This window comes from Dermacentor albipictus, chromosome 4 (genome assembly GCF_038994185.2).
Source record: "Dermacentor albipictus isolate Rhodes 1998 colony chromosome 4, USDA_Dalb.pri_finalv2, whole genome shotgun sequence".
In the NCBI taxonomy this organism is placed as follows: Eukaryota; Metazoa; Arthropoda; class Arachnida; order Ixodida; family Ixodidae; genus Dermacentor; species Dermacentor albipictus.
Genome location: NC_091824.1, coordinates 85,517,795 through 85,637,505, shown reverse-complemented (window position 1 = coordinate 85,637,505; position 119,711 = coordinate 85,517,795). Strand labels below are relative to the sequence as shown.

The following is a 119,711-nucleotide window of genomic DNA, read 5'->3' as shown; positions in this document are numbered from 1 at the left end:
TCCGGGGTAAGCCCCGGTTCTACTCTCGGTGGGAGGTCTCCTCATTCCAGGAACCCTCTGGACTTCGCTGCTCCCTTGGCCCTGGCGACGAGACGTCGTTGTTGTTCCAGGTCCTCGGAGCCGAGCTTGGCCTCCAACGTTTCTATGAGGTCTTCACTTTGTCTGGCGTTGCAACTATTTTTTTAAGTACAAAAAAAAACATCCATCAGCGCGACTAATGTCAAGAAGATGGCGTGCTTGCCGACCTAACTGATTGAAATATGCGAAAAAATAGAATGAAATAAAACCCTATAATACATAATCCTCCACTTGACTGGCACGTTTCTTCGAATGACGAAGACTTATTTTGAGGTTTTCAGCGGAACGATTGACAGTGAGGTACTTACTTCATCGGAAGATCCTGATTGTCTGTGCAATATCTGCATGACTCGTGCTTGTTTCTATCTTTCCTTTAAAATTTTGACCAATTTCGGATTCCGGATTATTGCACGGACTCTTGAAGCAATTCAGTTTATTTATTTATTTATTTCATGTACCCTCAGGGCCATTGGCATTGGAGAGGGGAGTGGTTACAGGCATACAAAACAAGAAAAAATAGGAAATGTGATACAAGGAATGGGAGTATTTCAATAAAAGTTAACAAGTGTGTCTACTCATACAATATTAGCTAAGGCTTTCTTGAAAAGCTGGTAATCTTTGATGGTGGCTGTCAGTGCGGGAAGGTGATTCCACTCTGCTGCTGTACGAGGTATAAATGACTGGAAGAAAGCGTTAGTTCTACAAAATGGGACACCGACCTTGTAGGCTCCGTAGAGCAGTGCGGCTCTTGCGCTGTCCGGTGCGCCCCTGTCGGCCCTTGAAAATCTGAGTGAGGGAGTGTGATTTTCGTGCCGGACCGTACCCACATCCGCAGCAGGTCTCCAAGGTGAACAGCCTCTAGTCGATAGACCAATGTAGGTAAGGGAAGTCGGCAAAACGGATCCGTAACCTTGGGAAAAGGATTGGCTCTGAGGGCTGAGCCGGTCGGGCTGGGGTCCAGAAGCAGGAACGGCACTGCACCGGGACTGGGCTCAGCCCAGTCCCGGTGCAGAATAATAGAACAGTTGCGAATTCCAGGATGAGTCAGTAATAACAGATAGACAAAATAGAATATAACTATAGGCTTAATACTATTAAAGAAACCCCAAGAGTATGCATTTATATAATATCATTCTAGAAGATTGCTAAGGAGTTTTTTTTACTAAGGTAGATACAAAAGGTACAATGAGCCACAAAAAAGTTTTCTCGTGGCTTTGGTACCTAATAAAACCGCATATTTAATTAATTTTCCAATATACTTTGTAGAAAGTAAGGAATTTGCTGTTATTTGCATTTCTTCTTTTTACATTTCCCAACTTATTTTGATATCTTTATCTTTTCCTTCTGTTCTTAAACCAAATCAAATTTATTTCTCGTCGCAAACATGCTAGAGGCGCACACAAAAACCCTCCACAAGAGCTTTACTAATTGTCTGGGCGCCTCACAGGAACTTTGCAATTCTTGCTGCACGCATAAAAACAGCAACTAAAACCAACAACATGGCAGCAATAAAACACTGAAAAAAATTAACTAAGAGCAACGTAACGACTCCAAGAAAACAATGTCATTACAATCCCCGAAAAAAAAAGAACGGGCAATGATCCGTAAATCATTTATACAGTTTTTAGTAATAATTGAACTATTGTTACGGTTGGCGTGTAACACCCCGAGCAAAAGGGATGCTGCAAAGACCCTGCTTAACCGAAACGGACGATGGATTCCTAATTTGCTATGGTTGTCTCGAGTGGTTGCCGGTCTAGCGGGCGGCCCGCAGTGTTTACAGGCCCCTTTGTGTGTGCGACCGAGGGGAGAACCCTTTTCACAAACTGTGCGACTCAAGGAGAGACCCTATCCGCGAACCAACATCGCCTAGCAGAAAGTATCAGCCGCCTACGATCCCCGACCCGCGGGTTGCCGCCAGCGGAGGCAAGCAAGTGCTACGTCGCCTAGGAAAGTGGGAGCAGCCGCCAAGCAGCGAAGGGACTCAGTGCATGTCACGTGACGTTGATATGAGCAAGATCCCGCCTCCTATTTTAGTGGGCCTATTTAAGGGGCCCCGCAATGTACTTTTTGAATTCATTCATTCTCTTCTTCTTATCCTTCACCAATCATTGAATAAACGGTGCAAGTTTCGCACTAGAACTCGTCTCGTTCCTGCCTGGTCGCCATGGTCTACCGGACGCCTGCAGCCTGCAGACAACGCCACGCTACCCAATAGTAACGCCAGTCGAGGTTCGAGTAACCGGCGTTGCAACACTATGTACTATTAATGCACAAAGTATACATGACACGCGATAATGCGAGTATATTTACATGCCCGTGCGCTAGATAACTATTTATTGTTAAATGGACTATTTAATAAACATGACAACATGTATGATAAAAGTTGACGGCCGTAAGCGGTTGCAGCCGTTGGAGTACACCAAATATTATGGCTACGTGTGTTATGATTAAACATACTAGTCTAAAATTGGCAAGATTTGTGAGGAATGAGTCAGAATATGGTATATTCTGACTGAACAGCAGCGAAGACGTTCTGACCGTATCTTTGCGATAAGATTCCAAAATCGTCCTAAATAGCAGCTGTGGGGATGCGCGACTCTCGCGCGTCCCCCGATGTCTTTCCCGCATAGCACGTCTCCTGTACTCCCGCTTCGCCGCGTGGCCTGCGTGACGCCCGCGCGGTCGATGTGGTTGAAGCGCAGTGCGAGAGATGGCGCGAGTGTTGCGCTGCTAACGCCGCCGACAGGCGAGGTTACCTGGGCGCCGAAAAGAAGGTGCTTGCTCTCTTGGGTTCGAGACAGCAAGCGGGACGGACGTGCCGTGCCGCGCGTGCAGCGACCCACGCTTCTGCGAGACCGCCTCGCGTGGCCGCCTTCGAACGCGCCACGATTCGCGTGACTATACACGCGAACGACCAGGCGTTGGGATCCAGCATGGGGCGAACATATTCGCTCGCTTCCGGTCGCGGTGAGTCGGACTTTTAAATTTGTCGCCCGCCCATCGGCATGTTTTGTGGATAGCAACTCGGCTAGCAGGCATTGATCTAAGAAAGGTGCAATAAATGCCCTTGTGATTGTTTGCACTACTGTGTTGTCGTTCCTTTGTCCCAAGAGTACGGGAGGAGAACCCCACATCTCCTACACAGTGAAATCCGGAATATTAGAACAGTTCATTGATTTATTCGCCGCTGTTAGGACACCTCCTCCCCTTTCATCGGCGCGACACGGAAAGCCCGTTGCGTGCTGCGGCACAGCCCGCATTTGAACTTTCGTGCGATACCACGCTTTGGTTTTCATGACATCGAAAGTATACTCTAAACTTCCAAAAATTACTTGAGCTTTTCTTTTCTGTAGCCTATTAACTGGGAATTCAAACGAAAGAAAGACATCATGTTCTCGTTTTTATTATATATGAGACCGAAGCGTCTACTTGAAGTGAAAAGCGGGGACTCTATGAAGCAAGCACAAGTGGCGGTACTGTAATGTGCTCAAATAATTTCTTTTAAGTCATCCACGCAAACACTTTGGACAGGCTGCGCAGATTCTTCTTTCTTGACAAAAATACGCCCATTGCATGTCCACACAAATGCTCATTGCTTTTTTCTTTCTTACATACGTGATACCGCCATCCCCATAAAGCTTCAGGGTGCAGGCATAACCACTGAGCTACCGCGGCGGGTAAATTTTAAAAACAGTGACCACGCTGCAAGTGGCGCGAAAATTTTTTTTTTTTCAGGTAGGAACGAGCATAGCAGTATTGTTATCTGTGTAAAACTCCTAGCCCACGGCTTAGATGATGTAAAGAGTGTATTTCGATTTTTTTTATACATTTCGCGTTTCGTCAGTGGTCCGACCCTACATATCATTTACGCCTACATTAACACCTGGATTGTCCGTTCGTGATCGGTGGATAACGAGAAAGGTTAAATTAATATTAAGTTCGGGGCTTTACATGCTAGAAACCAAGATACGATAGTGAATCACGCTGTAGTGGGTGGGGTTTTGGATTACTTCTTACAACCGGGGGGTGGTGGTAAAAATGCCCAATTACCCAAAGAGCCCAATGCACGGCCGGGACACGGCCTCTCGACTCCTCTCCGGCAGCGTTGTTTAAAGAAAGCCAAGACTAAACGGCGAAGGCTTTGCTGTGTAGACTAACGTCATGCGGTCCCTCCATCCTGTGGATCTCTCTGTGCGGCTGCCTCACTTCGCACTGTCTCCCTTACGTCTTGATGTCCTTATTTCATTTACATCGCTATCTTTTCTTTATTAGCCCTGATAATAATAGTTATTCTGACACGACACGATGCCTGCAACTGCGGATTTGAAAAGATACACATACAGCATGTACAGACGAGGAGCAATGACAGCGGCAGTACATATACTGGGTGTCCCAGCTAACTTTAGCCAAACATTAAAAGTACAAATGCCACGTAGCTGGACTGAGCCAAGTTAATGTTCTTTGCCGTCGCTTCAAAATACTCGTTATCTTTCGCATTCCGCCTAATTAGATAATTAGTGTTATTTAATTATTCAGCTTCTCAAGTATTATAATTAGATGGAAAGTGACAATGAGAACATTTTAGAGCGATATGAAGAACTCCCAATAAAGCTTTCTATTGCTCAATACCTTCATGACGCACGCATAGAGCAACCGAAAACTGTACCGGGAGCTTTTCTCTACAATATTATCATGACACTTTTCGTGCACCTAATTATTATATTTGAGAAATTGATTAATGAAGACTAATTATCTAATTAGGTAGAAATAAAACATAATCTGAATATCTACAAGTGACGGCAAACAACATTACCTTGGTTGTGTCCAGCTACGTGGCATTCGCATATTTTTTTAACTCTGGCTAAAGTTAGTTAGCTAAAGTTAGTTAGTTAAAAGGGTTCTACTTAAATTGAGGACGACGCAACGAGCTATGGAAAGAAGAATGATTGGTGTAACGTTTAGGGATAAGACAAGAGCAGATTGGGTGAGGGAACAAACGCGAGTTAATGACATCTTAGTTGAAATCAAGAAAAAGAAATGGGAATGGGCACGACATGTAATGAGGAGGGAAGATAACCGATGGTCATTAAGGGTTACGGACTGGATCGCAAGGGAAGGGAAGCGTAGCAGGGGACGGCAGAAAGTTCTGTGGGCAGATGAGATTAAGAAATTTGCAGGGACGACATGGCCACAGTTAGTACATGACCGGGGTGGTTGGAGAAGTATGGGAGAGGCCTTTGCCCTGCCGTGGGCGTAACCAGGCTGATGATGATGATGATGAAAGTTAGCTGGGAAGCACTGCATATATAGACAACTTCGCTGCCGATGCCGCTTCGAATTGCACACTATAGCTCGGGAACGAGGCAGATTCAGGATAGCGCAGAGGCGACAAATAGCATCAGCGACAATAAAATAATGCTCTAAGCTAAGTAGCTCTTTTGCCACAAGCTCCGCTGCGAACACTATACGCTCTCGGTGCAAACGCGAAGGCAAAAAATCGCGCTGCACCCGCCACCGTGCGGGTGCCGATTTCGCCACCTAGAGACAAAAGGAACACCGTCTTCGTTCGTAGCTTGAAGTGTACTGTCCGCTCCGTTGAGATCAGTGTAGGTTGTAGGCAGATCGGTGTCGTAAGGGCACATCTTCGGCGCCACCGACCGAACTCGCATCGAGTAGTAAAACTGTCACAATAAAGTGTCAACTTCGACATCACGCAGACTCCTTTCGGTGTCCGTTAGTAACAAATGCTTTGGCAGCGCAGCTTCCGGCATATTTGCCTCACTTCGGAGATTTTATATTAAAGGACATAAAGTAAGCTTCAAAAGTACAATTTTTAAATCAGCATGTTCCAGTTACCCCTTGTGCAAATTAGATATGCAGGCGAAATCAGCAGAATATCCAGAGCAAGCCCGGAGGCTTTTAAAGATAGAGTACGTTAGCCGCCCCTACGTATCTTCGCCTCCATGAACCGTATTCTCAATGTCCCAATAAATCGAACAAGATATTCTGCTGACGTCCCTTCGTGTTCCACGTCGGGGTCGTCCACCTCTCACGCCATGGCGCCTACAGCGCCGTGGGCTCCCTCGAAGGCCCAAGTCTTCGATGTTGTTCCCGAGACCATCGCCGACGCGACGGCCTCAATAGTTGGCCTCTCTGAGGTCTACTGCGTTCAGCACATGGGAGGCCTCAACTTCCAAGTCACCGTCAAGAGCATCGCTTCCATGACTATAATCGTCAATGCTTGCTGCCTTGTCATCGGGGGCGAGCGCTGTCCCGTTGTTCCCGTCGGCCCGCAGGTCACCAAAGTAACCTGCCTCTTCTTGCCGTCCTTCGTTCCGAACGAAGTCCTCGTCCAGGCACTTTCACCATACAAGGTTCTGTCGGTCAACGCTGGTCCTTTGAGCGGACGACGTGGCGTGCTCATGGGCACCCGCTTCGTTCGGATGGAAATGAACAACACAACCCCTTGTCGCCAATTACCTGCGAGCATCTGGACATCGTGTGACGTTTGACTACCACAGCGTGCAACGCGTGTGTCGTCGATGTGGCACCAGCGACCACTACCATACACAGTGCACCGCAGTGTTCTGTGGTCGTTATGGTATCCATGGCCACGAAAGCGACGGATGTAACCGTCCTTGTCGGCGTTGCGGGGATGTTCACCCTACGGTCGCGTACCCTGTGCGGCGTTCATGCTCGGACGCTCCTGCTGGTGCCTTTTCACCCTTACCGCCGGCGTCAGGTGCGGTCGCGACTGCGCTTGACGCGGTAACTAAATAAATTACCTTGACACCGCATCAACCAGCGTCGGCAAATGAAAAAGAAGAGGCATGCAGCTGGGGCAATCACAACGCGCCATGTTCGCCGGCCTCCTCTATATGCTATTGACGACGTGGCGGATCGCAACATGCCATGTTCGCTGGCCTTCCAAGCAGCGAAGGACGCGCATGCTGTGGCCGATAGCACCTCCACATCGGCTGCTACCATCAGTCCTCCTGACTGCACCGAGGTTTTAAACATACCTAAAGCACTTGACATGCAGACATAAAGACATGCAGCGGTGGCGTAGAGGTAGAACACCCGCCTCGCGTGCAAGAGGTCCGTGGTTCGAATCCCGGTGCCGGCAATTTTCCACCGGCTAAAAAAAAATTCCGCGTGTTGATAAAATTGCATAAACAGGCCTGGAGTGTGGCCTGATCCCGGTGACCAGAACCGGTAACGCACTCCCTCACCAGAGCAGGATTGGCCCCCCTGGTGCAGTATTTGGCCACAACCTCCTATATGAACAACACAACCAAACCCCGGCCCTCAGTCCCCAGCAGCTGCGAAGTAACTGACCACGGCGGTGGTCAGACCTGCGACGCTGCAGAGGGTGCTAAGAATCACTGGCTCCGGACAGGCCGCCATTGGAATATGAACCTGGCAACGTTTAACGCTAGAACGTTATCTAGTGAGGCGAGTCTAGCGGTGCTATTAGAGGAATTAGAGGGCAGTAAATGGGATATAATAGGGCTCAGTGAAGTTAGGAGGCCAAAAGAAGCATATACAGTGCTAAAAAGCGGGCACGTCCTGTGCTACCGGGGCTTAGCAGAGAGAAAGGAACTAGGCGTCGGATTCCTGATTAATAAGAATGTAGCTGGTAACATACAGGAATTCTATAGCATTATCGAGAGGGTGGCAGGCCTTGTTGTGAAACTTAATAAGAGGTACAAAACGAAGATTGTACAGGTCTACGCCCCTACATCCAGTCATGATGACCAGGAAGTCGAAAGCTTCTATGAAGACGTGGAATCGGCGATGGGTAGAGTTAAAACTAAATACACTATACTAATGGGTGACTTTAATGCCAAGGTAGGCAAAAAGCAGGCTGGAGACAAGGCAGTGGGGGAATATGGCATAGGCACTAGGAATATCAGGGGGGAGTTATTAGTAGAGTTTGCGGAACAGAATAATATGAGGATAATGAATACCTTCTTCCGCAAGCGGGATAGCCAAAAGTGGACGTGGAGGGCCCCGAACGGCGAGACTAGAAATGAAATAGACTTCATACTCTGCGCTAACCCTGGCATCATACAAGATGTGGACGTGCTCGGGAAGGTGCGCTGCAGTGACCACAGGATGGTAAGAAATCGAATTAGCCTAGACCTGAGAAGGGAACGGAAGAAACTGGTACATAAGAAGCCGATTAATGAGTTAGCGGTAAGAGGGAAAATAGAGGAATTCCAGATCAAGCTTCAGAACAGATATTCGGCTTTAACTCAGGAAGAGGACCTTAGTGTTGAAGCAATGAACGACAATCTTGTGGACATCATTAAGGAGTGTGCAATGGAAATCGGTGGTAACTCAGTTAGGCAGGATACTAGTAAACTATCGCAGGAGACGAAAGATCTCATCAAGAAACGCCAATGTATGAAAGCCTCTAACCCTACAGCTAGAATAGAACTGGCAGAACTTTCGAAGTTAATCAACAAGCGTAAGACAGCTGACATAAGGAAGTATAATATGGATAGAATTGAACATGCTCTCAGGAACGGAGGAAGCCTAAAAACAATGAAGAAGAAACTAGGAATTGGCAAGAATCAGATGTATGCGTTAAGAGACAAAGCCGGCAATATCATTACTAATATGGATGAGATAGTACAAGTGGCTGAGGAGTTCTATAGAGATTTATACAGTACCAGTGCCACCCACGACAATAATGAAAGAGAAAATAGTCTAGAGGAATTCGAAATCCCACAGGTAACGCCGGAAGAAGTAAAGAAAGCCTTGGGAGAAATGCAAAGGGGGAAGGCAGCTGGGGAGGATCAGGTAACAGCAGATTTACTGAAGGATGGTGGGCAGATTGTTCTAGAGAAACTGACCACCCTGTATACGCAATGCCTCATAACGTCGAGCGTACCGGAATCTTGGAAAAATGCTAACATAATCCTAATCCATAAGAAAGGGGATGCCAAAGACTTGAAAAATTATAGACCGATCAGCTTACTGTCCGTTGCCTACAAACTATTTACTAAGGTAATCGCAAATAGAATCAGGAACACCTTATACTTCTGTCAAGCAAAGGACCAGGCAGGATTCCGTAAAGGCTACTCAACAATAGATCATAGTCACACTATCTATCAGGTGATAGAGAAATGTGCTGAATACAACCAACCCTTATATATAGCTTTCATTGATTACGAGAAAGCATTTGATTTTGTCGAAACCTCAGCAGTCATGGAGGCATTACGGAATCAGGGTGTAGACGAGCCATATGTAAAAATACTGAAAAATATCTATAGCGGCTCCACAGCCACCGTAGTCCTCCATAAAGAAAGCAACAAAATCCCAATAAAGAAAGGCGTCAGGCAGGGAGATACGATCTCTCCAATGCTATTCACAGCGTGTTTACAGGAGGTATTCAGAGACCTGGATTGGGAAGAAATGGGGATAAAAGTTAATGGAGAATACCTTAGTAACTTGCGATTCGCTGATGATATTGCCTTGCTTAGTAACTCAGGGGACCAACTGCAATGCATGCTCACTGACCTGGAGAGGCAAAGCAGAAGAGTGGGTCTAAAAATTAATCTGCAGAAAACTAAAGTAATGTTTAACAGTCTCGGAAGAGAACAGCAGTTTACAATAGGCAGCGAGGCACTGGAAGTCGTAAGGGAATACATCTACTTAGGGCAGGTAGTGACTGCGGATCCGGATCATGAGACAGAAATAATCAGAAGAATAAGAATGGGCTGGGGTGCGTTTGGCAGGCATTCTCAGATCATGAACAGCAGGTTGCCATTATCCCTCAAAAGAAAAGTGTATAATAGCTGTGTCTTACCAGTACTCACCTACGGGGCACAAACCTGGAGGCTTACGAAAAGGGTTCTACTCAAATTGAGGACGACGCAACGAGCTATGGAAAGAAGAATGATAGGTGTAACGCTAAGGGATAAGAAAAGAGCAGATTGGGTGAGGGAACAAACGCGAGTTAATGACATCTTAGTTGAAATCAAGAAAAAGAAATGGGCATGGGCAGGACATGTAATGAGGAGGGAAGATAACCGATGGTCATTAAGGGTTACGGACTGGATTCCAAGGGAAGGGAAGCGTAGCAGGGGACGGCAGAAAGTTAGGTGGGCGGATGAGATTAAGAAATTTGCAGGGACGGCATGGCCACAATTAGTACATGACTGGGGTTGTTGGAGAAATATGGGAGAGGCCTTTGCCCTGCAGTGGGCGTAACCAGGATGATGATGATGATGATGATGATGATGATGATGGTGATGGTGATGATGATGATGAAAGCACTTGAACCTGAGATTACTACACCCGATACAACCACGAAATCTGCTGTGGCTTCGTCCGCCTCAATTGAGTCGCCTATACAACGCCGCATCCGTTGCATTTCAATGAGCCCTCGGCTGCCGAAGTTGTCGGCCGCGATGAAATCAATCCCGCAGCCCTACCGCTACCGACATCATCCTAATTAGAAAACAGCTTCAGCCTCGGAGATGATAGCATCGTTGGACTCTCGCCAAGCCTGGATGGACTCGACGTAGAAATGGCAGCCCCATGAGACGTAACGCGTGCCTTTGCGTAAGCCTCTGTCTCAGACGGCGCCCCGGATGGCCGCGCCTAGTTACAGAGGCCAAAAAAACATCGGCCTTCTGCGAGCGGGTCGAAGAAGTGACGTGTGTACTGCATGTCCCCTGGACTTGTTCACAGGGTACCGACCTGAACAACACGACCAGGTCAGTTTGGTGATATACAGGCCGCTACGCGTCATGCGTTTTATATATGTGGTTGTCGAATAAAGGTGTGTGGCATTCGTTCGGTCAACTCGGCTCCGAGTCACTTCGGTAGACGCGGCTAGCCTATGTCAGCACCCCACATCGTACAGGTGATACACTTAAACATGACTGACACCCTGTTATTGTTTCACTAAACGCACAGCGGTTCCGAAGTCTTATAAAACAAGCTGGAATTATCAGCGTGACCCGCGCTAAAGCTTGTGACATACTGTGTTTGCAAGAAACACATTTTTTTCACCATTGGAAGTGTTCTTGCTTTCAAACGCACATTTAACCTAGACTTTTTTATCTTTCGCGACATCACGCTCTAGTGGAGCCGGTATTGTTATTTTCAACAGAGCTCTCTTGCGAGATCATCATGTTTTTTTATGATGGGACAGCGCGGATATTGACATTTGTTTGTGTACTATCGTCATTTAGGTTACGGATTTTGAGCATATATGAACCCACGTAGGCCACGAAGTCCAGTTTTTTTCGTGACCTGGAGGTGTATTTCCTGCATTGTCGTCACGTGGTGCTTGTTGGGGATTTTAATTGCGTGTTACCCGGGTTTATACGGGTTACCCGTATAAACAGATTTAGATGTGTTACCCGTAGAGTTTTATTTGGCATTCTGGGAAGATATTGGTGCCACTTTCATGCCCGTTATCAGCCGCTGCTTTGAGAACCTTGAAATCCCGTCTAGTTTTCTCGACGGTCGTATTGTGCTGATACCTAAGCACGATCCATTATCAGTTCGCCATGAGGAATGGAGGCCAATCACGCTTCTCAACGTTGACTACAAAACCTTCACAGCTGTTCTCACCCGACGCTTGGGAAGCCTGATGCCTTCCTTAATAGGGACACCATCAGGCGTGCTCAGTCCCTGGCAGAGAGATACACAGTCTCCCTTTCGTCGCGCGTGACATAATGACACGCTGACCAGGTCCGCACGTGGTCTCTTAGTTTCACTAGATCAAGAAAAGGCATTCGATCGCCTTGAACATAACTACATATTTAATGTACTGACCTCGTTCGGCTTTTCGTCAAATTTTTCTGAACTTATTAGGTAATCCGAGGTAATCCGAATCCAATATCCGAAGTACATTGTTCCTTGATGGTCGAAAAAGTGCACCATTTCCCGTTACTCGTGGTGTTCGTCGATGCCTTCGCCGATGACATCACATTGTATCTCAGGAATAAATACACCCAGGGCTGGATTAAGAAAAATGGAGGCATGATCTTGGCATCTAGCGCGAAGTGAACACGGACACAGAAAGGAGCAGACAGGACGAGCGCTTTCTGTGTCCGTGTTCACTTCGCGCTAGAAGCCAAGATAATGTTACCGTACCAACTCGCCCAACTGTCTATCCTTTTGCATTACAACAAAAATGCGGGCCCTGGGCTAATGCGCATGCAGGCCCCCCTTTCCCTATACTGACCCCCCCCCCCCCCATTTCGCCTGCTACGCTACTGGAAATACGCCATGTCTCATTTTAATTACACCTAATTAAAATGAACGAAGTGCGATCAATGGGATTATTATTATTGTTATTATTATAAGGAAAATAACAAAACTTGCTTGAAACGCGTGCTTTTTTAAACACCAACACATATGTTCACTTCATGATTATTCTGAATTATGTTTTCAGCAAACGCTAGGCTTTAAGGAAAAGTTTAGTGCACTCAAGACGAACAAGGACGTAGAAAAGACAACACAGCTCAGATGTCGATCCTTCTGAAGCTAGGCTTTGCTTGCATCACTAAGTTTAATCCCGCGAGGAGACGGATCGTTGCATCCAAAACATTCTTTATTAAAATTCAAGCATCCGACTGCAGTAATCGTTATACACGTTACTCTATAAATATGCAATAGATATATACAATACGTAAGGCAATACAAACACTATAAAAATGCACTAGAATACAGATGAAAATTACCAACTGTAATTACAAAACATTATTTGAAAATATTTTTGTTAAAGATAAAACAAGCAAGGGCGACGCTAAATAAACATGGCACGATCAAAAACAAGAAAAATACAGTTCTTTATAAGCACGCTAAATATGACAAGAAGAACAAACAATAGACGAACAACGAATATTTGCATATCTTGAATTACACTACTCAGCGTTTCATTGGCAGCGTGGAGGCTGGGAGGCGACACAACGAACTTCCTGTAACTATTTATGTATAGCGCAAACAGTCCTTTCTTAAAATAGCATCTTTCGCGCCTTCGCTTTGGCGAAATCAGATGTAGTCTGTTCGAAGGATTGATCGCGAAGGTCACTTTCAATGGACATGATAGCAAGCGAGTTCGCCTTGTCGTCAACAAGGCTCGAACGAAAGCGATTTTTCATCAACGACAACTTGGAACACGATCGTTCGGTCTCACACTTTGCCACGGGCATGCTTAAGTACATTCGCAAAGTAATAGAAAGGTTTGGAAACACATCAATAAGCTTTCTTTCGTGCAGCAACTTCATTATTCCCAAAGTACTCGTGTTCTGGCACACAGAGTTGTGCAACAACTTCGCAAACTGAACGATTTCAACGGGAAATGCTGGCTCCAAATTATTTTTGTAGGTTTTCACCAACAACTCAGTCTGCTGTGCCAGAGAGGCCTCGCTCCCAACTTCTGTCAGCAATTTTAAGAATCCGAACCTTTCGCGGAGTTCAGTGTAGGCAGCCTTTCGCACTCGCAAACCAGAGCCTAGACTGTCAAGTACCACATTGTAGGTCTCTACAATAAAGTTTTTCTACCTTGTAGCGCACTATTGCTTTCTCCGTCCGGGTGCTTACTCAAAACGATGCGTTTGCCCTCATCCTGATAACATTGATCGGTACTTAGCGTGCGTGCTCTCCGAAGGTATCAAAGAGAGGTCGCAAAGAATTAACAAAGCCTTCTAGAGAGCTCAGCAGGTCTACAGCAGTTGAAATGTATAGGCTTGGTTTCTGAAGTGCTACGCTCGTTTTGTCAAAGCTCTCCAAAATTTCACTCCAGGAAATCGCCATGAATGCAGTCTCTAGTTTTGTAATTTTCTTGAAGAGAGAGAGTGCGCTTCGTTCATAGTGTCACCGTTTTCTTCCTCGTTCTTTGATATAGCTTCAAGGCAACACAAGACTGCATTGGAATTTTTCAGAATAGCCTTACATGATTCAGCGTGTCTTGACCACCTGGTCTCAGAGAGACTATTCAAAACAATATGCTGGCCAGTTCCGCCTATGCTGTCCAAAAGATACCTCCATCGCTTAGGTGAAGCAGCAAAGAACACATACAGACTCTGAATTAAAATTAAAAATTTGACTGCCTTAAGGCAACTGTCAACGCTACACGCACCAACTAAGTTCAGTGAATGACCAGCACACGGGACGTAGTGCTGCCAATTCGTTCAGTGTTTGATTCAAGCTTGCAGTCCTTTGTATTTTCCTGACATATTAGTCGTATTATCATAAGCTTGGCCCCTACTATCATCAATTGAGATGCCATTAGTCGTCAAGAGGGACATCACGGTATTGAAAAGATACAAGCCGGTAGGCGATTCAATCGGAACAAATCCAAGAAAGCGTTCGTACACTTTCCCATTTATATAGTATCGTAAAACAACTGTCGGCTGATCAACGTGAGTAAGGTCTGTAGTCGAACCAACAATTAAAGAGAAGTATTTTGCGTGGTTCACTTCGTCAACAAGACGTTCCTTGACAGCCTTTGCCATATGCTCGATAAATTCATCACAAATGGTTTTTGACAGGTACGATGAGTGACCTTTTCCTTTGTTCCCGTAGGGTTTGATGTGCTCCTCTAGAAAGGGATCCCACTTGGCAATGGCCCCAAGCACTCCCATATAATTGCCCTTTCTCGGTGAACCAAAAATCTCCTCACTGCCCCTAAACGCTAGGTTGCGCTCAGCTAGAAGCTTAACTGCAGCGACTACGCCCTTCAACACCTATGTCCAGTAAGCGGTCTCAGTGACAAGATGCTTAACCAGTTCCTTGTCAGTTGTGCTGCTCGAGTTAGAGCGGGCGAGCCATGCTGCCACGTAGTTCCGGTGCTCGACGCTATTTTCATGTGCGTAAACCTTTTGTTCTGCTCTTTTCCAATCCGAAAAGCCGTGCGTGGTGAAAGCACTGGGATCGCTTGAAATCTAAAATAGTTTGCACATGAAGCAGTAAACGGAACCTTTGGACACCGAGTACATTAACCAGTGTCGCTCGTACGCCCCCCCATTTACAGCCTTTCGCACGAAAAGATGAGGTGACATATAGCGTTTCTGAGTTTTGTATTGCCTTTCGGAAGACAGAAAATTTTCTGCCCGATTTTGAAAATACAATGGCCCTTTCTCAAGGCATACACTCCGAAAGCTGTCAGTAATGACGTCCAGCCACTTAGCAGGGTCACTTCGGAGAATCTCGCAACGTACCTCTTGCTGCGGGGGTGTCTGTACTTCTCTGTTGCCGCAACGAGGAACCGTCTCATTCGTCCTCTGGAGGCACACTTTGTGGGTGGGAACATGATCATTTGAAGCCAAACTAACAGGAAACAAGTGAGTCGGTTCTTGTAGTGTTGTTTCCTCGCGCTCGTCAGTAGAAGGAGGCTCATCGGGGAGGTCTGTCTGTTAACACATGACAGACCGGGGTAGGGGCCTGGCTTTGACCTTGTACGCAGCGTTCCTTTACTCTCAATTCGACACGCTAACACATTTTCCCTCGTTTCCGCGTCCTCCCGCCTCACACCCTCACCCCTTTAGAAGAACCCCACCTATATATACTGTGGCGAGGAAAGCATATGTCGCCTTGAAGAAGACAAGTCCACTTGTCGAAACGTCGGCTCCTGCATTCACCTTGTTCACGTTTTGCTCATCGTCTTGAATTTCCATCTCCCGCATTCCCAGTCGGTACTATTGGGAGTTTGACACGGACTCTGGGTAGAGCGATCATAGTGCTCCGCGGATGCTGCATTCAGTAGGTACTCTGTCATCTTTGGTAGCTTCTTCTCACCCTCTTCTCTTGCATGGTGGCTGCACCATGCAAGCCGCAGCTGTATACACCTCCTCCCCGACGCCCCGTCCGCTTGCGTTTACCCGAATACCGGACAAGCTAAAACTCTATTGTACCGCGTTCGGGTTCGACCCAGGTTGTGCTGTTTCTTTCTGGACAAAAAAAATTCGTCAACGATTATAATACACCCTAACGCAAAATCTGTACGGGTTATTTAGCGATATATTGGCTGGCGAGTACAATCTGAGAGCCCGCGTCGCGGAAACTGATAACGGCGACCTCCGGGGTTGAGGCCACTGTCATGCGAAACATCAGTTATCTTCCTCCGACGCCACCCCCTCGCGACGTACCGCTGATGCCTTCATTCGAAACTGCCAAAAGAACTCCCGCTGCTATTACTGTTTCCATCGACGGTTATCCGGTAACTGCACTTGTCGATACGGGAGCTGAGTACTCGGTTACGAGTGCCTCACTGGCCACTCGGCTACGCAAAGTGCTGACAGCGTGGGACGGCCCCCATCTGATTACGGCTGGAGGACACCTCGTGTCACCCATTGGACGATGCACCGCCACACGTTCTGTCTACGCTCTTCTTTTTGTTCTCTTTTTTTTTGAGGGAGGGGCACGCGCTAGTTACGCTAGAAGCCGAGGATGAAGAAGTGTGCGTGGTAGCTGCTGCAGAAACGAACAGTAAACGGGCGTTCACTTGGAACTGACTGTTTTAACGCGATAGCGTTAAGGAGCTCGTGTCGCTGAAACGCCGGTGTCGTCGGCGTCGGCGGCGTTGACCGTGAGCGATAAATCACGGCAGGCACTTCATAAATAAAAAGCAACTTCCAAGATGGGCTGGGTGGGAATCGAACCAGGGTCTCCGGAGTGTGAGACGGAGACGCTACCACTCAGCCACGAGTTTTTTTTTTCTTTATTACACTCAGCCACGAGTTTGATGCTTCCAAGCAGTACAAACGCGCCTCTAGTGAATGCGGTGTTGCCTTCGAAACGAGCCGTGGAAGGTTATACTGTGGTCTATATCGGTAATTATGAACATGTAACTTACAGAAGTCGCAATTACACGAGTAGCGAAGTGCGTTTCCGCTGCATTTCTTCTGCGCTTTCCGCACACGCAGAGCCATCTTGCGGCAAACACAGAAGACCCCCTCCTCTCCATGTACGGCGCTGCCCCGACAGATGGCGCGCCACGCGCGCATTGGAGCTGTGCGAGGCGGGTCGCTCCCGGACTCTCTCTCCTCTGACAACGCTTCGCCTTGCTCCCTCTCCTTCCTTTCTTTAGATCACTATCTGTCTATCTCTCTGCCCGTGCCGATCACAACGTTTGGCTGGCGTGCATCATTTCCCCCTCCGAGATACCGAGTTCTTTGGTTCGTACCGCTTGCTCAGGCGCACGTTTCGTTGCTGCGCCGCACGCCGCGTTGCTCGACCATATGGCTCGACGCTCACCGCGTCCGATGCAGGGCGCCTAGTAAGTGATGGCTGCCCTGTGGCCCATTGTCTTACACCCCTTGGCGGGTCGACAGGAACGCTGTCGCGTTCCACTCTTGAAGGCGAAGCTTAAGCGTCCTCCAATTTTTCCTTTTCCTCTCGCGACAATATATACAGCTCCGCTGGTCGCCCACCTTCACAGAGTGTAATGGCTCTGAATTTTTTTTCATAACGTCACGTTCCGATGAAAGCGCAGCGTTCTCAGCTCTTTAATTTCGGCTGTTACGTGTCAACTTCATCAGATTTATATTTTGTAGCAAATGGTAGTAAGTTACGTAGTTTACGTACCAAAACCCCGATCTGCTTACTTCGGAATAATTTGGACCACCTGGGGTTCCCCAACGTGCACCTAAATGTAAGTATACGGGTGTTCTCGCAATTCGCCCGCATCGAAATGCGGCCGCCGTGGCAGGGCCGCGGCGGCCGCATCCCGCGACATCGTGCTTAGCAGCCCAACTTCCACTGAGCAACCACGGCGGGTGAATTTCATAATTCCCAGAGTACCAATAAAGTGTCTGTAATTATTTGATGAGATTTTTCCGTTTCTTCTTCTAAGATATATTACAATGCTTTAATAGCAACAGCTTCTGCCTCAAAATTATTGCTGAATTTTTGAAATTATCGCTGAATTATACGTTTGTTACAATTGTTAAAGACCATTAACTAGTGCTGCTCCTGGATTCGTATCGCCACAGGATCCGTCTGGTAAGATAGTATAATCTGCGCTGTTTGAAACCACTTTCTCGAAATTAAACATTAGTTTGCTTCCTGGGTGTTGGGTGGCTTTACTACTATGCTCCAATTTCGCTTCTCGGCTATTTATTTCTTCGGCGGTTGTCCCCTATAGACTATCACATGCATTTTCTTTTTTTTTTGCCATCTATGTAATTCAGGCATTTCTGTCAAGTTGTTCATTTTTTCACGTGACGTAAACAAATAAAACACGGTACAACAAAAAATACATGTATAACACAAGAAAGGGCACCGACGGTGGTTGTTTTCACGCAAACTTGTGATCCCCAATTTATAAACGTAGTGTGTAGGTGAAAAAAAAAAACATCCAAAAAATAAATAAATGCGAAGCCGGCCACAACAAAGGAGGCAAACATTTCCGCTCCTCTGCTGAAGCGTTGTTTACAGTAGGCGAAAACTGTGAAGGCTTTGCTGTGAACACTGACGTCACGCAGTCCGTATACAACCTGCGGATCCCTCTGTGGGGCTGTCTCACTTCGCGCTGTCTCCCTCACTTGCCTATCTTGATCTCTTTATTTTTATTACGTCACTTTACTCTCTTTATTTTTTAACACTGACAATTACAGGTATTATGACACGACACAGTTTCTGTAAACTGCCAATCTCAAACCATAGACATGCAACATGCACAGACGAGGAGAAATGACCGCGGCAATACAAATTGCGGCGCCAGCGGGGCAAAGGCACGCATTATCACAAGAGGTATATACAGCGACGCAAAAAAAGAAGAAAAAGTAGCTAGGCCCGATATCGCTCGTCCAGATCGAGCGCAAGCTTCATCGACGCTGCGGAGTACAGTGACGGGAAGACCTTTGCCGTCGTTGTATAGTCGACTCGAGCGGAAACATTTCCAATAGCGCCTCGATTTGCACTTCAGACCCCGGAGTCGCCGAGCAAATCGGCATCGCCCTCGCCCTGCAAGACGGTCGTGGGTCCGAAATCTATAGTGATTCCAAAACGGCAGTTAGGGCTTTTCAAAAGGGTTACATCTCCAAGGAAGCTGTTCGTCTTCTTAGAGGCTCGAGTCCACATGCTCTCACAAACCATTCAATTAGCTGGTTACCCGCTCACGTAGGATCGGTCGAGGGTGCTCCCCCGAACCTCAATGAGTCTGCCCACGAGGCAGCGCGTGACCTCACCGACCGCGCTTCCTCTATAAGGAGCACTGACTCCCCTCCTCTCTACGGTCACAGGGACGCTCCTGCTACTCACAACGAGATTATTCAATATTTCTACATGTCCAGAAGGGTCTTTCCACCCCCTCACCCCAAGTTGAATAGGGCGCAAGCCGTTTCGCTTAGGCTCCTACAGACCAGCACATATCCATGTCTGTCCGCTCTCCACGAGGCTTACCCCGACGTGTATCGCGACGACGCCTGCCCGTCCTGCGGCCAGACCTCCACTCTACCTCACATGCTCTGGGAGTGCGGGTCGACATACCCCAAGTTCATCAAGGTGGAGTGGGACTCGCTTTTGCGTAGCCCCGCTCTAGAAAAGCAAATCCTGGCCGTCCGGCGTGCCCGCGACCGGGCCGGTGGGCTAGACCTGCCGGTCCCGACGTGGGACTAGCCGGGTGCGCGACGAGTTCGCGTCCTCGCCGGACCCACAATAAAGTTTATTCACTCACTCACTCACTCACTCGAAACACGAGTGGCCAGGACAATATATATATATATATATATATATATATATATATATATATATATATATATATATATATATATATATATATATATATATATATATATATATATAAGTTGTATATCTGTATATACAACTTCACTGCCGATGCCGCTTGGAATGGCACTGTATAGCTTGGGAACGAGGCGAATTCCAGGGAGCGCAGAGGCGACAAAGAGCGTCAGCGACAACAAATAATGCTCGGAGCTAATAGCTCTATTGGCATAAGCTGTCGCTCCACGGTTTTCTTACTGACATTTTTCGTCTAATTATAACATTTGAGAAGTTGATTAATTAAGACGAATTACGTATTTAGGTAAAATGAAAAACATAATCTATCTCCAAGCGACGGCAAGCATATTGCCTTGGTTCTGATCTAGCTACATGGCATTCGCATATTTTTAAACTCTGGGTAAAGTTAGCTCGGACACCCTGCATGAAGTAGAAAACTAGTGCAAACTGCTATGCAAATGCACCCCGCCAACAAAGCTCACAGCGGTTAGCTAAGACGTGGAGCTCCAGCATTTATATTCCAGATGTTATTTGCTGTGCACATACGTTAGCATTATCGCGTACTTAATCATGTAAATAGGGGAAGAGCACAAAAAGATTTCACCGACGATGTATGAAACCATTGGGTATGTGTCATGGGGACACTGGGTGTGTGCCAGCGGGTATGTACCCCAAAAGCCAAAGGTCGGCTGCCGCTCATCAATGAACCCTTTTTGACGTCAATTTGGGTCACTGCAAGTATCACAGCAACGTCACACCTACACGGTGACGTTCGCGTAATGCGATTTTATTACTATAGCATTTATATGGACACTCCAGGCGTATTTCTGCCATCGGCGTCGCTGTGAGGTTCTGATAAAGTCCGAGGGCGATAAAACCGCCGCCGCGCGCCGTATGCTGTATGTGCGAGTGAAAGCGTGCGAGGGTGAGTCGACGAACACAGTTCAATCTCGCGTGCGCGAGTGAGGAACGCGGGCCGAAAGCGTGCCCTGTCCCGTCGCGCGCGAGGCAGGGGGGTCAGGCGAGGGATGTGGGGGGGGGGCTCTCCGGTGGCTGTTGTTGTTTACACGTCTTTATTCACATTTTTGCCCTTAAAGGGCTGCGGTGAATTGGCTTGGGGAGTGGCGGGAGTGAGAAGGTAAGGGAAATAATTGGAGACTTAATTATCTACATCATGGGGTCTGATGCTAGGGTGCCTCGACGTCCTACTTACTGCGCTGCCTTTCACCCCACCTTTTCACATTTTCCCCCCAAGAATCTCTCGATGTCCTCCTCGCCCTCCACTCCGTACAAAGTGGAGACAACCACGGCGTCTACTACGGCGCATGGCCAAAGCCATTTCCTACGTGGCTTTTGTTGGGCACGCGAATGGCGGACGCTGTGGGACGCATTACCGGCGCTCGTGTCTTGAAAGCGATCTGCGATGTCTGCAGAGTGCGCGTAGTGCCGGTTGCTTCTTAAGCGCTGGGCTTTCGACGTTTCGTTAGTGTTGAAGCGGGAGATGCACAGTCAATTCGCTTACTGCTGCCACGATTCCTCACTCCAGCATTTTGACAGCGAGTTTCCACGCTCATCGAGCGAGATGTGTTCATGTTTACCTATGCGCGTACGTGACACCGTGCTTGTTAATTTAGTTAAAACACGTTGGCGGGCTAGTTGGTTTGAGTCCATGATAGAATGTGTAAACGCGACTGAACATGGACGTATAAAAAAGCAGACACACAAAGACAATTCTGTCTCTTTCTACGTCCTCGTTCAGTCAGGCTTACACATTCTTTCATTGTTAATTTAGTTAGTAAGCGAATGTACAAGTTTATACGGCCAGTAAAACTACTATCCTTACTTCGCACAGCTATCTACTAATTTGCTTTCGCAATCGGTGCTTCGCCTTTCTGGCGAACTGCGACTTTTTTTTTTCTTTTCTTGCAAATAAGGGTCGGCGTCGACGTGGTTTTTGTCGACTCTCAGAAGGCGCGTTCCTGCAAAATATGACCTTCAACATCGCGCTTGTGCACTTTAAGGGCTTTGCATGGGAGATATCAGGCTAAAAGGCTTTTGCTGCTACCGAAGCGGTGCGCAAAGACTGTTCTGATTTTCTCGTTAACTATGCAGTGACAGTATTTGCCTGAAGACTACAAAGATTACCTGAGTGACTGCAGTGGTTATGAGCAATAACATGTAGGCTTCTGCGTGCGTTATTTTGGCTGCAATGGCGATGAGGGCGCGCTAGAGAATCGGTTAAAAGACGGTAGGATCAAATCCCTGAAGCAACAGAGCAGCGCGATCTTCGAATCGTACGCATGCTACATTCGAGCAGCTTTCTTATAGAACCGAATGACAATTAACGAAAGAATAGTTCTGTCCCTGCTGCGTGACCTGTGCGTTGCGCGACCATTACAAAGAAGTGGCGTCCACTTCGTCGTAAAGGCGTTGGACTGTACTGCACTTCTTTCACACGACTGTCACGTATACTTCGCGTCCCACACAGCACGAGCTAGAGCACTTGTGTGCGCTCTATAGCTTCCATTCGGCCACTAGAATGAATGACTTTCTTCCTTGCATCACGATCGGGAGCGCGTCAGGTTTGGCCATTCTCGCCTCTTGGCAGCTAACGCTATGGGACCCTGTGTTAAACTGCACCCCCGCCTTCGGCATCGGCTCTCATCCCTCAGTCCTTTCCCCGTAGCCGAACGCTACGAAGATGCGCCTTCGGGTTCGTCCCAGGTTGCGCCATTTCTTTCTGGACAAAAAAATTCGTCAACAATTACAATACTCCCTAACGCAAAATCTGTACGGGTTATTTAGCGATATATTCGCTCGCGAGTACAATCTGTCTCGTGCGACCCATTGCAAACGAAGCAGTGTGGCGCGAATGCCTCGCTAATCGAGAGATCATGAGAGGCAGCGCGTAGGTGACGCGTGGGCGCGATTCACAGTAGCCGTCGGAGACAGACCTCCGCTCATGCAGCGCTTTGCTTCTGTATATGGCATCGGTCGACGCGCTCTCCGCATATCATCGGTGGACAGACGACGGCGCACCACTATGGCGCCGTTTCGTAGCGGTCGTTGCCGCAGAGCCCTCCTCGCGCTCTTCGCTATCGCCATCTTTCACGCTCTCACTCTTCGCTGTGCTTGTTCGCTCGGTTACGCCGACGGTCAACGCAGGAACGGGCACCTAAGAGCTTCGCTCTAAAAGTATGGACAAGGAAATGTGCGTCTCCATCTTTTGCTTCTTGAGCTGCTTCACTGATCGCACATGTGTCGGTAAGTTCCCGTTCTCTGTCCGTTGCAATATTTACCTTTACAATGCTTCCTCGTTCTTAACGTCTTAGAAACTGGCCCAATCCTCAGTCATGGGCCATTTCACACAGCTTGGCGCAACGAGCCGGAGGCGGTGGTATGGGTGAACAGGCCAGTGCGTTTGCGTTCGCCATCAATGCACATGCAGTCATGTACCGGATGCAACTAAAATTGGGAAGCGCGAGGAAGGAAAGTATACCCAAAAGGGAAGACTGATGCACTGATAAGACGGCAAAATGGCGACTACAAGTATGAGTGTTCGCCTGCATTGCCCAAGCTCCAGACCCTTACAGCTGCGGAGACGAAGACAGGTAATTCCCGTGAGATACGAAGCTCTTGCATATGAATGGCTCCTTTATTAATGTTGGAACTACTAGACCATAGCAAAGCAGCGTCAGAAACTTAGTGCTCAGTGACTGAAACGCCATATTCGGAGAGCGCGGCTGCCACTTTTCTTTTTCTGCACCACAGGAGAGCTCTCGGCAACTGCCGTGGGACCAACTGCAGCGACAATGCGTCACAAAGGCTCTCACTCTCATTGTACACCACGATGCATCAGCTCAGTGTCCCCAGCGCAGTCAGTGCAAAAAGCACCGGCGACCACGTGCTTCAAGTATCATGTCTCAATTGCTGAGCACTGTGCGTACTGTTGCCTACAGACTGCACGTATTCAGTGTTTTCCCCTGTCCATCTGGTGAGGCCACAATGAAAAACGATCGAATTGAACGGCCTAGCCAGCTTCAGTCATGTTTCAGCAACTGTTCGCACACACAAAAACATGTTTGATCAGACTTGGTTTCACGTGGTATTTCTCCAATGCAAAACAGAAAAAAATGACGGAACATATTCGGTTAACGCAGCTGGCGCCGGAGCCTGCCGAGTCCGGCCCGACCGTCACATGGCATTACATTCATGGTGCCACCGCATGAAGGAGCCATCGATCCAAACTCATCTCGCGCTTGGTGCCAATGGCCACCGAGATAGAATTTAATGCACAATTGGCAATTTGAAATATTACAAAAATATTTATATTCACAAATAGTGATTATCTGAGACCACGTCAAATAGGGCAAGATTTGTTTCATTATTCCACAGTTTGGACGAAAGCCAATTATGGAGTTCGGGAATAAGTTGTTGTCCTCCGCAAAATTGTGGAGGCGGTTAAGTATAACTTGCTCCATGAGTTTTCCTACGCATGAGGTCAGAGAGATCGGGCGTAAGTTCTCGAGCTGTAGTCGCTTACCATGTTTAGGTATGAATATTATTTGTGCATGCTTCCACTGCGAGGGGATAGAACCTGTTTCCCAACAGCGGTTGAAGTACTCTGTTAGGGCAGTGATAGATACGTCGTCTAGATTTCGGAGGGTCTTATTTGTTATTCCATCGGGGCCTGGTGCAGATTTAGTTCGGAACTTTCCACGCAAGACATCATGCTTCAGCTTAAACATCAAGTTCTGGACCACATACCCAAGAATGGTACCCGGGCTGTCCTGGGCCTTGATCTTATAAAGGCCTTTGACAACGTAGCGCATCAGGCTATACTAGAGAATCTGCAGCACCTAGGTGTGGGCCAGAGGACCTACAACTACATCAAAGATTTCCTCAACCACCGCACAGCGGAACTAAGAATAGGAGAACTACAATCGGACAAGATCCCTCTTGGAAGTCGTGGCACGCCGCAGGGATCAGTCTTATCCCCGTTCCTCTTTAATTTAGCGATGATCAGATTACCGGAACAACTTAATCAGTTTCCAGGTCTACACCACAGTCTGTATGCAGACGACATTACCCTGTGGGTGGTTAAAGGTAGCGATGGAGATATAGAAACCACGCTGCAACAAGCTGTAGACACGGTTGAAAAGTACGTTACCGACAAAGGCCTCGCCTGCTCCCCGCAAAAATCAGAACTCTTCCTACTCAGAGCCCCTACAAACCGCAAATCCGACACTGCGCCATCCCCAGAAATTACTGTGCGAGCCGGAGGAGGCGCGATCCCGGTGGTGACCACCATCCGTGTACTAGGCCTCTTCATGCAAGCTCACGGGCGCAACGGCAACACAATTCATAAACTGGAAGCATGCGTTCAGCAGACGATGCGACTCATTTCAAGAATTGCCAACCGACACTCTGGCATGAAAGAAGCCAACCTCATAAGGTTGGTAGCCTTCGTTCTCAGCCACATCACCTACATCACCCCGTAACCTCTGCCTCAAAGCGGCTGAGAGAAAGAAAATAGAGGGGATTATCCGGAGGGCCTATAAACAGGCTCTTGGGCTACCTATAAGAACGGCCAACGCTAAATTGCTAGCCCTAGGTGTGCACAACACCCTCGATGAACTAGTAGAAGCGCACCTTATATCTCAATACGAAAGGCTAGCTCAGAGTGCCGCCGGGCGAAACATCCTCCAGAATATCGGTATCAACTACGAGTCGATGCAAAGCATTAAAGTAGACATTTCTCACGATCAGAGGCGCCATCTCAAAATTAATCCACTCCCTAAAAACATGCACCCCGAATTCCACAAGGAAAGGAGGGCCGAGCGGTCCAAAGCCCTACATCAGAAATTCCACGCCTTCAAAGACTTAGTCTATGTCGACGCAGCAGAATACATAAAACGCAACTGTATGTCCCTTGCAGTGGTGGACTCCTCAGGTCAAATACGCGCTGGTGGTTCAATTCACACCAGAAGCTCCGAAACAGCGGAAGAGGCGGCTATTGCTCTGGCAATAGCCTCCACACATTGTCATTACATTATTAGCGATTCCAGAGCAGCAGTACGCAATTTTGCGAAAGGTCGGGTCTCGGCTCCCGTAAAACACATAATAGACACAAACCAACACCCACGACCAATCCAGATCATTTGGGCACCAGCACACTCCTCCCTACCCGGCAACAATGCCGCCCACACCGCCGCTCGAGGACTCGCCAACCGAGCACCCGGACGGCTCACGCTAGGATCAGGGAGGGATCGCAAGGTCAGTTACCACGAAATAACTCAGCACTACAGGTTAGCCAGGGCAGTGTACCCGCCAGCACCCAAATCGCTTAACAAGCGACAAGAAGTAGCTTGGAGACGACTTCAGACGAACACCTACCCCAATCCTGTCATCATCATCATCAGCCTGGTTACGCCCACTGCAGGGCAAAGGCCTCTCCCATATTTCTCCAACAACCTCGGTCATGTACTAATTGCGGCCATGCCACCCCTGCAAACTTCTTAATCTCATCCGCCCACCTAACTTTCTGCCGCCCCCTACTACGCTTCCCTTCCCTTGGAATCCAGTCCGTAACCCTTAATGACCATCGGTTATCTTCCCTCCTCATTACATGTCCTGCCCATGCCCATTTCTTTTTCTTGATTTCAACTAAGATGTCATTAACTCGCGTTTGTTCCCTCACCCAATCTGCTCTTTTCTTATCCCTTAACGTTACACCTATCATTCTTCTTTCCATAGCTCGTTGCGTCGTCCTCAATTTGAGTAGAACCCTTTTCGTAAGCCTCCAGGTTTCTGCCCCGTAGGTGAGTACTGGTAAGACACAGCTATTATAGACTTTTCTCTTGAGGGATAATGGCAACCTGCTGTTCATGATTTGAGAATGCCTGCCAAACGCACCCCAGCCCATTCTTATTCTTCTGATTATTTCCGTCTCATGATCCGGATCCGCCGTCACTACCTGCCCTAAGTAGATGTATTCCCTTACGACTTCCAGTGCCTCGCTGCCTATTGTAAACTGCTGTTCTCTTCCGAGACATTAGTTTTCTGCAGATTAATTTTTAGACCCACTCTTCTGCTTTGTCTCTCCAGGTCATTCATGCATTGCAATTGGTCCCCTGAGTTACTAAGCAAGGCAATATCATCAGCGAATTGCAAGTTACTAAGGTATTCTCCATTAACTTTTATCCCCAATTCTTCCCAATCCAGGTCTCTGAATATCTCCTGTAAACACGCTGTGAATAGCGTTGGAGAGATCGTATCTCCCTGCCTGACGCCTTTCTTTATTGGGATTTTGTTGCTTTCTTTATGGAGGACTATGGTGGCTGTGGAGCCGCTATAGATATCTTTCAGAATTTTTACATACGCCTCATCTACACCCTGGTTCCGTAATGCCGCCATGACTGCTGAGGTTTCGACAGAATCAAACGCTTTCTCGTAATCAATGAAAGCTATATATAAGGGTTGGTTATATTCCGCACATTTCTCTATCACCTGATTGATAGTGTGAATATGATCTATTGTTGAGTAGCCTTTACGGAATCCTGCCTGGTCCTTTGCTTGACAGAAGTCTAAGGTGTTCCTGATTCTATTTGCGATTACCTTAGTAAATAGTTTGTAAGCAACTATTTACTACTCATCTATTTAGGTGCAGCGGTGGCGTAGAGGTAGAACACCCACCTCGCGTGCAAGAGGTCCGTGGTTCGAATCCCGGTGCCGGCAATTTTCCAACCCTGTAGCCTATCACTACTACTACCCGGACCAATACCCTAATACATGTAAGCATTGTCAGCAAAAAGCGGATCTATTCCATATTATGTGGTCGTGCCCAGCCGAAAATCACACAAATCACGAAATAAGTAATACTGAGCAGTGGGAGGCCGTGTCGCTCAGCTCTGACCCTGACCTGCAGGCCAAGGCCATCGAGAGAGCTGAAGAAGCCGCCCGGGCCCAGGGGCTCGTGGCTGCCTAACAACAAGGTCATCCGTCAATACCTTGTTTTCAAATAAAGTCTTTACTCACTCACTCATTATTCCAAACCTCCGAACATTTGCACCGCCCTACTACACTGTGATGCCAAGACGAAGGCGATGCATGCTTGTCGAGGGAGGAGTTGCGATGACATGCATGTGCACAGACAAACCAGACACATGTTTAGCAACATTTAAGGTTTCTGTACCACTTCTGTCACAGTGCCACATGCCGATTCTGGAGGACTGGCCAAAAATGGGCACACCCAGTGGCACATACTGAATGGCTCAATTAACAAAAATAAATGAATCGACTGAACATAATTACCCTATTCTATTAAGAGGTTGGGGATACCTGAAAAGATGGCTGTAAGCCAACATTATACCTACAGGCTTTATGCAGGCATATTTTATTGTTATTATTATGCAGAACAGAGGTAACCCCTAGTGGCACTACTTTATCAGTCAGCACACGGGTTATATAAGCCTGCTTCCTGGTACTTGCACTCAATACACATGTACATTGTCTTCATATATATATCCACAACTATATCCACTGAGATACTACTGGACTCGGCAGCAGCAGCCACACAAAACCCAGGAGGCTTGGCAAAGAAAGCTTCGTATTAAAGGTACAAAAATAAAAAGTGTAGTGCCACTTCGCAGAGGTACCGCAGAAGTATTGTTTACTTTGTGTCAACGTTGCCATTGCACTCTACCTTTGCTTCTCCCAAACTACTTTGCTATGCACAGCAACACGAGTCAGCAGTTACGGTAAACAGTACAATCTGTGGAAACACTCTCCCCCCCCCCTCAAACAAAGATGGCCATGTTCTATACTTGCATTACAGCCATGCGTATTAACAGCAAGAATCATGTTTGCACTAGAGCACGACATCTTTTTAAAGCCATTGTAGGCTAATAAATTATAGTTTAGATCTAATTAAGAGATGGCAAATAAATTCACGTACATAAATTGAGTTCCAAAAATGTCAACATTCCAGCGCCTCAAAATATGCAGCAAAGCACACATTACAAACACTACATGTATTCTTAAAAAATGCTGAAAAATTAACATTATTATGCTTCAATTTGGCCGATGACAAACTGCATGTGGCCATTCTAGACTAGAAAGAATATACGTATATACGCCCTTTTAGATTTCCATATTCTTTCTGAAGCAGTTGGTGTAATGTGCAGATTAACTCCTCTCTTGTGAACAATGGAACTGCCAACTGATGTACTATAGAACATTTTGTATGAGTACGCATAACATGACAATTTATTTAGTAGAGTATCAGAAATGTTAAGCAAAAAAAATTAATTTTGCAAAAAGACGGCACTTGCTTAATGGAAGCCAGTAATGTTTTGCTCAAGTGACTATGCACTGCAGAAGCCACTGATGTTTAATTGTAGATGCGGGTGGCCTGTGAAAATGGTTTCACTGTCTATATACTATGTGCCATATACCCAACTAGCTTTAATAAAATAATATAGTCTGTGGTGTTTAATGCCCACACATTACACCTTAGCCATGAAAGGTGTCCAAGTAGAAGGCTCGGGGTATTTCTACAACCTGGGTCCCTTAGAACTACAATATCCATGTCCACACGCTTCTCTTGCTTTTTTTTATCCAATTTTGAACCCATAGCATTGCACTAAGTAGCAAGGGCCATATTCTGGATGTCACATTTTCTAAGATATCACCTGCTGTGCTCAGTGATTGGATAAGCCAATGGAAGTAGGTGTGGCAAAACAAAAAACAAAAAAACACCCACCTCCCGTTAGCATTGCTTTGATATTGCATTGTTTGCGAGTGCTGTGATGAAATGCGTTTAAAACTAGTGAAAAATCAGGATGGACATTACATCACACAAAAATGAAAGCATTTCCAAAAGCAACCAATCAGAAATACAGCCCCACAAAACAACAGCTGATGAGTCGCAGTGGGTAGGCATGAACCACAATGGGTGCATTGTGAAACTGTGTGAAATGAAATTTCTGCTGTAAATCAATTTACACAGTAACTTAAACAAATTACTTTGTAGTAAACTAAAAACAATTCAGTTTTTATTTTTAATTCCCTACTCAGCTTGCACTCAGTTCACTGGAGTTGGTAACTGACTGCGTAATTGGTGGTTTCACGATGTGCTGAAGGATTGATGCCATTTTGTGTGTTTGATCACAGTCTATCCGACTCTTGGATATGTGTATTGGAGGCAGCACAAACTCTTCGCAATCACACTTTGCACCCGTCACAAAGTCAAAGGATCCCAGCCGAGCATTGCACTCAGGGCAGTAGAGCTTTCCTTTGACCCATTCACCCTGAAAAAAAAAAATAATAATGTAGATACACAATCACCACTTAAGAGGAAAAGTGAAAGCTGCATTTACCTAGCAATCTGCATGTGAATGTTTTACAGAAACATGAGTTGGCGGTGACTAAATTTTTTATCCACATTTTCCAATACCTGACGCCAAACTACAGTGCTCAGCAATTTAAACACCATAATTGTTACTCGTGGTAACCAGCGTTTTTTGCGCCACTAGTGAATGAACGCTGGGGGGCCAAATGCAGATGCAATGCATCCACAAGAGCCCCTGCTTTCATCGTGTACCACAATACATCAGCACAATGTCACAGATGCCCATCAATGGCACAGGTGCCAGCCACCATGCAGGTAGACTATCGCAATTGGATCACTGAATATTGCACTTTTTTTTCCAGTACACAAAAACAAAGGCAATAGTAAATTTTTGGCAAGCACACAAACACGGAGAAAAGTGAGAGGCTGCGTGGAACAACAGGTGGTGTCAAAATTTGGAAACACGAAACATCAACATTAATAAAAAGTGTGATCACAGCAATGGCTACTGAGGATGGACTTTCACAAAACCATTAGTGGCAGGTCTGCTTCCATGATGTATAGGGTGCAAAAGAGAATGTCATCACAGCTATTCGAGCTACTGTGCATACAAATATTTCTACATTTACTTATTCATATATGAAACAATGTGTCAGTCAGAGGCATTAACCTAGCCTTTTCTGTGTTTGCTCCTGTCATAATAGATGCGAATTCAGAACAGAAAAACCAGAACTACCCATTTATTCGCTTACATCAACAGCACGTCCAAAGCATGCTACAGAAGGGTTGATTTGGATTACTTGCACCCCACTCTACAGTTTCTACAACATCACCGTTAGGAACATGGAGCACTAGTAGAGTTCATGACGTGTCCCACAGTGGCACTTCAACCAGCAAAGAGGTTGTGAGTATAAACTAGAAATTTTGGTGACTACATCAGCAACTGCAGGTGGCGGTGTGGATGAGCATTTCTGAGTGTGATATTCTACAAGTGAACTTACTTACAATGAACGCAGATGTATTTCCTTTCCACTGTCTACACTAAGCAGCAGTATATTCAGTAAACCGAACGATGCAAACATCTTATATTCGTGAAGTGGCGTGTGCTTTCCCTTACTACTTGAGATGTTGTATGGCCTTAGTTTGGAAACACCTGCCCCGTTGTTCAAACTGTGCCCGATGGTTTTAGCACGTGCTCAGCAGTGTCAGAAGACAGTCACACAGATGTCAGCAGAGAGTCACTTCAGATACTACCTGGCCTAATCCTAATCTTCATCTCCTTCCTTCTTTGTATCTAAGTCTCTGCCTTTGCCTCACACTGCAAGTTCTCACACTGCTGAGGAAGCTTTTTGTTCAAGTGCGAGTGATAACCACTGTGAAGGGACCACAGGGGCAATTCAGCCTTTCATGGTGTGTCTTCTTGGCAGTGGCATGCACCTACACACAGGACGAGGAAAGGGGGGGGGTTTGAAACGGAATGTTTTAGTCAAGAGGTCTCTGCTAATTCTTTTTCAAACACGTTTGTGCCGGGAGCTGTCGTCCGACCCACATTCTACAATATTGGCTGTTGGTGCAGGTGGTACGAAATCATGGCGTGCTCACTGCTGTTGAATTGGTGTTCCTCACTTTCGAGTCATTGGCGCCTGCAAAAGTACCATTTCTTGAACCGTGGAAGGACGAAAGGCTTGTGTATTACCCATTTTCGACATCTGTTCCATTCTTTACTTGTTACTGACTTAACTGTCATGCACATCGCACTCACGTTGTCCAGCTGCTCCGAGAGCCAGTCGGGAAGGTTTTCGTCTCGGACATACCAGACCGTGTCGATCTTGTTGAGTGGGCATGAAAAGGCCACATGACCCGACCACGGATCACCGTGGGCTGAAACCATGTGGCTGCTGCTGAACAAAGTGCGCCGACATTTTTTGCAGCGAAAGCCCGCTTCGTCACTCATTTTGATGACCGCCAACCTGAAAAAAATAATAATTAAGCTAAACTTTTTAAATTAAAAGTGGACTCGAGCGTTCGTGCCAACGTCAAATAAGCGAAACACCAGAGATGGGGTAAAACAAATTTTCACGAAGTCCAGAGAAACACTTTGCCACTTCTATACACGTTACTGCATGAAGCGGAACCACAAGAGCAGCCGAAAGCATAACTTTCGATTGAAAGGTGCAATGTGTCAGTCGCATACGGAGATGACGCACAGCGCCTCCGAGTTTCAGGACGGGTGCGTTAGCTGCAGAAAATTTTTTACCATCCTATTCGTTCTTATTTTACTTGGCTTCTGCGTTCAATAAAATTTTGTGGCCAATAGCACAATGAAACAGACAACCAATGCCATTCCACACACAAGCCCGGTGTGCATCGCTAAACATACAAGCGGCTCGAACGTGCCACAAGGTTTATGCATGACGTGTGGAGTCCTGGACATGCTTACACCAGACAACAAGCTGTCACTCTACAAAACTCAAACGACTTCGCGCAGCTTCACAGGTCAGAAACATCGAAACAACGCACATATAGCGCGTGCCGCATAACTGGATTGAACTTACTAGGATTGGATTGAACAGCACGTGGCTAAAGACTAGCCTCAGTCGCTACGCTAGCCTACGCTAGCCAAAACAAACATGTAGCTTTATGCGTGCTTGACGGCACGTGCCATTGTCAACTTTGTCCACATACTGTTGGCATATTTTACTCGTTGTTGTGCAGGCACCAAGCCAAATAGTTTGTTTCGGGGCGCACAGCAAATCAAAGACGCAACTACGGCCAATGTTCACTGCGTGCAGCGAAAGTAAGAAACATGGTTGTTTAGGCGCCCTTTGAGAAAAACGTGTTCAGCGGCGTGTTCAGCACAGTGACGGCATCGCGCGCTGCTATTTCGCGACTGTGACAACTATCGCGGACATGAATGGCAACAGGTACAGAAACACCAGACGCCCTCCGTGGTCTCAAAGTAACAACAGCCAGCGTTGGCAGCCCCGTTCAAACGTGTCCATTTTCGGCTACCGCCGTCATGAGCTCAACGACAAGTCGCCGAGCACGTACCACAGACAAGGCGCTTCTGAGGAAAGCGTAAAGTACAGTGAAGATGACAATGAATTTGGTTTTCGCAGACAGCAACAGGACAGCTTTCAAAGTCTGGATTCCTACGACGCCGATTCTGGAGCCGGCGAGCGAGCATTCCCCGCGTCGCGTAGCGTCGGCAGGCACGTCGCGGAGCAGCCGGGCTACGAGGTTCACGATTTGATGAAAGCTGCGTTCGACACCGACTTTCGTTTTTCTTCCCGCCCACATCAGTCCGAAGAAAGACACAACCGCGATTCTAACTGGAATCCCTATCGGGCAGTGTCTGCCACAGCAGCACAACAGAAACGGCCGCAGCCAATATTGAAGAACAAAACCTCCAACCCGTGGAAGGCGCAAGAGTGCAGCACTGGAAACATCGCCGGCCGCGACGCCGCACCAGTGCAAGTTCACCAATCGAGGAGAGCGAATGTCGACAGTTCCATTTTTGATGACCGCGCGGGCAGCCCAAGTCCGCGCAGACCACCCTCAAGAGCACCACCTCAGTGCCCCAGCAACGCGATTGTTAACAGTCCCGTCTCAAGAGGACTGCTACCGACGCCCGACCGCTCGCCGATTCCCCTTCGACCGTGTACTCCGAATCCTGCTCGGCCGCGAACTCCAAATCCCGTTCGGCCGCGAACTCCGAATCCCGTTCGGCCTCACACGCCAGCTAGGATCACTTGTCCGGACGAACCTGCCGTCTGGGAAACGCCGCCATGCGATGTGGGAACTCGAGGTTATTTCGAATCGTTGAGGCATCGCGAACTAGAGAAAAACCTGTTTGGCAGGAATCATGTACCACAGAGCAGTTTCAGAGTGGACTGTCCGACTGTGAACTGTGCCCGGCAGTCACCGCCCCGCGAACTGAATTTTGCGATTTCGGGCTCCGACGAGACGCTCACATTTACGGACTTTCGCATCAAGAACGATGGAGCTTGCAGCCGTTTCCTCGGCAATGACAGTGGCCCCGAAAATGTTCCCTCCATTGGCTTTCAGGGAACATGGAGAGGAAGAGGGCCAGAGGGAAACAAGATGAGTAGTAGTTCAAGGAACATTGTAACTGGCCAGGAGTCCCGGGCAAACAAAGTGAGAAGCAGTACACAGAACTTTGTAGCTTGCCGGGAGTCCGAGGTGAATGGTGTTACTTTTGAAGCAAGGCATGAACAAGCTCCAGGTCGTGTGGCTGCCAAGAGGCAGAACATCGGTGATGCCCGCCTCATCCTTGACAAGAAAAGAAAGTCTACCTTTGAAGAAGATAGCGAAGAAAACACAGAATCATCTCAGCAACAGCCTGCCAACAAAGCAGCTTCTGCCCCGACTCGGTTGCCTAGTCAGAAGGTCATGAAGGAAAATGTGCAACACAACACAAGGCTCTGGGTTGAAAGTCATTTCTCCGAGGTATCGATAAATTTTATGCATTTGGTGTTGCTTTTGTAGTGGCCACATGCTTTAAGTTGTTTTGCAGAGGCATATTTGCATTCTTCTTTCTTTTTAGAAAATTCTATTTGTTCAACATCTTTTGGCAACTATGATGCAGCAAACCAGTAAAGAAAATACTTAATGCGTGCGTGTAGCCCAGTAGAGATGAAGGCATCTTGACAGCTGTTTTCAGCAGTGTTGTATTCAGGTATTGCTTTTACTGTTTAGGACACGTGCTGCACATTTACGACAAGTTGGCTCTGTCGTGGTATATCAATATTTACAATTTGCATTTAGACAGTCGCCAAGCTTCATTGCAGATATTGTACTATGCTTGTAATACGTAGTAACAAGATGATGCATGTGTGACTGCTGGCTAATTTTTAATGCAATTAACATTCTTTGCATACTTCACCAATTTTCCTGTATGTTTGTCTGTCTGTTTGTATCTAAACTCTTTTATGCAAACTTTGGTCACTGGGCCCATAGTCTATTGTCAAACTTGGGCCCATAGTCGATTGGGTAGAGCATCGGGATGCTGTGCTAAGGAGACTGGTTTTGAAACCAACCATCAGACCAACTTGGGTCACTGGGTGGTGCCATTGGGTTTTGCTGCTCAGCAAAAAAAAGAATCCTTTAAAATTTCTTCAATGCTGGGGGGTGCAATCGAACCCGCATCATGTGTATTCGTACAATCTTGTGTGAATATTGTGTGTCGCGACATTGCTTCAATGCTAATCGTGCTAACGTCGACAGTCATTCTGAGATGTTTTGTGCATGATTTTTTTTTTTCCAGAGTGATCCTGCTATAACGCATGCACCTGACATCCATGAAGTTGACGAGAGCAAGCTCTTGCCAACTGGCATACAACCAGAAGCTATCAGCTATGTCGTTTTCTTGGACATAGATAAGAGGAGGCAAGTGGATTTGTAGCCATATCGTTCTCACATGGCAGACGTATTTAGCGAAGGGATCATAGCTTGTGTTAGTGTGTATTCAAGATACGCAGACAAGGGAACCACTGTGCAGTGAATTCGTGCTAAGATTAACAATGGATCTGTACTAACTAGGTTGTTGCCAGGTTGGGATTATGTTTACATTAGGGAAGACGTCATCTTGACCTTGTTTCTAGCATACCTCCTCCCTATCACCTTTTGTCTGGGTACTGCCACTGAGAAAATGTTGCACCAAAGGCTTAGAGTCTAAGCCCTCCACGTGCAGTTAGCAACTGCTGCAAGTGAGTGCAAATGTGTGTCTTACCCAGCAGTGCTCAGTTGTGTCTGCTTCCCGTTTTTTTAACTTCGCAAGCCATCAGTTACCTGGCACCTGAGCATCAAAGTTTTCCACGCAGCTGCTTTGAGGAAGTCAAACAGCCGTTCTTGCCTGGCACGCTATTGTACCTGTTCTACGGTGACCCCTCAGTGCTGCTGCCCACGAGGGAGCATCCGTTCTACAAGGATAACCGGGGCAGCTGGGCCCACTTCTATCCGGACTGCGGCACCGAGTACGGCTCCTACCTGGTAGCTGCACCAGCCGTGGTGGGTACTTCGTTGAACCCATAGGCAACCACTGCCAAAACTTTTTGTGGCAACAGCAGTGTTATAACACACAGCCTAGCAGGTGGAAGAAATTATTTAAACATGCTGCGATTGCATGTTGGCAAATTCACCAGTCATATTGAGGCACATGTCTCCAGCGTTTGACCTGAAAGGGCACCGATGTGCTATAATGCAGGCACACACATGATCATCGAAACATGCATACTCGTAGATAGAGCTTGGCTGGGTGTGTTGGGCATTAGCCTGCAGTGACACAGGTGTTTGTGTTCCTTTGAAATACCAAAAAATTTATTGGCCTTCCTACCGGATGGTGTTGACATATCTTGGAGGGACACTCAAACTGCCATAGCAGCTCCTGGCCATCGCTGGTTTATGATAGAGTTTCTCTATGAAAATTACTAGTGACTACGGTAACTGCGGATATGGTGGGCTCAGCCAGCAAGGAAATGTTGGGACAATACACGGATTTGTAAAAACTTATTCCTATTTGCTTCAAGTGGCTTTGCAACCTTGCAGATTGCTCATATTCAACAAAATATTTCATTATAACTCCAACAACTAGCAATGATTATACATGTGTGCAAAGATTTATTGCCTTAAGCATAAAGCATAAAAAGTTGCGCCGCAAGAATCTCTGAAGCCACAAATTCGAAAAACAGATAAATCCATGTATGCTACTCATCGTTGCCGTGGTAGCTGAATGGTCATGATGCCAGATTTCCCTCTAGTGATTTTTGCCAATGCTGCACCAGGATGTGCTGCTGGGTTAATGTTAAGGGAAGGAGGAGGTTAAGGGATGGAAGCGCGAGAAAAGAATTCCCTGTATTCCCACATAGTGGCAGCACATGCGACAAAAGAAAGAGTTAGGAAATAGGCACGCCTTTTAAACTTACAGACGACGCCGTAAATATATGGCATTGAGCATTTTCAACTCGTTCGCGGCACCGTATATTTACATCATTGACCCTGAAAGGGTCAAGGAGAAAAATTTAAGGTCGAAGTCAGATTTTTCTATTTGCACATCGAAATCCCAGTTAGTGTAATGTCACCGATTTCAAAGCATTTTTTTTTTCTCGTATTTGGGCCAATGTGGCTTCTTATTAACCTTGACAGGTTCAGCCTTTAGCTCTTTTAGAATACAATCAAAATTAGCTGGGCTCAAGCAGATGCCATGAAAATTCATGACAAACTTCAAGGCGGTGCCACCCATCTTCAGTTCTTGCATTATTTCTCGTTTACCAAGGCATTTCTCATGCTAAGAGTGGCTTTTTTCGGCATTGTGGAAGGGTAATTCTTTAGTGCATCAAAATATATTTTTGGTTAGTATCCCCTTTAGCATCATCCAGAATTTCAGGTACCTACACTCCATGGTGTCGTCTGCCCGTATCTCAGGTCTGCTGCACAGGGGCCTTCAATTCCACATCCCTGCTTAATACTGCCTAGTTCATTCTTTGTTCTTTCAAGAACATCCATTTGAAGCAGGTTACCTCGCACGTTTGTTCCATCTCTGCCTTGTCCTTGTCTTTATTCTCTACTTTTGGTTCTCAGATTACTTGGATGGACCAGAAGCTGCCTCAAAAAGTCAAGTTTCTGGTTCATGGGCACCAGAAACTGCTGCACCTGGACAACCTCTTGAGGAAGGTCATCTACTACCCAACATCAAGGACACTGGATGTGCAGCTGCTGAACAGAATGCTGAAAGGAGACTTTGGTGGGTACACTGAATGTGCAAGTACAGCGAATGTTCCAAAGTGGCAAACTTTTTTCTGAAAAGAAGTATCTATGTGATCACATTGAATGATGTCTACCACGTCACAGCAGGAATTTCGTTTCAAAGTGCTATTGACAGCTACTCCCGGAACGATTGTTTGGACAGCAGATTCTTCTGACCTGCCTGATTATTTGGACCCCACGGCACCTATCTTCTACTCTTTAATATTGTTACGGGGATGTCGGGAGTATAGAAGATTGTATTTACGATATATATATTTACAATATGACTCAGAGTAGTTAATATGGCTGATGGTTAAGACGTGTTGTTGGTATGTACCAACAACATGTAGCAGCCAGCCTCCCGCGATCTTCTTCTTCCTCTCTTCTTTCATCCTTCCGTAAAAATATCAATGTACAAGGTCATCGAAAATTTCTGAGTAGCAAATGGCAAACCATAGCAGAAAGCTTGCCGTTGATGTGTTACTACACATAGACTACATCAGAAATCGGGTGCAACGACACTTGCATAGGCTGGACTGAGTGTTATGCGCACACAGGGAAGCTTGGGTCTGTGGGCAATGAACTGGCAACTACTACAAGTGCCTCTCATTAAGTTTATATGTGTGCTTACTGAAATAAATAGCGTAAAGCTCGCATGTGGGCATAAAGCTCCAGGCTAAATTTATGCACCAGAGCCTAAACTGCCAGTGTCGAACATTCAGGGCTGCGTACGCAATATATGCACCCGCAATGCACGATGCACATGAGGCTGCGCCATGAGCAAAAGCTAAACGAACCCACAGCTTGGACCATCACAAAATTTCAAGTAGACACAATTTTGGCGAAACGCAGCATAGAGCAAGGTTCAGTAAGTGCTTTTGCCACGGTGCTGCCATTGTAAACAGGCAATGAAAATTATTTTACCAGCAAAATTCATTTTTCTAGACTGCCCGATTGTTTGAACATTATTACAGTCCCATTGTCTTTTGAAAAATGGAAAAATCAGTTCCTTTCATCAGTGACACTTCGTCTTCAAACAGTACATGACACATTGCACCAGAATCTCCGCACATTCCGAGCCATTCACATCAGCTGTTCCAACTTGCTAGAATGAAAAGAAAGTTTGATGGCAGTAGACATTAACATTGGCGGAGCTATACTTAGGATAGGGCAACATGGAGACTTCAGGAAGTCGCACAGGTGGGAGTAGCTTGTAACTAAATCGCAGCTCAAACAATTTGTGACTGAATATCTATGCAAATAGCATTCTTCGCATTGTCAGACCGAAATGTAAGCTGATCACGAAGGTAGTGCAAGCTAAAAGTGGCGGTCTAACCTTATTCACAGTGCTTCTCAATCATTAAAAAAAATATATTCTTTAAAATTTCTCAGGTGCTGGGCAGAATCAAACCGGCATTCAGTTCCTCAAGCATTGCAGCCTAACACCTTAGTGGCTGCACCACGAATGCCCGTGGGAAGAGAATTAATTCTCAGTGTTCACACACACGAGGGTGCTAAGCATCTCGAAGGGCACGCACGGGCACACTAGTAGATGGTACAACGTGTTTAGACAGAAGGGTTAGAAAAGAGCCCAGCTGCAGTACGCATTTCGTATGCATCGGCGTGCCACCATTGCAATCTCGGAGGCCATGCAAAGGACTTTGTAGCAGCATTGCTAGATGTCGCAGCACATCCCGAGGAAAGCGCGAGAGAAGAGCTGAGCTTAGTATATGCCTCATACATGACATGTTTAGGCTATTTGCATACTTGGATAGTGACCGTGTATTAGTTCTGTCTAAATTTTGAGGTACTTCAAGTCAAATGAATTATTTGATTGGTTAGTATTTGATCTCGGTTAAATATAATTAGGGTCCCTGTAGTAAAACCCCATGTGGCTGAAATTAATTCACACCACTCCGTTATGGCACCTCATGTAGCACCAGGTGTTTCTTTAGGATGCACCCTGTCAAACATTCATCCACCACTCACGTTTGTTGTTGCTCTATTACTGCGCAGACTCTGCAAATCGTCTCAACAACGCCCCAGCACCTGCGACAATCAAAACTATTGTCATCAGGAGCGCGGCTGCACCACTAGGAGGCAATCCCTTGCCCGCACAAGCCACAAAGAACATTCCGGTTCATTCGCCACGCTCACAGACTCCAGGTAGCAGCCACAACATCGACGTTCAGCCCAGAACGCCAGTCAAATCGCCAACGGCATCCCGGAAACGCATGCCCATCCTAGCCCCCGGCCAGTCACCTCCAAAGCCGCCCAAGAAACCTCCGCGGCAGAAAGTGCTGTGGGACCTATAGTTGTGCTCATTTGGTGCCTTACTCGATCATTTCCCATAGTCATCACAATTGTGTACCAAGGCACTTCAGTGCCTTGCAAAGTTTTCTAGCCTACAAACTTTGGAGGGACACCTCATATGTATATGGACCATCATGTTCCCGTGCCATGGATAAACCATTGTTCAGTGTTTTACATACCAGCTAAGACGCTGGAGGTATTGTGTAATTTATTCATGCAGGGTAACTTTAACCTCTGCACAAATCATACCTCAGGTGTCTTTCTTTTCGCTTGTCATTACTTGTTCTGTTACCGTTCTGTGATAGCCACACCATGAAGTACATGGAAATGCTTTTCCTCTTTTTCAGAGAAATATAAGCAAGTTTTTGTTATAATAATTATATTGTGCATTCAAAAGCACGCAAGATGCTGTAATGTGGCCTGCCGTTTCTCACTATAATGGTAAATGGTGGCCATACACCAAAAGCCAATTTCTGTGGACAGTGCCATGAAGCGCATGGAAATGTTTGTCCTGTTTCTGACGAAATACATGGGAATTTCTTTTCTATAATTGAAGAAAGAGTTGTTTTTGTCTTCCTATTTGAAAGCAAGTCTAGAGCTGCAAGCTTACCATGGAAGTTTCACTACAGCACTTTTGTATCTTAGCACAGCCACGGATAAGCGCTTGGACAGACGAAAGGCACGAAAGGTGATTACACGTTTCCTTTTTGTAGACTTTAATTAAGCCGCAATGCGCGCACTTGCCATGTTAGTGCTTGCATAATATTGTGACAATGACACAAGTTAGTTCTTCTAATTACAGATTCTTCTACCAAAATTTACTCGAGCGCCAATTATCTGTGGGAGCTGGATGTTGATCGTTCCAGCCAGCATGACAATCTGTGCATTGGTTTACCTAGCATTATGTATCTGTCTTCAAATGGCTTTGCGACTTTAAAAATTTATCATTTTCAACAAGATATCGCATTGTGAGTGCAACCATTTGCAATGAGCATGCATGTGCGCAGAAACTTATTGCTTTCGTGCATATAGAAAAACACGATTTCTTGAAAGCTCTTGAAGGTCAAGCATAATAATGCCACAAGAACAATCTGTATGCACAAGTATGAAGATTAGACACATCCGTGGATAACCACGTATTGTTCCCATGGTAACGATTGCAGCGCCAGTTTGCCTGCTAGTAACATCTCTAGGAAACTATGTTCTTTAACAGTCTCGAAATTTTAGAAGTGTTCTCGTGGGCTGTTTAAAGTACAGCACTACACCATACCATGATGCACTAATGCACACCATGGCAACGTTTTGACAGGACCACATGTGTCGCTCTGAACGGCGAATGAGATGTGCACATTCGAGGCAGGCTCAACTATACTTCATGACATAGCCTCTTCGCCATTTTTTTAGAGCAGCAGCATAATACAGTCAAGCCTTGATGGCACGAAATGTGGATGTGATGAAGTAAATAAAAATGTTTCACACCGATATCGGCACGTAACAAATATGTGCTTATTTTGTAAACATTGAGCGTAATGAACATACTTTCGCATCATACATGGCCTCATTGTAACGAAGGTGAACTTTAGCATTGCCAATGAATGCGCATCTTTATTTTGCGTAGAACAAGGTTGGCTTTGCTGCAAAGTAAATATTGGACTGATTGCAAAATTTGCCGGAAAGAAGAGAGGCAGGGCAGATGGAACAATGCTCGCCTTACTCGGCACGTCGAGGAAGCGGTCTGTCCCATCTACCTTGCCTCTCTTCTTTCCCTGCAATTTTCTGATCAGCACAATGTCTGCAATGCATCAACAACTAGCCCCACAGTCAAGAGTCTGTTGCAAAGCTCAGTTGCCTGGTAGTAGAGTATGCTGCGCTCTGAAGAGCAAAATAGGGGAAGCATTTGAAACGTGCTTCCGAGACCAACACAAAGTATGTTTCTCAGCCAATAATTCCACAGTGGGTAAAAAAAATATGTCAATGCAAAATTTGTGCTAGTAACAATATTTACGAAGTGGTCATCGCGTAGAGGTTGCATACCGGGTGTTTCAGCGAGCACTTTCAAAATTTTTTAAAGGTTGCCTGTGACAGGATAGCACAATTTTAGTTTTTGAGCTGGCCTACTCGAAGAGGTGGACATTACTTGCACAAAGAATTGAAATGCATGATTGACTAATCAAACTTCTCTAAGTTTTTTAATTAATTAATTAATGGCCCGTATAGCAATTTACAAATTCTAGCTGTGCAGTTCGCAAGGCGGATCCACTTGGAACAAATTCTCAGGATGACGCCAGTTTCGATATATTAATTCCCGAACATTGCGCAGAAATGCATTGGCGTTCCTGTTACTTTTGTGCTTGAATGCATAAAATGGCATTTTGATTAGAAAGTAACTGGAACGCCAGTGCATTTCTCCGCAAGGTTCAGGAATTAGTATCTCGAAATTGGTGTCATCCTAAGAATTCGTTCCAAGTGGATCCGCCTTGCAAACTCCATGGCTAGAATTTGTAAATTGCAATGTGGACCATAATTAGTTAAAAACTTAATTATAGAATTTTTCTTAATTAATCGATTATGCATTTCAATTTTTGTGCAGGTAGTGTCCAGAACTAGAATTGTGCTATCTGCCACAGGCAACCTTTTGAGAATTTTTGAAAGTGTTAGCCCCCCTGAAACACCCTGTATTTACCATTCCATCGACCTGTAGTAGGCGCTACCTGCTGTGGTTTCCTAGAGGCTTTAGTGCCCGGCCACAGCAGCCGCATTTCGATGGGGTGAAATGCAAACATTCATGTACTTAGGTGTAGGTGCACGTCGAAGAACGCCAGGCAGTCAAAATTAATCTGGAGTCCCCCTTTATGGTTTGCCTCATAATCAGATCCTGGTTTGACACGTAAAACTTCATAAGTGAATTTTTAATTTTGGGGTATGTGCAGTGGAAAAAAATGTACTACGTGCCCTTTTAAGTGCCTACAACTACTTTGTACAAGAGAGAAAATTATAAATGAAAGGCAGGGAAATTAACCAGGACTGAGCCTAGTTGGCTACCGTGCAATGGACTACTCTATTGTCATAGACACTTTCTTGGCAGTAGCACCAAGGAGGCCACAAACACTTTTGTCTCTCAAGGATGTGGATTTTCTTATGGGGCTCGCTTCTCTGAATATTTCACAATAATTTAACTCTCTGTCAACCATGATGAAAATTCATCCACATCTGTAAGAACCCCAATGTACTGTATTTAATTTTTCATTCACCAAGTTTGGTACCCGAAAATTCTGCTTTAACCCCAGAAAATGACACGAAGCCAATAGTAGCGTTTTTGATACCACTTGCAAGATAATTACTGTACTAATTAGCTTACTATACTATGCTCCCTAATTAGATTACTTTGGAGTATAGATTACTCCCTAATGCAAAATTTGAGCACAGCTCCTCCGTGTTTTCATTTTGCGATATATTGGCTGGCGCAGACAATCTGTCTCGTGCGGCATGTCGCAAACGGAGCGAAGTGTGGCGCTACGGCAATACTGCCTCGCTGATTGGAAGATCACAAGAGCCAGCTCATGGGCAACACATGGGCGCGACTCACAGCAGCCGCCGCCGACAGACCTCCTAGACAGATGATGCATGCTACTCTGGCACCATCTCGTAGCCATCATTGCCACACTACGCTTTTCTTCTCGCCTTTTACCATACCCCTTGCTTTGCTTTACGCCTCATGGTTCTTCAGCACATTCCTCCTCGCATTTTCATTCGCCACTGCATGCCGCTAACGCTTTCATCTTTCGCTGTGCTCGTTCGCTCGGTTACACCGACGCTCGCCGCAGAAATGGGCACCTAAGAGCTGCATTCTAAAATTCATACTGGCGTTAGTCATCTTTAACAGAGTGCTTTAAATGCATTCAGCCTGTTCTGCTGGTGTTGTTTATTTTGGGAAGGTGTGTTTCCAAACACACCGACTTTTCTTGGTTAAACTGTCTCGCTGTCTCCAAAATACAGCCTTAATACAGTTTATGGCAAATCAGTTATGCGGAAGCAGGCTAGGTGGAAGAAAGTAGATAAAAGAGAAAAATTGTTATCCACCCCAATTGTTGCAGAAAACTACCAAGGAAACCAGTATAGGTTTCCTTTGTAATTCAGGTGGATTCTACAATTCAGGTGGATGACAATTTTTCATTTTCATCTAATACAGTTTGCAATGTCAGTCACTTTTAGCCAAAGGCAAAAACAAGTAGCATTGCAGCTAACAGCTGTTTAATTTCCCGATAAAAGAACGCCGTTTCCCTTCCTCCACAGATTAATCTGAAAACATGACTGTACTACTCGACTTGTTCAATTGGCCTTTACCTCAGGCTCCAGGTCTAGCTGCTTCGACAGAAAATGTGTGTACCGCCAACCAGATACCATTAGAAAGTTCAGTCTGAACAATGATTTCCCGCGGCGGCCGCATTTTGATGGGGGCGAAAGAAATGCAAAAACGCCCGTGTCTCATGTATTAGGGGCACGTTAATCCCCAGGTGGTCAAAATTGATCCGAAGTCTTCCACTATTGTGTGCCTCATAATCAAATCGGGATTTTGGCACCTAAAACCCCTGAATTCATTCATTCACGATTTCCTCTGCGAAGTCCTTTCAGGCCGAGGACTTTCAAGAGAGTAATCCACTATCAGCGTGAATTCAAGTGCGTACAATTCTGAAACATTTCCAATGCATTGTTCTATTTCTAGGTTCACCTGCATTTGTAAGTGGCTTGATTCCAGACTTGCACATAATGAATTACATGTAAATTATTTGTTTTAATCAATTACATTTCGTGGTAGATTTTTGAATATTTTTCTTTACAAGGCTCACTGTAATTCAATTTCCTTTTTCAGTAACCATTTACACGTAACCAATTGCTTTATTCACAAAACAAGCTATAACACGCAGCGTAGCTTTGTCACTTGAATTGGGCAGGAAATGCAGTAAAATACCTGCCATGGTGCCGCGGCGCAGGCTCATATATGCAACATTCAGACAAGCAAAAACAGGCAGTCGGTATTTGTTTCATCTGAAATCTCCACCAGATGTAGGTTGCTATGGCTCAATAGCGATGACCGGTTCAAACATCGATTTCATTAAACTAACTATAGATGATTTTTTTTCCAGCTTTTCATTGGTGCAACTAGAACTGCCTTCTCATAGTCCCAACAACCATGAAGTGCTGCACTTCATAGAGGACCCAGATGCGAGCGTCACGGCATCCAGTAACAAGTCTTGTCCACAAGATACTTGTACATTATAACACCGCCCTTCCTTCAGCGCACACATTTAGAGAGTTTCCAGTGTCATCGCTGATGTCTTCACAAGAGAGATTACAAAAATTTTGGAAAGCAGTTGTTAGGGAAGATAACATATGAAGAGCTGCAGAGCCAGATCAGCTCGTTCTATTTACCGCATTTGTGCAATGTTAATATAGGTTGGGAGGACAGTAACAGAAGTAAACAAGTAATTTTTAGTAATTCCACAATTAACATTGTGGGGTACCAATTTGTCACTGAAATCAATTATATATTTATTGAAGTATACCTGTAATCTGTTGCATTGTTTCTGTAAAGTGCACAAGTAACCTAATTAAGGCTTTGCTTAGAAACCTGCTAGAGAGAATATGCATCACACTTCCATGCAATTTTCCATAACAGGTGTTCGGATCAGTTATTTCCAGCTCTTGTTTCAATTTACACTGATAAAATGCGAGTTTAGAGACCACAGGTTCCAAGAAAAAGATTAATATCTCTTCAGGCTTGGAAGAGAACCTGCTATTTGGATTTTTAGCCTGTGCTGTGTTAGGATCGGCCTGCAGCTATTTCAGCCCGCTGCAGATGCGTCGATCGATCCGGGGTGGTGGCGCCTTTCAGAGAACCAACGAGGACAGTGCTAACCAACCGTGAACTCCCTTTGGAGAACTGCGGAACACGTCCGCTCTGGAATTTAGAGGCGCCGGCTGGGATCGGGCGTGACCACCTGGCTACAGGGACGCAGGACAATGGATACCACGACGACTGCGCTGCAAAGGTCATCTGCCCTCGAGAGAGCACTGAAACCTGTGCGGCACGTGTGTGAGCCCTCCTCCTCCAAAAAGGCGTGTAGTCTGTGGTGACGTCGAACGATGACGTCGAACCGAGTGCTTATAAGCAGCGATTGTCGGCTGCTAGAGTGTGCTCGTTGTCATGCTCGAAATGTACTCGTCAGCTGTGAGCTCGTTTGCTGTATGCTTCGTCTTGCAGGCTCCATGTGGGAGTCACGCTAGACTGTGTAAATGTATCCCATGTTCAAATGTAAATAATGTAAATAAATCCTGCTCGCCTAGTCCTGTCGCCCCAAGTTCCTCCGATCATCCTACAAGCTCGACTCCAAATCTTACAAATGGTGGCAGCAACGAGATCGTCTCCAAACCTTACAGCTGGTACATGCAAACAACACGGTGTTCTATGGCTTTAATTGCTACGTTCACAAACTGCTCAGAAATTACCTTTCTCGAACTGTACTATCTGCAAGCTATTGTGGTTGACTGTACGAGTCTGGTATGCTTTAGTATTGGCTTTGAGCACCCGGCTAAAGACAGTCCAGTCCCTACATACTTAGAGCTGCAGGATCAGTTGAAATATAATTTCCAGCCACAATCATGTGAAATACTACACCAAGGTGCTTTCTGCCCTACTTCAAACTCTGCCAGGTGTCCACATGCACATATATTGTCGCACTAGAGTATTAAATGAAGCTTTATGCTTTCAAAGAACTAAAAGAGAAGTCCACAGCGGCTGCTCAATCTGTAAGCTGGAAAGCCTTGTCATTTGCCTATGACATACCTACCAGCTCTGCCGAATAATTCATAAAGGTTATGAACTTGGATTATGAACTAACCTTGTGCCGTTTTAAGAAAAACAGATTCTCTTAGCGAAAAGTGCATACGAAGAATCAGTTGTGGGGGTACCTGTGCAGCCCTGATGTGGTGGTGTAAGACACCATATACCTGAATAACTTTTTTTGGGCAAGTTTAGTCTGGCAAGTTTGGGCCTGAAATAGGCGAAGTTGGCAAAAGCAATGTCACTAAAGAATTTTGCTGCTTTTCAGTCTTATTCTGTTCCTAGTTTTCCGCTGTTCGTGTGCTGCATCTGAAGGCAAATCTTCATAATTAATGTGGGCGCGCATCCCCACGAAAGATGTGCGCCAAGAACAAACTTTTCAAAAACTGCTTGTGATCCCTCCCTCTTGTTTTAGTCGCCCCCATGAAATTTTTACAAATGTGGAAGTTCAGGGGTTGGCAGGTTTGCTACAATCCGAGTGGTTGCTGGCTCTCTGGAATGCTGCACATGGAAAAGAGTTCTTGAGAATAAGCATTGGCACACATGAACCTTCTAACCCCACAAGCCAGAGCTGTGCTCATCCTACCAATTTGCGCCAATGTTCTACTCATCCGCACCAGTTTCAATTGATTTGATTGCTGTGAACGAGTCGCACGCATCCGCTCATCCCACCACCTACTGCCAAGATTGTGCAATCTTGCCCATAGCACTTTGCAGCTTACATTTATTTTGCCATGAAGCGGTGCGGAATGTATAATTGATTACTTTTAAGCATTGCGACAAAAATTGAACTTCAATCAAAACAAGCATTAATTTTTCACTGAATGGTAGGGATGAGTACACTATGTGCAAGATCTTGGGGAAGTAAAAGGAAAACTGGGAAAGCCTTTAGTTTCTCAGGAAGATTTTAGGAGTTAAAGGGTTAAGGGAGAAAGGCCATTGCTGCAAGAAGTTCCAGCATTAGTGCTCACAAAACAATGAAAATAAACAAAAGCTGTCGTACATGACATTCCAGCTGTAATGATGGGCTCTTCCAATTGTACATTCTGCATCCTTAGAACAAGTCTTGTTTGCTTAAACAAGCTCCAGACCACCTCAAGAGATGATGCTGTCATCAGTGTAACTTTTGCAGCCCCAAAATTCCCAGTTCACTGCAATGTTGAGAGACTGCAGAGTTGCAGGAGAAAAACTTGATTGCACAATTCTATACACATGGAAAACTTTCTGTGGCTATGAACAAGTGAGTGCGCTTCTGAAGAGTCCAGTGTTTTAATGCACCCTAGTTTAGGCAGGGGAAGAGAAAAACACCTTATTAGCAACAGTTATATAAGACAGAACACACTAAAGAGTGTAAAAGTTTACTAATTTAGCGGCTTTTCCCTTCCGTGTCTGGGCAAACGTGATATTGTCGCACATGGAAGCTGCATAAATACGTCTACTTCGAGCAAACCACTAAGCACTCTCACACGCTGTCGAACTACTTGGCGCAATAACCATGCACCCATAGCAAAGCCATGCACCCACAGCTTTCCCTTTATAGCCACAGAAAGTTGTCCTTGAGTATAGTTCTAAACATGCCAATTTCAGAGGTATTCACAAGACCCATGCATGTCCGCTTATAACCTACTTCATTAGGGGTGTTTCCTTTTTGAGGCTCAATAAAGATAAATGTTGACAAACTGAAATGGCTGGGAAAGCTTTATTAGGAGAAATTTGTGAATATTGCAGGGTGGTACCTGCATGCATGGAAGCCTCTCAAGGTAGTTCATGCATTATTACCACATATCAGCACTGGAATGTGCAACACAAGCATATGCAAATAAAAAAATTAATAGTTTTGATTATAACAGTTTATGATTGCAGCATTTATTGGTGCATTTGTGTAATCAGTCAGATTATGTTAATAAAAATGGAATTGCCAGGAGTGAATGGTAACTTAAGGCAAAGGAATTGAAGATAAATTCTGCATGACAAACCCAAAATGGACAAGAGTTTGAGAGTGTTAGAACTTGGGCGAAGGTATGTGGATACTTTGGTGAGAAATGTGAAAAAGACTGAAGAAGCTGTAAAAAATGGACGCAGCCTGAAATCTTTGAGAAAGAAACTTCGCATAAGACAAACCAAGACGTATGCACTAAAAGATAAGCAGGGTAACATCATGAGCAATCTCGAAGATGTAGTAAAAGTAGCAGAAGAATTCTATACTGACCTGTACAATACCTAGAGGAGACGGGATACCTCGATTTGAAACACTAATGAAGAGGATACAGAAACTCCTCCTATAACTAGTGATGAGGTCAGAAGGGCCTTGCGAGACATGAAACGAGGAAGAGCAGCAGAAGAAGATGGAATAACATAGATTTTATCAAAGGTAGAGGAGACATAATGCTTGGAAAACTGGCGGCTCTTATACGAAGTGTCTATTGACTGCAAGGGTCCCAGAAAACTGAAAGAATGCAAACATTATACTAATCCACAAAAAGGGAGACATTAAAGGAATTGAAAAATTATAGGCCCATTAGCTTACTCCCAGTATTACATAAAATATTTACCAAAATAATCTCCAATAAAATAAGGGCAACACTGGACTTTAGTCAACCAAGGGACAGACTGGCTTCAGGAAGGACTACTCTACAATGGATCACATCCATGTCATAAACATTAATCCGGTAATCGAGAAATCCGCCAAGCACAATACGCCTATGCGGCTTTCATAGATTACGAAAAGGCATTTGATTCAGCAGAGATACCAGCACTTGTAGAGGCATTATGTAATTGAAGAGCACAGAACACTTACGTAAACACCTTGGAAAATATCTACAGAGGCTCTACAGCTACCTAAATTCTACACAAGAAAAGCAGGGAGATACCTATAAAGAAAGGGGTCAGACAGGGAGACGCAATCTCTCCAATGCTATTCACTGCATGCTTGGAAGAAGTATTCAAGCTATTGAACTGGGAAGGCTTAGAAGTAAGGACTGACGACGAATATCTCAGCAACCTTCGGTTTGCCGATGACATTGTTCTATTGAGCAACAAGGCAGATGAGTCACAACAAATAATTGAGGACCTTAACAGAGAGAATGCAAGAGTGGGGTTGGAGATTAATATGCAGAAGGCAACGATAATGATGAATAGCGGGGCAAAGGAACAAGAGTTCAGGATCGCCACTCAGCCTCTAGCCTGTGGAAGAGCACGTTTACCTAGATCAGGGAGCCCTGATCATACCTACCTAGCCCTACCGAACCCTACCTAGACAGGGAACCCTGATCATGAGAAGGAAATTCATAGAAGAATAAAAATGGGTTGGATTGCATATGGCAGACATTGTCAGCTCCTGACTGGAAGCTTACCATCATCATTGAAAAGGAAGGTGTACAATCAGTGCATTTTACCAGTGCTGACATATGGGGCAGAGACTTGCGAGACTGACAAAGAAGCTTGAGAACAAGTTAAGGACCATGCAAAGAGTGATGGAATCATGATTGCTATGCATAACATTAACAGACGGAAAGAGAGCAGTTTGGATCAGAGAGCAAATGAGTATATATGATATTCAAATTCACATCAAGAGAAAGAAATGGAGCTGGGCAGGTCATGTAATGCACCAATTAGATAACCGTTGGACCATTAGGGTTAGAGAATGGGTACCAAGAGAAGGGAAACGCAGTTGAGGACGGCAGAAGGCTAGGCGGAGCGATGAAATTAGGAAATTCGCGGGTGCTAGTCGGAATCGGTCGGCGCAGGACAGAGGTAATTGGAGATCGCATCATCAGCCTTCGTCCTGCAGTGGACAGAAAACAGGCTGATGATGATGATCATGGTTCATCAAGCTTATCTTTTTGAAGAAACAAAGCTTCAGCAAAGACACATAAAAACACTATTCTTCCAGTTCTGCAATTATGTTCTGTGATTATGTCTTCCAGTTCTGTGTTATGTGATTGCATTGTTTGTACAATGCAATCACATTCCCTGTATGCACAAACCCCATTATTCTGAATAAAGTTTTTTCTGTACAGACACGCAGGAAAAATATATTAGTATAATCAAATTACTGACTCAAAAAAATATTGCACAACTACGTTAATGGTGTGTAGAAGTAATGCCTTAGAAGGATCGACATCTGGGCGAGTTGGTAGTGGTTGAACATCTTGAAGGGGCAGTGCAATATGACGATGACAGAAGGCAGGAACACACAGGACAGCGCTGAACTCGCAACTAACTTTATTCGAAGGCATACACAAACTTTTGTACACAACCCATAGCCACATGCTCTCCCATCGATGGCGTCATTATCAGTGCACAGGCACAAACGCAAAATCCTGTAATGTAATGCTATACTATGAGGCAGCTTAAAAATTCAAATTCACTGTCATACAAATTTAACGATGGCATGCCTACACAATGCAACCCTTTCTTCCCCGATATAGTAAGCCTCAATAATCTCCCTCGTGGTCCGATTTCAAAGCACAGAAAGTATTGTGGTGTTTTTATAGATTGGAGCGCACCCATGCTCAGAGCAATGCCACGCGACATGTGAGTAGGCATTACCCGTTAGCGAGCGCCTACGCTCAGGCGATCTAACGTTCAGGCAACGACCTGTTTGGCCGATATAGACGTGACCGTAGCAAAATGGAAGCTCGTAAACAACTCCCATTCTACAGTGCACAAGCGGGGACGTATGCTTAACAGTGCAGCCTTTCCCAGCATGAGTAGAGGCAGCCTGGGACAACTTCCCATCAATCTTGCCGCGAATTTTGATCATCTTGTTAGGAGCAGAAAAAGCAACCTTTACATCAAACCTGCCTGCTACACTCCCGCAGCTGTGCGACAGCTTATGTACATATGGAATTACAGCCAGTTTTTTCTTCTTATCGGCAGGCTCTGGATTGTTCAGTCTTGTGGGTGCTCCTAATTTTACACGCTCAACAGTTCGCAACCACATTCGCATAGCGAATGTGGTTGATAATTGTGGAGGCTGTTCCAACGCAGTGTCACTTTAATTCCAGCTGCAGAGTTCTACTTCAGTCTTTAGATTTGTCCTGTTGCTCTTCTTTTTCTCTTTCCTCCCATCGTTCCTATCTTCCATTTCTGTGTTGCTGTCCCCTCCCTTCAGAAGAGTAGGCAGGCATTGTGCCCCTTCCGGTGGCAGTTGCCAGCCTGCTCCTTGCTTTCCCTTTCCTGTTAACTGTGTATATGTGTTCAAAACAAATAATAATAATAATTAAATTTGTATGACAGTGAATTTGAATTTTTAAGCCACCTCATAGTGTAGCATTACATTACAGGATTTTGCGTTTTTGCTTGTGCACTGATGATGCCGTCGATGGGAGCACGTGGCTATGGTTTGTGTCCACAAATTTGTGTACGCCTTCGAATAAAGTTAGTTGCGAGTTAAGCACTGTCCTGTGTGTTCTTGCCTTCAGTCTTCGTCATATTGCACTGCCCCTTCGAAATGTTCAAGTAATGCCTTACCCATTACAAAAAAATTTGCACCACTCTAGCTTCAACGTAACAATTCGATCACTGCTACATTTTCCCCACACTTGCATTGCCTGGGTGTTGCTTGCAATGGCAACAGGGACGAGTTGCTTTCTTTATGTTCCCGACAACAGCTTGACAACGAATCCTATACAGTAGGCATAGTAAATTGCTGTTCCAGCTCGCAATTCTGTAAATTACATGCAGTCTTGTGCAAAACCTAACCCTGCACATTTGTTTTATATATAGGCATAGCTACCTAAGACTAATGCCATTTGGCGCTTTCCGCCAAAAGGCATTTGTGAGCAGACAAAGCAATGCTGCGCACCCAGGTGGAGCATGTCTTTCACCACTCACAGGCACAGCGTCGATTTGACCACTCGCGAACATTAAAAGCGCCGAAAGGTATTAGCATCGGGAAAAGGCAGCGCCACAATATTGGGACCCAACAAGCTAAAACATCAATCTGCTATTGCCACTCCGCATTTTTGTCAGCGTCCCATCCGGTGTGCTCCCGTAATGACACTATCGGTGACACACTTTGCAGAACCGCAACACCATGTATTCGACACTTGACAGCTATTTCAGAGTTGAAAGAAGAGACGCTCAAGTTCATTGTCGAGCAGTTTTATTATGTCACAGCAGAGAAAGAGTTGCTATCCAAAATGTCATTACACAAAAGACAGCCATGTAATATGTACACCTGAAAAGATGGATACAGTATTGCAAAAGCCAAGTTGACCAATGTTGTTTTGAGCTGCAACACCGATTGATGCGACAGGCTGCAGGAAGAACGAATCGGACGCACAGCACACGCACAGCACAGGCCAATCTATGTTAGGGCTGCAGTACATTAAGCCCACCCAGTGTGACAGTGAAATGGCAGCCAGCTATATATAGCACTCCTTTAGCTCACATCTAGAATGTCCAGATATTCCTGGTACAAGGATTTCAAGGTTTGCTTTATGTACAAGCAGCCAAGGAAGCGACATCTGCCGCACGGGCACAAGTGACTACATTAAATGCTCAATGACTTAAGCTTCGATACTATTTGTGTGGCACTGCACGGGTAAAATGTTGTATGTCCCAATGCCATTTGCTATTTAACAGCCACAATTCACTCAATCATATGTGCACTTTCAGCACTGCTGCAGGATGGTGCACACATTTCTTTTGTAAAGTAGCCTTTTCCAGGTAACTGGATAAGTCTGCATGTCTTTTAGCTGCACGTATCAAGTCTAAAGGCAGTAACTCCGAGGCCTGTAAGCGAGAGTACCTTGCAATCAGTTGCCCTCGGCCACCTGTATAAATAACGCATTTCTACTAAGACTGAAGGCATTTTAACCTGTTTACAGTTCTTGTTGTAACATTATTTTGTCAAAGGTTGTATACGGATGTGTGGCAGTGGTTTTGAAGATGCGACATTAAGCAACATAATCACTAAACATTTAACATTAGTTCTTATGCCACTATTTCAGGATAAACAGAGCAACAAAAATCCGCTGGCATAATGTCAGCTATAAAAAAAGGTTTGTTTTTTAACAATGGAAAGTATGAATCTTAGCAATTGCTGTATTTACCCGAGAAAATCCTGCCCTCATTTAAAGCTTGCAGCACTTCCCACTTGGGAGCTAAAAAACGTGGGAGGGGAGAAGAGGAATCCACTAAAGAGCACTCAAATGCACATCTGCACCACAGCAGGCTAAGTTCAGCGACAGCAACCAAGAACAAAGTTTCTCAGTTTTAAAGAACGATGTGCCAAACTATCCAACAAGCAAATTCTTTAGCATAGTATCCAGTGGTTGCACATGCAGTGTTGGAACATAGCCAAAATTCGGGCTCATCATGCAAGCCCAGTAGGCCAAATTTTTGACGGGAAGGGGGGGGGGGGGGGGTAGTGCATGTCTTACACACAGGTATGGTACTTTACTGACAGACACTGATTCCTTATCAATAGTGAAGTCCTTTTAGTTCAGAAATCTATATAAGGTTGAACACAAGGTTGGGCATAGAAGGCCTAATGAAGTCATTAAACGATTCAATCGGGTAAGCAGAGCAAACACACAGCTTACTCCTCTTGTCTACCAACCAGGTGAGGGCAAGTAGCAGTTGAACCTTGCTATAGCGAACCCTGTTTATAATTACTTAAATCCAACATTTGGTTTGTTGGCACTTCATTCCAGGAAATTTCCATGACAAAGCTAAAGCTGAGAGGCTGCCCTGTAATTGTCATGTTTAGCCTTTTAGCTTAAATTCAGACTTCAGTACTAAAAGTGCAAGCGTCACCTACAGGCTGCATTTAGCACTAGGATGACAAATCACATGTTCATACAACTCAAGTTACAGTTACATACACTTAGAGTGTATGGTTCACAATGTTAACTTCGCAATAATGGATTTTTGCATTAGAGGAAACTTGCGACCAGACACCTTCTCTATGCATAAATTTGTCTACTTGCGTTGCGATTTGCTGCAAGTCGGTTCAACTGCATGATCTCGCACCAGCAGGTAAGCTGGTAACAAAGAAAAAAATGGAAAAATTCACTGCGGAACACTCTCATTCACAAGACTGTTGCCCCTTGATTTCCATCACATAAATTCTGGGAGCTGTATGTGAGACGCAACAGAGTTGACTTAGTGTAGTGCAGCCCTTTCAAGACCAACGACACAGGTTCGTCAGCAGTTCAATCACCACAAGCACGAAAATTAGCTCGAACACTCACTTCCTTTTCATCTCTCTCTCTCTCTCTTTCTCTCTCTTAGTGGGCCCCATGACAGAGTCGCTGTACAGTGTGACAACACCTCGATGCACCTTGCCAACACGAAAAAACTCCATACTTGGCAAGGCAGTGTACTAGACAACACCCACAACTGCTTCCCACAGCAACACTAGCCTACTCCAATGCGAAATATCACAAGTGGCATCGTGTGACATGGTCAGCTGCTATGTAGAAAGCACACAAAATGGTGAAGAAAAAAAATGGGGGGGGGGAGGTAAGGGAAGCTGAAAGGGACAACAAACCACAGGCAGGCATCACTGGAACTGCCAGAAGAACAGTGTTCAACACCTAGATGTAATGCACACACGTATACACACACTACTTAAGGAAAAAAAAAAGAAAAAAGAAGCACACTGTATAAAAGACAAGCAAGCACACATTACTAAAGAGTGAACAACACCCGGAGGTATAATTGTCTATGCAAGCTCAAACCAATGGTTTTGTTCTTGTTAGCAGAACACGTTGTCCCCCGGGAAACCTCCCACCAAATATGGACCCCGTGACTCTTGGTTGTGAAGAGAAAAAAAAAATATATATTGGAAGCACACTTGGAAGATACAGGAACAAGCAAAATAATAATAAAAAAAGGACACTTAAAGGGTGTAGAACCAAGCACAGCAATGGCAACTTGCACAGCAAGCAACTGGGTGAATAGATTTAAGGGCAAGCAATTCACATCACATCCTTCATTGACGCAAACCCTGGCCAGCAGGCAACCTACAATGCATGTGGACTGAATTTCACAAGCAATGGTGAAAACCAATGTTGGACATCAATATAATGCTGGAAGTATAAAGACTTCTGGTAGGCATCCAAGACAGGCTAATGGCAACCTAAGTGCGCTTGCTGTACAATCTTCCAATTGCTTGGCTTATTTCGAGAGTACGAAGAGAGTACTCCCCATCTAGCTCACACCTTACAGCTAGTGAATTCAGGTGACTTGCACTTAATGACTAACGCAGACACAAAAACACAGTGCAAAATGGGCACAACACTGCGCTGTATTTCTGTGTGCACTGTGGTAATCCCTGGCTAACCAAAAATGAAGAGACAGAAGTGCAACGCTTTTCCTGACATCGTTACATTAGTGTATGCTATAGATGACGCACACAAAAATATTCATATAGCAGTTATAAATCTTGTCATAAACTGGTGAATTTACATGTAACGTAATGAAGCGACTTCGCATGGAGCTCAAAAATGGATGGTTGCTTTCGCCCCATCTATGCGAAGTCACTTCATCGCATATTCAAGAATACGTAAGCTGTTTTAGCGGTGACAATTTTCCCTTTCATGTGTTGTGCACAAGGTTCACATATGTGCACCGTAATGTCAAATTCGTTGTCCTCGTCAGTTACAAGATTTATAATCGCTACACTATTTACTTAACCGGTCCAGATGGTTCTCCATCGCATTCTTGAGTACAACAAAACAATATTGGAGGGCTCTACAAATTTTGATTGCTTGGTGCTCTCCAATGTGCACCCATGTTTGGAAATGGCTGTTTCAGTATTCCGCCCCTACCGAAATGTTGGCAAAACAGCTGGGTATCGAACCCGCATCCTTGTGCCCTGCACATGAACGCCATAGCTACTAACTATGAAGGAAAACTAATTATAATGCTTAGTGCGATGGGAAAATGATGGATGGATAACAGTATCTACTCCTTTGCTTGTCTCGGCAGCTTGTTAAATGGCCATCTCAAAAAGTTTGGATGTCAGCCTCCACAGAAGACAGTAGTCGACACGACACATGAGTTTGCAGCACACTGTCGCAAATCTGTTGCACCAGGTTTCAAGTGACTATGCAATTGGCAGACAGTGCACAAGCAATTCACCTTGGTGGCCACTCAACGACCCAAGCAACTCTTATCCACAATGTTTCGACAAACGTAAACAGCGCACATGGAGATGCAGCCACAAGAAATAATCAGCTATAAGGTATTTCGGGGCAAACAGGAAAACGGTAAAGTGGCTCTCAAGTATTGCACACACACAGTTGCAGCACAACGGAAAAAGAAAAGGAGAAAAAGGATCTCCCAAAAAACTGGTCACCGCCAATACAGACTCATGAAAAACTAAACCCCCACGTAAAAGAAAGGAGCTTCTTTTGATTTCAGAACAGCAAACTGTCCCCAGAGAAATGATCAACGTAATAGCGCATACTGGAAACGGCCGAGCCTGCATCCAGGTATCGGTAATTGACTAGGTATGCATGCACTTGGTGCACACTAGATTAACAATTTCAAAACAGCGTCTGGACTCAGTCCCACCTTGGTGCAACTGCCCAAGTAAATTCTACTAGCTACCAGCCTAGACCAGTTCCAATGTTCTCACGCTGGAAAGTTCATCGTCAACCGTTTAATTCCACACGGTCAGAAACCAGCATACACACAAACTTGCAGAACTGGCATACCGCAAACGGAAGCTGTGTGCAAGAAGCAGAAGCCGCACAATGAGAACAAATGTGGTGTCTCCTAGTAAATCTGTCTGCAACAATGCATGCCAGCTATTTGGACAAGTAAGTGTTAACCGAAGCACCTCTATCAATGCTACGAAGTCCCGGGTTCTTTTTCTATCTAACCCCCCCCCTAATAGTAGACTACTTATGCTGCCAGCTTCGCCCAGTTCACTCTGCTCAAATTGGCATGCTCAGGCACGAAAAAGAACTGCATGGTTTCCCATCATACAGCAAAACGTAGAGTATAATTGCAGATTTTGCTGTACAGCTGCTGCTGTAAGACTACCGAGACAAAACAACCTAAGGAATACTGGTAGCTCTTTGCTGTCAATAATGTGTAGGTGTTGAATGTTGCGCATACCTTCCAAAACTGTTTCAATAACTGCTTGCTATAAATGTACAAGGGCTACACAGTTAACATAGCTGCAAAGCAACAAGCAGGGTAAGGTGAACTTACTTTCCGAGAAAGCCATATGGGTTTCTTTTGTATAGCCTTGTGCTGCAGTCGGGTGGATCACAAATTTTTCCCTTTCATATTCCACTGCTGACATAGGCACTGTATATGCAAAACTGAAAGGTTTCCTCATGGCTACTGCTTGCAGTCAATACTGAAATATGCATTCGAGCAGAGCGAATTATTCATGCCTTGCTAAAACTGTCTAATTTCCAAAGCTTAATGCGCACACTATAGCAACCATAACTGTAAAAGTACAGAAAGGTAGTTAAACCTACACTCTTATGAAGGTAGTATTTACATAAAGCAGCATATTTTTACATTTAAAGGCAACACGTGTTATCATCCAGGACCTTTACAACAGCACCACACCATGGGCACCGCCATATCTTCTCACATCACAGCGCCTGCCACTGGGCCCCTACCGATCGATGTTTGCTTGCTTGTTTACAAAGGCCACGGCGGCCTCGGGCACGACTTAGACGGCCACTTTTTTGGCCACCATGGTGAGCAGTGAGTGGGTAGACAACATAAGACTTTGGCCAAAGCTGCAGACACAGTGCAAATGTACCCTTGGTTTATTCATTGTCTGTGCTGAAGGTGACGAATGTAGCAGCCCGACGTTTGCTTTTGCCCTTTATATTCTAGTCTTACCAGTGGTAGATTTGTAGGGCTGTTACAGCTGTGCGCCTTCTGTAGTCAACTGTATGTGTAATTTCATTTGGAAATGGGCATGAGTGTCACTAGCAAAAAAATGCGTTCGTGATCTGCTCCCACAATTGGTGGTCGATTCAGACTGTGTAATTCTTGTCGCCAACGCTGCTGATCAGATAACTTGGGAAAGGTTACCTGATGACCTACAGTGCAGATTAAAATGTATTCGCATCCACATGAACAAAAGTGCTGCAATTCACTCGCTCACTCGCTGTTTAATTTCCAGCACAGGAAGAAAACTTGCAGTGCATGCCCATCTATTTTTTTCACATTTGACTTTGCTGTAACAGAAGGGGTGAAGTTGCTGAAGTATGTCAGTTACGCTTGTACAGGGCGGACATAAAGATGACTTGCATGCTCACTAAAGCTCAACATTTTGTGAAATTTTGTGCGAGCGGTGGCAGAAATGCTGCATTGTTGCTGCAGGTGGTGTTAGCCTGGCAGTCGTTGATGGTTGGCTATTCAGCACTGGCGATAAGAGCTTGTTGTACTGGCCTTGCAGAAACGCGTGCATGACAAACAGTCGTAAATACAGGTACTTCTTGTGCAGCTGAGGCAGATGAAGCTCGTACGCGGTCTCTTTTTGCACAGGACAACCTTTTGGCTAGCTGGTCTAACATGTTGACTGCAAAACTAAGGTTGAATTAATTACACCAAGACACATAGAACAGACGAGGACAAGAGTTACTATCAACTGTTTATTCCCTTATTCCCGTGGGTGTTGACAGGAATGAGCAGTTGGTAGTAGCACTTCTCCTCATCTGTTCCTTGTGCAACTTATTTGCATTTAGTTTTCCAGTCAGCTTCCCACCATCATGTTTCTGCCTCTGTTATTTCACTTCATGATAGAGGATATCCCGTCTTTCCGCTGCTCTTTCACATTTTAAACAACAGTAGCACTAAACGATTCCTGGACCCTCAACGAAATGTTGCTGGAGCGACAGCTGATGCCTGCTCGCTCTCGGTTCAGAATGCTTGGAATAGCGGTGAGTTGGTGGCGGCCCCTGGTGCACGGACTGCTCATTATAGAATGTCTATAGTAACAACCATGCTGGTGCTGATGCTTTGGTCACATTCCATAAGGCCTAGAGGTAACATCCATAGATATGATGTCTGAACATGACAGCCATGACACGATTTCCAGCTCCCTCAATCTCTCCCATTACGTGCACTGCACAAAAAGCATGGCGTTCGCGATTGGTGTCTTACTCCGAGGAGCCACCATTGAGAAGTGCGATTTGGATGCCACCTATCAGAGTAAAATTGCCAGGAGCAATTTATAGGTAGCTGAAGTGCCAGGCATTCATTAAGTTATAACACATACAACATGCCACCTGGTGCCACAGTCCATCTGTAGGCTGCTCCTGTAAATTTTGCTCTCATCAAAGTTACCTCTGACCTAAGACAACATAACCGCAAAATCAACACTACCACAGCTGCAACTACCATTTAGGGTAATGGTGCACACATTAACTTTAAACAATAAAACTTGCACCTTTATGAAGTTTTTCACGACAAAAGTAGAGTTCAAGTGAACTAATGTAGTCGGTACACGCTTGGCGAGTGGACAACCTCAAGTTTGCCTTCCTAATCAAAACTAACACTGCCAACCAATGCCTACAAGAAGGAAAGAGCACTCGAAGTCCCAATTACACCACTTCTTTAGTAAGCCAGTAACTTTAGCATGGGCAAAAAAATCTGGACAGCAAAGCTACTTGAACCATATTAGCAGGAAGCAACTTACTGCGCAATGTGATCACACAAACAGCACTACCTTGATGAACAGTCACATTCCCATCTAGAAATGCGTCTTAGTTCATAAGGCTAGCAATACAGCGGCTCACCACTTGCCACAGGAAACTAAAAAGCACAAGGAAGTTTTGCGACGACTGCAGCAAGAGCTCAAGCCTGCAGTACAGCGACCGTGCCTGCGCGGAAGCAATCTCAACGGCGGAGAACAGAAAAACAATGGCACGAGGCAACAAATTCTCCCAGCACTGTACAAGAAAATGAAAGTATGCCCAAAAAAACTAACGATCACAGCACAGAGTCCCCAAGTTCAGCATGGAGCCGAACCTATACCGAACACAACGCCTTGAAAATGACTAAGTTCCAAAAGGTGCTTCCACCAACTGCTCTACCAAAGCAATGAAAAGATATTAAAAACAGAAAGCAGATTACAAGAAACTGTTTCTTGCAGATGGTGCCAAAGCACACTGACACTCCATCGCCAAACTTTTGCAGCACCTGCCATCACATTTTGTTGCCCAGCAACTGTATTACAAAGAATTCTTTTCCATCGATTCTATACATTAATCCTCTGAGGCCTGAGAAAGATTGTTCAGTATACATTGTTGCCAGAGTTGTTAAATTGTAGATAAAGTAGTTGAATCACTGAACATAAATGAATCATGGTTGAATCAACGGACAAACATCCTTTTTGGGTCCATGGTAAGCCTCCTTTTGTCTTGCTGCACACCAAGTGCAGCAAGAAACGAAATTAATATTAACAGTTTCTAGCATGGTAAACTCTTTGACGAGGGTTGATTAGTATAGTAGACTTCTGTTAATTCAACTCCAGTTAATTCAATACCAACAGAAGGTCCTGGCCGGTGCCCATGCCTGCATTTCTATGGGCCCAAACTTCCATAATTTCAATACTAAAATTGGCCTTTGCCAGGTAATTCGAACTTGACCAGTCGGTACACACGCACCTGGCCCCTATGTTAAACCAAGTCTCAGCCTATTTAGTGGCAGGGTCTGTCTCAGCGGGGCTTAAGAGACACTGAATGTGTTGAGCACATGTTATCTCCATCAAAAATGCCTATTCTGAGTCTACCTTAAAGAAGATTTTCAAGAAATAACCGTAGCTCACAATGTCTGATTACGGTATTTACCCGATTATAATACACACCTTTTTATTTTTTTTAGAAAACTGGAGCGAAAACTGCCTGCACGATGCAATTGCACATGAAACCAAAACTGCCTTCGCAACACGCCAGTGTAAAAATCATCACCAGAATAAATTGTCCATTACCCTGCAGGAAGCTTAGGGAGGATCATAGTCGCCTCTCCAACCACTGCAATAGACTTGCACATTTGACAAAAGCAGCCACAAAAAAGTGCGCATGACTGCCGAACCAAAATCCCTGGTTGCATTTCATTAGCATAGGCAGCTGCATAACCTGTGAGCCCCAGAGCTGCTGCATGCATACATTAATAGCAGCACACTGCAACCTCCCCCTTGAATATTCATTCTTGAAAACAAATGGACCTAAAATGACCTACACCTCTTGCCTCCTATGCTCCAAGCCAGAAGAACATGAGCCACTGTTCTACTGCACATGGCATATAGGCCCGTGCAACTCGCAAACAAAGACAAGTGCACTCGTAAATGACTTGAAGAAAGAACCCTGGGGCCATATTTTGTAAGGATTATTTCCTTCAGATAATTGCTTTTCCTCCGTTGTGCCCAGTATCACATCCAAACAAACATGACTTGTTAAAGCACGGGTAGGCCTGTGACAAGTACACAGAGTGGCTGATCATGGCATAAATGGCGTGTGAAGGCGAGTGTGACAGCCAGGAACAAAGAAGTGAAAAGAATGGGTTCGGAGAAGAATCGTTACTAAATCTGGCACTGGACACGAGGTTACTTAGCGTAACATGTCAAAGCTAAGACACCATAGGGGGGAAAAAAAATGGACATGCACATACAGCAGTGTTTGTAAGCTTGACCTAAAGTATGGCACAGTAGAGGAGCACATATAAAGAGCCAAGAAACCCTAGGAAATAAAATAATACATGATTGACTCATTAAAGGCTGCATTACATCCCGCGGGTCAGTGATAATCGACAAGGAATCAAATGAAGGTCTGAAACTACGGCATCAGTGGAGAAAGAACAAGCCACACAAAAAACCATAGCGCTCACAATGCTACAAAAAGCAGGTTTCAAGAAAGTAGCAAGCAGGTTTTTGGGATGATAAGCAGCGAGCCCACCAAAAATGCTGAATGACATTACTGCTTGCAAAATGCTTTCATTAGAGGGTTTTAGCTTGTCCAGTAATCCAGTAAACGCAGGCAGACTGGGCGTTTTACCGAATGGACGAGAGGCATGAACAGGAGCGACTTGACAGGTGGCGTTACCTGGTGGCACAGAGCTGAACCAGACCAACATAGAGCTAACATTGCATCAACCAAGTGTACTCTACTTCGCTGCTGGGGTAAATTTTCGGCAGCAGTGAATTGTGACACAATTATGCAAAAAGTTAGATCAGCAGCGAAAAAGAATACACTTGGTTACTGCAACATTAGCTCTGTCTCTGTATGGTTGAGCTCTGTGCCGCCAGATGACTGCACCGCTCCAACCAATCATGTTCAGGCCTCCACTCAACCAGTAAAACACCCAGTTTACCTCCATTTACCGAAATATTGGGCAAGCTAAAACTCTATTGCCTTGCCTGCCATGACAGCGCGACATTCTCTCACTGTGGAGTCTTCACCCACGTTTCGCAACAGTATGGCATACATTGCCCGACCATAATCCTCAATTCCAGGATCACCTCAAATTCTCGGCAGTCCTTTCCCTCCAAGCAAAAGCAGCACTCACAAATGCTACAAGAGAATGGAGTAATGCAGGTGAGGCATGTTGGCAACACCTTTACAGAAAAGGGGTTACATTCTCATTTACAACTGTCAGTGAATGTACACAGTAACGGGAGGGAAATGGAGGAGCTATAGTATATACCCTGTTTCATCAAAATGAGTGTAGTATACCCCCTCAGTCTCACTGTGTGCATCACATTACACTGTAAACAAAAACTTGTGATATTACAAAGGAATGACATTGCTTACCACAAAGACTTCCCTTTTTAGGAGTGTTTGTGCAAACATGACATTTATAACCTACAGGTCAAATGATGCGCTTCCTGCAAGATTGTGATCAGTACAATGTTTCTGTAACTTTTAGCTTGCACCATAATCAGTCCTTTAGCAGTTAAGAAGCTAACCAAGAACAGGTCGCAGGCCAGAAGTATGCTGCACATTTGTTGCACACTAACCCGAATAAGCTGTGCAGAGGCAATTTTGAACAGGGACAAGGTCTCTCTGTCACTGCTCTCGGTGTCCCAGAAACGACACACAAAGGAACAACCTTGACTCCATGACCTTGCAAATGATAGCTGGAACATTTTTGAAGAAAGAAAAACACAAACACGCATGGTAAACTTGTTTCCCGACACCTTGGAACTTCAATCCTGGCTCCCAATGCAGAAAAACAAGCACACGCGGCTCAGAACCAAAGCTTGCTTAAACGCGCTCCCAAGGGGCGACACATATCAGCACCAGCCTGCACAAGCCTCCGAATGCAAACGAAGCACCCCCTCCAAAAAATGTGTTTTGATGAAAACAGTGCTAGGCGCTGCGACATCCTGGGACCACTGCCCTTCTAGGGAAGTTTCGTGACAACTAAACGCAGGTGTAACAAGTCGAACCAGTGCGCACACACACAGGCACACAAAAGGAGGACGGGGGGGGGGGGGTGAGAGGGGGGGCAAGCTGAATGCCAACAGAACCAGGGCTCTCCCGCAGAGCAGCCGCATTCAACACCCTTGCAATTTTGATCAGTTAAAAAGAGGGCTTCTCAGAATTCCCCATTGAGAAATTTTCTTGCAGCATAATTTTCATGCACTCGCACACACACAAAAAGAAAAGTGCAGTCATACACGAGGGGCATGGGCGGCTTTTAAAACTGAGAAATCTTACACAGTACGCAAGTTAACTATACCATCTAAAGTCCAGCCTTTGTTGTGGATTCTCTCCCAGCTGGTCAGGCTCACGAGTCAAAAGCTGTACCGGATGCACGCATTGTGACATAACAGCAAGCAAGGAAAAAAAAATGCTACTAGCAAAGATCTAACAATAATCCTCAATAATATAACCACAGGCAAGTGTTACGACATCCTAGAATTAACCGGTTAGGCAGACAAGAAGAAAATGGCAGTTGCGGGTACTACAATATGGTGCGGCAGAAAATGGGGAGTCAAGCACCGCTTCCACATTATTCACCCAAAAGGACACACTAAATCATAAAAAGCAAAAGGCTACTCAACAATTACAACATGTGCAAGTATCAACGAGCAATGACGTGGGCACAGAACAACACGTTCTCAAGTATTAACATATCAAAATCTCGATTTGGCCATCTTAAGAACCACGACATCATTTAACATAACCACGTGCTGCCCAGAAATTCCTCGTGTATTTGTCTCAGCTGCAAGAAGAGGAAAACATTGATTCAGTGATGTGAAACTGCAACAACTTTTCTTAAGTTTAACTATACTCACTAATATTTTGAGAAGCATTGCACACTTTTGTCAATGACAAGAAAGCCTTCATGCCTATAGTTACAAAAAAATAAGATAATGCATGAACAAAGACAAAAAGCACAAGCTTTCATTTTTTTGTTTCTCAGTTTACACTCCTACAATTCTGTCTTTCAGCTTTTTGCTGCTACCGGATCTGGCCTGTTCACAAAGCAGCCACAATATCGGGCCCCTCATCGAACAGCTCCTCGAACGTATGGGAAACTCAAAATAATGTGATTGCACAAATCTAGTTCTCCATTTAAGTAGCCCCACACTCACTAACCAGAAAAACGATAATGCTCGTTCAGGAAACAACAGAGCAAATATGCCAAAGGTGATGCAATGCTTGCAATCACCACCTCCTCTCCCTATTATGGAATAGTGTGTGCGTGGAAATGATGTCTAATGGCCAAACCACACATATGCTTGCCAGTGTGCGAAAGCTTGTGCAGGCGCCGCACCTATATATGCGCAGATGGTGCGAGACCGATTGTATGCATCCGTGTGCAGCACAAGCAATGATATTTGTTCCAGAGGGATAACAGGCCCTGGCTGCCTTGCATTTCCACGTGCCTCGATTCCATGTGGTACAATCAACACTTGGTGAGGCAGATTTCTGTCAGGCAAGAATGTGCTTTTCCTTGACTTTTTGTGCTGGTCTACAGCTCTAAAAATAAAACAATTGAATTTATCAGTATTTCAGCATTTTGAAGCACGGTGAATAACAAAGTACAAGATTTGTCAAAACAGCTATGATTGAGCCAAGTGGGCACACGCGTCTCTTGTAGATGCAAACCGCGATTCCTCGCAAGGCACAAGCTAGCACAGGCCAGCAAGCAGACTGGTGGTCTGGGCTTAAGAGTTCACTGCCTCGAGCATTTGCATGACAATCGTAACAGTGTTACATTGCCCCCATGCCAGTAACTATCATGTGAGGCATGTTTTCCCATTCACGCAGCTTCTACAGCAATTGCTAGCCAAAAGAAAAACAGTGGGTCCACCCCTGCCCCACCGGTGAGCAGAAAAGCGACAAATGCTGCGCTTACAAAAAACCGCCTCTTACCGCCCCTCTAACAACGCAACAGGCACACACGAGAGAGTGAAGAAAAAAAAAAACAACTGCAAAACCACACACGCACACACGCACACACACGCCTGAGACAGGACGCACCGCTAACCGCTACGTCGGGAAGAGGCGACAGGAGGAGTTCACGACATGGAACTGCAGGGCATCCGGGGCGACCCCATTTGGGTGAGGACACGGTCGAGCCACTGCAGGGGGCCGTTGAGGTGAAGCTCGACCCAGCATGGGGTGGAGGTGACTGTCTGACGCCGGTACTCGGCACCCCAGCCCTTCACAAAGCTCATGCGGATGGTACACATGCGTGTGAGCTGGTACACCGCCTCGAAGCCCCGAGACACCGACGTTGTCAGCAGGGCCGCAAACTCCTGGTTGTTGAAGATCTTCAGGTTGCAGCCTGGGAGAGGGAGGGCCAAGAGAAGAACAGGAAAACAGGGTAATTTTTCTGCTGCTGCTTGCACTACTAAAGTAAAAGCTTAATTCACAACTCGTTAATAGGAAAATTTTGGATAATTCAAAGTAGCCTCTGCGGTCCGTCCAACAATGTATTGAAAGCAATATGTAATGCATCCCGCTAATTCATACTGAAATCCGCACCACCAGTGATCATCCAAACTCCGTGTCATCGTGGTTGGGGAGAACGCTAGTGCGCGGGAACATGTTGGCAATGCTGGCGTCACAGCACAGGCCACGCAGCTTTGCTCTTTCCATCTGCGACCTTTTGTTTAGGCCCGACTGGAGAGAGGCGCTTGCGCCTTTGCCAGGCATGGCCAAGACCTCTATTGCAGGTCGGTTCTCTCCCTCTCTTAAGACCTTCAAGAAAGAAGATACAGATTAGGGGTACACAAGCCATTGGGGGGACGTAACCCGAATGCGGGGTGTGTGTGTGCGGGCGTGTGCATTTTTTCTTTCTTTTTTCATGTTACATCTTGGGGGCTATGCTCTTTCTCTACGAGGAGATCTGTCTGCCAAGCACAGGTAATCAGTGCACTGTCACACTGTGCATAGTCTTCAAAGTATTGCTATCGGCCTCCAGCTGATGACAGATCTCTGTCCACATCGCGAAGTCTATCATCTCGTCGCGCTGTTCTTCAGGCTCGCATTCATTGCTCAGGGGGGAAAGGCCAGATTTCTGCCAGCAGTTTCTAATGGCAGCCGGAGTTACTGACCACCAGGAGCCTGTCACCATCTCAGCCGCCTGCCTGATGGGGGCATTGCTGCCAACGCTCAGATTAATCAAAATCCGCTGAACCAGCCGCCGTCGGTACTCCACCTTCAAGTTTTTAATGATGCCCAAGTTGAGCGGTTGAAGCAAAGCCGTGCAATCGCTGCCGTCGCTGCCTCTTGGTCGGCATCCGGTCGGTCGAAATCGTGTAAGCCATCCACTGCTTGCTTCGAAGCTGCGAACGTCCAGATAAAAAGCAAATTCCTTCGCTTTGCCCTGTATCATCGGTCCGGACACTGGAATGTTTTGAGATCGTACGTCGCAAAGCCATACCACAATGGCACCGTCCACTTCTTTGAAGTACCCCATGCAGAGTCGTTTCCTGGCAGGGTTCATCGAAGTTTCTCCTTCAAGCTTCGATCTTTGTTTTTCACAATTGTTGACAACATCGACGGTGCAATTCCATAGTCCTTTGCAACGTACATTTGCTTTTGACCATTGTCCAGGCACTGAAGGATTTCCAGCTTGTCCGAGAGAGACAAGTGCTTCCGTTTTGTGGCACTCATCCCGAAAGTGGGCGCGCGAATTGCTGTTGTTATTTAAAACTAGAAGGCTGACAGGAGACAATGAAAAACACACCACGTGGGTCGTTTGTGTGCACACGCAGAACCGACGAGACTGGAAAGAAAGAGAGGACGATCATGCCACGACTAGCTGGTCGGAAAAAACACCATGTGGTTTGTGGTGTGACAGATCGCCGCTTTGCCCCAGGGGCACTGTAGCAGCGGTTTGATTAAGGCGGGCATCAGTTGCGCCTGCAGTGCAGGGCGCAAAACTTCGTTGAACTGATTGTAAAAATAAGCCTTGAACCTCCGAGCGAGTTCGTTAAACTAAAATACTGACTGTTCTGAAATTCGTTTAAGTGAAACATTTTTGCATAGAATTTATAAGAAAACTGCCGGGGATTTTTAAAAAGTTTGTTATCCTGAAATACAGTAAAAACTGGACTATAGGTCGGACCGGAATATAGGTCGATACCCCAACTAACGAATTCTAAAAATGAAAAAAATCTTTTTCAATGGCAAAAGACACCCTTACCTTGGAACCAATGCGACTCATGCACAATGGTGACAGTATTTATTTAAATGCTGCTCGCATGTGCACCCGGCCAATTTTTAACAGTATCGCGCGACCATCGACCCGCGTGCTTGGCAGCACCTTATTAACGGCACTGAGTGGTGAAACAAGCGAGATACACGCATGCGTACACATGCGCTTACTTTCGCTATTTTGCCGCTCCGTGCCGTAATGATAAGGTGCTGACAAACACGAGGGTCGATGGTCACGCAATACTGTTAAATATTGGCCAGGTGTACAGTACACAGAAGGGTATGAAGTGCGCAAGCACTACTCAGAATCAGAGCAATGCCTTTGATCAAAGTCATCCGAACTAGAGTCGGATGACGAGTGCTTCTCGCTGCTCAGTCCAGAGGCGCGCGCGATCTCTACTGCTTTCAAACGGATGCATTCGGCAGTCAAAGGCAGCGATCTTACAAGCATCTCCAGGACAAACTCCGCAACCTTGTCTTCCAGTTCTGCGGTCCACCCACGAAATGACGTTTTCTGCTGGTTTGCTGCTTCTGCCTCCACCAGTACCGAATGCTCTTTTCGGATACTCCAAATGCGTGCTGTGCCGCGAGGTTGCCGTGGGCTTCCGCACACTCAATCGCCTTTTTCTTGAAGGCGATGGTGAATTGCCATCGGCTTCCACTCATATTGAAACAAAATGTGAAAAAGCAGCCTTTAACCAATATAACTTTGTGACAATGTAAATGCAAATTGGCGGTGCCACAATGTCGCCCCGCCGCGCTGCTGCTGATGGCGGCTCTTTACTTCATCCGCCCATTGTTGCAAGACTTCCATAGTTTTTCCGGTATATAAGACGAGGGTCGACTTTTCGCAATGGTTTTTTGAAAAAAAGTTCGACTTATATTCCGGTTTTTATGGTATTTGATAAACTGACGTTCGTACAACTGAGAGTTTACTGTAGCTTGTCCACATTGGACAAGCTAATTAATAACAAGAAGTAGTGTCTGCATTGCACTCATCAACGACGGCACCCTCAGAGTCACGAAAACCAATCTCGAAGCCCATAGGCAAAGTGCGTTATGGCTGTCGGGTTTTGAACACCTCTTGGTTGGTTTAGTCGTATATGCTTCTCATTTATAACAAATTTAGCAAATGTGAAATTTCACTGGCAGTGGGCTTTTAATTTCCTTACAGGCTATATTGCCAGATTCCAAACCTGTAACAGACCACAGCAGCTGCATAGGGAGCTTGAGGGCTCACCTGGAGGTATCTTGCACACCGTAGCAGGGTGCCATCCGTACCGCTGGTTGCAGTTGGGGCTTTGCACAAAGATGCTGCTGTCGCTCAGGCACTCTGCAAACACTTCACCACCAATGTAGTACAAGCGCACGCCACGCCCTGAAAAAGATTAAGGAAACTGAATGGGTCTCTTGCACCTTCAACATCAACAAATGTAGACAGGAGTCAAACGGGCTCTTATCTGCTAACCTTAAAAACTTTACAATTCGCAAACATCCCACAAATACGACCATGAGAGGGGGCATAGTAGACATTTTTACAAAGTTTCACAACGTGTCTGTTGCTTGGTATAGTACAATTTTTGGATGGAATGTTTTATTTGCTGGTTCCCCGTAAGCACTGTATCAACGAGATTCCACTGTGCAGAACAGTACTCTATACAGTAAGAGATCAGGAAAAATGTCCAGCAAAATTTACACCTATCAACTTTTTCTCCTAAAAATATATTTCATCACAAAAAGAAATGCAATCAGAAGAAACACTTGAGCAGTGGCCAAGAGACGAGGTGTCGCTTGCAGCCATACCAAAATCATGACAGTGCGCAAGACTGTGCACAGAATATGCAAACAGCAACCTAAAGTGGAACTGCGACTGAAGGCAAAGAAAAAGGCAACTTATTAGTAAAGTAAAACCTAATTATAACAAAGTTGAAGGAGGAGCCAGAATTACTTAATCATAACCATTATTACATGTACTGAACATGAAGCTCTATGGAGATTTCAAGGAGAATTTCATTTACTTCGTTATACAGTCAATGCTCGTTACAACAGACCATAAAAATCTAAAGAAAAATGTTTGTTATATCCAAAGTCCACTCTATACAATATTAGGGCCACAGTATCTTGTGAAATGGTGGAACTTCACACATCCCATCATCATCAGCCTGGTTACGCCCACTGCAGGGCAAAGGCCTCTCTCATACTTCTCCAACTACGCCGGTCATGTACTAATAGTGGCCATGTTGTCCATGCAAACTTCTTAATCTCATCCGCCCACCTAACTTTCTGCCGCCCCCTGCTACGCTTCCCTTCCCTTGGAATCCAGTCCGTAACCCTTAATGACCATCGGTTATCTTCCCTCCTCATTACATGTCCTGCCCATGCCCATTTCTTTTTCTTGATTTCAACTAAGATGTCATTAACTCGCCTTTGTTCCCTCACCCAATCTGCTCTTTTCTTATCCCTTAACGTTACAGCCATCATTCTTCTTTCCATAGCTCGTCGCGTCGTCCTCAATTTGAGTAGAACCCTTTTCGTAAGCCCCCAGGTTTCTGCCCCATACGTGAGTACTGGTAAGACACAGCTGCTATATACTTTTCTCATGAGGGATAGCGACAACGTGCTGTTCATGATTTGAGAATGCCTGCCAAACGCACCCCAGCCCATTCTTATTCTTCTGGTTATTTCAGTCTCATGATCCGGATCCCCGGTCACTACCTGCCCTAAGTAGATGTATTCCCTTACCACTACCAGTACTTCGCTACATATCGTAAACTGCTGTTCTCTTTCGAGACTGGTAAACATTACTTTAGTTTTTTGCAGAATAATTTTGAGACCCACACTCCTGCTTTGCCTCTCCAGGTCAGTGAGCATGCATTGCAATTGGCCCCCTGAGTTACTAAGCAAGGCAATATCATAAGCCAATTGCAAGTTACTAAGATATTCTCCATTAACTCTTATACCGAATTCTTCCCACTCCAGGTCTCTGAATACCTCCTGTAAGCACGCTGTGAATAGCATTGGAGAGATTGTATCTCCCTGCCTGACGCCTTTCTTTATTGCGATTTTGTTTTCTTTATGGAGGACTACGGTGGCTGTGGAGCCGCTATAGATATCTTTCAGTATTTTTAGGTACAGCTCGTCTACACCCTGATTCCGTAATGCCTCCATGACTGCTGAGGTTTCGACAGAATCAAACGCTTTCTCGTAATCAATGAAAGCTACATATAAGGGTTGGTTATATTCCGCACATTTCTCTATCACCTGATTGATAGTGTGAATATGATCTATTGTTGAGTAGCCTTTACGGAATCCTGCCTGGTCCTTTGCTTGACAGAAGTCTAAGGTGTTCCTGATTCTATTTGCGATTACCTTAGTCAATAGTTTGTAGGCAACGGACAGTAAGCTGATCGGTCTATAATTTTTCAAGTCTTTGGCGTCCCCTTTCTTATGGATTAGGATTATGTTAGCGTTCTTCCAAGATTACGGTACGCTCGAGGTCATCACGCATTGGGTATACAGGGTGGCCAGTTTCTCTAGAACAATCTGCCGACCATCCTTCAACAAATCTGCTGTTACCTGATCTTCCCCAGCTGCCTTCCTCCTTTGCATAGCTCCCAAGGCTTCCTTTACTTCTTCCGGCGGTACCTGTGGGATTTCGAACTCCGCTAGACTATTCTCTCTTCCATTATCGTCGTGGTTGCCACTGGTACTGTATAAATCTCTATAGACTTGAACTATTTTATCCATCTCCCAAGTGGATCGTCCCAAATATGTCCTGCTTCAGTCCACTGTGTTGCTTTGCTAGCGAAAACCGTCTTCTGTTTTGCGCCAGTCCCGCATGCAAGTTTCGGGTACTCCGAACGCCCGTGATGCAGCTCGATTTCCATCCATCTCCACACACATGATCACTTTCCTTTTAAATGGGGCATCATGATTAACTCAGCACTTCATGCTGATAGAGCCATAGCCCTCTAGATAACTTCTGTGCCTGTCAAATGAATGCAAAACGGCGATCGTCTATGGAGGCGCCACTTACGTACGCTGAGCCAGCATGTTAAGCGTAGCAACAACCCTAACAGAGCGCTAGGCGATTATGGTACAGCACTGCCGCAGAGTAGCGGCAGCAGATGACCAAAGTTGTCTGCACTCTTCCCATAATAATGGTTCTGAGTGGCAGTTGCAGGCGGTTCAAATAGCGCGCCTGAGTGGAGTGACCTAGCTGGATACCCCAATGCAAGTGGCACCCCCCAGCGGAAGTTCCAACAGCGGCTGCTTTTTTTATTGCTTTGCTAATAATTCGGCAAGCAGAAGTATGCTGCTGCTCTTTTATTGATGCACACAGCATTTTTTTTGTCAGCAGTTAGCACCAAAACTGTAAACGTGTGCTCGAGACCACCCTATGTAAGTGGCACTACTGCCATAGTTCTGGCCACTTCCCATTGATTCGCCGTTCATCCAGCAAGCACAGAAGCTATCTAGGAGACTATGATAGAGCAAACACAGAAAACGGGAAGACAGACAGTGGACTAATGCCTAAGCACATGTACTATAGCACATGGAGGAAGCTACGGCAGCTAGGCTTGAAGCACGTACGAGGCGGCCATTTTGAAATGCTGATGGCGATATGGTAACGCAAATTTAGGGTCGTACTCGATTCTAATGTGCACGCAATTTTTTGGAGTCGTTTTTAGCGGAAAAAAGTGCATGTTAGATTTGAGTAAATACGGTACTACAACATCAGCAGAGTTTTAGCGTATATGCTATTCAGGTAAGCGCAGGCAGAAGTGGACTGGGCGTTTCACCGGGTGAGCAGAGGCACAAACGTGAACAACCACGTCGTGCACGGTGCAGCCACCTGGTAGCACAGAGCTCAACGATACAAACTCTGAGATAATATGGCAGTAACCAAGTGTATCCTGCTTTGCTTTTGGCGTAAATTTTCGACAGGAGTGTAATCGTGAACACGTCTTTTTAAATGTGGTTACAGCAATAGTAGCTCTGTGGCTAGTTAAGCTCTGCGCCACCAAGTGGCTGCACCATACAGGCTGCTCAGGCCACTCACGTTTACCCCCCGCCCCCTTCATCACAGCGGTAGTGGTATGGAGGGGCTTTAGTTTACGCCTCCGCCCATCCGCCAAAACACCCAGCTCGCACATGCTCGGTGTTGCGACACAATGCTCGCAACACATACTGCTTGGATGGCTTTAAATTCCGCCCTATCAAAATGCAGCAGCCATGCGTAAGATTTGATCTCGTGCCCTCTGGCTTAGTAGCACAACACCAAAGCCACTACGCCACCACAGGAGGGTGGCAGCAGTTTCATTGGAGGAATAGCATGAAACCCACCAATGTGTTTGCGGGTCTGTTCAACGACCGAGTTGCGGTTGACGTTGGACAGGAGACCGAGGCAGAACCGTTCCGAGCTCGAGGGGTCTGTGAAGCCGTCAACGGTGAGGGAGGGCTGTGAAGCGTGGAACGTCTCCCCAACCCGCGTGTTGAGCTCGTAGTACGAGATGGAGCACCAGAAAGCCGGCTCCGTGTACGTCACCGGCTGCACTTCTGCATAACAGTGGTGAGAGTTGTTTTCCGCACAGGATATCAACAGAATGTTTACCAATTCACACCACGCTGTAGAAATTATCTTAATGACAATTTGGCACAAATAGCACTGTCAAGTGCTATTTGTGCCACATTCAGTTTATCTGCCCTACACAAATTTCTTGTCTTCCTGTTTTTGCAGCCAGTTAAAGGTGCAACTTGTGAATACAGTAAAACCTCGTTAAACCGTACCCGCTTAAACAGTATTTTCGTTTTAAAAGTAGTAAAGTCAAATCCCCGACTCAGTGGCCATTGAACATAATGTATTTTGTATTCGCATAAACCGTACCAGCTTATTGCATACACATCGGTTAAGGGGGGACATGGTGATTAAAAGTTATCATTATTTATTTATAACCCAAACTTGATAAAAATTGGCATGCTTATTTAGTTTCTTCTCCTGATTCTAAAAATGCAATTATTTTTTCTGTAGGTTCATTATTTCAATACCTAATTAAGAAAACAATGTATTTTACGGTGTCTTTTTTCTTACTACAATAGACAAATAACCGCTGCACAAAAATAGACAAATGACATATGGTCCAATAGAAGAAAGCACAAGCTTCACAACATAGGAAGAACTTTTATGGTTGGATCAATATTTCCTACTTTATAGTGCACTGAACTTCATTGTTCTGAACATGGCCATGCTTTAGTCAGACAAAAGACAAATTTTAAAAACTTTAAACAAAGAAAATTGAAAAACTGTTTCCTATGTTTGGTGCTCCAAACATCTAGCTTCATGCTACAAAAAAAAATTAGTACTATATCTATGATAGCTACTGATATATCACAGTAAATGTCTTGCTGGGTGGGTAAAATTAGCATTTCGAGAAAATCAAGAAAACAAATAAATGTCACATTTAATTGTGAAGAGTCACAAATGTGTGCACATACACATTCCCAAAACATTAGTAGGCTCCTGGGGCATAGTCAATTTGGGCATTTGTGCCTCTGTGGCGCTTTTTGAACAAGCACTGCACATTTTCTGCCGATGCACGCTTGTGTTCAGATGCGGCTGATCGGCACCGGTCTTTTTCCTCCATGCGCTGCATACACTTTTCACCAGCGCTGACACCGATGTGCGAACTGTGCCCGCGAGTCATCCAAGACCCGTCGTACGATACAGCGACGTTGCCCGGGTTGCCGAAGTTTAATTGGCTGTAAAGCTGCCGGACCGACTTCGCGCATTCTGTTGTAAGCGTCTCAGCTGCGCGGGTCGCGGCGGGCGTCAACTTCGTTTTGACGTACCCCTGCCACGTTTTCGTATGGAGCCCGCGGTGCGATATATTCATTGTTGCGAAAATATCATTGAACGCAGTTTGCCGATTGCCGGTGCTTTGCATTGCGCGCGCAGCCAGAATATTGACGGTAAACGGATTCACTTTCTGAGTCCCATTCACACGCGGCGAGCTCCACGCTGACGCTTTGTCGCCGCATTTCGAGCATATGAGCACCAGACTTACTGCAAGGCCATATTCGCGCTCCTTCCGGCTGATTTTCGCGCTACCGCCGCATGTATTACAATTCATATGCTCCAGCAGTGCGTTCACCGATTCCAGGCACACCACGGTGAAAACTGCGTCGTCAAGCGGGCCGGCCGCGACATCGCCAGCGGACAAGATCTCCGACTTACGGCTCACTGCTGCGGTTGACGCGAGCTATTGTAGTTTCTCGTCGGATCTCATGTCGATTACCTCCAAATCTGAAGGCGTCAGCATAACGGTGTCACGACGGACGCGGCTGGCGTTTTCGTCGCACCTACTCGTTGTCGCACTACCTAGGCCTAGCACTCGGTCGGCTCCATCAGTTCCGTCGCTTGACGCCGTTGGTGGCTCGTCCTCAACCACTTGCGACGCGGTGGGGCGTTTTTTGAAGTTGTTGAGCATGGACTTCTTCCTTTTCTTTCCATACTTGTGCTTAGAGTCAAACTTTCGGAGCGGAGGAGGCATCGTCGCGCGTACTCACACAACGATCGCATCGAACATGGCGTCTCGCGTGCGCCTCTGCTGCGGCTAGCAGACAGCTCGGGAGTGCGCCCAGCCAATCACGTGGCGTTATCTCGTCACGTGCATGCGACAGCGAATGAGAACGCGCGTTTCATCTATTTTTGCCGCCAGTTTTTGTATTGAACCAGCAAGCCTAACGAAGCGGCAACGCGCGATATTTGAAGCTGAAACCGCGTTCTTTCAAACGAGACCAAGATGGCCGCCCTCAAGGCACTAGTACGCGAGCGCGGCGTCATTGAATGTGTGTCGTTTTCGCGTCGACACACGCGAAAAATCAGGTGCCCCATCTGTTTTTAAATTGTTCGTACGGCTGAAATATGACCTTACGAGATTTGAAACTTGGCAGATAGGGAGAATAGTAGATGTAGATTAGAGAAATGCTATTTTCCAAAATTCGTTTTTTTACGATATTTTGGGTCTAAAGACCCGTGTCCCCCCTTAAAACGTAGCGTTTCAACTTTTCGGCGCGCAAACACGGCGGTGCGTCGTCTCCATCGGGCGGCCCGGCAGAACAACAAGCCTCAGAGATCGGAACAAAGGCCTCCAAGCGCCCTGTGCGTTTGCGCGTGAAGCCACATCAACATCAACATCATTTCGACGCCGTACCAGAGAGCGTTATGGCGTCGCGCAAGCGAGGACTCCGTCATTCCGAAGCTCGGATAAAAAAGACGCCGGGTGCTCAGCGTAGAATAAAAATTAGACATTGTCCGTGCTATCGAACGTGACACGGAGAAGTCGGTGTTGGCACGCGACAAGGATCTGCTGTTGACTACAGTGTGTGGCATTTGGAATGCCAAGAAGTTGCTCGGCAGCGCTGCTGCGATCGCGAAGACATGTCAGCTACGAGGTTCGACTTTTCGCCATCGTTGCCTCTGTTGTTGCCGAAGTGTCGCCTAGCGACAGTGATAAGGACGACACGGAAAGCGACAGCACGGGCGATTCAGGCCCGACAGTGGCAGAAGCTACGCGTTACGTCAGCCCCATGAATGTAATCGTCGCGACGAGAACACGGGCGCGATAACGTAACTCTATTCCAAACGAAAAGTATTCATAACTCCGGCACCCAGCAAAGAAAATGCGCCCCCGGGACTTTTGCAGCACTACTGCGCGCGTGCATGGAGAATACGTAACGCCAACGAGGAATCTGCCATGCGAGTGTTTGCCGAGAAGAGGGGGCTGGCTGAAAAGCTGGCACGCAGCTTCAGTAAGTTTGAGGCCGCTGCCGTCGTGCTAGGCCGCCACACATCAAACAAAAATAACACTTTTGTCGCGCGAAGTGAATAAAAACTGCATGTTTTTTCCCCTTTCCTCGCACTCTGTCTGAGTTCCGTTTTCGACAGGTGTGTGGGCGATCTCATGCTATTTTGGTTAAACAGTACTACCGTTTAGTACGTAGTTTTTCCGAGCTCCGGCCAACTACGGTTTAAAAAGGTTTCACTGTACTGTTTTCACAAGATTGATAATAGACAATGTTGGCTGCCAACTACAATTAAATCTCGATATAACAAAGTCAGTAAAATCGGCGATTTGTTTCGTTGCATCGAAATTTTGTTGTATTGAAATTCAACCTTTCATGTAAACAAGTGCAGTCGCCGATCAATTTTTTCTTATGCGGAAAGGACTGCAGAATTATCCGAATTATCATGCAATAGAAAAAAGCAATTCATTTTGATTAATTTGGGAGTTGGTGACCAATGATACGCTTTCATGCCATGCTGACGATATCTTCACGTCGGTGGTACGAATGAAGGGGCGACCCTGCACCTGAAAACATTTTTTAAAACGCTTTGTCGATATTGATGAAACTTGCCGAGTTTATGTATTTCAATGTGCTAGTTTTAAATATACATCCATTTTTCTTGCAGAGTAAATTAAATAACCTTCCCGAAATTGAAGAGATTAAGCTTGATTGCATAATTTGCTTGGAGGCAAGCTTTCTACCAAACTGTACATGGCATAATAAATATTGACAAACGAAAATGATGTGGAACTAACGAAGAGTGCAAATAAGCATGTATGGTGTTCTAACCCAATTTTATATCAAATGAGAACATTGCAAACTTCAGTGAGGGAAATCCATCTAACTGCTAAAAAAAGAAAAATTTTTTGAAATATTTCTAATAAATGCAACAAAGTCATTTTGTGTATTTGCATTCTACACAGACTTGCCTTTCTGGAAAAAAACAGAATTACAGTGATAGCACAAGTGGAAGCAGAGATAATGCACCTCCAATACGGCATCTTCATCAAAATTGTGGTTTTGAGAAAACAACAAAAGAGATTTCAGAACCGATATATTGAAAGAAAGTTTGAAAACACGGCACCAAAGGCCATCAGTAGGCACTAGGTATAATTCATGGCCAATTAGCCTTTGCCAATTGACAACATAGCATGCACTGCAAGTACATTCACTGCAAAAGGATAGCATGTTTTCGGGCCATCAATTCCCGTGAACTCCATCCCGACGCAACTTCACCGCAGACCTCGCAAACCAGCGAGTTTAGTAGTAAAACCGTAATCCTGATCGCTCCGCACCAGCTACGCAGAACCACTGCAAGTATTGCACGAGAAAATGCCCAGAAAATCGTTCACTGCTGCAAGTCCAACGACAACGTATGGAGTAGCGGGCTTCGCGACCGAGGCTGTTACACTATTGGCAGTCGGATTTTCAACAAAACGCCAAATCTTTTGCTCTGTGGCCATCGTAAATGCAATCTTGTCAAGCGTAGCTTTCTCATGTGCTCTTGTCCACTTGCTCTTTAGTTACGACAGCCGTGTTCAATTCTTACGTGAGTGTAATCGGCGTGTGGATATGCGTGATCCGGCAAAGCAGTCGAGGCATTGATGTTCGGTGGCGATACGACTTCAGTGGCGAGCTTCTGGGTAAAAAAGTTATGGGGTTTTACGCGCCAAAACCACTTGCTGATTATGAGGCACGCCGTAGTGGAGGACTCCGGAAATTTCGACTACCTGGGGTTCTTTAACGTGCACCTAAATCTAAGTACACGGGTGTTTTCGCATTTCGTCCCCATCGAAATGCGGCCGCCGTGGCCGGGATTCGATCCCGCGACCTCGTGCTCAGCAGCCTAACACCATAGCCACTGAGCAACCACGGCGGGTGAGCTGCTGGGTATCCTGTGCCGACTGCGACGACGGAATCGCTTTCAGGAGTTTCTTCCGTCTCGTACGTTTCCACTCATAACAATTAACGAAATGAAACCTTGTCGGACCTCCAGCATATCCAGCATTGCAGTCGCGAGACTAAGACGAAATGGTAGCCGTTTTCGTCGTTTGAGCGCTCGTGGTCCTTGGAGCCAATTGTGACTCGCCATCTTGGTCACATGCTCAAACCGACCAATAATAGTGTGCGCGGCGAATTTTTCTTGCTGTTGCTTTTTTCATAACCGCAGTGCCGGATGGATAAAGAAAACAAAAAATGTGTGCTTTCGAATGATAGCAAAATGGCGCTGGCAGAGCGCGTAGTTATAAGTTATTCGCAACGAAAATCGGGCGCAATTCGCCCCTATTTCAAGAGCAACGCTTGCAGACTCGCATCTTTACATCACGATAATGGAAGAACTATGCGGTATTTGCTCACCAAATTTTGGAGATAGGCATGAAAACGCGTCAGGAACGCAGAAAATAAAAATTGAAAATTCGAATTTTGGGCCAATTTTCAGTCCCAGAGACCCAGGTGCACCCTTAAGCAAAGCCGTCCATGCTTTCGTGTGCACTCCGTCCCTGCGGCTGATAGCGTCGCCTGCACTGGGAAGACGCTATCATGAAAAGTGCCTGCAGCAGGGAGCGAATGCTTCGCCTGCCTCTTGCTCCAACGGCTCACTGAAAATCGAGATTACACAGCCTGCAATACTAAACACGCGGCCTATAGTGACCGTACAACCCTTTCCGAGATTCAGGCTTATTTGATTGCACATAAACAGAACAGCGTGCAATGGCGCATTCACGATTTCAAGCCTACTGCCAAGCCCAAATAAGTGCATGGAAATAAAGGATTTCATTTTTTTTTTCTTAATCTGCTTTTTTGGACACCTGTTTATTCGGACACTTCGCAGTCCCCGTGAGGTCCGAATAAACAGTCCGCGACTGTATTTCTATCAAGTGACAGCAAGCTAATTGGTATGAGGCCTGAACTTTATCACAAGAGAGATTCTCTCGCAACAGCTGGCAAGTCAACCTAAATTGTCCTGACATACTCTCAGTCCGCGCACAACGCCTCAGTGTTGCGTTTCACTGTTCTAAAAAGTTTTTTTGCGTGTATGAGGGACACCTACATCTTGGTGTCAGCCAACACTTTGCTTTTAGAGTGCAAGCTCCTTCAAAAGAAGCTGCGGCATGCTTCCTTTCCCATTCATTTCTCAATGCGTAGGTCTTTTGTCTTCTTGTTCTCTTTCAGCTGCGCGTTCGCCACACAGACTATTTGAAGCATCCTCTTGGACAGTTGTGCAGTCAGTGTCCGATTTTTCGGACTCCATTGGGGCCGTGAAAACATCCGAAAAAATGAATGCATGTCTTTTACAGCCCTTAAGGGCTAAAATCGCCACAGGCATGCCCGAAAAAGCTGTGAAGGCCTGCCAGTACTTATTAGGCATATCGTTGCTCGTATTGTGACAGAAGATGGCAGGTGCACACGTGCATAATACATACTGTGTCCCGTGACAGTTGCCCCTTCCCATACTTGTTATGCTTCACAGCGTACCATTACTGTAATGAGGTGAAGCTGACTTTCGGGGACCAGCATTATGCAACGTGTCATGCTTTGCGAACTTCGAAGCCAATCGCGATGACCACAAAAGTGATGTCGGTGCCATTGCTGACAGCAGCGTTCAATGAAAATCACGGTACAGAACGGTAAGAAGCTTAATACCAAACCTCGAAGCAGCTAGGCCTAGCATTGCTGTGGTGGTGGCTATGACTGCTAGCGGATCTGCGTGCTTGTGTGCCGGTTTGAGGCGGCGAGTACTGGATACTGGATACCGGCGAGTACTGCACTGGATCCCAGAGTACCTAGCACATAGTGCTAGGTACTCTGGGATCCAGTGCAGTCACATGGGCCAACGAAGGCTCAGTTGGCATGGACAGTATGTCCAGTGGAGGTAAGGCAGCAACGAACGCATACATTGTTAGTGCCACCGTTGAGTTGGTGTTGCCTGGAGGCGAGGCAACAACTTGTGCATATGCTGGGAGGGGATGAGAGATGGAGGGTTGCACGTGCACAGAGTAGGTCAAGGACGCCAGTTACATTCTGATGACATCACGCAAGGCTGCGCCAGAAGGCAGACTGGGGCACACAGACAGCAATGACAAGCCCATTGCTTGTAATTCTTTGCGTATCATTGTTCTTATCGTGATACGCAGTTGTGGGTCCTCCATAGAAGCATATATTCCAACGTCCGGCTGAAGGCGAACAGACTCAAGTTCGTCCAGGCACCGACACACTGTGACTATGTCAGCGATTGTAGCGAGGTTCTCGGTGGCAACGGCATAGAAGGTGACTGTTCTAATGCCTTTTACAATGTGGCATACTTTGTCCGACTCTGACATAGATGAACTCGCACGGTGGCAGAGCGCAAGAAGATCCTCTATGTACAATGTGTGATACTTGCCTGGCTGTTGTTGGCGAGTATCAAGGGTTTTCTTTGCGATGGTAGAACGAACCGCCAAGTATTTGGTGTACCAAATACTTGGGGGAGCTGCTGCTTAAAAGCAGCCCAGTCAGTAAAGGCTATCTTGCGGTTGAAGAACCAAGCCTTCACCACACCCATCAAGCAGAAGTAGACATGGTGGAGCTTGAGGGGGTCGTCCGAACAATCAGCAGAAATTACTCGCTCGTAGTTGTCCAGCCAGTCATCCACATCTTTCCCACAAAGACTAGCAAAGAGATGGGGGTCCTGCAGGTGGCTCCTTAGAAAATACAGGGTGGCTTGCGCTGTCGGAATGGTAGCAGTAGAAGTGGACGGTGGGTTGACCTGAGACATGCTAGCGGATAGTGGACGCAAGCGGCAGCCTGAACGAAGCTCCAGGGGGTAGGTCGAGCGGATAGAGGATCGAGGATCAAAGAGTCGCCACCATCACGTATGACGTCTCTGTTAGAATGTTTACTTGGCCTGAGTAGTCGACAACGAACCAGCAAAGGCACACAACGAACAATGATGATCTCACGGCGCTGAAGATGAGGATCGATCAATGTAGGGTGCAGATGAACACGTGCATAACAAATGCCCACAATACTGCTAGTTTAACATTATAACCAATTTCACAAAAGTGAAAATTTATGATTATGCTACTGTGTGACCAAAAACAAATTGTTACAAACCTGGTGAAGGGCTGGGTGAAGAGAGGAGTACCGTATCTGCAAGGAACAGAAAGACCACATCAGTGGATCAGTGCTAAGTAGAAAAAAAAATCATTACATAACACTATTTTGCAATTCTTTCTCATGCTTAGACTACAGTATCAGAATCAGTTGACTCAAAGTGGAGGGTGTTAAGAATTGAATTAAATGGGGCTAACAGAAGCTTTACATTACCCAAGTTCTGCATCTCTACCACAGATTTGTTCATAAGAAATGGTAAGCTCAGATAAACCTTGAACATTTACAAACATTCAGTAGTGCAGTGTTAACAGTTCACTGGACTGACTGCAAGTATCCAAGTGAAAAAATATGTATGAACAACATCAAATAAAAGCATGAAGCCCTTTATGATGCAGACACAACCATAGCTTGGCATTCCGGCACAGTGCAAAACAGCTGGCATTTCAACATCCCTCACCCGTGGGCAACAGAGGAATGAATTTTTGAAAAATGCCAGAATTAACACCAAAAGCCAAATCAATGGTTTTCTGAACATGTTAATCATAATTTCACTGTGTCTCAAAAAATTTAGGTGCTCAGAATAAAAATGTGCATAAAAGTAAATCTGTTAGAGAGCCACTCGAAACTCAATGTTTGCCATATTAGCAATGTGTCTAATTTTACTGCGGCAAGCTTTTCTCAAAACTCACCCATGCTGTCAGCGCCATTTTGATCAGTGGTTTCTCCGTCTTCGCTCATGTAACCCGGCGGAGGTGTTTCTGCGAAGGCATGGCAGAAAATAGTACCAGCTGAGCTGTACACTCTGCAAAACAGGGCACCATGAAATGGTTTGTTTCAAAACTGTTATAGCTAAGCGGGGTTTTGTAAGTGCACAAATTACTGCATACTTCCTTGTCACGTTTTCTTCACCAATGCAACACCCCTGAATACAGAGCAACCATTACACTTGAACCATACAAGTGAAAATTAGCTGCGTTGATCACTTACAATGCATGCCAATTAGCTACACCAGCAAAAAGCAAACAAAGCAACAACTGGTAAGTGGCCACCTTTTCCAACAACGCCCATGTCAACTTGGGGCTTTGCCAACACGACAAGAAAGAGCAAAATATTACAGCAGATCCAACGCAAATGTTGGAATCTATGTTAAGAAACATATTTAAATTAAATGCTGCACAAGGGCACAAATTATTCTTGCAATTGTATGAAAAAACAATTTTATCGCAACACCACCGACAAGTTCAAGACAACTTTTTCCTTTTCTGCAGTAAAAATCTTTTCATAGAATTCAACAAACATACAATTGACACTTTTCATAATTGTAAACCTAGCTTTTCTGCAAGGCAGCTTGCCGAACTACTGGTGGTATCGTCATTTTTTCAAACCCTAAGCACAAGCACAGTATGCTTGTACACTGGAACGTCATTAGAGGCACCAAAGTATGGTTAGAGTCCCACCACCAAACGCGGTTTCCTTTTTTTAAGATTTTTTTTATGAGTGAGGAGAAATCTACCGTATTTACTCGCATAATGATCGCACTTTTTTTGTCAGAAAAATTGAAGCAAATTCAGGGGTGCGATCATTACGCGGGTTAAATTTCCCGGGAAAAAAAAATTTTTTTTTTTTTCGTCCGCGTTTGCTGCGGGATGCGAGATTGCGGGTGCGGGACACCAAAACAAAAATGGCGGCTAGCGGAGCGAGCCGAACGCGCCGAACGCGATTTTTTTTTTGTTCTCGTGAGTACATTACGTGCATTGAAACAGTTTCTTCCGTATTAGTGATGAATAATATCGTTAATATCGGCAAGTTTGCGGCAATAACGTAGCCATGTCCACTTTGAGGGGACAGTAATAGGTGGGCGCGCTTAGCTTCCAGTGACCTGACGGGCATGCTGCGGAAACTGCGGCATCTGTCTTCACTACTTTCCGCTAAGGGTGGGCGAATATCTTAGCTGTGTTACAAGCGTCAGCGTATGAATAGGGCACACTTTTAACGCATCAGAGTAAACGTGGCTACTATCATTGCCGCGCGCGATTTGTTGCGTGCTCAAGAGTGCAAAAGCAGATGAAAAGAATCGAAATGCGCCTTTGTTTTTGTTGACATCAGCCATTATAAAGCCAACCCATAATAAAGGCAAGTTTGGTTGTACCTCATTTTGTCATGGAAGTGCGGAAAGTGATGAAAGTAATGAAATGAGGCATCTACTTAAGAATGTTTAGTGCGTGCAGGCCGCTTGGCTTGTCTTGAAGAGTCGTTCGCGTAGCATTCGACAGGTGGTAAGCGCGATCATTATTCGCTAGACTTAGCACACGACATATCGCTGCGGCAAGTTCAGGGTGCGATCATTACGCGGGAAATAAAAAAAATCGAATTTTGACGACAAATTTTAGGGGTGCGATCATTACGCGAGTGCGATCATTATGCGAGTAAATACGGTATTTGGTGAGAATCGAACCAGCAACCAACCAACCGACCGACCGACCCAGGTGAAACCATAGGGTGGTAGGTAAAGAAAGCTTCACTTTAAAAAATAGCGACTTTTGCACAACGAGCATATTACTTTTTGCTAGGTTCGGTACTCATTTGGCGAAGAAATTCAATAATCCCGCGTCTAACACAATGTCACGGTGCACGGGTCCTTTTCACTGCTACATGGCCACATGTACAAGCAGCGGCTCATTATCGCACTTCTCTCTTGCTGCAGTGCGTAGCTGGTGAAGCGAGGCGTGCAGGCATGACTTCCGAAATCACATCCTCAGAGGCCACACCTAGCTGCGCCGCACAACGTATCACAGCGCTATACTTGCACGCGGCTGTTGCTGTTTGGTGCATAGTCGACCAAAGCTTAGTACAGGGTTCATGCTGGTGTATATGACAAAAATTCCAAGGATTTTTAAGGACTTTCAAGGTCCTGCGTGTGGATTTTCAAGGACCACACACACAGGGCCATAATTATACATGCGTGCACGCTCCTTTTCAGGGAGGGTGCACGCGTGTATAATTATGGAATATGTACTGTGTTCCGTGACAATTGCCCCTTCCCACGCTTGTTAAGCTTCACCGCAATACTTCATGTACGCTTCACCGCGTAACATTGCTGTGCCGAGGTGCAGCTGCCTTTCGGGAACCAGCATTAGGCCACGCGCCATGCACTCCAAGCTTCCAAGCCATACACGAGGATTACGGATGCGGAGTTGGTGCGATTATTGACAGCGGTGAATTCTTTCAATGAAAAACACGGCACCGAACGGCAAGAACCTTAATAGCGGACGTCGAAACAGCAAAGCCTAGTGTTGCCGCGGTGGTAGCTACGGCTGCGAGCGGATCGGCGTGCGAGAATGCTGGCTCGAGGCGGCGAGATAATCAAAACGGCGGCGATGGATTTGATTAATGCCATTTGGGACCTGCGGTAGCAGCTAAAACTGCCGAAAATCGTACAGCGAAGGGTTCTTGCGTCTGAAATCGCAGACGTTCTTATACATTGACTCTATGGGGCGCGTGGTGGAGCCGCAAAGCCGTCCGCGCTATCGGGCATTTCACAAAAATCGGGCGTCCGGAAAATCGGTTGTTGACTGCACACAGGCAACTCCTCCAGCCAACGACACGGCGTCAAAGACAATTTGTTACGAGTCCTCTCTTTTATTCGAGCCAGCAGTAGGGCGACTTTCGTTTCCTTTCAATAAAATGACAGCCAATTTTCCCTGATTGAAGCACAAATTCCCCGAGTTTTCCCCCCAGAGTTTTACCAGACAATTAAAGATGCTTGAGAATTCCTGTTTCTTTTAAACAAAAACGCAGTGGGAATTCAGGCGGGTTTAAATTTTCTCGAATACAATCACTGGAAGTTTATTAAAAATACAAATTTAGGAAATTCAAGGATATTCAAGGATCTCCGAAAATTTCAGGACTTTCAAGGCCTTAAAAACGATCTTTTCAAATTCAAGGGTTTGAAGAACCCACACGAACCCTGTTAGTAGCATCCATGCAGCATTCTTAAAGCCGTGAAATCGTCCTGACAAAAAAAGCGGGGGATAGGCGACAAATTGAATGGCGACAACTTCACTCACAGCCCACATGTATGAGACATTGTGCGCGTTATGTTCGAAAAATCGAGCAAGACACAGTACAGTGTCCAAAACTTCGGTCACCGTTTTTCACTCACGGTGTGCAAAGTAGATGTGGCAATAACCTACAGGTTAACGCAACGCTTTGAAACTGGTGAAGGAAGCATTGTGAGCAGAGGCATGCCTACACAGAAGTGTGAAACATAGCGATGCATTTTTTGACACTTCAACACCTCTGACGAACACAAGGTCGAACACATACACCACGCAACAGCGGAAACCTCCTGCCGAGTTTGCTGACAAAATCTCCTGGCCCTCGTAAGTGCCCTTGGTGCTGTGAATGTCCATCATGCATTCCCTTTCCACACCACGACTGTATGGGAGACCTCACACTTCATCTACTTGGCAAGACACCCACAACAAATCTAGAGATAATGAGGCAAAGAAGTTGGATCCACGTGCTACACCTAAGGAATCATAATGTCCATGCCGTTGAATGCACCGCCTGTAGAATTGGCTTTCATCGCAAAGAGCCTGAAAACCTCTGCGAGGACACATTCCGCACACTGGCGTCAGGATCAGCCCAGTTTACCACAGTTGAACTCGGATATATTGAATTCGACCGGGATCGGAAGATAGTTCGATATAGCGAAAATTCAATATACAGATATAGGCCAAAAAAGCACTCACGATCATAACAAATTGTGCCTTACCGATTGGAACAGCCGTGAATCACACAGCACGTGCACACAATATGAAAGTGCTTTATTTCACGGAAAAAAAAAGAAGCTAATTTTGGGCTGCTTTTTTCTCTGGGAAATGAAGTTGAAAACACTAGTCTCAATCTTCTCGAGACTGTCCAGGTGCGAGAGCCCAGTGCCTTCCACTTCGCCGCAACAGCGCCGAATCAGGCTAACGCTGACACCAGTTCAGTGGCTGTGCACGGACACGTTTCTTCGAAAACACAGTTGCCCTCGTCGTCGCTGGAATCGCCACCTTGAACGCCAGCTATTCGGGCCACAATGTCCTCATCAGCGAGGTCGGCTACCGCTTGAACTTCGTTGTCAGCGTTAATGAAGTCATCAACAGTCACTTCGGACGGGACGGCGCCAGAAAAATTGGACAAGTCGCGAAACACGTCTTCCAAGCACACATCGTCATCTAAAGCTTCCGCACATTCATCTCCGGCCACTTCAAGGCATGCCTCACGTCGCCCCAAGCGCCGGTAATCATCTGGATTGCGCCGAGCAGGTCAATTTTGAGATCGGTTCCCATGCAGAGGTTTACAAGGAGCCGTTGAATAAGTCGCTTCCGATAGCCTACCTTGAATGCCTCTATGATACCCTGGTCGAGGAGCTGCAGTCTCGCTGTGGTGTTCGGCGGGAGAAACTTCAGTTCGATGTATTGCAGCTTGCAAGTCGATGGGCCGAACAGTTGTCTACCAGAAGGCAAACTCGGCGGCCCGACTTGCCCAACTCAGTGTCCCAAGCCTGCAGCCATTCAACAAAAAAGTGACGTGTCATTCAGGCCTTCCTATTACAGCCGTAGCGGATGGGAAGCTGTTTACAGTTCTTGAAGCAGCACGGTGACTCGCTCTTCCCGATCACGAATGGCCGTAGCTTGCTCGAGCCGTCCATGTTGGCCGCAAGGAGCACCGACACACGTGCTTTGCTCATTTTATAGCCGTGACATGAGGTTCCACGAAGAGCGAATGTCTTATTCAGCAACATTTGCCAAAAGAGACCACTTTCGTCTGCATTGAAGATTTCTGCAGGCGAAAACTTCGCAGTGATCTTCGGCTACTCCTCAGAAAGCCACTGCTGCATCTCCTGGCTGCTGACAGCCCCACTTTCGCCTGAAATGGCCTTTCGTACAATGCCGTGGCGGTTTTTAAATTGTTGCAGCCACCCAGTGCTACCGCAAAAGTTCTCTTCACCAAGAACCGTAGCAAATCATTTGGCCTTTTTGATTAGCATCGGGCCATCCACGGGAAAATTTTTGGCTCGGATTTCAAGAAACCACGTATAGAGTGCCTTCTCCACTTTGTCAAAAGCAGCAGGGCACACATGACACGCTCTCGAGCGACTTTCCTCTCCTGCTTTAAGCTTGATGTCCTGCTTGTTTTTTCACAACGTAGTTAAAGTACTTCGCGGAATGCCGAATGCGTCTGCCATGGTGGACTTCTTTTCTCCGTTCTCAACACACCGGATTACCTCAAGCTTTCTTGCAAAGTCCAGATTCTTCCTATTTTTTTTGTCTGCGGATGCTATAGCTCACCAGATGACCACAATCATACACGCTACACAGGGCACGTTGAAACAGAGGTGCACACAAGAAAATGCGCAATGCGCAGATGGAGCGGTCCGAGCGAAGCCTGTCTGAGTGGCAGTCAACAAGGCTGCGAAGGAACAACAAAGAGAAAAGAAAGAAGAGGGCAGGGAAAAGGATCGGCGGAATACGCCATCGGAGGCGCTGTGGGCGCAATCGCCGCTTCGCTATGCTTCATTTTTTTAGCCCTCTCTCGCTCTCTCATCTCCCCTGGCCCACGAGTGGCCAGACCCCTCACTCTAGAAACGTCGACGCGTCTCCATGTAGCGCACTCTTTTCACTGAACTCCGATGGCCTTGCCCAATGCACACACCGGGGGTACAGGAGGAGCGAGAGAGCTCGCGCTGGTGGGGCGCAGAAACCGGGAAAGGCTCTGCGTCTCCGTCGCTAGGCGACGACCGTGCATGCACAGAGGAGGAGCCTGCTGACTGACTCTGCGGAAATGTTTTCCCTTAGGAGCGGACACAAATGTCTTTGGGAAAAGCGCACCTTCCAGGGGCGCGGCGCGGCGTTCCGATATATCGAATGTCTGACGAAAATGCAATTTGATATACTACGCAATTGTCCTATACTTTTACATAGTATTTTCAACGGGGTAATCTGTGTGTTCGATATAGCCAATAATTTGAAATATGCGGGTTCGATATATCTGGGTTCGACTGTGTTCGGTCATTCCAGCGACTATAGGCGGAGCAACGGTAGGTCAAAATGGCCACCGAGACGGTGATAAGGCGATCTCACAACCGTGTCCATCTCGAGCAGCAAAGCACATTAGGCCCTCTAGTTTTGCTGCTGACCCCTCTCTCGCTAAAAAGGCACAAAAGTGTGTAAATAAAGGCGAAGATACATTCGACGCCGGTCATATCATATGCTGTGGCATCAAGCAGATTTGACGAGGTCAACGTCGAATCACTCTGCCTGCAGACGAGTCCAATCAAGGGTCTGTCGCACTGCGTGAACGTCGCAGCACACATAGATACAGCCTCTGTCAAGGTCAGCATGCCGTTGCTAGCCTTGACGCCGTATACGAGCATGAAGCCACATATTTTTGTTTTAGCAAACAGTTAATACAAGCGCATACCGGTAACAGGTAGTCGTTCTTCAAGCGTTCCTGTTTTCAACAAATTAATGCTGTGCAGAAAGAAACAAACTTTAGTGTATTTCCAAATGTAAATTTTTAAAAAAGGCTGTGAAACACTACAATTTACAGAACTCGTAACCTACAGGGGTGATCACGCTCGTCTAGAGCCTCGAGCAGCGTACGGCGGAGCAGATAAATTGAAATTTAGCGCAGCTGTTTGACTAGTGGCACGGTTTGAGCACTGCGGCATGCTGCACGTGCGATTACTATTCGCTTTTTTTCTTTTCGGCGCGTTCATGACAACCGCGAGCGCACCGCCAAACTGCGTCGTACATTTCCATCACCGGGTGACTGCTTCAGAGGAGGGCTGTGTGGCACCGCCTGCATCACTGGAATGTCCGAATTGTACACTGCCTCTAGAATCGTCCACATTTACTGATCGAGAAACTCAGCCATGTCGAATTCCAGGGAAGTATGCAAAGAAAGCTTCACTTTAATATCGTTCCAGCACAGCCTCAATCCTAGTCTGACCCTCCAGATCGGGAACGTCAAAAGAAGTTTTTTCAAATATAAGCCAAAAGAAAAAAGGCATTCACCGGCAAAAATAATGTGCATTTTATTACAGTTGTTGATGTTTGTCGAAAGCATGGGCAACATTCACTTGTCGGTTTCTTCAGCGACACCACTGGCTTCTTTGTCGCTAATTTCTAGCCACAGTGCAATGTCCTCTCTTCTGTCTAGCGCATTCCAGATGCTGCACTTACAGAATGCTTACATTATCACAGTTTTTATTTTCACCATATGCCACCGCGATCCAGTTTACTACTTTACTAAGTGAGGTAGGCACGTCGAAGTATAAGCAGGTATCTGAACTTGTCTTGAGCAACGCCTCAAACATTTGCAGCCTCCCTCGCCTTTGCCTGTACGATCGGACATAGCCACTTCTGTGTCCTAATAAAATCGGCAACATATTTTTGCACCTCATGGTATTGAGTTTCCTGTGGTGATCAGAGTCTAACTGCATCCTTGAATCAAAGCCAACCCATCTTTTACACACTTCTTTTTAAAGTATCAACCAACATTCTAGTATATAGGCATCTTTACTTTTCTTCCCGCCTTTACGCACAGTAGAGTTGGCAACCATAAAGAGGTGGTCAAAGCCACACTTCAGAGGCAACCCAGTACCTGTGAGAGGAAAAGCCTGGACGTCTAGGCTCGACGGAAAATCAGTGTTGTCAGGCACCGAGTTGGCATAATCATCCAAGCTGGGCAGCTCTGTAGGTAAGTCACCTGTCTGCCTCGGCACAAGGATAGGCGGCAATGCTGAAATACAAGGGAGAAAATAATGACTTTATTCAAGGACAAGCAGTTCCCGACGTGTATTTCTAACATGGGCACAGTGAACTAGTGGCGCTGTAACACTGCATCCTTTGCCTCGCGATTCCTTCCAGGGGCCTTGCTACCCTTTCAGCTTAGCAAGCAGACAAATTCCACATATACCGCACAAAGCTTTTCAATCATTTCAGTCATGTTCAGTAGCTATACATGGAGCTAACGAAAGGCACACAAGGACAGCTTCCCCCTCTTTTTGAAGAGTGCTACTCCATGTTATTTTTCATACTGGCAGCCAGCTGGTTGCCAACTGACATCAGGTGGCAGCATGATGGGTTATTTTTCGACCACAAATTACTCATGCATACAAACTCAACATGCCTGAACACCTAGCCAGATCTGTCGCGAGTAACTAGGACATGGAAGCAGCACTCGTTTAAGTCGTCTTGTGCCACTTGTCCATCGCTCTTGGGTAGATTTGGCAGTGGCCTATTTGAAGCGGTTATCATAAGCAAACCACAAAATAAAAAAACATAAAAAGCAAAGAATATGTGAATGGGGGTGCAAGAATAGGGGAATGGGGGTGGAAAAGCCCTACTGATCTTTCTGTTTGTGTTAGGTCTTCGAAAATTAAATCAGGAATTTTTCTCATTGAAATACAGTACAGTCAGCTGAACACGTTTCTTGGGTCTACAAAAAAGGAATTCCATGGCCCCTTTAAAGGAAAAACTCAGTGATGTGCCGACACCAGCTAAAAATTCAGTCAGCATCATCCACATTAACAAACCCTGAACTATGTAAAGATATTGCAAAAATTATATACGGCCATTGAAGCAGAACCTCGGTGCCACCTGTAACAGCGGCCGCTGTTGTTCTGCTTTGCTCTTGCAATGACTTGTTTTTACGACTTCTTGCGATGACCTATCCCTACAATTACCTTGCTGCTATGGTAAACTTACGACCAGCTCGAAGTCGGGTCGGAGGAAAAAACATTTATTCAAGCAAAATGAAAAAAAATATATATACAGTCGCCGACCGATTTTCCAGACTCCGAAAATTCGGACATGCCCGATTATTCGGTCAGCCTCGCGGCACCGCCGTTCTCCCCATAGACCATAATGTATAACAACTGCCGAAAGTTCGGACACCTCGCAACCTCTCGTCTGATTTTTCGGACACTCCTTGAGCCAACTCGGTCGAGAGCACCATGCACCGACTCTGACCGGTGCATGGTTCGACTTGCTGAACACCATTTTTGTTTTGAACGTAGCTTCCTTGCTGCCCCACGAAGTGGCGCTACTGGAAATCCCCGCTCATCATCATCGTTTCTGCCTGGTTAGATAGAGTGGCTCTGCAGCAGTTCCGGTTTCAGCTTAGTAGGCCATGTCAAGACAATCCAGCAGCTGATTTGTTTCTTCGTTGACGCTGCGAGCAGGCCGCGTTTTTCGTTTGTGTGACTTGTGTCGGCACGGTGGTGTTTGCTTTGTGTGCTGTGTCGAGGTTTCGGTGAGCCAACGCGGCATACGTAAACATCGCGTCAAAGGTCTAATGGTGCTGACAGTGCCCGCGCAGACTGCGCTGGGGAATGCCGGCAAGCGGTTGCCGGGAGGCCTAAGACTTGTCGCCTTTCGATGTGCTCCCTACTGACGCGGAAAATGTTCTGCCGAGACCTGCGCAGTGGTTGCATTGCGATTCCGGACATCGTCTCATTTGACAGTTTCATAGGTGCTGACACTGCTGTATTGACATGCGCAGAACTCGACGACGGCAAGATCATTCGTCAGGTTTCTGCTGCATCGCCGGAGATGACGCACCATGTGCTACGCTGCCGTCGCATGCAGAGCGTGTACAAGCAGTGACTGTGCTTTCAGCCGCTAATAGTGACCGTACGACCCTCTCCGAGATTCAGGCTTATCTGATTGCGCGTAAACGGAACAGCGTGCAACGGCGCATTCACGATTTCTTTCAAGCCTACTGCCGACCCCGAATAAGTGCGTGGAAATAAAGGATTTTTTTTTTTCTTAATCTGCTTTTTCGGACACCTGTTTATTCGGACATTTTGGCAGTCCCCATGAGGTCCGAATAAACGGTCGGCGACTGTACAGGCTTTCTTGTGTCTTCCATCTTGTAGCCTGCATCGCAGGAGGCGGGTGGACCTCATTCCAGGACTCCGGCAGCTTCAGCCACCGCCAGGCTCACCACACCAGCTGTTGCTGGTCGCACATGTCCGAACTGTACTGCACAGCCTCCCGCTGTTCGGGTGTGGGGTTAAAAATGGGGGGAGCGTCGGTGTGTCGGGAAATGCCCAGGTAGTATGGTACAGTGACGTGTATGCCTCAGAGTGGGGGCATATATAGGTATAGAGGGTGGCATGTATAGTGTAATAATAAGCTGAGTGGGAAAATCTGTCTGAAGCTGGTGCCAGGTGACAGCGTCGTTGCAGGGGAGGAATTTGTGTGGAAGGTGGGATAGATGTGACAGAAGAGGTGATAGTTTTGGAGGATGGTGTTGTACTGAGGAGGTACAAGGTCCACCTTTAAGTCATGGTCTTCATGTTGCGGGGCTCAGGTGGTGTACGCTCGAGCGCCAGCGTGAGCTCGCTGGTTTCCGCAAGGACCTTTGTGGCCAGGGCTCCATACAGTTAGTACCTCGAGGGGAAAAGATGGGGAAGCATCAAGGATACAGTGGGCTGCAATGGAGATCTGTCCTTTCGGAAGGTTGCAGCAAGCAGAATGATGTACTGATGCGCGGGGCAGGATATGATGACCAGGGCGACGGCCGCTTCCTCTGCTTCTGTGGTGCTTGTGTAGGTGAAGGAGGCCGACACCATTTCATGCAAGTTGGCGTCAACCACGCTGGCCATGTGCATTGGTGGCAGCGTTGGTGTACAGGGTACCCGACAGTATAATCTTAATGCTTCTGAAGAGCTCGGGCTCTAGCCTAGCGACGGTGAGTGTGATGGTCTGGGTGCACATTTCTGGGCGACTCGAATGCAGTTTCGTATTGCCAACATAAGCTGGCTACTAACTGTGTGTACATGTGGTGGTGGGGTATCCTAGGCAGCTGAGGACTATGCGACCTGGTGACATGAGGGCAAGGCGTTCACCTTGGCATGTTAGGTGGGCATCAACGATTTCCTGAACAGTGTTGGGGATGCCAACAGATTCTAACTGGAGGGTGGCAGTTCCAGGGGGGAGACCCAAGGCTTGCTTGTACGCCTTTCTGAGAAGCACAGTGACCTTGTTTATCTCCACAAGTTCTTGGAGAACATTCATGTCAGTGCCTGGGTGTGCATGGAGAATCCTTTCTGAGGTGCGGTTGGTAATGTTGTTCTTGGAGGGATCTAGTAGATGGCGTAGAATGCCCCATGTCTTGGTGGTATTGACAGTTCCTTGCAATATGTTGCAGAAATGTTGCCAATTCTGCCTCATTAGCTGGATGACGTATTTCTCCGCTGCCTCGGTAATTTTGGTGATTTTAAGTTTAAGCCGTCAATTGTCTTTTTGGAGTCTCCATCGCTTGACAAGGCTATGGTGTGCCTACCAAGATTGAGTAAGTGTGTGGCGACAGCAGGGTTCTCTACTGTGAGCACAAGGGTCTTCGGCTGCCTTTCAACTGCAGCCTGGAGGTGGTTCACTCATGATTCCAGATTGCCAATTGTGTGTTGGGAGCTGCACTGTTTCACTGCGAAAGGCATCCCTTGGTGCTTGGTGTGGCTGATTCGCTGGCAAGGAATTGTGTTAATATGGATTTTGGTGACCAGGAGGCAATGGTCACTGCCGCATGTCGCTTCCGTGTTTGACCATTCAGCATGCCAGATTTGGTGGGTGAGCGTGAGGTCCAGGCAGGTGTACCTATTCATACTATCGCAGATTTGTGTGGGATGCTGCGGGTGTTGTTGGATGGCGTTGTGTAGGATTCGCCCTTTGGATGTGGCTTTAGTGTAACCCCATGCTAGGTGGGCAGCGTTGAAATCACCCACTATCAACACTCAGTGATGTTGGGCAAGCTTCCCTATTTGTCGAAGGAAGTAGTCTACTTCTGATAGGTCTGTTTGTAGGGGCTGTAAACATTCAGAATAAAGACACCGCTGTCCTCTTTCTGGCCACGGAGAATTTCGATAAGGGAGTGGTCGATGGCGATGCCGTCTACGGAGGGGGTAACTGTTGTTAGTGTCTGCTGTCCAGAGTGACTGCGCGGGTACAGTAGCCCAAAAGCTTTGGCACTGCACCACTTTCCTGTAGAGCAATAAAGTCCAGTGGCGCGTCGCTCTTAGAGGGGCCCTGAAACACGCCTTGCGCTTGGTGAAATAACATAGTCCTTGGGTAGCATACGCTGCTGTGAACATCTCAGCCAAGTTTTGCTGTCGTATGCGGTGCGTGGAGCTCGCAAGCGTATGCCGAAGTCACCTTTCTCTCAAACGCTCTTTAACGGAAGGCCCTGTCCTCACCCTCTTCTAGGCACCCTATTTTGTCATTCCCTTTGACGGCTGCTATTGGCCGATAGCCGATATCAAGCTGCTGTCAGCTACACAGAGTAGATACTGCTGCCGCAGCACAGTGCTGCCACAAGTCCACTGTCTAAGCATACAGTGGCTCACTGAGGACAACTACGTTTGGCTTATGTTTAGTGCGTCGTAGGCACCAAAGGCAGAAGTCGTGGTGTCTACGTTAACACCCGAAATGAAATTTGAACTGCGTGCCACAGTGGCATTTAGAAGGCAGAGCATTGTGGGCACACCCCACTGTACCGTATCCATTGCAATGCAATCACTGAAGAATTAACGTGAGCACAGCAGAGGCCATGTTTGACTGCCAATAACTCCGCTTCTGCTGGATGCAGTGAAGTACTTTTTGTGGAAAAGTATTTCTGAAATAACCTATTTTCACTTTAAATGCCTCGTTTCCCTTCGATAAAATGTGGTTCAAGTGGTTTAATGGTGTATTGCTGGAGGGTGTTTTCTTTAAGAGTGAAGGTTAAACAATTCCACTGCCAAATCACAAGGGGGGTGGGGTGGGTGGGGCAGAATTTTCTTTACGGTTTTTCTTCATAGCTACTAGAAGCTGCCTAATTCTACAGAAACGATTTCCGGTGCTGGTAAGCTGTGGCTTTTTTTTTTTCGCAGTTTTTTTTTTCCGGCCTGGATGCCTTTAATTGCTTCTTTGATCATGGTGAATATGTCCTGTTGGATGGACCAAAGTTGGAGTTGGACGTCAAAACAGGCGTCACATTTCTCAGCGTGGGCGATCTTTGTGGAAAGGGTGGCGATTTCGCTGGGGGGAGGGGGCTAAACCACTGCACAACATTACCTCTATTTCATTCTTTCCGGCTTCTGGTACCATAATGGGTAGGGTAGCAGGTGGGTTGATGTTCTGGGAGATGAGTGCAGATGTTCCACACGTTGGTTCAGGGGTTGGATTAATGGAGGCAGAGCTACTTTGCTGAACTAATTTAGTGCGGAGCTGCTGCATCTGTGCACGTGGGGCAACATTTTTGTTCCGTAGTTCCTGTATTGAAATGAAATAAAAGTTTATTTTCCATCTGAAGAAACTGATTTTCTTGAGACGCATGTGTGGGTTTGTGTTTGCGGGGTATCGGAGATTTTATGGAAGATGTGCGTGGTGTTTTGGGGGTTTTGGGAAATGCATCATGCTGCCCAGACCATCTGGGAAGCCCTGGTATACGCTGGTAGGTCCTGGGCTTGAATTTGGGGTGCTGAGCCAGGCTGCAGGAGTGGTTAGGACGTAGTTCACGATTGGGAGCGCGTCTGTGGACACTGTCCCGATATAAGTCATCGTGTAGCCAAGCAAGAACAGCTACGCTGCCACAAAGATCCCGCGTGCTCGAACGATGTGATGATGGTGGGCCGGGTTGGAGCTGCTTGGGCAGTCCTTATAGGCTGTAGGATGTAGGCCTTTACATAGCACGCAATTTGGTGTGCACGCATGTCCCAGTAGCACATTTACGACACCGCAGGCGGGGCAGATTTGAGCGTCCGGGGTGGGGAACCCATTGGTTTGGTGGCCAATTTATAGGCATATGCCACATACTTTTGTGGTGTGGCAGTAGCGGATACAGCACAATTCTCTGCTGGCGCACGTGATATAGAAAGGTACTGTCCGATCGGAGAAGGTTATGAGAATGGTGGTGGCCTTGCCCAACATTCGAGCGTGGAGAATGGTTTTCGACCGCAGGCCATGAGATTGTTCAGATTTTCCTCGGAGGCACTTGCGGACAGTCAACATACGCAGTCACAGCGAAATCTTGTTCACCAAGGTGGAGGTTCTTGAGTTCCTGGATTCTGGTGTCAAATTCTTCGCATAGACCTACGACAAGTTAGGCGTAAGAATCCAAGAACCAGGGCAACTAGCTCCCCAAGCTTGCAGTGCTTCGGCAGGCCCAGGCAAGGAGCGGCAGGCAAAGTTCATGGCGCTCAATGGTTTTCGGACCACGCTAACGGCACATCCGTCCTTTTCTGGTCCCTATGGAGTTGTCCTCGCGTGGGCAAACAGCTTCTACAGTTAGTAGTGGCAACAAGGTGCTGCTTATTTGACAGCCTTATATAACAACTTCATTCTTGCAACCAGGCATCAAACAATGTACCTACTTATGTGATATACGTAGTTGGTATCCTCTTCACGTTCACCGTAGTACATTTAATTGTTTACAAAATGAACATGTGCACTCTCTTCAAGAAAGGAAAGAAAAAAAAGACTAATTTCACAGTGTTGCAAGTCAGGCTACAAGATAGAAACATGAAAGAACCCACAACAGTCCACAAGAGAAATTTCAAAACAGAACAGTAACAGAAATGAAAATCGGGTGCACAAAAGAAATGGTGAAGTCCAGGTTAATAAAGTAACATGCAAAATTCTCAACTAAGTTATATGAAAGGTGCATGTGTCAAGTACAAGTTTAAGTCAGTAGAGTGAATTTTACTAACATAACTGACATGCAAAGAGCAAAGCAAAAGGTTTTTGTCAGCCTTTGTCTTGAATCTTCGCATGCACTGCTTTTCACTAAGTTAGCTGTGATGGTACAGGCAGGCTGGAATAAAATGCTAACAGTAAGAAAAAAAGTGTAACACCTCTTGCGCCTAATTACTTGAAATTGGAGTGCAATAGCTTGGCCTAACCAGCCACCAAACATGCACTCAGCATCTCTACAAATCTCACCACTTTCCAAACACAGACAAATGTGTAAAAGTGGGGTGCGCTGCCTAGTCTGTTTTCTTTCGTGTTCAGGTTTCCATCTGGCTTGCCTCTACACAGAGAATGCAACCTAAGATTCTGACAACAAAATGTTGCCAAGTTTTACTATGTCAACTTTAATTTCCCGATTTGGTTGATTGTTTTTTATTGGTTAGGTTAGGTTAGTGTTCTGTTTTGAAATTTCATTTCCCGATTTGTTTGATTGTTTTTTATTGACACACAAACGTCAAACTACAAAGCCTTGCATCAATCTGTGCTACTCTGAACTTATTTCACGCATGAACTCACTGCTCATTAAACGATGCACATGTCAGCCACTGACTTACGCATCAACTCGCAAGTGCCATCGGGAGAGGGTCAGAAAGGGTCACCCACCGGGTGTCTCTACTCGCTGGTAGTGGTATGGGTTGACGCAGACTTCGTCCTTCTTGAGGTGGAAGGCATACTGACAGTGATCGGTGGCGCGCAGCTCGTGGTGGCTCTGCAGGTCGGGCCAGCGCCACAGGCGGCAGTAGATGACGTGCGGCAGCCCCTTGCGATGAGACACCTGCAGCCGGCCGTCCAGCGACCTGCCCACGGCCACCCCCCCACTGATCACCCTTAGGACATCAGTGGCGCACAACAAGGACAGCAGCAACGACAGTGCACAGACACCAACAGGCCACACGGCAAGAAACCTTCAGGAGGAGGCACTTGCTCACCTCTCCCAATTACTGCGTCTGTCAGGGCTGCTGTAGGCCATCTGTCATCAATGCTACTGGTACCACCAGCCCTTAAGACCGCAGCAGAATGAAGGCCTCTCCCAGTGACCTCGTTTTTTCTACCTTTCCATCCTCCAGGGCTGAGTGTCCAACTGAACGATTACTTTGGGTCCCCGATCTGCCCATCAGCTCTTACTTGTCTCCAGTTACAACTCCATCCTTCACCAGCTACACAAATTTTTCCAATTTCATCACTGCCAACTTATCCACCCTGAACTACACTGCCCTTCCCTTGGCACACCCTGTAACTATCCTCTGCATTACATAAGCCATCCAAGTCCACTTATTTGTTTTAATATAAACTAGAACAGGTTCCAAATTGAATCAATCATCACTATAGACCCTATTATCAGCCAGTAACTTCACGAAAAAGATGCAAGTTTGACAGGCAAATAAAATTGTGGTGCTGGCAGCAGCACGATGGAATGGCACAGTATACAGGAACGTAATGCCCACTCAGGGTATGGTGCCACTAGGGGAGTGAATCAGTTAAAACTGCCAAGCCACCACTGCTACCACATGACCAAGTGCCCACTCGCATTTCACAGTCACCTGATGACACATAAGCCTTCCCCAACTCCATGCCTTAGCTCCAAGCACTCGTTTATCCAATGTTACAAGAACGCCCACTAACACTGAAATTAAAGTTTCTCCTCCAAAAGGTTTCTCACCCTGTGCATAACAACCTCACAAGGCAACACACACAACACGTAGCATTGCAATTGAAAAATTTTGCATCATTTATCTTTTAAAAAATGACGAAACATGTGCGTGCTCTCACAAAGCCTTCAGACACTGCACCTCCTTTACATTCACAGGTAACAATATTATAACAAAGAAAAAGTTGTAAAATGCCAATCAGTATTTTGCAACTTTTTTTTCATAGCTGTACACGACAAAAAGGGGGGCAGCATCCAGCCGTAGAGGAGCACGGTGGCAAAACATGCAAAACAACAATAGCTAACAGTCTTGGGTCTGAAAGGACTTCTGAGCCCATGACAAAGCATTTCCAAGGACTAAAGCTATGTCAAGTTTTGACAGCTTAAAAAAAAAAAAGCATGGTCTACTACAATAAGCAAACTTATTTTAATAACCCATGTAAACTGCCTGAAACAAGTGTTGCCAACTGCCATAAAACCACTACGGAAATGGACTGGCTTGACTTCTGCACTGCATTAACTTTTTGGTCACCTAGATACCTAAATAAAATCTGTTCAGATTAGCCAAAAACCGCAAATCCAAGAATATTTAAGCACTCCATAAAATTAGTTCTCAAAGTTTACATTTTGGTATTCACACATTTCAAAGACAGCCACAAACTCTGTAAACTACACTTTAGCTGTACAATACAAGACCATTTGAGAATTTTCATATCTGAAGAAAGATCAAAAGTGAAGTCCCAGGGCAAGCTGCATGTGTACTAAAATTTTGTCTAAATGTGGCACAATGTGTGAGGCTACATAGCACTATTGGACAACTGGAACCACAGACTGTGTGTGCTGCTTGCACAAAAATTGGAGCAAGGTTCACTTCGGTACCTTTTCAACAGTGACTGCATGGTTTCTCTTGATTTTCCCCAAGGCATTCTGGCCACAGATACAACGCATAAATGTAACTGAGAATTGTGACAGAACCAAAAGCTCGGCAAGTTGGTAATGCTAAATTTTGTCCTCAGTCTTCCGTGCTCCCCGCAGTTCTACAAAGAACTAAGAAACATGAGTTCACTTTACAACAGGTACTCTACAAACATTATGGGCCTCCCTAGCTTTGGCTAATGAGTATGACTAAAGACTGCAAGCTGCCCCTGCAACATCTTATTAAAGATTGAAGTGACGTCAAAGACAAAAAAACTGTCAATGTGGCATTGCGGACCTTTCAGTTTGGTCTCATGACAACACCCTGTGAAGGAATGAATCTTGCCTAGAGGGAACCTTTAGTGGATGTTTACTTTTGCCTGTTTTACTTGCTGGTGCATTACTTCACTTGCTTACCCAAAACATTCTGCACAGCCAAGTCAAAGCATTTATGAAGAGCTTCTTAGAACTGGTTGAGTAGTAAGAAACCTCAGTCATAGTTTGCAGTGATGTTCACAGTCACCTGATGACACACAAGCCTTCCCCAACTCCATGCCTTTGCTCCACGCACTCCTTTATCCAATGTTACAAGAATGCCCACTAACACTGAATGAAAGTTTCTCCTCCAACATGTGTGCGAGTGCCCGCTCACGTGTTCTTACTCCATGCCTCAGACTTTTTGTGCAGTCCTTTGGCAACACACAACATGTTGCCTAGTCATTCATTTACAACACTACGACAATCACCTATCTAGGACTGCATTTATTAAATATTGTTGCACACAGAATATGCCACCTGCAACACCATTTGCAAACCTAGAACTTTGAAAAATATGTTTTCACTGGCCATTAAGCCGCTGTGCAGACATGGCAACTTTACACATATACGTAAAGCATGCCATACAAACATAAAGCATTAGCACTGAACAGTTTTCTCATAAGCACAAACAGAAAGCTGTACTGATTTAAAACTGCAAGTCACAAAACATCAACATGATTCACAAAAGTTACATTACGGAGCTTAACATTCCAAGGCAGCCCACAAGCAATGATGGACACTGCTGTGGAAGGATCTGAATATTAAAGCACAACCAAAACACAGCAGATAAGCACTTTTACTTTTCACCCTCATCAAAATGTGTCCACGGCAGCTGCAAATCGAACCCACGACTATCTGCTGCGAGTGCCCGCTCACATGTTCTTACTCCATGCCTCACACTTTTTATGCAGTCCTTTGGCAACACACAACATGTTGCCTAGTCATTCATTTTGAACACTATGACAATCACCTACCTAGGACTGCATTTATTAAATATTGTTGCACACAGAATATGCCGCCTGACGAAACTATAATGACAGGTCTAGAATTACTAGGAGGTAACTGTTTCCCTAGACAAAATACATTAACAAGTCACATTAAAAATTAATACATATGTGTTCTAACAGATGCTGCATTCATTACACAGAAAAGTTTAGACAATGTGAATACTGTTCCAACTGTTCAGTTAGTGACAGCAGCTGCTACGCAATGTACAATGTTTGACTTTGGCCAGTCTCCAGCTCTTGTTCTTAAATTCGTTTCTGAAAGCTTGCCAGGAACTCAAAATAAATTAAAATGAAAACATTGCATGCAAATACAAATAGGTTCAAGCGACTTTATGCTCCTGCAAAGTAATGGACAAGCAAAAAGAGGTAGATTTTTTAGTTTACTTTTTGCAAAGAACAAAAAAAAAAGTTTCACTTTTGCATAGGTTTACATTGAGGTTCTTAAGTGCTGCTGACTGGAGCCTCATAAGAAAGCTAACTGAGCAGAACGATCCCCGCTGCTCATGGACATTTCCGACCCTCTTTTCCACGGTGACATCCTCTCTTGTTTGCGCACTAGCGGTTCAAGACATGCGCGATAACGATAGAAGGGCACGTCCGACACAGACCTGGCATTGTGTAGACCTCGCTCACTGTGCAAAATACCGCACGGCAGTGCCGACAACAGGCAACAAAAAGACAAGCGGCTACTGCGTGTGTCGGTTGCACGTGGCGGCTATTATCGCGCTGCGTCTACTTTGCCTCAACATACGCGCGCTGTTGCTACGTGTGACAGACGAGGCACGATGCCAAAGCGCATGTCAGTAGAACTCGGCGCAATCATGTCTATTTTGTGCTCCCCGCCTTTCTATTGGAAAAGGGCACCACAATGCACCGTGCAGACAAGCATGCTTTTGACCCACGGTGCTATGACCTCGCCGACTTCAGTCGCCAGCGGAAGGGCTCAGCCACACCGCACGTTACCGGCCATCGCGCCACTTTTCTAGCGCTTTATTACATTTAATTTGTTTATGTTGCATTCTCGAGTATGAAAGCGACTGTACGACTCGCATGCCGAACAAATATGCGGTGAGGCCACATCGCCGTAGCGACAAGCGTCAAGAAAAAAAAAATAAACCCTAGAGCTCGCTACAAACAGAAATAGTGCGCGAAAAGAATAAGAAGAGAAGGCAAAAGACGAAAACGACCATCTCTTCACGCGTGGGAAAGCCCGCTCAAGACCCGACGTCCACAGGAGACGTTCGGCAGACAGCGGGGGAGGGAGCAATGCACCCTTTCTTTCTCGGCTCAGCAGCCGAGCGATCGCGTTAGGCCTAACGTCGATGCCGCTTCAGACGCCCTGACATTCGAAAACGGCGAAACAATGAGCGTAGCTGTCACCAAATCGGCGGTAGGAACGTGCACATGCTCGCCCTATTTTCGGGCTGAGCCACGGCACCCGATCATCAGGAGAAACGGGCTGTCGCCACCGGCATGAACCACACGGTTGCAGGCGAGGCACCTCCGAACGAGAGAGCGCCGCGCGGGTAGTGCGACTGCCGGAGCGGCTCAGCACCGTTCGGCCCGCCCCAACACCACATGCAAGGGCACACAGGCACGGGTACACCGCTGATCGTTGCGAGACGAGTAGTTGAGCATGCAGGCGACTGACAAGGAGATTAGTGAGGCTCACCGCCCCTACCTCTAACACTCGGGGAGTCACTTGTTGATTTCGATTCGCACGAAAATTTAGTCGCACGGGACACCGCCGGCGTCAAATCCGTAGTACGAGGAAAACGGCTGCTTCCCGGTTAGCTTTGCACCAAGCTCAAAACACGACACACCATCCGGCGAGTTTGCGACACTTTCTTCAACCCTTCGACGACGAGCGGGTCTGAGTGGACCGCGAGCGAACATGCAAGCGCAGCTCGTCTGCACGCTGTGCTGAGCGAAAACCCGGTGGGAGAGAGCAAAGGCTTACCGCAAAGGCCTACCAACGCCAGCGACCGACCAGCGCGCCGCTTCGGCCGAAAATTCGGCAGCCCACCAATCGTGTCAGCCGCAACAACAAAGGCGAAAATGTCGCGCGAAGCCTTGGTCACCCGACGCGACACTCGAATATGCACTCACGCACCGAACTCGGCAACGACGACGAATCTTTCCGAGCCCGTTTTCACGGCGACGACACCCGGGTAAACTGTCCGGCGCACGCTCAAGAAAGCATTCGCGAGTTAGGCTTGACTGCAACACAAAGCAGCCCGCAGGCGGCATGTGCTGCTCTCTCGCCCTCGGCCCAAAAGCAGAGACGAGGAGGAGAGGTTCGCGATGCGTTCATAGCAGCAATCACGGTGGCGGCGGAAACTGCCGAACCGACCCGACCAAATTCCTCGATTAACGACGGGCCAGAATGAGGTCGAACGAAGGCACGCGACGATTATCCAGCAATTACGGTCTGGTGGAAAGGAAGTAAATAATGACTGAAAATGGAACAGGCGCCCTACGACGTCGTGAAGTTTGTAAACGCAGTGGCTTAACATTGCGCGCCCAGTAAGTCGCTACGCACCAACAGTGGTGAAAACATGTTTCGGTTGTCGAGATCGACTATCTGTGTCGCGCGGGTAGATAAGGCCAGTCCCCTAGATCTCTTCGGTTAAGAGATGGCGGAACGCAATAGCTGGCAGCGCCACAAGACTAGGGCGTCCTAGCGGCATGTCCCCTGTGCGGTTCCCTTCGCACCGCAAGCGAAGCGATCGCGCTTCGGACCACAGGTTTTATCAAACCCTCCACTGATAAGAGAGAGGCGACTTGAGAAAAGCAGCGGTCTTCCATCTTTACTCTGGGTGCTGCGTTCTCGCATTACGAAGCCTTCCGTACACCGTGCCAAAAGATCACTTTCCGCATAATATGCGTGTTTTTGTTGTTTTCGTCCTCATTTAAGGACAAAACTGCAGGTGCCAGCAATTCATCGTGTCACCAACACAAAGGTGCATCGTGAAGTAACTGAAAAACTGCTGCCAAAAACAATTAGAGTATAAGAACACACAAAATGACAGATAATAACAACACAGTCCGCTGTAATACCAACCTGGGAATCGTGATGCATGCAGTGTGAGCATCTTGAGTCGAAATCGCCTTCTCAAGTTCGTCCATTCCTCCAGATTTCTTCAGCTTCTTCACCAAACTTTTGACGGCTTTCTCGCTCCATTTGTCTTCTCCTTCACCTTTCTTCCAGCCTAACAACCGCTTAACAACCGGGGGTGTGAAGGGTAAAATCGATATCATTTTGAAGGGCTTCGAGACTGCACAGCTATTTCTTCAACGGAGACGCATAACTTAAAGGTAGACACCGTTGCAACAGTTCAAACGCTTGCACAGGGCATGCGGCAGCGGCTTAGACGGGCAGTTTAGGCGGCTCCGATCACAGTGAACTGCCGAGCATAGCCACACTGTAGATCACAGAATACCTCTTCTGCGCAGCGCACGTGAAGCGCGAGCTTACAGTGAGCAGTTTCGCATGTCCCGGAGAGTTCGCTGCATTCTACGGCGCTCGAAGGATTTCAGGTTGTGTTGACGTTGCAGACACGGCGACTTCAGCTGCCTGAGGCGACAAAATCGCTCTAATGCGAACGCGCGACCAATTCACTCACCACAAACGAAGATGCAATGAAAACACATACGCAGACACCTCTTGATAGACCGACGCTTGCCTCGCGTAATGATAACAGAGTAGAAGAGGAAGATGTCGCCACCTTACAGAACATTTATAAGAAAATAATTTCGCAAGCCAAACTTATCACGTGCATTATATGTTTTTTTTATTTTCCTCAAATATATAGACAACTGGCTATTTTAGTCAATATGAATCATAGGTGAAGGATGTGTGTGTGTGGCGGCGTAGCATTTGAATCCTCCATGATTTGAATTAAACCAGCATGGCTGCAGCCAGCTGGTTGCGAAGTGGGTTGGTTCATTGGTTGGTTGAACTTGAGTGATGTAAAGGACAAAGTCGGTGCCGAGGTCGGGCTCGTGGCCGTGCAAAGGAAGATTGTTCAAGTGTTCGCAAACTCGTGCTTTTGTTTTTGATGCCATGACACGAGGCGTGCGCGTGTCTTTAAATAACAAAACAACAGTGACAGGTCGAAGCTTATGCGAAATACTAGTTAATCCTTGTTTTATTCCGAGTCAGCAATTTAACTTGTCCGACGAACTGTTTTTTTTTTTTTGTACTACTACAAATTCCACATCAAGGCTAGCACAGCTCACGGCAGAGCGTACTTTTTGGAGGCGTGTACCTGTTGAGATAGCGCGCGCAAGCGATAACTTCATCAGCGTGCGTCGCCTGTCTCAACGAGTCTAATTCTTTTCTTTTATGTTACGATAAGCAGAACGTTTGCATCATGAATGGTTCATTGTGGTGTCAACCGCGTCTTCGACGCATTACGGCGAAATGTATCCATCGGAGGAAGCGGTTCCTGCGGCACCTGTGATCCAAGCGAGTGACTTCATTCCCCTGCAGCCCCTTTCGGAGAAAGGGACAACTACTGGCCTGTCGATAAGCTCGGCGTTCGAAGGGAATGTGACCGTAAACATGCCTCCGCCCAAGCCAGGTGTTTTCTTCTTTGGCTTGCTGATTTTGTCCGCTGCGGGGACTCTTGCTGGTGTTGGGATTTTTGGCGTGTGTTTCTTTTTCTACAAGCACTACCATGCGGCGATATGGGCCTTGGCATCGGGTGAGTGACCCCGGAGTATGGGGCCGTTTATGATTGCACTATATTTTTATTTTGTTCATTCTTGTTTCTTGCTTGTCTCGCCAGATTGTCTAAAGGAAGTTCCCGTGCTTCTGTCATGTTTATGATGTGTTGCCGAATGGTCATGTTGCGAGTTTTGTGATTATGGAGATGTTGCAGTTTTGATGCCGCCTTCTAAACATGCATGTCAAACGTCTTCCGGAGTATTCACAGTCTGCTTCATATGTCAGTAAATGTCTAAGCAACACGTACGTGCTAATCGCATTGAATACAGAAACATTTTGATGTTTCACCACATTTTATCCCGCCCCTTATTCCGTTGCCTCCACCATATTAAAAAAAAAAAAAATATGGAGGAGGCTATGGTTATCCGCTTGCGTAGTCGCATGTGTTATCTTGTTCCTGCCGAACGTGATAGTGAATTAGCACAATCGGTTACACACAATAGGGCGGTCTGCCCGTAACTGCGTAGAAAATATTTCTGTTGTGCGTATTCGTGCCTGATGAGTCTGTCAAACTGGTCGTAGATTTTAATGAATGTGGGTGGTGGGGGCGTGAACTCTGTGTGCTTACCATGTGACCATGCAACAGTGTCATATCAAAGCTCTTAGCCAAATACCGAAATACTACAATTAATTTCAGGCAACATTCACTTGTGTAACTTTATTGTGACCACGTTGTGCTTCAGCAATCTTTGCAGGAGGTGTCCTTCACCTTCAGATTCTGCACCTCGCAAAGAGGCTTGACATGTGGCACGATGTGCACACACTCGGAGGACTGAAAGTTCTTGGTGTCATTGTGTCTGCTGGCAGCCTGGTTTCATCCACAGCATACTGGGCCTTTGTCATCACTAGGCATGAAGGTAAAAATGCATACTGTTCATCAAATTTCAAGCTCAAAACTTGCCATACCTGTGGAAGGAGAAATGCACACTCAAAATGTATTAGTCTGAACTTTGTTTCTTCACAAAACACTGCACTGCAGCAACCTGTGATAGCACTTACCATGTTGACAGCATCGCACCAGCACACAGAATCTATTGGGAAAAGGAGCTTTGGGCTGAGGTCTCTCGTACATACTTAGTGGCATGTCCGAATGGTAGCTTTCGAGCACTTTGGCGGTGCACTTTACATTCGGCTGATGCTGAACACATTTGCTAGGTTCATTCAGGGCACCACGTTCCAGCTCAAAGCACTTGAAGGCGCTCTCTTTTCATTCTGAGAGCACATTAGAGGTCCCACAGAATGGCCACGGGGCTCCTCCGGTTGCTCTGGGAGCTGCTGAACGTTTCACTCAGCCAGGCATTCTCTGACTACAATCTCGAGAGGGCTTCGCGTCACGGTAAACTGGAATGAAGTAGGAACCAGTTGAATTTATTGTCAAGTAGAAGATGCACTACAGCCTGAAGTGCAATCTGGCAATTGACTTGCCATGCCAAGAAGGAGATCCAACAGATTGCCCAATAAGTTCTGTCAAGAAGTACCTGTATGATCTGCCATATGACTTGTACCAAAAACCAAGGTCAGAGAGGATGCGCCACTGGGATTTGTTGAGAATCTGTAGGATTCAGTTTTTGGCGCAAGTTGTAATGCCAGTTCATACCATCTGCCTCCAGCTTTAGCTTGTAGACAAGAGCACTATGACATCGCTAACGTATGGGTGCAGGAGGAGAACAAACCGTTTGCCATTGTATCCACCGAGGTCGCCTCGCTTGATGACTGCAGGGATCTGCAGCATAGGAACATTTTCTTACTGCAATAAAGAAGCCTGACAGTTAAAGTTATGTGCTAAGGTTACAAACAAAGTGTAAGAAAAAAGGGAAGGAGCAGTGTAATGCATGACACATAGCATTAACTATCGGCAGATTATTTTAGGGGTAAAAAACATAAGTGGCAACATTATATGAGCAGTGACGCATTAGAGGAGCTGTTGTGTTGCATCGAACCAACTGACCCGTTGTCAAACTTTCCTTAACCACCTCAGACCAAGGTTCCACGAGCACTAGTTGATGGGCTAGTTGATTTGACATACTAAGGCAGCAGAGCAAGAAAAACATGGACACAATTGTAAAACTGACACCATGAGCACTTACTAACGACCGAGTTTTATTGCTTATGAACAGACATATATAAGCACAAAATATTGGTGTGGTGAGCAAGGAAAAAAAAAAGCTGCATCAAAAACAGTATTCGTGACATCAGTTTGACATTTCTTGTGTCCGTATATTTTTTTTGTGCTGCTGCCTTAGTAGCCAGTGTCCATATGCTCGTGGACATTGGCTTTCCTCCATTTTAATATTAAAGCAGAGAAAATAAAATTTTTAAAAGTTCAGTGCAACATTAAGCTAGGTGCAGGTGACAGCATATATCAAGTGTTCAAACATTTTGCTCCCAATGCTTTTCAAGAGAATGTACGCTATGTGTGACACGTACCACTGTATTATCAGGGACAAAGAAAAACAAATATGGGCTGCATTTCAAATGCCATGTGATGATGCAGCCATCCAGGATGAAAGGCAGCAGCAACAAACCACCATGTGATGTTATACCTTTGTTCTTGTGTTTAGGCAAACAAAATGTATTTTTATTGCAGCAAACTGGAGAAATGGACTCTTCCACCACACACGTGGAGGCACTGATGTGTGCCTGTGCACTTGTGCAATCTCGTCATCAATTATTTTTTCACATTCTTAAGAGGCCAATTGTGAAGAAGAACCGATCATAAAGTTATGGCACAAGGATTCCATTAGGTCTTAGGAGGGTAAGCGTGGGATGACAAACAAATCTTATTCACGTGACGTAACTTGTTGGCGACGCATCAGTGATAATAAACTACAAGTGTGATGCCATCATGTCGAGGACATTTATGTAGTTTAAGGTGGAGAGATGTCCTGTTTGCTTCCTTTCCCGGCACCCTCGCCAACTGTCATTGCTATTATTGATTAGTACCAGGCAGAAAGATTCAAACTGAACCATTCAGTGCTTTGTAGCCTTTCATTTCCCGGACATTTAGCAAAATCTTGGTTAAAGGGTTTCTCACCAGGCCTTATTGGAAGTTGTGGTTATGTACTAGGTGTTGTAAAGGGAAAAGTAGCATTTTACAAAGTAGCGTTCTACTACAGAAATTTCTAAAAAGCATTTAGTAGTTGCTGAGATAAAGCAATGCAATGTTGTGAAGCAGTGGTTCAAGGAGGCGAGCTACCTTTCTAACACAGAGGCTCTTTTGCCTCGACCAGGGCCCACCTCCCCCTCTCGTCACCGAGCTGTTCTTTTCCTCTCCTTTCCTACTGAGCAACGCATTTCCAAAAGTGGGTTTGTTTGTGTGCTCTGGATATCGCAGGAATGCCTGTGTTGTTGCCATCGCTTCTGCAGGCTAGTGGTGTGCTGCAGGTGGCATGCAACATGAAAGCACCGTGCCTGTCACGTCTGCTTGCTTGTGCCCAGAGTGGCTCCTTGAAGGAGAAGAGCATGCAGGCTTTTGTTTGAATTTTTGGCTGATTTTTCAGTGCACATTGTCACCTTTGATCTATGCACCGCAAATGTCTGTTCACAATGGCCAAACCTGGTAAGGGGCTGTTTAAATAGGTGAATAAAGGGGCATGACACGTGCTACCCTCAGTGTATAGGGATCCAATTTGGCCAAGCATCCCTTTTCAAAACTGTGTCACTGAACTCATTCTGTTTACCTTTATGTTGCATTCAAGCTCAGCCTTTAAGCTCACAGTTCCTGGTAACAAGGCACCAAATCTTTAAATGCTTACATGCACTAAGACTAATTAATATAGTATTTTTCAGTTTGAGAAGGTTTGTGAACCACCTGTGGCAATCTATTTCGACGCCTGAGTGTTTGCTGCCTGCCAAAGCCAGAACTCCTCATGTCCAGCATAGCAAAGCATTAACACACCATGAATTCAGGAGCATGAGCAATCCTGCATTTGAGCATGTTCACAGACTGCCTTAATCTGAGCACATCAAGCATGCGCAACAATTGACATAGGCATGCAGCTTATCTTGTCTTTGTATCGCATTTCTTATGAGGCTGGTTTTGTCATCAAAGCCGCAGGAGCCTCAGCAGGTTCCTGGTTCAATGCTTTATGGTGCACCTGTTTTATTCTGAGTAGCCATGCTATGCGTTGTTTGGTGCAGAAAGGCGATGAATATTTCATTCAACATATCACAGCTTTGTTTGGTAGTTGTGCGAGAAAACAGCTTTTGAAAACCTGCTTAGCTGTTGTGTTCATTGGCCTCCCTTTGCTGCCAGGTCGTGTCAATGTGGCCGCAGCCATGTTGACTGTTCTAAGGCTCGATGGTTCTTTCTCTCCAAACCTGCCATAACTATCTAAGGCATTTGTTAATTTGTAAATGGAATGTTAAATGCTTTTTAAAGCACTGCTGACAGTTGCAGTAAAAGGCACCCTGCTGCGCTGTGTGCAGCATGTTCAAGTGTTACTGTGAACAAAGCTGAAAAACGTGTAGCTTAGCTAACCCTTAGTGTCAGCATGCTGCCCGCATGAGCAGAGTTTTCTGACTCAATGACACATTCTAATCTATAGTGGCACTGTTACATTTTGTAATAGATGCTGTTATATCATGCTTTAATAAAGCAAAGGTAATCAGCTGCTTGCATAATGAAAACTTGCCTGTCATCACTTTGCAACGGGCAACTAGAGCAAGAAGGTCACGGTATTAGTACTCTGTGCATGGTCTCGGGCTCTTTTTTATCAAGCAAGAAATGAGCAGTTTCTTCTTCTGAAACTTGTCACGCAATATTTTTTTGCAAGTGGTTAATAAATCTGCTAAGTCATTAGGCAGTACTGTCATGAAGTGTCACTCCTGTGATGCACTTGGGAGCCCACAATTTCACTCGATGGCTGTCATTTCCATTTTGTTATAAGGGATTAAACACAGTAACTATAAGTTGTAGCTGTGGTAGTGTAGTAATTCGTTACATGAAGTGTATTTTGCTTCATCTTCATCGCATGTTTGCAAGACAGGGCCTGTATTCACAACTTTTCTTGCAAAAGTTCTGTCCATGATTGGCTTTTGCCATGGCAATCGTCTCGTTGTCACACTGGTCACTAGCATCTTCATTGGCAGGCACGATACTCCTGACAAATAAATGATGTTACAAAAGAGAAGCTTTGTGAAAACAAGCTGAAATCTCCAGCTTATGATTGACAACTTCAAAAAGACTCCTGATCACGCTTGCACAAAGTCAATACAATTCAACCCACATTGCAGCAGCCCTTCTATATGTCAAGGACATGCTGCAGTGCGCTTATCATCGCTCATAAAAGAACAATGGAAACAGATCTCCTGTGTGATGACTAACAAGGTTATCAGAACCTTTTCATATCAATGCCCTTATGCGTGTGCTAATTTCATTCAATTAGGTGTGTGAATTGAAACAGACCATATGTATCTATGGTTTCTTGTTACATCCACTCCTATCATGCAGGAATACAATATCATTATGAGCACTGTAGCAGTGCTCTTTCCAGTTGTCTGCTAAAGCTACATCATGATCTTTTGTCTTTACGCTCTGATGAATCTAACACATGCGTACACACAAAGTATTAAATATAGGATTTCAGCCTCTTCCCATGCTTGCTGCTGGCAGATCCCACCGCAGTGGTTATAGCAATCCACTGACAAGGGCCGCCTTTATTATGTTGACACTGCCTGTCATATCATCTGTGATGCTGCGAGACGTTACTCTGTTGATTGATCAATCTGTGAATCAAAATAAATGTCATGTTATCTTTGCAGTGTTTTCCATGGCTAGTGGTGCACTGTACCCTGCAGCTATTCTGAGCACCATCACTCTACTCTGGGGCCTTCTCCTCTACGGCAGTGCCAGGCATTGCCAGAAGCGTGTTGCCGAAGCTCACCCAAGTCTTCTCGGCTACGGGGGTTTCAGCACCCCTCATGCCTAAGTGCTGCTTGGACCATGAACTCTGTTTAATTTTTTTTACTTTTGTACATATATATATGAATTGTTAGTGCTGTGCAAGTATTCCATCTTGTAAATAGCAAACTTCTTGATCTTTTAATACTTTGTTAGTTGTTACTGTATTGTACTGATTCCATAAATTAAAAGCTTTTTGTAATTTTTCTTATCAGTACTTTTTCACTGGGTGTTCCAATAATTTGTGGTAGGTGGGTATCAGGCATGGTGCATTTAAACCGAGTTGGTTATTTGGCTTTGGGGTATGATGACACAGGTCCTGTTCCTGTATGCGAAACAGCATTTCAATTGAGATGAGATGCAAAACAAGTTCAACTGTTACAGTACTCCCTAATGCGAAATTCGAGCGCAGCTCTATATGCGTTTTCATTTTGTGATATAGTGAAGCGAAGAATTTGAGACATGTAGCAGAGTCGGCGATTGTCAAAAATCTGATCAGTGGGTCAAGCGCACAGGCGTTTATGTATGGCTTGTCGAAGATTCCAGTGTAATCGCTGGTGCTGCTTGGCTTCCAGAAATAACTACACAATTTGCATTGTGCATACAATCAGATTACAAATCCATGACAATCGACACAAGCGCAAACGCGACCAAACCAAACAAGCGTGAGCGAGAGAGACGCGTGCAGACGATATTGCGAAACTAGCAGTCTGGCTGAGACCATATATGAGTGCGCATCGAGGGGCCAGGCAGGCCCGCATGAAAACAGTTTTCTGCACGCTTGTCACTGAAGGGGTCGCTCTCATTGGTGTTCGCCCTTCACAGCTCGCGTCTTTCATCTGTTGCTTTGCATTCGCTCTTTCATTTTTCACTGTTGTGCTGTTCACTCAGTTACGTCCCCGACACTCGCCGCAGGAACGGGCCATTAAGAGCTGCCCTCTAAAAAGCATAATGTCACCTTGCCGTTGTTAGCACTGTCATGTTTACAACACCAATTACATTGACATTTTAGGTTTCTTCTTGTGCCACAGGACACAACCAACAACTCGTGAAGCCTTAAGCAAGAACTGTGTGCGTGTCAAAACGGTTCGCAGAGAGCACAAAAGAATCTTGTATGCAGTTCACCCACATCTTGAGTGCCAGCTATACCTTCAGCTTTCATGACGTTTTGAGACCCTCTTGCATTGCTTCAGCCTTGGAAATGCTTGTACAAACCACATGCTTTGGTCACAAGGACAAGGATGTACACCCCCTACTCCTTGACATGTCCCAAGCACATTACACATAGGCAGCACATTGAACATGAACTCCATTAGCTTAATTAACACAACGTTTCTACTTCCCAAAGTGTTGGGCCCGTGCCCGTCAAGAAGTGCTGCAGGGCAGAGCAATGAAATCCCTTCAGTGTTTCTTTGAAGACACTGGCACTTGTGATGAATATTGACTCTACTGCACAGTGTGTGTGTCTCATTCTTCCATCTGAAATTTGTGTACGCAGACATTTGCACACATTTTTACAATGAGAACTTTCCAATAGAGACATTTATTCTGTGCTGTCATGTTCTGTTTCATTTAAATATTGGCTAATGCAAGGATGTATCTTTTCTTTTTTTGTTTTGCGTTAATAACCAAGCAAAAAGGCAAAGCCGTTACCAGCAAACTGCAACAACTCATCTGTTTATTTCGTTCTCAATAAAAAAAAAGAATACAAGAAAAAAGACAGTACAGTTCATTATCATCAGTTGTCAGGCTTTGTGGTAATAAAGAAATTAGAATGTCAATGCAGTATACCAACTAGGCCAGCAAGAAGCTCTTCTAAGATACAGATCATATCATGCCTTCGGACCAGCAAGGAGACCTTCTGCCAATGTAATTGGAAATAATGGGATTGTAATTCGAACTATGGCATCAACTAGGCTTTGTGCCTGGCTGTACCTCCATTCCCATTTTTTTTAAATATAACATGAGATGAGCAAGATGCATTGAGATCCTTCGCACTTTTTTTTTCTGATAAAAGCTGAGCCACATGTAAATTTGTAAACTTAACAGTCAAGAACAACTTGGTATACCCCCTTTGTAATTGTGCAGGAGGAGGTATACAGTGCATTATCAGCTGAATGCAGCGACTCGCTCTGGCTGGTAGACAGGTCTCCATGCCAACTACAATGCTGTTCACTAACAATCTTTGCTTTGAGACCTTTTTGCACTCTAACTCGCACCATTCTTTGTCTAGGCCTTTTTTGATGCTAATGCCTTTTCGCATTCGACATTGCTCTAACCACTCGCGAATGCCAAGAGTGCAAAAAGGCATCGCTACAAAATAGTGGCCTAGAAACTTTCATCAGTGCACCATGACAGAAGGAAACCTGTATTGCCTCTTGAGCTTGGCATACCAAGAGTTGGGCCCAGAATTGTGAAATTCTAAGCCAATTTATAACACCCTGGGACAAACAAATGACAGCCAAAGCTGTGTTCCCCACTTCTACGAAATGTGGCTCTTTCCATATTTTGTCCCGCTAAATGATGCCAGGTGAAAGTCCCACGCATGTCTGCCACAAGTAGATCAGGGTAAACAGTGCAAAGGGCTGGGAGTCGGACAGGTTTTTGCCTGCCCTTGAGCTGCCTCACCAAATATCTGCAGTGACAGTCATCCCTCCTTGCCGAAATGGGTGCATTATTTCTTCGGGTAGGAAAAGGGAATGTAACCATCAGGTTCCTATCTTATCATACCGTACCTTCTTAGTTGTAGCGCCGCTATCCGGTCTTGTTGAAACATATTTCTTGGGGAGCACCCTAATCACTCCAAGGTTTTATCCCAGGTTGGCTGGATGGGTACTTCAATGCACTTTTCAAGCCCGTATACTTGCACACACTAGGTGAGTATCTGCCAGCAACTCACTGAACCTGAAGGCAGCGTGTGCTTTAACTGTCATGAGGAGTGAGACATCAGCACAGCTTTTGTTACTCCAACACGCAGAACAGAGGGTGCCATTTTTTGCCAACTTCTGGCAAAAAAGACGCATAACTCTGGGCCAACTAGACAATCGCACTGCCTCTCTACGAAGGCGTATAGCAGTGCTGGATCACAGTTTGTGTCCATGTTGCATGTACATGGGCTCACCCCTACGATTCATCTTCCCTTACAAACAGCTGTATGTGGCTAAGTTTATAACACTAATGCCCACTCTGTCAAGTACAATCTCAGACTTTTGTTGTACTAACCCTATCCCCTGTGTGGGTTTTATTTGCCCAGAGCAATCGAAGAGTCGCCAATACATTTCTAACCTCTATAAAGGTATGTTACAATGACTTTTCTGGTGTCTCGGCACAAAGATGACAAATTCTGGCCTATAGCTATTCACTATATGCCCTCTCGTACCATACCTGTCATGTTGGCCTAAATTCTACATGACATATTCTAATACAAACTCATAGTGTGCAAGAAGTGTTACACCTTCATTACGCAGGTGTGATTCGTGATGAATCACCAAAAATATGCATGATTAACAGTGAAACATCACTGTTGGGAACGTTCTTTCAAGGCCCTTGAGCAGTGTTGGGCAGCAGTAAGCATATCTACTAGAGTGATATGCATTCCCACTGTAGCAATGATGTATAAAAAGCTTGAATACTATCTGCAAGAAACGGGGGAGCAAAACTGATTTTATCAACAAACCAAACTAGTACCAGCCCCTAAACCACTGTGAGCTCAAAAATTTGTTATACAGTGGCAGCAGTGTACCATTCCACAATGGTCGTACAGATGCAAGAATTTTTTTAAAGGATGCTATAAAGCAAAGTTATTCACACTTTCCAGCACCAGTAGGTGATGCAACAGAATATCAACATAATGGGGATAACTTCAGGTAAGGTGCAAAAAAACATGAGGACAACAGAAGGGAACGAAGACGCAAAACATAATGGGGATAGTGGGGTCAAGCATGCATCTAAAAAATAGGGCGGCTTACAAGTATTTAGTGTTGCTCACCACATCCTAAACGAACACAGAGGTGTCTCATCAAACATCAGCTGCACATATAGTGGAATTAGGTAGACCACAAACGCAGCGGTCGATTTTCAGTTTCTTCGCTCTCAAAAAAGCGTAGTGAAAAGCTTGCTTCATACAATCAAGGTTGATGTTTACATTGGAAACAATACTGTAAACATCAATAAATCTTGTGTGTTTTCTAATACTTTTCTAACATTCAGGAGTATATAGGCACTCACAAGTTAGTTTAACACTGCGCATGGTACACCACAGGTGTGAACAAAGCTAGGGCTGGCAGTCGTGCTGCTACCTAAAATAAATATTACATTCATTCACGATGAGAGGCATGTCCAACTCCATCACTTTAATTGTGCAAAGCTTTTCAAGAATCCTGAAATTAAAATGAAATCAAGGCCTGTACACAAAGCTTTTTGTTTAAAAGTGTTGTTTGCCTTTTGACGAAAGTCTTTGCTAACAAAATGTTCGACATCATGACTGGTTGGCATCTACTTGTATGAACAGTTGAAACGTAAGCACTTTTTGTTTGTTTGGATACAAGCTCAGTTTAGTAGTAAGAATGTGTAAATGAGACAATCAGCTGTGCCAGCATATGCTGTCACAACCGTCAATGCATGCGATTAGTGTTTTCGCATGGTATAAAGTGATCTTGCAAAAAGGCATTAGGGTCAAGTTTGGTTAAATGAAATTCTACCGGCTAAATTGTATATTCTTGAAAGAACACCTTTCGTCTACAGCCACATTCACTACGACGTGAATTCAATTTGAACAGCATATCGCAATAACTCTCAAAAGAAAAAGGAAGTAGGAATGAATCCATAACAATATTCAAAACTAGCCAAAGTGGCTCCAAATGTCCTTTTGAAATATTTGCTGCACATGGCGATTTTATTGCTCACATATTTTGCAATCTTCACCTTTATTGTACACTTCTTTCCTTTCTTAACCTTTGGAAAATGGTGCAGACCTATTTTCACAGATATTCCACGATATCTGCAGGGTAACAATGACCTGGCGGCCATTTTATTGCCCATCCATTGTTTATTGCCACTCTTAAAGGCACTGACACAATCCAGGCGCCGCATAAGGTGGGATGCGATCACCGCTATACAGCTTCGGTGAAAATCCGCGCTCCAGTGCCAGCATATCTGGAATTTGATGAACAACTACATGGCCGCCATGGTATCTTAATCGCATTCGCTAGCCTCCCCACTGGCACTCGCTGCTTTCTCTCATGAACTCCATGCAGCGCAGTGAAAGCTACGGGTCGCGTCGACACACTAGAAGAAAGGGCTCCTCCATTGTCCGCCCCTAATCGCAGCCCTCGATCCATGTGATGCCGACTGAATGGAAGCTTGATAAAGGTTCACAGGTGTGCAGATGCGTAGCGGGGTGGCACACCGGGTAAGTGCCCCTCCTCCACCAAAAATTGCTGCGTTAGTATGCTCCCCTAGGGGGAGCTTGGAAGACCGCATACTAACGCAGAAACACAGAGCTTGGAACTTGGAAGGGGGAGGGGGGGGGTGAGGCAGTTGCCTCCACCCCCCTTGCCCCCCCCCCCCCCGAAAAAATGTGGATGCCATCAATGTGGATGCCCTTCTTCCTTCTCTACCGTCCCTCGTCACGGTGGCGCTATCGTTCATCGTCGGCTGACCAATCGACTGCATTTTATTACCCTGGTAACGTCACGATGTACTTGGAAGAAGCACGTGCAGTCAGACTGCACACCGTGCACGCGTTGGTTTAGTCCAGACAGGAAAAGTGTGCAAGGGATGCAGTCTGCGTATCCCCCCCCCCCAAAAAAAATAAGGGGTTGACTTTTTGAATTTACGGCATGCCAGCGGCACGTACATATATGTAGTACCTCCATGTTAACAAAATATGATAATTGTGGTATACAATGTTAAAAATTTACACTCTTTAGAATGTACACGTATCTTGTCCTCAAACAATAATCGTCATCTTTCGAACAAGTTCCCTGTAGCCATAGTCAATGACAGAGGAGAACTCCTCTCGGCAGCCTCGCTGAAGACCTCCTCAGTCGATGTGGTGGAACAGGCTGCTATAGCTCTTGCATTACTGGACTCAAAACGCACTACGGTGTATACGGACTTTACAGCAGCTGTTAGAGCATTCGCATCTGGATTGATAGCCAAAGCAGCAGCCAGGCAAACACCTCTCTGACATTGTTCACCACATACTCTGGTTCCCAGCTCACATGGGACCAGACGTATTATCGGGTCACCTGAACCTCAATGAGACAGCCCACGACCATGCGCGAGGTTTCATATGCCGCGATGGGATGGTGTCTCAGGTGAGTTCAGGAGAGCTCGTGCACAGTGATTCTCTAGTTACTTTTCATGAGATCACATCTCATTACAGAGGGAATAGGCAGAGTTTTCCTTTCCCCCATCATAAGCTCAACAGGCCACAAGCTAGCACACTCCGCATGCTCTAGATGGGGTCCTACCCCTCTAGGGACTTTCTGAACATGCTCCACACGGACATTGATCCACTCTGCCCAGATTGTGGCATTGAATTTAGCTCATTAAATCACATGCTCTGGCAGTGCCCTGTGTTACAGGATTTTAACCGAAAAGAAGACTAGACGAAAGCCATCGCAGACCTGAAACAAGACGTCCAGCTCCTGGCTGTCCAGAGAGCCCATGAACGAGCAGAGAGGCATGGCCTCTCTGTTCCGGCATGGGACTAGCCAATGGCTGGGTAGGGACCTACCTAGCAGGTCCCCGCCTAGCTCCTCAGGACCCCAATAAAGTCGT

General features: G+C 45.9%; 3 protein-coding genes and 1 long non-coding RNA gene across 7 annotated transcripts; 2 read left to right on the top strand and 2 right to left on the bottom strand.

Moving 5' to 3' along the window:
- Positions 1-31,976: 31,976 nt before the first annotated feature.
- On the bottom strand, positions 31,977-105,992 carry LOC135901160 (mothers against decapentaplegic homolog 3-like). Of its 4 annotated transcripts, none has more exons than XM_065430819.1 (9): positions 105,356-105,991; positions 99,007-99,221; positions 91,274-91,411; positions 83,305-83,373; positions 82,616-82,651; positions 74,021-74,233; positions 69,915-70,052; positions 66,491-66,797; positions 31,977-32,115 (listed from the first exon to the last, which is right to left on the bottom strand). In XM_065430819.1, exons 1-8 carry the CDS (start codon positions 105,550-105,552, stop codon positions 66,529-66,531), a joined length of 1,275 nt encoding a protein of 424 aa, XP_065286891.1. In that variant the 5' UTR covers positions 105,553-105,991; the 3' UTR covers positions 31,977-32,115; positions 66,491-66,528. The 4 variants fall into 4 exon arrangements, with proteins under 4 accessions (XP_065286891.1, XP_065286893.1, XP_065286894.1 ...); XM_065430821.2 differs by having other exon boundaries at positions 99,007-99,200; XM_065430822.2 differs by lacking the exon at positions 105,356-105,991 and adding an exon at positions 104,405-104,881 and having other exon boundaries at positions 99,007-99,200.
- On the top strand, positions 32,754-40,772 carry LOC135901159 (uncharacterized). The gene is made up of 5 exons (XM_065430818.2): positions 32,754-34,615; positions 35,433-35,554; positions 35,989-36,175; positions 37,745-37,907; positions 39,926-40,772. The coding sequence occupies exons 1-5, from the start codon at positions 33,056-33,058 to the stop codon at positions 40,222-40,224; spliced, it is 2,331 nt and encodes a 776-aa protein (XP_065286890.1). The 5' UTR covers positions 32,754-33,055; the 3' UTR covers positions 40,225-40,772.
- Positions 105,993-106,203: 211 nt separating the features above from the next.
- LOC135901161 (uncharacterized) lies at positions 106,204-113,136 on the top strand. Its single transcript, XM_065430823.1, has 3 exons — positions 106,204-107,000; positions 107,707-107,880; positions 112,787-113,136. The coding sequence occupies exons 1-3, from the start codon at positions 106,718-106,720 to the stop codon at positions 112,951-112,953; spliced, it is 624 nt and encodes a 207-aa protein (XP_065286895.1). The 5' UTR covers positions 106,204-106,717; the 3' UTR covers positions 112,954-113,136.
- Positions 108,340-112,757, bottom strand: LOC139059187 (uncharacterized). The gene is made up of 3 exons (XR_011513978.1): positions 108,697-112,757; positions 108,502-108,575; positions 108,340-108,364 (listed from the first exon to the last, which is right to left on the bottom strand). It is a non-coding gene; the product is annotated as an uncharacterized lncRNA (long non-coding RNA).
- Positions 113,137-119,711: the final 6,575 nt, after the last annotated feature.

What these genes read in the sequence shown, in the direction of transcription:
- LOC135901159 (XM_065430818.2), top strand. Translation starts at nt 33,056, where the DNA reads ATGAATGGCAACAGGTACAGAAACACCAGACGCCCTCCGTGGTCTCAA. An exon ending in TTGGACATAGATAAGAGGAG is followed by an intron (nt 35,555 to 35,988) that starts GCAAGTGGATTT and finishes TTTTCCACGCAG; the next exon opens with CTGCTTTGAGGAAGTCAAAC. An exon ending in AATGCTGAAAGGAGACTTTG is followed by an intron (nt 37,908 to 39,925) that starts GTGGGTACACTG and finishes ATTACTGCGCAG; the next exon opens with ACTCTGCAAATCGTCTCAAC.
- LOC135901160 (XM_065430820.2), bottom strand. Translation starts at nt 105,552, where the DNA reads ATGATATCGATTTTACCCTTCACACCCCCGGTTGTTAAGCGGTTGTTA. An exon ending in CCAGCGAGTAGAGACACCCG is followed by an intron (nt 91,412 to 99,006) that starts GTGGGTGACCCT and finishes CTTGTATTTCAG; the next exon opens with CATTGCCGCCTATCCTTGTG. An exon ending in TTCACCCAGCCCTTCACCAG is followed by an intron (nt 74,234 to 82,615) that starts GTTTGTAACAAT and finishes ACTGTTATGCAG; the next exon opens with AAGTGCAGCCGGTGACGTAC.
- LOC135901161 (XM_065430823.1), top strand. Translation starts at nt 106,718, where the DNA reads ATGTATCCATCGGAGGAAGCGGTTCCTGCGGCACCTGTGATCCAAGCG. An exon ending in GATATGGGCCTTGGCATCGG is followed by an intron (nt 107,001 to 107,706) that starts GTGAGTGACCCC and finishes GTTGTGCTTCAG; the next exon opens with CAATCTTTGCAGGAGGTGTC. An exon ending in TGTCATCACTAGGCATGAAG is followed by an intron (nt 107,881 to 112,786) that starts GTAAAAATGCAT and finishes TTATCTTTGCAG; the next exon opens with TGTTTTCCATGGCTAGTGGT.